General features: G+C 35.2%; 1 protein-coding gene across 2 annotated transcripts; it reads left to right on the top strand.

Moving 5' to 3' along the window:
- Positions 1–32,585: 32,585 nt before the first annotated feature.
- On the top strand, positions 32,586–100,456 carry CDH9 (cadherin 9). Of its 2 annotated transcripts, XM_041475903.1 has the most exons (11): positions 32,586–32,816; positions 53,335–53,629; positions 74,965–75,084; positions 77,253–77,420; positions 81,241–81,428; positions 82,727–82,980; positions 84,242–84,378; positions 86,218–86,339; positions 96,372–96,489; positions 96,576–96,827; positions 99,552–100,456. In XM_041475903.1, the coding sequence occupies exons 1-11, from the start codon at positions 32,586–32,588 to the stop codon at positions 100,037–100,039; spliced, it is 2,373 nt and encodes a 790-aa protein (XP_041331837.1). In that variant the 3' UTR covers positions 100,040–100,456. The 2 variants fall into 2 exon arrangements, with proteins under 2 accessions (XP_041331837.1, XP_041331838.1); XM_041475904.1 differs by lacking the exon at positions 74,965–75,084 and having other exon boundaries at positions 32,748–32,816.
- The last annotated feature ends 43,723 nt before the right edge of the window (positions 100,457–144,179 follow it).

Here is a 144,179-nt window from a genome sequence, read left to right as displayed (position 1 = left end):
ATGCTCCTTTTTTCTGTAAATATATAGCATATAATTTCAATATTTCCTCCCTATAGTAGTTACTGTGTTGTATTTGAAACACAATGAAAAATAGATATGAGGAAACAGGCCTTATCCTGTCTAATATAAATAAAGTTGCTTGTTTTACTACAAAATTGCAGAGGGCCTCAACATCAAATGGAATCCTGTCCATTTATCTGAGTGTCCTGTGACTGGTATTGAGCAGACCTATGCCTATCTTTAAACAGGGGCCAGTTGCCCAGATGCCAATGAATAAGCTCAAGAAAATATTATGAAAAGATACTTTCTTCATCTTTGCAGTTTCAGTGATTCCTTCATACCTGGATGGTCTCCTAATATTGATTAGCGTAGCCACAATGTTCCCGAACAGAAGCCAAAAGAGTGAAAAAAAGCCAGCACAGTGAAAAAAAGTAGAGCCATTACTCATGCCTTTTTATCATCCAGACATCTTCCTATTAAGAAAATACTTTTTAGGATCTGAAAGATTTAAATCTGCACCAGGACCTTAGGACATCAGAAATATACACTTGTCAGTAGCTTTTCTTTTTGTTCTCCCATATATTTACTGGGACAAAATTTGTAATAAATATTTTTCTTTTCGCAGTAGTTCCATTGCTGAAGTAGACATACTGTGGAATGAAAATGCTAATTAGAACTTTGCTTTATGTGTTTTACCTGAACTACAGTAATTGATTTTGTTCTAGTTCTGAATTTAGCTTTCTGATATTCCAATATTAAACCCAATTCTGCACACTGTAACACGTATGCAAATATTGCCTTCATGGACACGCAGCATTCAGAGAAGACCTAGTTTGTTCAGATCCAAATTTAACTGCCATTTAATTCAATGGAAAGTCTCTGACTGGTGTCTGTGAATTTCATCAACCCCTTAATAATTTCAAATAGGACCCAATGGTGAATTAGTTCTCACTAGGTGCAGTGCACTGTGAATATGAGTCTGTTGAGCTCATCAATGATATTACTAAAGCAACAGCAAGAGCCTAAAGAAACCCTTAGATTTCTCACTTGGCTATTTGATACAAATCTTCCTTTTGTTATAGTACAGTTTCAGCACCAGATAAAATTCATTTTTTTTCACCCCAACTACTGAAAGCCAGCCCCAACAAAATTTCATAACTACAAACTAGTCTCATGATTCATCTTTCCAAGAAATAAAGCGTTGGTACTAAATTAATTATGCTACAAGACAACTTCACTTTGCAACATTTCCTGCTATTCTGTTGGTGCCCACAAAAGCTATCATCAGGGTTTGTCAGTACAGAAAGTAATGGCAACCAATTTCTAGAAGTTCCATCACAAATTTTTATCTTATGTCATTGACTGTAATAGTCTTTAGCATCCAGGAGTCCACAGAAAAGGCACAAATAGCAAAAAAAAAGAACTTAGGATTCTCAGTGTTCCTATTCTGGTAAACAATGTTATGCTTTAATTGAAAATGATAGCTCAAGCAAACCACAATATTCTGTAATATTGAACATCTGGTGTCATAGTAGTGAGCAGCGATTACTTGTACTCAAACAGGCTGCACCAGAAACCAGGAAATTCATTATTGTTGCTTTCAAAACTGTTTATTTCTGTGAATGACTTGAACATTATTAGTCACAATTCCCAAAACATTCCTTGCAACTTTGTATTATGTTCACTTTCAGGTACAGCGACAAGCCTATCATTATCATTAGCTGTAAGTGACGCTAGAGCTGTAAAACTATTGAGCACACAGGGAAATCTCACACACGTTTCTTTCTTTCACCTTAAAATCATTTGTCACCGTAGTAGCATTAGAGGATAATCTTGCATTCTCCAATGTGTATTGCACACCAATAACACTGTGTTGCTAGTACAGATATTTAGAATAATTTCTTTTCCTCCATATAATTCACATCTTAGGGGTATACCTTTACCCCTGTTATTAAAACAGACCAAACTGAGCTGGTAACATGAGCCTCTGTATTTAAGCCTCAGTTAATAAGAGGGTCCTTAACAAAGCCCTCCTCTCTGAACCCTCCCACTGCATTCAGTTGCAAATCACTGTTTGGCTGGCAAAGCCGCCGTTCTGTCCCCCCCAGCCCCAAACCTTCTCACGCTGAGCGCTGCGGCTCTATCAGCCCCAACATCTCGGTGAGGGGCAGCGACTCCGCTCCTTGCGAGGGACGTTTTTTATTAATCAGGGGCACTGAATGGAAACCAATCAGACAGAGAGTCCCTTTGGCTCCTGCTCGCCGCCTGCCTGACTTAAAAGTGATGCCGGGAGAGAGGGAGCCCTAGTGAGATTCCGCGCTGGAGACACGGTGACATGCAGAAGGCAGGAAGCAGGTAGAGAAGCAGCGCTGGACGGACAGACCTGGGCTCACACAGACAGCCTGGGTGAGTAGATCAACTTTCTGTAGCATGACAACTGCCGGCAGCAAAAGAACAGATGCTTTCTTTAGGAGTGTCTAAAATGTTGAAGATGCCGTACAGATACTTTTTAGGGAAGGGGAAGTGGAGGGGCAGTGTCAGCAGAGCACTTTGGAGATATTTCTCTTACAGAGTTCAAAAAAATCACAACCCATTAAATTGCTGAAATCTAAACTTCTGATACTGTGCATGTGACAACTACTTGTGTACATTAAAAAATTAGTAATGTATATGCTCTTTGGCAATACTGTTAGATATTAATCAGTTTTTCTTGCCATGTAGGAGTAACAATATAGCCTAACTTTCGTGCAGGATGCTTTTTCACCTGTCCAGATAGAAGCTATCCCCCTTTTCTTTTTTTCCCACATATGTGTTTGTCAATACATCTAATAAAAACAACCTTGGTTAAGAAGGATGAAAAAATAGGATGTCTTTCTTGCTACTAAGAATGAAGTACTAATGCTTTTTTTTTTTTTTTTAGTGAAAGTAGCAAAATTAGTGGGATTTTTTTATGTGTTACGGGGGGAAGTGCAGCTTAGGATTCAGAAAGATTGAGAGCTGAGGGAGCTGTCCCTTTGGATATCTGTAGCAGAAAGTCAAAGTCAACAGGCTTAAAGCACAAGAATGCTCTCCAGAAGTCCTTCCAAACTACCTTGTCAGCCTAATATATATATAATCAGAGTCCCATAGAAAGCAAGACAGAAAGCATAGATGGTCATACTGACTATTAGACACTGAAGTAACCAACAGAAAACAATTGAGTGACATTTTGCCTTTTCACATGCAAGAAATATGCTGTCACACGTTCAATTTCACTGTATGAGCTTCAAAGAAACAATAATGCATATGAATTAAAAGGAAATTGATATCCCTTGCTGTTTAATATGGATACAGCGGCCACTCACCTTGTCACAGATTTCTAAGTCATAGTTCAGAAAATAGAATGGCATTTTCTTAAAATACTTTCTATTTTCAGTAGACAAATTTACAACCAATGTATGAGTTTTACTCTGATTAAAGGGATAAAAGTGATAAAACTAATATTTTACTGAAACCACAGCAGGATTATGCTTCATTGCTCAGTACTACATTAGCTACTCATGCTAAGCATAAAAATGGATAAAAAATGCAAGTGTAATACTTGCACTAGTTTTGGAGATGAGATCAAAACGTTTGTTAAATAATACTAGTCATAGTGATAGCAATTGCTAATGATAGATCTTTAAAAATCATTGTCTCTAAGTAATACTCCATATCTGAAATGACAATTTTATTCCAAAAATTGAGTGAACTAATTAAATATTCAGAAGACTTGTGTTATAATTTGTCTATGACTATTAAGAAATTTATTTGTGAATTGTGTTAGTTGTTAAAAAAGGCATATTGCTATCTATATGTCAATCTGACAGATAAAATATATTGTCCTGACATTTGTACTTCACTGTGTAATAATGTAAATTCAAGAGAGAATTATTGTTTACTGTTAATGTGATTTTCTATTAACAAAAATATAAAACATTATACAGTCAAATGTCTGTGAAAGAAATAATTCTTGGTTTGGGCTTTTTTAAGTTTGGTAAATGAGTTTAATTTTAAATGGAGAAATGTAACTGTATCAGTACTACTGCTGCTTATACCTAAAACAGTTGCCAAGTCTTTTTAAACTTAATGGAGTGAGTTCAAGAATCAAAGTTTTTCGTACGTTTATTGTGTGAACTAAGTAGAGTTTTTAATTTCAGAGGTGATCTTGTAGCCATTATTGTGGAATGTTATGCTTTGTGTGTAACCGATACATCTCACCTAAACACAAAAAGAAGTTTGTTGATGCAGTTTGTAGAGATAATGTGGGGAGAAACAGCTCTGCCATATGCTTTGTACAGCTCCATGTTAAAATTGCTTGAAGCTTTCAGAGTTTTCACACTTTTCTGCATAAGTGACCACTCTGAAAAGGGTGTCCTCCTCTCCAGACAGCAGCCCATGTACAGGGATTTGTGCTGTCCTCTCACCTGGCTGTTGCTCCACAAGGATGCTGATCTCAGCAGCAGTTGCATGGTACTGGCAGAGACGCCCTCTCATCATGGGATCAGCCAATAACGATGATTTCATTCCCTGACCTATCCACCAAGCAAAATGTAATAACCAAAATCCACTAGTTTAAATGTCATCACCCATAATGCTGCTGAAAGGACCTTACAACTTAATCCTGACATTCGCTTATCTCTGGCATCAGTACATGGTCTCTGAATCTGCACAACGTGGGTTGAAGGGAATCTACTGGCAGAAGCATTTGAGAAGTAGAGCCAGAGAGTAACAGGACTGACAATTTTCTCTGAGGATGAGCTTGTTCAGGAGATATCATATAAGAAAACTGGGGTACATAATCTAGACTATAAGACAATATAGATATATAAATGTATGTGTTTCTTCCATGCAGTCAGAGCTATTTAACTGCAGATGGCAACTGAAGCAAAAATCTAGAGAAAAATGCATCTCCCACACATATCAGAATGCCTTCAGAATTTCTAAGGCTTGCAGCAGGTGTTATAATCAAATGTTATCTGCAGAAGCACTAATATTTTAACATGAATAGAGATGCCCAAGTAAAAGTTGCCTGCATTCTCTATGTGAGTGAGGGAATTTAAGAAAATAATTCATAGGAATAAATCCAAAATTTTGCAAAAGGTGGTAGGAGGGGAAGGAAAATAAAGCAAAGGGAAATGAGCAAAAAGAATTTTTGTAAAAGCAGTCAGAGTAATTTCTCTTCTTGCCTTTTAAACACAAAGGAAATTGCTGAATGTTAAAAGGCAAGTTATTTTCCTGACTTTCAGTGACTGATCCTGATAAAAAATACCCCCGTGGCATCGAGGACTACTTGCCGAGCATGACTGAGCAGGAGAGGCATACCTTGATCGAATCATCCTATGTGTCTGCAGTGCAAAATCCTAGTAAAACTGAGACTGGTTGGGAAAATATTACTAGCTTCAGGAAAAAGGAAAAATACTGGATGTACACTGCAGCTCAGAGGAAGGCCCAAAATGTTTTAGAAAAAAACCAATTTTTTAATACACAGTATGTAATTTTGTTATAGAAATGTCAGGAAGTGGAAGTATGCTCTTCTGCAATCTTGGGAAGATTACAAAAGGAAGTGGGTGGCATTGTTGTGATCCCATACACACACAGTGCCACACAGAGACTTGATTTGGTCTCAGTTACAGAGGAGGTCTGTGTCAGAGACAAGGATAAAATGGGGCCTCTGCTTTCCCAGTCCTCCAATTTCTCTGTATGTTTACATCAATGTTCAAAAAAAAATGTTTACCTTGAATATCATAAATAACTACAATGTTTCTCAGAAAATATATTTCTGCAACTGCAAAATGGGGTGCTTTAATGGGTGTCCAGTTTATTTCTCTGCTAGTAAACTTCTATAATTAAATTTCACACCTTTTAGCAGTAAGAGTAATAGCAACATCAAGACAACATCACTTTGGATTCTGTTTCCCTATCTCAAAAAAACATAGTTGTCAGATGATGTTACCTCCTGATATGCAAATGTCATGGAGGTTTAGGTAAGTAGAAATTTTACAGATGCTAGATGGTATTCAGGTTGCTTTGTCCTCAAAGGCTGTATTTGAGAGAAAGAATGACCACCTTCATAAAAATTCTGCCTGTAATGATATTGCAATTTTGGACCTTGCATATTGGTACTAAAGGATTCCACTTTCTAAAAAATACTGACAACATCTTGCCATTGTACGTAAGTATGTTGAGAAAGAGCTCCTAAAGCGCTTGTCCAGATTCAAAACATGATCTTCATAAATTACACCCAAGAAGAGATTCTGTGAAAAAGAGAAAATTGTGGATGATGCATTATGTGGGGATGGAAACAGTAGGCCTTTCCATAATTTTAAACAAATTACACAACAGCTCTCAGAAGGAGATTATCTGAATTTGTGTATTTTTAACAGTTCAGTTGAAGTCAATTAATGATGTATACAAGCCTTCTGGCAATATATACAGGCATAATTAGATTTAGCCATTACTTTCAAAAAAATATGATCTATTATATTGACAATCAGTGATGCACAACCAATCAGTGGTTGACATTCATATTTCGACACATCTTAAAAAAAGCATTCAATAAAACATCAAGTTGTATAAAAGGTGTTCAATAAAGGAAATTTAAAAATATAATGAGCTAAAAAAGCTCAGCTTAAGAGCGTACTAAAATAATTGGATTTTATTTCCTTTGTACTCCATCATTCAATATTTGCTCCTAAGGAGATGAAGAGGCAAAGCAAAAATGGGCTGAGTTGGGAATAAGGGTGAAGTTAATCCCATTGCTTCTGTTTTGAAAGAAAAAATAGGCACAGAACAAATGAAATTTAGCATTTTAAAATCCAGCAGTTATAAATTCTGTATGATTTGAAGGTTTCAGTAACCTAACTACATCTGATTTTAACAGATAAAATAGCCTCAGGTTATTAAAAGAACTGTTATATATATACACCTTCATACATGTACACATGCATCTAGAGACATAACTCAACTACAACTCATGCAAATGCTAGAGAAAAATAATGCAATATTTGTAGAAAGCAGTATATTACAATGGGTTTGCTTAAGTTTATAGTGCTGCATTATGGCTGAATTTTTGTGCTTACTTTGTTGTTTATTACAATACTTTCACATGTTTTGCATTATTCTTTGTCACTATTTTCCATACTAGTAGATTTAAATGTCAAGCTTTGTAGTGGGAAGCTATTGTAAAAATGTTTTTTATTCTCAAGTCACAGATGCTGGTTGTGGGTAATCTCACGAAAATAATTTTGCCTGTGTAGCAAAAGGAGAAAAAAAATCAGGAAAACACATTTATTTCAAAAGGAAATTCTTGTAGTTGTTTAAACTATTTGTCAGGAGAGCTTTTTGTGCTTGTGCTGCATTCCAGAACCTATATTCAGACAGGGTAACATTTTGCAATAAGACTGGTCCCACTGAAACCAGTGAAATTACTTTTGTGCATTTCCCTTACCCTGAGTAAAAATGAGTGTGGAATCTGTGTTCTTAAAATGATGCTATCTGATACAAAAAAAAAAAAAAAAACCACTATTTTCCTCAGAGTAAACATAAAAATATTAAATTACAGAAAATATTTTCCTATTTCCTGGAAGATTTGCAATAATCCTTACATTTGTTTCCCAGATATAAAAAGTAATTTCGTTACCAATGAGAATTCAGACCCGTAGGAAAAATGGATTTCAATGTAAAAAATAATGTAGTCACTTCATTCCTTCCTGTTATCTGCAATCCATGGATTTACTGCATTTGAGCTTGATCTTGCTCTTAATGATTTCAAATTTGTGTTATATATGACTTCTTTCCTAGTCAAGACAGCTATCTGGTTGAATTTGCATCTTTTCTAGGGTAAGATAATAAGTAAAATTCCTTGTGTTCTAAATAAAATTAATTAAGCTCTTCAAGTTACTTCTTGGAGATAGGACAATACTGAAGGTAATTGTTCTTTGCTTAGTAGTAGTAGCATCAAGGCTGAAATGATGTGAAAAAACTCACATATTAGTTGAAGCACTGATTTAGTGATATTTCAATTACATTTGTCACAAGCTTATGGAACGGCCTGCTCTTCCAGTTACTGTCTTCTTGAAAAATCTACTTATGGTACCAAACCATCCCTGCAGTAAGCAAAAGGATTTTCAAATTAAAAAAAAATATGTTGTGTTTGGTGTACTTATAATCACTTTTAAAGGCAATTAAAGAAAGGAAACTCTCAAAAACTTTGGTACAACTGTTGTCAGCTATCATTGGACAAAAAAATCGACTGGTTGAGAATCTTTCCCTGAAGCTTTCATTCGGGAAAGGGGAAAGCTCAAGAGGGGGAGTGAATTAGGGAGTTGTTAGACTGCACCACAGACTGAAGATTTTGCAAAAAAAAAAAAAAAATTAAATTAAAAGATGTTAATCCCTACTGAAAGGTTGAATCTAAGAGATAATGATTTAGCAACATGCCTAGTGTTGCACATTCAGAAACATAAATGCAAGCACTGCTAAAATGAAAGATTTAGCACTTCTGACAATGATACTCTATTCTACTAATTTATTTTTCATTTGAATTTATGCTTAGGAAATTCACATTTACATTTCAGAGCAAATTTTCCTAACACGTCCCTGAAATAGGCACCCAAAGAATTTAGAAAATATAGGATACAGAAAAAAAAAAATAGATGCAAAGAATAAACTCCTCAAATATACAAGGGCCCTCTATGGTCTTTTTTTTGTCACCAATGTATTGAGACTCCACTTCATAGCACACCCCAAACAAAAAGCCTACAGGCTGAATAGTTTTTTTTATCTTCTTTATGTTTTCAGATGAGTTATATTATTAAATAGAGAACTGCACTGTTATATAGAGACATAAGACCATGGTTCCCTTAATTACTCAAGAGTTATACTATGTAATGTCTAGCAATGCATAAATCCTGATTTTGAAGGAATATACAGCTGAAGATTTGCTAACTATTGCATACAAGAACAAATGGTTTCTGTGCAGTCTGAGTACTGATCTGTGTGTGTAACATACGAGGAATAGAACATATTCATAGTTTGACTGTCGATTAGAACTAAAATGAGTCTTAAGGATTAAACAGTGCAGGATTCCAGTTCCTGGTCTCATGACTTAAAATTACTCTCAACTTGTATGTAAAAACTGGCAGATAAATTTTATGTAGGATAAAGTGATATTTTTTGACAAGTGTGGGTAGTTTGAACAGTAGCGATGTCTTAGGCATCTGACTGAGAACTTTCCTAAGATTTACATGTGGGGGTCCCAAATAATAAAAATGTGTGACAGAAACATGCATTAAGTAACCCAGGGTGATTGTTAAAGAACATGCCTAGAGTTACTAGAAGAAACCTTGCCAAGCTAGTTGAAAGCAGCTCTAGTTCTCTGGAGAAGGAATAAAAAGAAGGGAAAAAGGGAAGAAGGGAAGAATAGAAGAAGGGAAGTGGTGGAAGGAAGTGGCAGAAGGAAGGAATGAAGTGATGGAAGTGGTGGAAGTGGCGGAAGGAAGGAAGTGGCGGAAGTGGCAGAAGGAAGGAAGGAAGGAAGGAAGGAAGGAAGGAAGGAAGGAAGGCAGGCTTCCTCTCCAAGAAGAGTGGATTCACAAAGTCAAAGCAACATAAACATTTCTGGATTACTTATTTTGAGATAATTTAAAATGCAATACTGTGGGTAGCTACAATAAAAATAGGACAAAAATGATTGTTGTACTTTATGTCCCTTCTTCGCAAACAGTATCAGAATCAATAATTTTTCAGACTGAAAGCTGAAATCTGAAAAAAAATATACTTTAGAGGAACATAAATAAGGGGACATTGTGGTAGAAAGGAAAAATAAATGAGTCATATTAATTTTCTGCTTCCTTCACCTCTCATTAATTAACACTAATTAAACTTCATGCTAGTCAGACTGTAGGTTTAGTAGAAAATTTAAAAAATCATGAAATTCCATTTCCTGTGGTGAAAACTTAAATGTATTTGTGTATATATAGTTTTATCATTATTTTGATATCATTTTAGAGACAGAGGTTAGATTAAAAGATCTAAGGATCTACGTGTACTTATATCTCTCTGTATAGCTATATATAGCTACATATGTCTGTGTAAATATAGCTCTAATGTGCAATGATGGATATAGATTTTTAAATTTTTTGTTGTTTTTTTTTATGTGCATAATATCTCTGTAATGAAAGTCATGCATATACTCGTGTTGTAAGTTTTCCATAGCTATATTCTGTAGTTGCTAACAGCTAGAGCAATATTCTTATGTGCTGAGTTGAGGAGGTCTTTGCAGGTCCAGTTTTTCCTCTATAATATCAGACCTAGAATGGTAAATATCAGAGAAAAACACAGGAAAACATCTGCTCTCTCTATGCTGTCATTCCAGAATTATAGAATGGCTTGGGTTAGAAAGGAAGGTCCTTTCAACCCCCCTGCCATGGGCGGGGGCGCCTTCCTCCAGGTCAGGTTGCTCAAAGTCCCATCAAACCTGGCCTTGAACTTTTCCAACAATGGAATGTCCACAAATTCTCTGGGTAACCTGTTCCTGTGTCTCAACATCTTTGCTGTGAAATATATTCCTACACATGTCCAACCTAAACCTTCTTCTCTTTCAGTTAAAATTCATTAGCTCATATTGAGTTTTCATCTGCCAGCACCCTAAAGTCTGTATCTGCAGAGCTGCTCTCAATCTCTTAATCCCACAGTCTGTAGTGATGCTGAGGATTGCCCAGTCCAGGTACAGCACCTTGGACTTGGCCTTGTTGAACTTCATGAGATTTGCATAGACACATTTCTTAAGTCTGTCAGTTCCCTCTGGATGGTGTCACTTCACTTGGGTGTAACAACTGCACACACAGCTTGGTGTCATCTGCAAACTTGCTGTGTGCAGTCTTTCTCAACCAGTGCCCTAAAGTCCGTATCTGCAGAGCTGCTCTCAATCTCTTAATCCCACAGTCTGTAGTGATGCTGAGGATTGCCCAGTCCAGGTACAGCACCTTGGACTTGGCCTTGTTGAACTTCATGAGATTTGCATAGACACATTTCTTAAGTCTGTCAGTTCCCTCTGGATGGTGTCACTTCACTTGGGTGTAACAACTGCACACACAGCTTGGTGTCATCTGCAAACTTGCTGTGTGCAGTCTTTCTCACCATCTGTGTAGTTAAAAAAGGTATTAAATAGTATTGGCCCCAGTAGAGACCCTTGAGGGACATCACTCTTTACTGGTTTCCACTTGGACACTGCCATTGATTGTAAATCTTTGGATGAAGCCAACCATCCAGTTCCTTCTCCGTGTAACAGTCTAACCATCAAACCTGTATGCCACCAATTGAGCAGCATGACTGTTGTGTGGGATCATATCAAAGGCCTTGCAGAAGTCCAGGTACACGATATCGGAAGCTACCTCCTCCACTGATGCAGTCAGTCCATCACTGAAGGCCATGAAACCAGTCAGGCAGAGTTTGCCCTTGGTAAAGCTCTGTTTGCTGTTCTAAATCACCTCGTTGTCTTCCGTATGCTTTAATACATCTTGCAGGATGATGTGTTTCATAATCATACCAGGTGCAGAGATGAAACTGATGGGCTGGCAGTTCCCAGGGTCCTCCAGCAAATCAGCCCCAATTTATTCTTTCAAGATTTCTAGAAAATAATTCCACTTCATTCAACAGATTTGTTTTGAGGCAAAAATTCCATGAAAGAGGAAATTTTGACTAAATCACATTAATAGAATTACATGTCATGACTAAATGGTAACTTTCAGTGAATAACTTTAATACCCACGCACTTTGTAACTCAGCAAAAATATTGACAAAATTTGCACCATCACAAAATTTAAGCAATTATTTTGACAAAGAGTTTTAAGCTTCCCTTCCTGTTTCTCATGTAAGTGAGCAAAGGTTCAGGAAACCTGAAATCTTTTTGCTACGATGGAGTTTTTTGAATTCTTCCTCCTTACTGTATGATCATCTAAATGATCAGCCCCAAGGTAAACAATACTTCTGTTAATTTTAATTTTAATGTCCCTTTTCAATGCAAATAAAAGTTGTCTTCTTATTCCTATTTTATTTAATCGGTCCTGAAGTTTAGTTTTATCCTGATTATTGAAAGGTCAAATAATGTGAGCATGCTCCTTTTAAACAGAAATTTCCATCCCAATGACCACTATCAAGTATCTGAAGAACAGGAAGGACAAGGAAAACATAGACACGTTTTTTGCAGGTAGTCTGCAGTGGTTAATTCTTAAGCACACTGAAGGAAGTATGAGGTTTCCAGCGTTGCCACAGAGCATCCAAGATTTCTTTTTCTATTTACAAAAAAGACAATGAAAGAAGTTAAGATTTAAAGATAAGGTAGTCATAGGACAAAGTCACCACCTCCATATATAAGCAATTGTTTTTCCAGATGTGGTTGACAAACAGCAGCACCAATCCCACTCAGAAAAAAAGATATTAAAAAAATTTATTTGCCCTGAAATATAATGGTGTTCATTTTTAAGGCAGCATGTTTTGTTACTTTTTTCCTCAAAAAATGGAGTGATGCCATATGGTATGTTACACAGTTGAGACTGGAAATTGATTTATCTTAATAAATCTTAATACTTCACCAGCCATATTCTTTCATGCTAGGAATGGATGGTAAAACTTCTTGGTTATCTCACTGAGAATTTAAAAAGTTTTTGTCAGTGTTCATTTGTTTTACTATGGACAATCTTCTGAAATTACATGCAAGGGATATTTCAACACAATCATGATAAAACACTTCAATATTTAAAAGCAGAAACATGCATATGCTTCCCTTAGGTTATATGTGTGTGTATAAATATATGCATGTACTGTGGGCATAAATAACTGTAATTTAAGAACTTGGAGTTGAAGCTCTTACTTGTGAGAGTCATGTACATTATAACTTCATTGAGTTCTTCTGGTAGTGAGCAGGAGTACCATAAGATCCCAGTAGAAACTTAATATGTGTGAAGCCAGTTACAAAAATGATTACCTGCCAGAATGGCAGAAGTATCAGAACACTTCCAACATTTATCTCTTCTCATACTGTGTACCCTTCCCTAGGGTGTATCTTTACAGCCTTCTTGCACAACCAGCAACTGGTCTCTCTGTGGTTCTGCTGTGGTTTGAGCTGGGGGACTATTGAGTTTTTTGGGGTCAGACGGATTTGTTGATTTGAAGAGAGGAGAGTAAAGGGTTCAGAGGTATCTGAGTGATCCTCAACCCAATGAAGTGAGGAAAAAGAGGGTGGAATCCTTCATTAAAGGATGATCTGTCAGCAAAAATTACTTTTCCTATGTTCTGGAGACCAAACTGGTTTATCAGGTACAAGAAAAGATGCTTCCCCCTATTCCAAGTCTTCCTGACTTGTTGTCCAAAAGAATTAATGCCACCAGCATCTTTATCTTAACACTTTATTGATACTGAAACAGGGAAAGAGTGAGAAGGGTAGGAGTAATTACTCATATCTGTACTCCATCATTAGGAGGACTCCAGAAAAGGAAGAGGATTGTGCTAAGCATAGGATCCCACCTAGCCTAAGTACATGCATCGGTATCACTGGATATCCATAGCTTGCCATGCTATTAGAGCAGTCATCAATAAGGCAAGTTACATACTCCTCTATGACATTTATTCCCAATAATAGTGACTACTTGGCAAAAATTATAACTAATAACTACTAGAAATATTGTTAAAATTTCTGCATTCCCCTGACATGGAAAATATTGCCTATTACTTAAGTGAAAGTCAATTATTATTTGTATATTAGACACAGAACCCATCTTTAGTAGAAAAACACAGCGTTACCTAGATGTCTAGGGATACACTGGTTTAAGTGGTTCTTACCCTGTGAGTCTGTAAACTTCTCAGGAACCTGTTTCTAAGAGAACTACACAAAAAATATACAGTCCAATTACAAACAGCTTGAAATTTGTCATACAGAATTGTACTTTCCCAACAGAAAATATTTATAGTATCTGTAATCTGTAGGAATCAAAAAGGAACAATTTAGAACCATATGAGTTTACTGCATTTTCAACAGATTAGAGGTTTATAAAAAAAGATATGTGGCCTGAGTAACCTTTTATTTTTGTTAGACCATAGACTGCAAAAAAAAGGAAGAGATTATAAAAGAACAGGGAGTTGAGAATTTTTTATTCATACATTTGTTGGGATTTTGATATCACTAAGAAATCCAAAGGACAAGAGGATAATGAGGAAGGCACAGACAGTACAGTTTTAAAAAACAAGACATTTGAACCCTTCTAATTTTAATAGTTTCATATCAACAAGTTCCAAACCTTGCATGGATATAATCTCGCATTGTTTAAATTTACATTTTGCCTTTGACTCCATCTTTGATAAGAAAAACCAAATTATTTTACTTTTGAAGTCCTGTTAATTTACTGGTACAATGGGAGAGTGTAAACAGTCATAGCGTATTGTTCAGAAATAATATACGCTGGCTTGAACAACACATTTTTTTGATTGTGCTCCGACTAAAATACTGAATTTAAATCTTGAAGCAAGAAATACTAGAACATGAGAAAATTATACAAATAATATGAGGACATCACATGCATTGTCTTTATAACAATATGGTTCTATCTCATGGATCTAAAAGAATATATCTGTTTTATTAGAGACCAGAGAAATTAGTATTCCAGTGGTGACTCTCAGAAATTGCCAATTACCAGTCAGTAATTACAACAAAGTATTTCAAAGCGTTCTATGACACAATCAAGTATAAGCTTCAGGTAAACAACAGAAGTGCACATAGTTCTGATGGAAAGCTCATCATGGTCTAGTTGAATATTCCCATGGACATCAGTAACATTTAGATCCAATCTTGATAAAGGGAGGAAATATTTTCACAGTCATTAAAAGGCCAAGCAGAGGACTTGAGAGCTGCAAAGGGACAGAAAGGGCAGAATGCACTGCACAGCTGAGCAGCAGCTTATTCAGAACAGCTGAAGCTCCTGACCTCCACCAGGCTCCACTATCTGGGCAGTAGCAATAGGTGGGAAATGGTCCACATGGTTTCCCAATCAGGACTAATATTAAGCTATTAGACATTTTCCTTTCCGGTCTCTTCATATCCTTTCCCCTGCATAGGGATTGGTATGTGCACAGAATCCACATTATTTGTATCATGTCCATGTGTATAAAATGTGAGTAGATAGATAACATTAAATGACAGAGCCAGTTAGAATATATTATGTGAACATAACTGTTGGTATTTTTTTTTTAATGTATTCTCTTCTGCGCAGAAGTCATCGGTATTCAAGCAAACAAGTGGAAATAATCCATGTTGCTTTCAAGGTAAATGTCAGACAAAACAAAGTATTGCAAAATGCCAACAGATAGTGATTTCTGATACAGCAGAGGATAAAGTTAGATTAAAATACAGATAATATAAAGAGGCTTCTTTCTGCATAAGCTGGCAGAGAAAGGGAAAGTATATATTGTTCAGCTACCAAAATGAGATTGAAATAAAATTTTAATATAACTTTAAATGAGACAAATATAATATAATGAACACAGTGTTTATGAAAGTAGCACATTCTTAAAATAAAATAATAGTTTTTAAAAAGTGCTATACATGAGTACTGCATAAGAAGAACAACAGACAAACAGAATTAGACACAGGGGTAAAAATCTTTTGTCTAAAAATTCAAAATCAAATGTATACATTAGTATTGAGTTGAAGAAATCATGACTTTAGAAAGTATTAGAATTTACATATTTTGAAGAAAATTTCATTAAAAGGTAGAGACAGAGGCAAAATGGAAAAACCATAGAAATACAACAGAAACCTAACTGCAAGCCATTGTAGACAGCAGAATGTTTTTACTGACTTAGACAGCTAGAAAGAAAGTTCTAATATGTCCTGCAAACATTAAAAGAGAGAAAAATATGAGCAGTATTATGCACGTGTGGGCAGAGCAAATGCAGTACATGCAGGTAAGACAAAAAACCAAAACACCCCTACAAAGATTAATTGAATATTGAAATAATGTCCTGTGTAAGTGATGGAGCAAAAAAGAATGGAAATAAAGAGCACCTTAATATGCTTAGCCTTTAAATGCATACCAAAATGGAGATCTACTGAAATATGTTAGAAAAATGCAGAATACATTGGCTTCTAGAAAGAAAATGTAAAATTATAATTTTATACATCATAGAAAAATCACTAGAAATTGGGAATTCCAATTATGAAGTCACTACCTAAATTCTTATTAAGGCCATTTTTTAGTGTAGGTGCAGATAAAACCTGAATTAGAATCAGACAATAATTAGGTAATCTTAGTTCACTGTATGACAGAAGACATATATCATTAAAACAGGACAATAAATTGAAAGTATGAATGTTATTGACTTGGTTATGGAGTATTTAAAGTAGGTCTGATGATACGCAGAATGACTTCATTGAACATAATTCAAGTAAATATGAACGTATTTTCAAATGCCAAGAGGGAAAACAAAAGGAGAAAATATGGCTAGAATAAGCATTTTTATCTTAATTACATTCACAATGATCACATTCAAATGAGGAAAGTTTCACGCATAATATAATTTTCAATGTATTTTCTTTTATAATTTTAGCACATTCAAGGTGGTGTTAACAAAAGTGTTTTCTTATGTATTCAAGATAAAAAGGGAGGGCTCAAGACAAGAAATAAGTTTAATCTCAAGTCGTAGTTTCTTAGATGATGACTTAATGACTTTTTTTTATGGTATGAAATTATCTGCTCTGCAAGATTACTCACTTTCATTATGACACAAGTGGAAGGGAGGTCCAATATGGAAATTAAGATGAAGTATTTAATTTTTGTATTAGATATAACTGGAGTGATTTTATTGTTTCATATGAATTACTAAAAAATTTCATGTCACAATGGATATGACAAAGTGGAAAGCTGTTTTCATATTGTGAGGCAATATAATAAAAGCTCATAAAATATCAATAGTAAAACTGAAAAGTTTGACTGAAATTTTAAAATATATCACCTACAGAATTTTCCTTTCATGGGAAATTTGAAAAAAATACTGGTAATGAGAGTAAATTATGGTGAATTCTTAATTTTGTTAAATTCTTAATAAATAACAACTTGATGAAAATTAATAACTTTGCATTTTTGTAAGTTTTGAGTTCAGATATGTTGCTGGAGCAAATTACCTGGAGGTCAAGTCACAAGCTGTTATGTCAAGGTGCATCATAGGCTGCATTGACTGTTTGTCACAGGAAGATAGGAGATAAACAAAAACTGTCTAATGAATTTCAGAGTTCAGAAGAAACTGCCTAGATGCTTTTTTTCAGCGAAGTTATTTTGACGTGGAATGTTTATTCCATCATGCTTTATCCATTTGCTTTTCTCGTGAAAATCTGCAGTCCTACTTGTCTACATTGCAGTGAAGTCACTTCTAAAGCTTATCATAACCTCAATAACATAGAAGTTTTCCTAAAACTTATCTATATATTTTATTGCAGTGGAAATTGTTAGGTGACATCAGATACCACTGTGGTAAATACCAATTTGTGTGAATGATGCTTATTCCCAGACAAATGCTATCTTTAAAGTTTCACAGAAAGTAGCAGAGGGTCTTAAAATATGTGGAGAAAGTGCTGCTATTACAAATATTTCCAGTAAGAAAAATCTTTAAATAAATGAAACAATAGATCCAGTGTAATAGAGACTTTTGTCAAAACTGCTGAGCATCTATAAAACCAGTTTAATTCATGGACTTGCTGATATTTTGCAGTTCTGAAAACATCAGATCCATGTTTCGTGAGGTGGGTAACTGGAAAGTGTTTCTAATAGACAGCCATGCTTCATCTAACAAATAGATGCTATAAATGGAATATTTAACTTTGTACTCTTCTCTGAAGAACACTTATTCTCCTTTCCTGCACCTTTGTTGTTCTCAAGTGTTTGTATCCTCTCTCCTTTTTCCTCATCTTCTCAGTGCTTTCCTCATCTTCTCACTTGCTCTTTCCCTTCCCAGTACTTGCCATCCTCTTTTCTTATTTATTCAGCATTCACCTCACTGAAGACAAAAAGCAACAAGCAAACAAAGAAAAAAACTAAGGATGTAGTGGTTAAAATTACATAACATATTATTCTATGGATTTAACTTAGGAATAAGAAGAAAAATACTAGAAGAAATCATATTCCATACAAGGGGTAACATATTTTTGCATATATTATTTCATCCACAGACATTTATTTGGACTTGCACCTCTGGAATTTTAACTTAGCATGTCTTTTGTCATTGACCAAATAGGTCTGTAAAATCAGCATTTACTTTCAGCCAATACATTGCTACAAAATATGGAGATATAGCCACAGACAAACCAAGAGCTTCCCCTTAGTAAAACAGCAAGAAAACCAAACTTATAGTTTAGTTTAAAAATATTAGAAAGGGATTAAACAACTGTCAATACTCCTCTGATGCTGAGAACACCATAAGTCCTTCTTCACAAAGGGTTACAAGGCTGTGCTGGAATCCCAGTGTGGCACGTGAAACTCAGGAAATGTGTAAAGATATTGTGAAAATAAAGCATATGGTACTGATGACTCCGTGCTTTTCCATTTTACTCTTTCAGAAACATTCTTGTCCACTGACCATTCAGATATGAAGGCAATCTAGCCTATGCTTTCCAAAATATGGGCAATGCCTACATAAGTGCTCTGTTCCTGTAAGCAAATGTTTAATAACTGGAAGCCTCATCAGTTATTAAGAGTGATATTTTACGTCAATCTCACTCTTTACAGAGACATGTAATCAAAGTATGTTTAGAAAATCCTCTTAGGCACTTTCATTTCATATATATATATATATATATATATATTCCATCACAAAAGATGTAAAATAAGAAAGAAGATGCCACACTATTTTCTCAAAATTTATAAAAGTGCATGTGGGTGAAATCAAGAGCAAGAAAACTTATTGCAACTACTTTTTTTCTTTTTTTTTTCATGACAGGATGTTTTCTAAAGCATATTTGTCTTTAGTGCAAACATTTCACTCAGATGTGATAAGATTATTAGCATGTATTATCTAGTTCTGGGTTACACTTATTAATAGAAAACAAACAAATAAAAGACACCTCAGAGCAAGCATCATCTTTTAAAAAAAGGAACAAAGGAATTTATGCAGCTTCACTGTCTCAAAAAGTGCAAAGGTATAGTATAATGTTATGGCTCCCTCTTTTGGATAACAGATATCTAGTATGCAATAATAAAAAAAAACTCATCATGTCCTTAACACCAAAAAAAATCTCCACAGGGCACTATTTTTCCCTAAAATCTTGCTTAGAAATTATTAGTGAAATCAATAAAAACGTTCTTTTATAAGTTTCTTTCAAAATGCAAATATATTATGGGTGTCAGTTTTATAAAAAGACATGCATTTCCAAGATAGCACTGTAGTTAGAATATTTCTGAAATACGTTGAACATTAGTCTATCAAGTACCTGTAAAAACTGGAACATGAAACTCTGATGGATTTCTCCTTATTTTAGCAGTGTTGTTAATATATACTAGAGAACAATAAAGAGTTGATTGATGAAAGCACTTAATAGAACTTACCTTCTGAGAAAGTGACCAGAAATGAACAAATTTTACTCTTACACTATTATTACTTCATTTGTAACTGTGAATGAAAAATGGAATAAATGGCCACTTGGTTTTTTTTGTTGTTTTTTGTTTGTTACTTCATTTGTAACTGTGAATGAAAAATGAAATAAATGGCCACTTGTTTTTTTTGTTGTTTTTTTTTTGTTTGTTTGTTTGTTTGTTTTCTTTTGTTTTTTTTGTTGTTGGTTTTTTTTTTTTTTTTTTTTGGAATTTCCATTTTAAATGCAACCTAGTTAAAAATCTAAGGATTTATATGCATTCATTTTGGGAAATTTTTGAACATACCATTGAAGAAGAATAAGAAATGTAACATGTTTAGAATTTAAAAAAAATATTGTAAAAGAAAATAGTTTTTATTATGCGTGAAGGGTGAGGAAAGAGTAAAACTGTTGAAATGCATCAGTCAATACAAAATAGTGACTCCTGACAGAGGTTAAATTTCTATGGTTTAAAATCTTTTTATAATGTAAGATTAGCAATTGCTGTTTGCTTTATAGTTATTGTTGTATTTAATTGTGAATTTGGCTTTTGTTTTCTCAAGTATTGGAATCATACCACAGCTCTTCTACATTAATATCTAGTCATAATTCCATCATTCCATAATTCCAGGTTCAATTGCCTTCATGTATCTCTGCTGTGAGACAATTGGAAATAGTTTTTTTTAAATACCTTTGCAAAATTCAGTAGCACTATTCAATTACTTCAGCAATGTCAGCTAGAAGGAAGAGTTTATTTCACTCAAAACTCCTTTCTATTGCCTTCTTATTGCCTTTATAAAAATATTGATGTTAGGCAGGCACATATAAATGAATGGATTTACAGGTTTTGTTTAGCACTTTCTATTACTAAAACAGACATTCCTTAACATTCAATAAGATGTTAAGCTATACAATTATAAAATTAGCTCGATTTCTATCAACTAATTTAAAATTATTACGTCATGATGCTCATTTTGGTTACACCATTGCAATGTGTTTTCCCAACACCAGAACTGCAATAGGACAATTGCATTTGATATGCTGGGTCATTATTATTCATTCTATTTATTAGTAACAGTTACTATAAAATGTTTATTTTATAATCAACACTGCAGTAATGAGATTTAGAAGAAGGTATATCTTTACCATGAAGAACTGCCTGTGGATAGTGCATATAATGACAGTGTTTCAGAGTTAGGAAAAACAAGGCAATTTAGCAAGCCTTATTGAAAATAGAAATTAGGCTGTTCCATTAAGTGATACAGCATACTCCCAGCCATACCACTAAAACAAGACAGCAAAATTTGGCTGCAATAAAGACGGCAGAATCCAAAAGATAAAAAGAGGGAAGAAATTCACTTGTACAAGGCATGTTTGTTTCATTGGCAATATCTATTCCTGTTTAAAGCAAGAAAAGATTAAAAGATTAAAAACTAGATCCTGACACAACCCCATGAATAGATAAACTATGCACCTTTTTTTTCCCTGTTATATGCTTGAGTTAATTTCTTTTCTATGAAGTCACATATTTATGACTTGTCTTAGCAGTATGAAGCCCAAAGAAAGATATGTCTCCTCACATATCCTTTTCCCTTGTTTCTTTACGAACGCAAGAAGGAAGTGAGACAATCACAGGCATTTGAGTTTACGCAAAAAAATTTTAAAGCCAAATGTACTTTGCCATTTCAGGGAAAGCTAGGCCAAAAGTACTAGACCAGAAACCATAAAGCAAATGCTTTTGCTATATCAACTCTTTTAATCATATTTCTAATCTTTCTTCACTCTGAAACTGGAAGCATATACAACGTTTCATGCAGTTATAATTTTGCTTTTTACTGACTTTTAACCAAAAGGACAGGGAAAATATAGGAGGCAATTCTGAAATGCTATCTGAATAGCACTCTGTGTGTTTTGAATTAATCCAAATAAATCACATGAAAACTTGAATGTTTTGGGAATTCATGCTGAGATCTAGATTATTAAATTCTCCATCTGGTTCAAGCATTACTAAAGAAAATATGTCACATGCCATTTTAAAGCTGACTTTTATTTTAAGACAAATAAGCAAGTTATTTCCTTCTCTGGTAGCTAGAAACAAAAGAACAAAATAGCAAAAAATGTTTGTGATTGCAAAATAGTTAGTATAAGCAATAACAACTACATTGTCATCAGAGCACAATTAAATTATTAAAGACATATGCATGTGACATATTTCTCTGCCTTTAGACCCAGTTCTAGGTGGGTCTGAAGTCTTTTGAAATTTCCTGCCATGGGAGCAAAAAATAAATATGCTTATAAACATATGAAGGCTTCACTAATCATAAAAATTTGAGGAGGGCAAATTCAGGCTACAGGAGATCTCAAAACCTCATGGGGAAAACTATAATTAAATTTTCATTATGAAATTGAACATTAAAACCAAATTCTGAGCTAATGCTCATTGCTCTTGGTGGGCTTCTCGGCAGGATTTCCAAACACCAGAGGGCCACATCCAAGCTATTAGCCCCTGGGAGCAAATATAAATGTAAATTCTTAGGGAACAAATTGCAGAAGAGGGCTCCACTAAAAAAGCATATACACCTGATATCCAGAGCTACGTATCAGTGTGATACCCTTTCTGTCAATATATCAGAGAATGGGGGAACAATTTAACAAACTGCTATGATTAAAATCTTCTTTGGGAAGTTCCATGAAACACTTGACCATCAGCACCTAGCTTGTGGCTACCCAATGTTCTGTGGTTCATTTTGTCAGAGTTTTCTGAAAAAAAGAGGAGGATAAACCCTAAAGGAAGAAATGGTACATTGGGTTGTTTATTTGTTTATTTATTTGACCAGGGGCTCAGCAGAAGATTTCATTTCAGTACAGTGGGATTTCAAGTTGGCAGCCACTTCACATACCAGTGAATCCTAAAAAGCTCAGTGTTGAAACTGCTAAAATATTCATTATGTTCTCTAACTTTTCACTTGAATTTCTTTGTTACTTGAGTGTTTCAAGGTATCAAAAGCAATATTAAGTTTTAAAAAACTGTTCTTGCAACTTGTTCCTGGTAGAACTGAAACTACATCTGGGCCCCAAATGAGTGAAACTGTTAACAATACTTATAAAGAACACAATAATTAGACACATGGAGTACCAGGGAAAAGTCAGTGTAGCTCTTCAATAGGAAAGTCCTGCCTCACAGACTTATTCAAGTTCTCTGAGGCATCATTAGGCACATGGGTATCTTTGATCTCTTTGATACGATAGAGTTCTGCTTCCAGAAGGCTTTTGACAGGGTGACTCACCAAATGATCTTAAACACCCATGAACTAGAAGTGAAGGTCCCTGCATATATCAGTAAAGGATTATATAACAATAATTTTAATTAAAGTTATTTTAATTTAATTAATAAATAATTAAAAAATTTAAAGGAATCCATTTAATTGATTAAATGAGAGAAACCAGCAGGGAGAAGTAAATAATGAGTTTTGACGTTGAAGTGTCTGTTTCAGTGTTCCACAGGGATCTGTACTAGAGCTAGTACTACACATACCCATAAATAAACTGAAGGCAGGTTTGAATATCAAGGTGAAAAATGCGGCAAGTGACATTCAGCATGTGCTGGGATAAAGTTAATTTTCTTCATAGTGGCTAGTATGGGCTGTGTTTTGGATTTGTGGTGGAAACAGAATAATGGTAATGCAGAAACATTTTCCTTACTGCTGAGCAGGGATTACACAGGGCTAAGGCCTTTTCTGCTCCTCACAGCACCCCGCCAGTGAGCAGGCTGGAGGTGCACAAGAAGCTGGGAAGGGTCACAGCCAGAACAGCTGACCTCAACTGACCCAAGGGTTATTCCCGATCACATGGCATCATGCTCAGGATATAAACTTGGGCAGAGAAAAAGAAAATAAAGGACATTCGGCATAAAGTAGTTTGTCTTCCTAAGTAACCATTAAATGTGGTGAGATGAAGATGGCTCTCCTGGAAGTGTCTGAGCACCTGCCTGCCCATGGGAATGAATTCCTTGTTTTTCTTTGGTTTTGTATGTAGCTTTTATTTTACTAGTAAACTGTGTTTATCTCAACCCATGAGTTTTCTCACTTTTGTACCCCAGGATCTCTCCCCTGTTCTACCACATGGTGAGTGAGTGGCTGTGTGAGGCTTAGCTTCCACCTGGGCATAAACCACCATGACACAGCATAACAAAGCCAAGTGGGCGTGCGAAGGAATCTTATGACTGTGGTTATACTAACATACTCCAGCTCTGAAACTTTGTAATGTACTTTGTCCATAACTTTTCAATGTAATTACAGACTCTAACATTATTTTATCTTGTACCAACCATCACTCTCCCAGAAAACTCCCATCAGGAAATTTCATTGACTGTACGGACACACTTTGTATGGTAGACACACTTTGGACTGAGGCAGGAGAGAGAAGAAGGAAGTTTAGCCATGGATTTGAGCCTTGCTATGCCAACCAAACTCTATGTTACAATGGTCTAATAGCTACAGGGGTTTGCCATACCTACATTTGAAGTCTATACAATCCAGTGAGTGGACACCCAAATGATATGTGATAACACAAATTCATACGAAATGACGTGAAATCACACACAAGGTAAAACCCAGACTGTACATTTAAAATAATAAATTCTTACTACTGCCATTGGGAATAACACCACAATGTGACAAGAGATAATACAAGAAAACTTTAGCCCAGGGCTGTGTGGTCAATAAAAAAGCAAGGTATGCCATATATCATGATGAAATTAAGCAGAGAAGGCGATTAAGCTGCTGTTTATAAATGCATGGAGCAACAAATTATGATTGCCAATCTCAAGAGATACTAAAAAAAGAGTAGAAGAGATTCAAAGGAGGGCTACAGGTGCAATCAAAAGTCTGGCACAGGTTCCATACAAGAGATGATTAAGCAGGCAGTCCCAGAGCTTTCCATCTTGGAAAAACAACAGCTGAGGGAGAAATTTATTTAAGTCCATATATTGATCAGTGGCAAAAAGAGTGGAGAGGGAATAACTGTTTTCTGTGACTTCCAATGGCTGTACTCGTTGTCTAATTAAGATGTCACTTACAAATTTCAAAAACAAACAAAAAGGGTTTGTTCTTTTCATAGGATTGGTGAACATGAGTCTCTTTGCAGAATATTGTTTCTCTGAGACATTTATATACTTTCAAAGGAAACTTTGAGAAAGTCATGGCAAAGAGAATCTATGGGGGACTACTACCTTATATTTGGAGACTAAGAAAACATAAAGAAGAAAAACTGTTATATGCTTCTCCACACTTAGGTGTTATCGTGAGTGTCTGCTGGTTGAAGATAACCTTATTTGTACTGTCAGGTTACTAACAAATAAGCACTACTTTATTACACTTATTTTGAATTCATTCTTGTTTCACATTTGTTTTTCATTAAAATGACCTCTGAGTGAAAGTTTTTTTGGGTTTTTTTTTTAGGGGAATTTTTTAAGTTTTTAGGAAGAGATTCAGACCTAGAAATAAGAGAAGGGAAAGCTATCAAAATTTATATTTCTGAGATCTATTTTATTCTTGCAAGTGAGAGAATCACCATTTGTAGGTATTTTAAAGTGTTTATTATTACATAGGATAAACCTCAGCTGCATCAGGCTCCTTTCAGACTACCTGAGGTAAACTAATAGCAAAAAATTATGTTAAGGTTATGCATTATTTCTGTGTACAAATTCCTATGCTTGCAAGAGTGCTGCTCAGCTCTGAGAATAAAACTTTAGATTTTTTGATCCCATTGGAGACAGCAGAAGGACATAAAGGAGGCTGATCTCTAATAAATGACAGCATTCAGCAGCTGCTCAATTCCCTGAGGAAGGAAGCAGCAACAATGGGCTACAATTACATTCTCAATTTGCTAACCACCTTTAATTGGTCAGCAACTCAGTTTTTCCAGTCCAGAGAAGTGAATGCATAATCCCTTGCAGGCAGCAATTAAGTCCTTCTCTATAGGAACAAGATTTCTTATGACTCAGATGTATATGAGCAAACAAACAAAAAAAAAAGGATGGCAGAGATTGAAGCTTTTAAAAAGACCTTGAGATACTAGCTTGAAGATATCTTTATTCTGTGAAATTTTGGCTTGTAACAATCTCTTGGGCCATTATACAAGCTGTAGACCCAGGAAGTTTAGCAAGCTCTCATTGTGGTACATGCCATACTCAGGCGATATGCAGAGACAGGAAGCACCAGATGTGGAATCTCAGTACGCTTCGTTAGGAGCTTGATGTGTGACCAGAGCAGACTGATACATAATGAAGCAGCAAGAAAAGGAAATTTAGAGGAAGTGTGTAGTCCCAGTTATCAAGAGAACTGGTAAATCCTGTCATTAACAGTGCTGCCATAGATGAATATCATCTGTCTCATGCAGAGAGAATAATGAGAATCAATATGTCTGGAAAATAGGGGCCTATACCTCCAGATATGGTTTGGGTTTGTATGTGGCAGATAGAAAGCTATGCTGATTATGAAAAAAAAAAAAACCAAACAAACAAGAAAACAAGAAAATCCGAACTCCTGAAGACCCCAACCTTCAAAAACCCAGCAAAAAAAGTGCCTTAATTTAGGCACCTGCAGGGTATCAATGTCAAAGTACAGACAACCAGGTTATGAGTGACAAAATGTGAAACAATCTTAAAGGGGAGGAAAAGAGAAAATTTTTGCTTTGATTATAGCACTTATTTTTCCTCTTGTTTCCAAAAGCTATTCTTTAAAACCATGAATGTGATGAATGTGTTGCATTTGTAAATAAGGTGTGGCATAGCAACCTATAGTGCAGCTTCATTATATGATAAGAGTGAAATGTGTTCCCTGTGGAGAAAAATCAATACTAAAGATCAAAGGAATATCTTCAAAAGTCCTTGCTTTAAGGGTTTACAAGTGCTTTATTTCCTTGTTCCCCTCACGTTGATGAAAAGGAGATCCTGTAAAAATGTTCATTATTGGAGAAAAAAATATTTTTTTTCCCAATGACAAAATGCACGTTTCACATGTGTAATCCAGTGGCCTGCTGCCTTGGAAGCAGATATTTTAAAGTCTCTTCTAGCTTCATTTAATACTATTGCTAAGAATTGAGAGGCCCTTTTACATGATGGGTTGGGAATACTACAGGCTTTGTTCTCTGGCTGAAGGAAGGATGGTTGGGCAACAAGCCATCTAGAAAAAGTTTCATCTGCTCCTCAGAAGATACTTGCTCCAGAGAAGGGCAGATGGTATTTGCATTGCCCAGGGAGAGTTGCTTTAAACCACAGCTTTGCCTCTGCACAATTTTGCCAGTGGGGTTTGTCCAAATTTGAATCAACATGTTCTCTCGCCAGATCCACCCACCCAGGGGATTTGAGTTGCTCACTGTGAGTGCTATTGAGAGGGTGACTCAGGCCATGATGAGGTGAATTTGGACCTGTGTCTCCAATGTAGATGGAGACCCAAGAGTCTGGGAAAACTCTAAAATAAATGCTAACTCTCTCTTGTCACAGCAAGAGAAATGTTTTTCCTAATGCACCTACAAACCATAGATTCATTTGCCTAAAGACATTAACTCAACAGACATTCCAATACAAATTGCTTTTACTTCAAATTCCCTATTATTTTTATTAGTATGACTCCTGGAGTCATGTAGCTAAGGGAACCTGCACTGGTATCCCAGAAATAAAGAATTGCCTTCAGCTGTTTCCTGGCAAAATTTTCAAATGAGCTTCACTGTATTCAGTGCTGAACAGATAAGCAACCCAACAGGCAAAAAACAGTTCTGAAAATCTATTCTGGAAGGTTTGCAGTGGGAGATGCTGAGTGGGAAAATATTTATTTAGTGTGGCCCATGTTTCTGTGCCTGAAGAGAATCTGAGTACTTGCACTCAAAGAATGGGTGTTCATCACTTAAAAAACCTGTCCTTTAAGCTTTGGGGATCTCTCAAAACCTACTTCAGCTCTCCTAGAAATAATTTCTTCATTACATCAAGTTTAGTCCATATGCACATTGGTTGTTTACTATTAATCTTTTCATCCTTAGCCCAAAACCCCTCTTTATCCATGAATAGGAAAGAGGGAAGAAAAAAAAGGTTTTGGGCAGAAGAATGCTAGAAAAGAATGCTGTTTTTAGAAAGTCGTATATCCAAAGACTATATTCATGTCTGCAGTATGACTGCACTCAGAGAATTTGAGCGCTGCAGCCAGAGGGAAGCATGTGTACGCATGCTGGGATATCTTTAATTAGTTGAGGAAGTGATAAAAGTGAACCTACAGTGGCACAGATCCAGCCTCTTCCTAAATCTTGGTATTATCGGTGGCAGTGTGCTGTTTATAGCACAGCCTTTTGTTGCTGCAGCGTCACCATTCTTAGTGCTCAGTCTAGGTAGATTAAAGTGGCATTCAGATATTTTGTTTTCAGAAAAAGGCTGACAAAGACAATGAGACTGCTTCCATGCATGCAGTCTACACAAGATTTATATTCACTATATCCTGTTAAAATACATACTTAGTTTTACAGATTGTTTGGATCATCCTGAACATTAGTTGCATCTTTCTTATTTAGAGATAGGAGTGCAATATGAAGCACTGCTGCTGCAGTTAACTCTGCTATTTTTAGCTATTTTAGCACCAGATCTTTTCTTTTAGAACACAAATTTTGCTTCACTGTTAACAAATGAAACAGACTAATGGGGGATACATTATCAAGTTGCCGGTTAGCTTTTCTTCGTGTCACACTTAAGAGTGACTGTGCTGCACTAATTAAAAACATTACCATGGCAATTGCTATAGAAACATTTAAATTGGCATCATCAGTAACAAATCCGTGCTATTGATCCCAGCAAGGCTTATTTCACACTACACCTGAAGAATCTAAATAGAATATTTTGCATTCAAAAGGACTTCAAGAGATAAATTTTTTCCAGTTGTTACTGTGCTCAGGAGAATAATGTTTTTCATACAGAGATTATTCATTTACCTGGAGGTGTTGTAGGATTCTGATACCAAAGTCCTTACTGCAAGGAGAGACTGCAATAGTTCTATGCTACCACCACATATGCTTAAAACCATACAAATGAAAAAATACTTATTACCTCCGCTCAGATCCACTCTTTTGCAAAATGGGTGAGAAAAGCAGGTTCTCAAAAATGTTTGGCATTAACATGTTTTACACATGAATGCCCCATCTTAAGAGAAGTTTCCAAGATAACTAGAAAGAAAACCATTTTCTATTGTTTGACAAATACAGTAAGTTGACATTTTACAGATTATATGATGGGAGCAGAAATAAAGTGCGAAGAAATTGCATATACAATATTGATCAGTTGCTTGGAAAAAAAAAATTATTCTCTAAAGATCTTTGATCCTCTTAGAGGAAAAATCAAATTAGATGTTTAGCATAATGTTCAGTAGATACACTGACCCAGAATAATAAGTCTTTCTTTACACCTAAAAGGTCCAGTTATCTCAAAAATAAAAATCAGGAAAACATGGGCTGTAGCTTAATTTTTTGTTTTTGTTCTTGCTTCATTCTTCTTGACATTAAGGATGCTACCTTTTGACTATGTAGTAAAGTCCTACTCATTGTCAAGGAAATCAGTAGAGGGCAGCGCTACACAGAAAACCACATGTTTAAAGGAATCTCATTTTAACTTCTCCCCTGGCTGGGACAAAATATGGGAAACTAGTTTCCTTTGAGAAAAAGACCTCGGTGAAAAATTGGTGTTTGCAAAGAGATAATTTCTTCTAGCAGGGTCAGAACATCAGTGCATGGTGCACCAAGTTTCTCTGAACTGGAAAAGTTGGTCTTACTTTTCCAGACCATACCAGAATCCTTTTTTTCAGCATTAAACTCCACCCTGTGAGTCTACAGAGCACAACTCCTGACCTGCTTGAACAGCTCACTATGAGACAAGATGCATAAGAAAATAACAACTCTGAAGTAGTTTTCTGAGTACAAAGAAAAGAGTAGTATAAAGCTCTCCTGCATTTAAATGAGGAGGACAAATAGTGTTTGGGCAGAAAAGAATGAGGGCAATTTCAGGAAATGAAAAATGTGCAGTTTTGAAATAACAAAAATTAAGCATTTGAAATTTTATTTACATTTTGAATTATCACCAAATTTAACATGCAGTCATACATCTCTAGAAGGCCAAATGAAAATATATTGATGTCACCCATCCCTATCGGTTTCAAAAAAAAAAAAAAAAAAAAAAAAAAAAAAAAAAAAAAAAAAAAAAAAAAAAACTTTAAAATCAAAGTAGACTAAATCATCTGAGTGTTAGATTTCTCTAGGTTTTGAATTAAGGACATTTGAAGCAAAAATTTTAACTCTGGTATTTTTTAATAACTTTTTTTCACAGCAGTCTTTCAAGACTTAGAGGTTTTAGAATAATAATTTTAGTATTTTTAGTATGCATTAAAATTTTTAGTATGCATTAAAATTTTGCCAAATATGCATGCTATTTTTAGGAATTTTTGCTTGGTTTATGGCTTATTATGTCTTACTGCAGAAAAGACTGTAGGGTCCAAGAAATTAGAAAAATAAATCAGTCATGAACTTAAATATACAAAAACACAATCTTTATCAGAATAGTTACATTGCAACACATAGTTCATATCAAGGCAAAAGTAATCAAATCCAAAATCTGATTAATATGAACTTTTGAATATTAATATTCAGAATGTACAGAAGAGGATTCTTGAGCTACAGTCCAAATGCAAGTGCAAATGAAAGAGAACTATTCGAGGACACATTAAGCAAGAATATCTCCAGAAGAGATAAGAGACTCAGTAAGAGTCACTGGACAAAGTTGATTGTCTGATTTCTGAACACAATATTTCCAAAGGTTCCTGTTGCTGCCTACTTTCATTCTTCAATATCTTAAGCAGGATCTAATTTACAAAGCATGAAGACACCCTTCAATCTGCCTTAGATGATGCAGTGGAAATGGTTTGAAGTATAAACAATGATGTCTTATGCTCTACATTAATAAATGGCTTTATTCAGTGATAAAACCTACTTCAGCCCAGTATTATACAAGGAATTCAGCTCATCAAACCTAAACATGGATGGAAGATTGGCTTACTCCAGGTTTTTCTTTTTCTTTTGATCTGTATCCAGCAAATTTCAATCACAAGACAGGATCAACATGTACTAAACATGTTCTTCAGTTAATGTCAAAATTTACTGGTATTAAATTAACCACAGGAGAGTTGCACTTTGCCCCTCTGCCTGCAGCAGGAACATATTCAGCATTACAAGGGAGAAAAATATAGTTCAAAGAAAACACACTCATGAATGTATGCTAAGATCTATGTACCTTCATGATTTTATGCAAATTAATTTACTTAGTGCTTTGATTCTTCAATTAAAATGAAAAGCAAAAGAAAACAACTTTTCCTGCATTTTATACATGATCTTCTGCATAAATATGACACCTATTAGATTGTTTTCTTTTTGTTTTTCTAACCTGATCTTAGAAAGTGATAAATATTCCAAGCCTTCACTTCTTGCTCAGCTGAAACTCTTTTTGAAGTTACTAAAATGCTTATACTTTGATCCTCCTTCAGAATTGCTGGTTAAGACACTGAGTCCATGCAGAATATCATCATTTTAAGACATTTCACACAAGGGCACAATTCCAGTAATTTAATCATGAAGGCCTTTAGAGTACAATTCAATAAATGTTTTCCATTAAATAGTCTTTGTTCTCAACTGACTAATAATTTTCACAAAAAGCATTTTATTTCCAAAATGAACTTTTGTAGAGAAAAGACTACTTTCCCATCTTCTATAAAAATCCCAAACAAATAAACAACAGGGTGAAAATAGCTGTTGGTAATGTTGGGTTGCAGAAGAAAGGGGGATAATTTTTTATGTTTTTTTTTTTTAATTTCAAAATATCTGAGTGTTGTGGCCTCACGCTACTATCACTGTTAATGGACCAGGACTCTCAAAGAAAATATACTTTTGCTTCTGGATTGTTTTCCTATGATTTCTGTAATATACAATGACAGCTCAGCTAAAGATATCCTAAAGCAAAAACAGAATTAACATGAAAAAGTTTATGGAAAACACTGGGACATCAGGCACTTGAGTTGTATTGCCAGATAAAGAGTATGAGATTGATTTTTTTAAAATAAAAATTGCTTACAAACTTCCACAGAAAACATCAGAGTAATTTTCAGAAAAATACTAATTACAGTAAGGTCCTATATAATGAAAATTCCCATTAATTCAGAGAAATGATTCAGGGAAAAATTAAATACATTCCAAATGTAGAATTCTTTTCCAAATACAGAATTTTATTAACCCCAGCAGGATTTCTATGAACTCACAGTTGTCTAACAAGTATTTTTGTTCTTGTTTAAATTGTGTGGGAGACATCAATAATACATTACAAATTTCATTTTATTACTTTCTTTCTGCAGAAATAGAAGATCCTCTGGACAACTGGGGGCTAGCAAAGGGAAAGAATGGGATGTATTAATCACAAAGTAACAGAGAATTCAGATTTGAAGACAGTTCTTAACAGATATTAAGGGAAGATAATATCAGGCTGAGCTGGAAGAGATTAGGTTGGAAGATTTCTTATTTGGGGTCTTTCCTTGTGTCAGGATGCTGCTCGTAGCTTTAGCTTTTAGAGAAAGTATTTTACTCAGCTTGTGTTTTAAATTAATGTCTATGTACTGTGTGAGTGAACTAGTATAAGATGAAAAAGACATTAAAAAACTTGACTTAAAACACTCTGAGTAATTTTCATGTTTATTTGTCATTCCCATGGGTTATTGTGATCAGTAGACTGTATTCCTGTTTCCTTAGGGAAAAGAGTTATTGCAACTTACACAAACACTTTTCTCTGTCCCTTAGGTTTTTCTTACAAAAGGAATATATCATTTGAAAAATTTGTTCTGGTGAATTATTAGAGGAGTGGAGGCTAACAGCGTCTCTGGAAATGATGAGGACTCACTCCTTTCTGACAGTTTTGCTTTGGAGCTCTGTGTTTTATGTGGTTCATATGACGCCATCCCAGAAAAGGACTAACAAGCACTCACACAGTGAAAGGATAACAGGATTGTCAGAGAATGATGGAAAAACACTGCACCGCACCAAGCGTGGTTGGATGTGGAATCAATTTTTCTTGCTGGAGGAATACACAGGTCCAGATACTCAATACGTGGGCAAGGTAAGCCTTGTGTTTAAAGGATTCTTTAAAGGTGTTGCATCTAACACCCTTGGTACTTTCACTCCTTCTCCACAGCTGTTTTTCTTTTTGTACAGCAGTGGTCCCAATTTCTCGTTATGTCAAAGCACACTACAGATCACCTGAGGTTCCATGATTGTTCAAAGGTGTGAGAGAAAGAAAGAAGTTCAGTGAAAAAAGAAAGGAAACTGTTCAGACTAAAATGTTCCAATTTCTTATTACACATGCCCATGCAAGTTTTATCACTTTTTCAACTGTTAAACATAAATATTAGATAAGAGAATATAAAACTTATGATTTCATTCATCTACCTTCTGGCTTTTGCCAGAGTGCTGGGCTGTATACTTTCTCAAGTAAAATACACAGTTCTATTAACAATAAAATTACTGTCTCTCCATGATTCCAATTAGGGGTGTAGTGTTTGAGGGAAAAAAATCTGGGGTTTGTGATTTATGAAATAATTTCTAAAATTTTACTTAATAGATTGAAAGGCTTTACATTTTTTGAGATCTTTCTACATCAGATGTTGCCAACAATGACACCTCTGCATTCCAGTTGTCTCCAGTCCTACCTTTTCTGATAACATGACACTCAAAAATTTCTAGATATTTAGCCTTCTGGTGTCACACCATCCACGGATCTGACTTATAGTCTAGTACAACCAAGTTATCTTTATCAAGATCTAGAATATCAGAGATCTAGAATAAACCGAGAGTGATTTGCAATTAAGGAAATGTTTATCTTAATGGCTTAAATTAACAAATGTCTGGTTCAGTTTCTGTCATTCATCCACAATGCTGTCACTATGTCTTATTGTCAGGTGACTCTCTCATTTTCAGGTGACTAGCTACTAAACTGATTTGGACATTTGTAGGTAAAAGCTCCAAAATATTTTTGAACATTAGCTAATATCACTGGTTGTGGGAGACATAATTATCTGGAAAACATTAAAATCATCTCCCTATATTAAGAAACAAATGTCAAAGAAGTCAGCCCTTGTAACTAAGAACTTGATTCTTACCTTGTTCATACCAGCACCTGTACAATTCTGTTTTCCATGAAATACATTCTAATCTGAAGTAGCAAAAATGAGACAAAGGCAAATAATCCAATGGCTAGATCTGTTTATCAGCATCAAAAATAGGAAGGTTTGTTGTAGGCAAAAGGGTCTTCAATAGAGGATGAACTAATTGCATAGATATACCCATAAAAACAGCAATGTGTTTGCAAGTATTATTTAATATTGAGTAGACTTGTCAAGAAAACATACAAAAAGGTGCACAATAATTCAAACTCCATAGCTGTAAATCTACCTAGACTGACAGAAATAGACTGATTTTCTTTTAGTAGAAATCTGTCATAGAGGAGAAGCAAATGTCAAACATTAGAGCTGCTTTCAATTTCAGTCCCATTGAATATAGATGAATGACTTCAAACTATTTTAACACTCGAATAAATTAAGCTTACATCAAGAACATCACCACCATCCCTGTTTCACAAAAGGAATGCTTGCATGTTATATTGCAAGAGATGTGAACTTACCAGAGTAAGGTAAGATTCCATCTTACTTACTCCAAACTAACAAAAATTTATTGGAAATTATTACCATAGGCTTAAATCCAGGAAGAAAAAACAGATGGCTGTAGAGCAGATGGATCTGAGATGTTTCACTTCTTTTAACTCGAATTACATGTTGATATTTTTTACACTTTATTGCAAAATATTACAGAAAGACCCCTGAAAGACATCAGCATCACTGATTCTCTAAACAGGTGGAAATTACCCCAAACATTATCATGTGTTCCAAAGAAGAGATGCATTGAACTGATGAACTCCATGTGTTTTCATTGATTTTATAACAGTTTATACCATGATGAAATGATCCCAGTTCTGTCCTCAGTGGTACAAAACCACGGTACATACATTTTGCATTAGTTCAAATTATCACAGGTACATGTGACGTACAGCACCAAGAGGGAGCTGCTACAACAAGAAGTCAAAGAAGGATTTTTTTGAAAAAAAGAAAAAGCACTCTAACAAGTTCATGGAACAACATTATTCTGAGAAAGGCTTAAATCCCAGGTTTAGTATTCTCCTCTTCAAAGTGATGGTAATTAGCAAACTAGTATGTGTGAAGTAAGAGCACTTTTATTCCAACCCATGGGGACTTGTTCATAGCAAGCATTCTTATCTATCACCTCTTTAATATGGATATGCACAGACAGATGGGTTTCTGGGGTAGAATAACAAATCTAGTACTAAGATTTAAATAAACTTAATTAAGAAACTTTATCCAAAAATAAACTTCTAGGGCATCATAGCCATAATATTAAAAAATTAGTAATTTTTATAGTTGAGTTGTTGGCAGCCACCCTTAAAGGACAGGGGATATATGCAGAATAATTGCCTTGTAAATGTGATGGAAGTTAAGGTAAATCCAGACAACTTACAGTATGTCCACCTCACATCTTTCTTTCCTTCTGCAAACTCAGAGTACTCATGTCTCAAATACAGGTGAATGCATAAAATACATAGTTTTTAAAATGCATAGGGAGGTAAACAATGCTCTAGAGAATTTACAAATGAAATATTCAGTCACACACATATGTAAGGTAAGCAGTACCAGAGTCCCATTTAAAAATTAGACAAGAACAAAAAATAAATTCTAAAATATAAGAATGCTATGTTCTTTCCAAATGCCTGTTGTCTAGTGAGATGTGTATGTAAATCAGATTATTAATGGGAGGAATTTTCAGAGGATCTAGTGAGAGAAACTGTAAAAGCTAATTTTGCCTACTAAGAATTCACAGAAAAAGTGGATTACAATATAGCATTAATAGTTAAATTTATAAAATTAATTTCTTTTTAAAGGGAGAAAATCTGATAGGTTTTCTTTGTTATAAAATAAGAAGGTGTTCTTGTTAGAAGAGAAAATAAACACCTGACTACATGTCATCTCTGGGAATCTCCTTTTCTTTTCCAAGGGAGGGGCCATAGATCCAGCCTCTCAGCTGCTACTAACTTTAAGTCCCTTGCAGAACCTGAGAAATGAAAGTTAAAACACTGATCTTCTATGAGAAAATTTTACCAAATCTACTCACTTCCTAACAACCTATCCAGAGAGATAATTATCTTAAAAATGGACAAGCAGTTCGGGAAGTATTAAAATGCTGATGAGGATGAAGTTTATTAATCACAGAAAAAAACTTGCACAGATGGCTCTAACCAAATAACCCTCAAGGAAAAATTAGTTTTATTTTCCAATTGATATCTTATTATCAATAAGATAATATTGATTTTATGTGGCTCCATTTCTAAATGACATAACTGCTACCCACTGAATGGACATTACTTGTGCATAATGGCAAATACCTTTAACTCCACTTCTTATGAAACATCCCTAGATAAAAATAAATAGACCCGATCACAATCATGAGCCATTTTGGAAAACATGGTCCTTTATGGTTTGAACAGTATTTTGAAGTGATTTCAAGAGATGAGATTTCCCCTCCTTTAAGTCACTCAATTACATTTTTTACATGGAAGCTCTCCTCTCCCTATATCAAACAGGTACCTTGCTAATAAAATCTGCTAATCTTGATGGACAGATAAGGGGTGAAGTACCATGCAATATATGTCACAAGCATTCATAAACATTACAATCAAACACCTGCCATATCCCAGAATTTTAAAAAGAAGGAACAAAAAAGAATAAAAACATTTTTTTCACACCACCTGCAATTTTTCTTTCTCATAATAAAGGTGGGGGGGGGGAAATACAAAACAAAAAAACAACAAATGTCACTGCTCAAAATTATCTGCACGAATAACCTTCCATTTAACAACTTCCATAAAAACAAATTAACTAGGTTCTGCATGTCATAAACAGCATTTAAATTGGATGAAAACTGAAGAAATATCTCTCTTCTATCACCAGTTAATCAAAGAATTTTTTTCATGACATTTTTGTGTCTTCACAAGATGTATAAAGTGAAAAGGAAAATAGTAAAAGTGTAATTTTTTAGCCTTTTTTTTTGGCGAGGGGGAGGTGTTTGGTTTGGTTTTGTTTTTGGAAGGGCAGGGTACAACATATATTTAAATGCAGCCATTTCTTTCTTGTAATCTACATTTATAATATTCAGACATCTGCAAGTAAGGTTGTATGCTATAGCAATCTCTCTTAAATGAGAGAAACAAAACCAAAAGAACTTAATTAAACTTCATAAGTAATTATTAACTTTATAACTATTTAACTTAAAAACAATAAAAGAGGTATCACTGAATTGCCAACCTCACCAGACTTGGTTTTTTGTAACAAAAATTTGCTCCAATGCCTCTCTGTACTGAACAGTTTTGAGGTTTTTTCCTTATTATTTAATGGAATTTGATAATAATTTCATGCAAATATAGATGCAAATGTATTAATGGCTAAAAATATTATTTCACATTATTTTGCTCTCTGCCTTTGGTGCACCTACCAGTCCAGAGTAGGCTCCCTCTCAATATGAAAAGCAGCAGAGAAGTTGGAAACCTGAGACCAGTAAAGCACTTTCTTCATTAGTCTTATCTTCATTCATTCATGTCCAGTGAATATTTTGTTGAGGCCTTGGCTATACTCAGTCTCTGCTCTGAGCAGTTTGGGAAGAAGAGGCTTATTGCTCCAGGGGTGACCCCGAAAATCTGGCTCTTGGCAACACTGCAATGCCCAACCATCAATAACCTTAGTTGCTCCATCCTGAAGCATAATGTTTTCTTCCACAGTAGTTTTTACTAATTACCTAATACTATTTTCTTTGTATACTGAATTTTTATCTTTATCTTGCATTTTTAGTGGGAGACAGAACTTACTTTTTCACTTGTGACCTAAATCAATTTATGCAATTCTTCCGTAAGGATTTCTTTATAGCATTTGTTACTTTTCCTCTACAGAGACAGTTTAAGAGTGACCTGTAAGGATGAAAGAATATGCAGGTGCACTATCCTTACAGAGTTTCAAGTATGCCCTCTACTTTGTTGTAGCTACATTCCATTTGTTGCCCATGTAAAACATTTGCAATCACAACAGCAACTAAGTATGGCTTGAAACAGAATGGTTTTTGGTATCTTTAAACTTAGCACAATGGTAAATTAAAAAAGAAAAACCCAAAAAGGAAAAATACCCCCACAGAATCATGAAAACATCATAAGCTTCTACCATTTAAAGATACAATTCAACTGGGAGGAGATTTCGTCATATTCTTAATATATTCCATCTAGTATGTGCTGTATCCCAATGCCATCTTATAAATCACAACTTTTGAAGAAGATATAATATTTTCATTAGAACCTTTATTCCTAAAGTAAAACCAATAATCTAAATTGAACAAAAGATGAAAAATTATTAGGGTGTCCTTTTGTTTTTCCTTTCTCAGACCTCAAGTTTTTCCTTGTATTTGAGTAAATACAAGGAAATAATCATGTATCAGAACAGAAAGGGGAAAAAATAGACAATAAATACCTAAGAAATAAGAAAAACTTTCTGACCAGTATTTAAAAAATATTAAAGAGAAAACTTATTTGATTTGTAAATTAATATATCATCTCCACTTACACTGCATTCTTCAGTTAACACATTTTTCAATAAATATTTGATCTAGTTTCAAACATTCATGTCCTAGGCAGATGAACCACCAAAATGAAGGTAAAATGAAACAGACAAACAGAAGGGAAAAAATTTTAGAAGTGCCACAAGAAGTCCCTGTCTTACACACATTCACAAATTAATTGCAAACAGCAATAGGGAACCATATCTTTACTTGTTTAAACATAATTTATTTTCTGGAGGTTTTCAACATAAACCTTATTGAAAAATCACTGGAAGTAAAATTTATTTTTGTCAAAAAATAGTAACAACAAAGTCTCCAATAAATTTTTCTGCAGCGGCAGCAGCTGACCTTAAGGAATGTCCCGGCTAGCTGCGGCCAGCACTGCCAGCAGCACGGGGGCACTCTCCCGATCCGGGGCTCGGTCAGGGGAGCGCCTAAGGCTTTCGCCTTAAGGGACGAGGATCCGCAGTACAGAGAGAGGGCTGCAAACCCACAGGAGGCAAAAACGAGACGGACTCCAGCAGCACAGCAACCAGGACTTAACATCCAGGGGAGCTACCAGCTGAAGACGCTCAATGTAACAAACACAATACAACATTTTTCTATTTTAAAAAGAAGGCTGGAGGGCCAGGGAAGAAAATGATGAAGACAAATGCTACATCTTCCAAACACAATGAGACTCTGTTTTTCTAGAAAACATAGCAGTAATTTCTGACAACCTAAACACATTTTTGATTGAAGTTTCAAATATAGTGACAGAGATCACTAATAGTGATTAGAGATCTAATCACATCATGCATAACCCAAGTATAAACAGTTTAAATAGGAAATATTTCAAATGTTACATTGCAAGAATGGGCCTAAACTAAAATTTTGCTGTCAAATTTGAACATCATATTTCATATAAAATAAATAATTTTTTTTGAAAACAATTGCAATGATCAGAGGCTTCAAGAACATGAATAACAAGAGTGCGTTGGCATTGTTTGGTACAGATAGAGAAGCTGTCATGAGATCTGACAGCTTCTGTTTCTTCAGCTACATAAAAGGCTGTTAAAAAAACAATCTGAAGTTCTTGTCATGTTCAAGGTGAGAAGTTGGGTTCATATTGTCATAAAGTTGATTTACAGTTATCATCAGGAAAAAGTTTTTGATGGTAAATACAGTCAATACAGTTAAGTACTAGGCAAAGAAGTCTCAGAGAGACAGGATTATATTGATACTGGAGATTTTCATGACAAACCAAAAAACCACATGCCAGAAAGGTGACAATGATCCTTGTCACCTGAGGCTGAATCCTGTGTTTTGCTTTAGGCCCCTGACTGTTCTGTTCTCAAGGATTCTGTGTATATTTTTCAAGTTCAACTGCTAAATCAGCTAAAATTGTTTTGAGGGGAAAAATTTAAAAAAAAAAAAAACCCCTGAACCAAAATAAACCAGGAAATATAAGAAATTAGGAAATCTCAAAGCTTTCATTGCAAATTTCCCCTTTATCCTTTCCCTTGTTTTTTCTATTTCCTTGTCCCTTCTTCCTTCTCCTCTTTGGGGACAGAACATCCAGACTGCTATGATTTTCAATTTAAGAACAAAACAGGAAGCTATGAAATATGTACCTTTATAGATACTTAATGCAAAAAGGTGAGTTTTCAATGTAATTTTTGAAAATTTAGCAACACTAACTGAAAAGCTCACCCACAGCAAAAATGTAGGCATCTAAAAAATTACTAAGCTACTTTTAAAGCTAAAGTCAATTCAAGACAATTCAACATAGGCAAAACCAGCAATACTTCTCCAATTCTTTTCCCTTTTCCCTCTCTTCCTCCATGTTTCTCTCAGGTGTGGAAAATTTCACCCAATGTGAATTATGGGTGAATTATGTTCACCCAATACCCAATCTAGCAGCAATGGCTTAGAGTCTACTTTATAGTTCACCTCAATGCTTGCTCTTGCCTTAGTCATAGCTATCCTTCCCTGGGGATGTCCTGAGTGTGCTCAGAGCACCAAGGGGGTAGGACCAGACAACAGGAATGGGGAGGCCCCCTCTGTGGATTCACTGGAATTGAGCATGTTGACAAACTAATAAGAAAACAAGGCTTGAAGTAAAAATTACCTGTTTTAAAGACACGGTGGGCATGGAGAATGGAGTCCTCTTCTGTCTGCAGTGGTAATTTCCAGCTGCCAGTTAAAACATAATTTTCATTTTAATAAAAATGTTTTTTCTGAGCTTAAAAGTCTCTTGTTCTTGTCAAGCTCCAAATATGAAAAGGCCTAAGAAGATCTGGCTTGAAGATCTATCTGGCTCAGGAACTTGGCACAATAGTTATGGTAATTGTTATTCACAGAATAGTTCTATCTTATTAAAACTTCCTTGGCTAGTATTTCTTAACCTTGCAGCATTAAGCCTGGGAAAAGAAGATTAGACCAGTGGCAATCTGCAGACCTATCATTATTTATTATCAGGCAATCATTTATTGTGCATGAAAAGGTGGGAGGCTGAGGAAAATGTGTTTTGTGAGATATTTTTCATGAGGTTGCTTATTTATTCCCTTGATTACATTATGGGAATGATTCTGGAGAGGGAAAGTGCTTTGACTTTTGTGGTTTACTGTGGTTTACTGGTGCCTGCCAGCCCAGTGATAGAGTGCAAAAGCCATCAGAGCAAAACCATATGAGACTACCTAAAAAGGTCGATTTAACAGTATCAAAGGATGGTATTTTGCAATGTCTTGTCTGTCAAGGAGAGGCTTATGAATAGTCATCTTGACAACAAATAGTGAAGCTGTCAACAAGCAACTGCCAAGAACAGCAAGTGTTTTCTTCCTATATGTGCCCGATACATCAAATATTGTGTATTGCAGGAATCATCACACATTTCAGTCTTCTGGAAACTGAAAAAAAAAATAAAAATGTTAGTCTAGTCCATGTAATTGGCCAATTTAACACTATGCTGGATATCAATAAAAAGAGGAACCTGTGTACTCTTATCAGTTTTGGAAATACATAACCATGGTCCGATCATTGCTGTATGTATTGCTGCAGCAGCACAAACACAATGGGAAAACTTCTGCTCACTCTTACACCAACCTAGGGTCAAGACGCTGCTGAAATCCTTATTTTCTGTTTTTACATAACAGAATGTAGTAAAATTAATAAGAAAGCATTACAACCTCCATGAACATTTCAGAAATCACAAATGCCTCTCTGTCTTTCTTCATGTTTCAGACACAAGTATACCCATTTCAGATGGAAGCCACTATAGCAGTTTTGTCAAATTTTGAAAGCAAGAAAATAATAACAAGGGTGATAATATTAATTGAATAATTTAACTGAAAAGAAATTTTTTTACATATTCTCCATTTCCATAGGAGCAACCTAAGGAGAAATAGCACCAATTCCCCCTTACTTTAGTTGTAAAGTTCTTGCCAGAATCTCAAAGTAGTCTTTAGAATAGTTGATTCAGGTACAAGATGGAATTTTTATCCCATATCCTGCCATAAAAATAATTGGGAATGCTGGAAATAATTATTAATAAAATTTGGCTAAATTTTTGTTCTATATAAATTTTGCTTTATTTTTTCCATCTGTAAACATTTCTCTAATGACACTTTTCCTCAGAACATCTCTGTGTATGAGTTGTTCCCACACAATATTACAAAAAAAAGCTGTGGAATAGAATGACAATAGCCAAGAAGTATTGGGCTAAATGGTATATCAGGGAACACTATGAAAAGGAGAAAGATACAGAACCGAATATTTACTATCTACCTACTTGGGGAACAGTGCTTGAATGCTTGAATTTGTGATATAATCGATTGCTTTAACTTTTCCTAAAGCATAACAATGACCAAGACAGGTACTAAATGGGATATTTTTATACTTCTACTCAAGCATTCATAAAATTAATCTACCTAACTTAAAATATGTATTTGTCTTAAAATTTGTTTCTGTCACCACCTGTAGCCATTTTTGACCTTTGGACTTCTAGCTGTAACTACATATTTCTGATTAAGAGCTGAATGAAACTAAGTTTCCAAATACTGAGAATAAATTTGGTTCTTATAAAAAAGTTCTCGTTTACAACTTCTATGCAGTTGAAGTGGAATTAAACACTAATATATCACACTGATAAAATTTTGTAAGTACTGATGTAACCTTTAAAAATGGTGCTCTTCTGATAATTCAGTCTTACAGGGATTGTGGAAGTAAACATATTTTTCTTTTTAATAAGCATTTCTGATGAATGAACCCTGTCAAATACCAGGAGGTAACAGAGCATTAAATGTTTATATACAACAGGTAGCTGACTGATAAGAACAAATGAAGAAATGAAAAACAAAATATTAAAAGTATTTGCTTTCCCTTTCTCTCTACCATTACATTGTTTGCATTTAAAAGGGTGAGATTAAAATCCCTGTAAAGCAATATTTTTTTTTTAAAAAAGAGGGAAAAAAGACTGTATGTTCTGTGTAAAACAAGTGACTAAAAGAAATAAATATTTGCCTTTAATTTTAAACCTATATTGATTAGATATAAACAATTGGTGTGGACAATAAAATTAATTTAAAGAGGAATTTGGCATGGAAGCAAATATTTTTGCATCCATCGTCACTGAAGCAAATGGAAAGAAAGTTGTTGCAAGAAAGCAAAATAAATCGCTAAAGTGTGTTTGTTTTTTTTGGGTTTTTTTTTTTTTTTTTTTTTTTGTTTTGTTTTGTTTTTTTTTTTAACTCTAAATTTTCCAGAACATGCAAATACATTAATCTCCATAAAGGCTACTAATTAGGAAATGGAAGTGGTCACAGTTTGATTGCCACACACTCCATATGAAAAATTTAGAATCACATACAGAAAGGAATGAAGTGAAAAATATGAGTCTGTAGAAGAAGAAATTCTTTAGTGCCTCAAAAACACAGAGGGAAACAGGAATCACCCATTCTGTTTTCATCTTATTATAGATAATGCAATTAATTTTCTTTGTACTTCAGGTGGCTAAATCTGGTCTAACTTCATATTGTGTAAAAGAAAAAGAACGAACAAGCCTCCTCTCCCCCATAATTTAAAGTCCTTTCATTGTCCTAAAAATTATGAAAATATATATATGTGTGTGCATATATCCCTGTAAATCACTGGTTTGTGTTCAGGATAAAGAAAGGATTTATATTGTTCTGTTTGATGCAAATAAAAGAGAAAAGGATAAGTCAAATGTTAAAATCATGATTCTAGGATTAATAATTTCCACATCCATAAGTATAATTCAATTAAATTTATCAAAGTATTTTACATTAAATGAACATCACCTATGGTGAGACAGGCACTGACAAAACATCTCTTCTTCTGAGGAGAAAATTGCAACAAAGTTGCTGAAACAGTGATTTCAGGTGACAGAACAAGTCAATGACAACTGTGTGATGCAGAACAGAATAGCTACTACAGAATAGATAGGGACAAGTTCACAGAATGGCAAGGCTTATTATTTGGAGAAGTCAAGACAGAAAGGACAGCACTCATCAGGAGTGAAAACAATTTGAAAAAAAAAGCACTTCTGTTCCCTTATTTTAATAATAACAAAATCTCACGTTCTATCTTAAAACCTATTTTCAAATGATAACAAGATCATGGTCAACATCTGAATCCAGTTGAAGTTGTAGGAAAATTAGCAAAACAACCAGTTTTACTGTGTGTGCTGTGTCCTTCTCCAAAGCACAGAGAATTTTCTTAGACAAAAATGGATTTCAGAAAAGAAAGGAGAGTCATTGAGTTCTCCAGTTCTCTCCCCACCAATATTTTTCATAAAGTTATTAGAAAATTAACATCAATGCAATCAGAATTTTATCTCCCTTAACCACATGCAAATGCATTGACTATCTTTGCTGTTGAACAAATAATATAACTATTCCCTTATGCACCTCCTGCTGTTTGTTTTTTTTTTCATTGATATTTGAATTAAAAACCTTTTTATTAAATCCCTCCTAAATAACTCCAGCACTGTCTAATTTCTCCTTCTTAATCTCACTTCATCTGATCAGTTTGCAGACTCAGCTATTAAATTAAACACGAAGAAACACTGTGAGTGTGCAGGGTTTTATGCTTGGTTTGGGCCTTACACTTTGATTTCTCTAGGCACTACTTCTCTTTCATGGAGTTTTCATCTGAAGCCCCAGGGAGCCTTGTCCTGGCTCACTTCTAAGCCACAATCTTCATGTTTAATCAGACAGGTACAGTCAGCCTGTGTTTTGTGCAGAACCCGAAGTCCATCTCAGGCACCCTCCAAATGCAGTTACACTCACCAGTTTCTGTTTCTGTGCCATGGAAGTCATTAAGGAGTGTTGACAACTATTCCAGCCACTGCCTTGTCTTTGCCCTCATTACAGTTATGACTTTCAAATTTTGAAACAAGATTTAAAAGAACTATATGAGTAAGTAATGCAAATTTCAATAAATTCAAAATGAGTGACGAACAAGAAAAAGAAAAATATAGACTAAATATTTTTTTTTCCTAATTACTGGTTTTCAGGACACTCTTCTTGAAAAAATAGCTTCCCTTAGGAAGCTACCTTATCATAACACAGATTCAAGGCTTCATTCTTATTATGCCCTGTCCTGATTAAAACCTTTTTCTTTGATATACCTACCTTTGAGAATCTGCTTCCCAGATTTTTCCAGGGGCAGGGCATACGCCTCTCTTGGAGCAGATATGGGTCGGGGGAATTGCACTCACAGTGATGAAGGTATGACATGGATAACTCTACAGAATAGTTTCACTGACTACTCTTGAGCAGGTATGACAATTCACATTTTCAACACAGCAGAACAAAGAAACAGTATAATACTTAAAATTAATTTCACTTTGTGTTTTTATTTTTTTCTTTTTTTTTTTTTTTTTTTTTGGCCAACACTGTAAATAAATAAGCAGTAACAAAGGACCTTAGTGATAATTTCAACAATGACCTTGCCTTTTTTCCAGTACTGTTCCTTCAAAAATTTGGTTTTAGATAAACATTTAAAATATCTAATGTGCCGTCACATAACAATGGAATTCTGAAATGAGTATTGAGGAATGAATGAATTTCTTCTTGTGAGGTGTGTACAGTGTTCACAAAATATTTTATTTACCAGTTTGCAAAGCAGGGTCTTAGGAAAAATAAATCATTTTAGAATTAATCTATGTGGTAGAGGTCATTCTGAATCAATAAGCATGAAAGTCAGCATAATCGCTTTTCAGGTTTGAAATGCATTAATGCATAAACAAGTATGTTTTAAGGAGAGTAAATAATATATTTTGAATATTTCTGGAAACCACATATCCAGCAGCTTAAAAAAAATCAGTCAGCAGGTCTATCATCTGGTTTTGTTTGCTGGGTGCTGAAATCCTGGATGTCTGTTTACATATTTAAGGCCAAAAAAGACTCTGATCATATTGACTTACATCTCAATATCCATTATACTACATGACTTCCTAAAACCCATGGAGTCTTGATCAATGCATAACTGTCAATAAGTATACATATCTATCTATCTATCTATCTATCTATCTATCTATCTGTTTATGTATATGCACATGACATTATGATCAGAAGTGACAAAATACTCAAATATTCCAGTTATTGATATATTCTTGAGGTTGTTGTGGATGACCCATTCCTGGAAACACTTAAACACTCAGTATATTCAGTCGATGCAGTCATTGTTCAAAGTTAGGGGAATGGATAACCAGACAAATTAAAGAACATCAGATTCATAAAAGATAATAGAATGGAACAAATCACAAAACCAAATACAGGTCTATTATAATCTAAAAGTTCTAAATTCTGGGGCCAGGGAGGCAGGGACACTAAGATAATCAAAAAGCACACTGGTCAGAATGACTTCTCTCCTAAACCAGCACCTCCTGTTGCCTCTGAGATAAAGTACTTGGCTAAAAAACCACTGGTTTCCCTTATTAGAGTATTTCTTTTAAGCTTATTAGTATAGAGCTGAGCTCAGAGTGATTAGTTCTGCAGAGGGTAGGGGATAATCCATCCATATGAAAAACTCATGTTGCTTCTAGGCCAGAGCTTTTATTCCTGCATATCATTGTGAACATCTTTTGGAACCAAAGGACATTTGAGTGCCTCTAAAACAGCAAGGAAAGTCATGCACACAGATTTCACTCAGGAGCTTCTGGTGAAAGAAAACTGCATGAGAAAGGTATCCTCTGCTATTGTGAAGTATTTAAAATAGTGATGGAATTAACACCTTTTCCAAGGATTGATTAAAGTGACAGTGTTTGGTGTTATGATGTCATAATTTTTGACCTATAGACACAATTGATGACTGGAGTCATCAATTCCTGTAAATCTGTATCTTATGTTATGGAGCAGACAAATGTGTATGGCAAACCATAAATAATAGCAAAAAAAAGTTGGCTCTTTTCATCAGGCTGAAAACCTATAACTCAGTTGTTGATTTGGAGAGTAGAAAGAAAAAATTGTATGTGCTCTGAAATCCAGTTCTTTGTACAGAAGTAAGGATGCAACCACTTTTGCAGGTTTGACTACAACTTATCATAAAGGGCACAGGAGATACAGAAGGTAAGAAGGGTAAGGAGATGCATGAGGATACAGCTCTGGTTTCCAGGACTCCTTCTTACATATTCAGAATATATATATATGGAATTTCCCCATGTTGTGTTTGTATCATTCGAACCAAAAGACTACTAAGAATTCTGCTGAACTCTTCCCGAATGGAAACAAGATTTACCCTTAAGTATTTAGTAAAAATCAGAACCTGCAGCTGATGTCAGCAGTGTTTTTTGCAATATCATTCTCTAGAGAATTGCTAACAATAGACAGCTGAACACAAGAACCAGATGCTGGAAAGCAGAAGATAAGGAAAGTAAATGTGATTTGCCTTGTTTAATATACAGTCACTCAGGCTACCATCACACACAGAGTCTGGTTGTTTAATTAAGAAGTTTGTGCTGATGTCACAAATTCAAGTCAGGTAAATACATTGCGATTTAGCACATACATAAAACTTTTGATTAAACACACATAAATAGGAAATTAAAGCAATGCATGTAATGCTACTTCAATCTATACTGAAGAACTACTGCAGCTATTAAGATGTCTTTAGAGTTTTTAATTACTTAAAATGCTAATGAAAAAGAATATTGGCTGAGCTGCTGTTGATGCTGTATCCTAACTGCTGTGGATCTCACATAGGTCTGAAATTATACAGTAGGGGCACTAGATAATATCCTGCCTGTCACTAGCACTCAATACATTGTGTGTGAGATTTTAGGTTTGGCTGAGATGATACCAGCCTTTATTTCAAGCACACCACTTTCATTTTTTTTATTAGAATTAATTTTTTTTTTTTTCAGGTAATACTTATCCTCTTTCACATATACTGTCTTCTTTCATACTTCTGTATACACGACCTTCTTTAATTGGAACAAGCTAAGAACAATAATTACAGTCAAATTTTCAGGCTCAAATCAATTTGTGGTTTAATATATCCTGGTATAACATGGAAAACTCAATTTCTTTCTGTTTCACAGTTTCAGAATAAATAGCATCCTATAATCACCATATATGAATAGAAATTGATGTAAATAGACACATGGCTTTGTAGAAGAAACATACACACATTTTCCTTTACTTAGCATGTTTCTTCCCTCAGGCCAGGAGCTTTAGCTAAAAACTGTGATTAAAAGATGTTTGAAGAATCCTACAATTAGAGAAACTTTCTTTATTTTTCTCTAGTTATAGAAAGGGTCACTTTGGACAACCCTGAATAGCTTGTGCTTCCATGTCCCTTCCCATTGCTTGCTATAATACTTAGTGTTTTAAAATTTAAACAGATATAAGGATATTTCGAAGAATCATACTAAATATGACAGTAAATAACAATTTCAGGTTGATAGTTCATGCCATTATGTATTATTTATATATGCCACAGTCTATTATTCTTTCTCTACACATTTCCCAGAGTCAGGAGGTCTGGCTACATTACAACCAAACCCCAGCACTTTCTAGCTATAGAGCTATTGATATAATGCTTCAAGTTCATGAAACATCTGAACAATTCCTCCCCCCTTTACAGTATTTCTGACTTTAAAACTCTGCACCTTTTCACCCACCCATGTGTATCTGTATTCTAACTTTGCTGTACCATGCAATCCTGATTCATCAACACACCCTTTCAAAGGGTGTTCACTTGTGTTCTGGTAGTAGTTTCACCAGCTTGGACTTCATCTCCCTAAAATATGCAGATATAAGAATTTAATGCCACCCACCAAAGAGTTTTTCCACAACCACCCCACAATGTATTTTCTTCACTTTAAAGGTAAGGAAAGAAAATTGTTCACTCCTACTAGAAAGTATTTTCAGGCTGGGTCAATCCATGACACAGGCAAATAGACACAAGACATCCGGATTCTTCTGCAGGAGACAACTGTATGGGTGGAGACAGTGGAGGTAAGAGATGCGTAGTAATAGACCTATTTCTTAACCAAGATACAGAGGCACACTGTAAACCTCCTAATTCATAAGCATTAGCAGAGTGCCTATCACAACATAAACAGGGGTCTGTCCTCTCCCAGTTTGACTGTGTCTATAATTTCCCCTCTCCCCTCTCCACAAAGGAGATTGTACCTCTTTTCTCAATTTAGGCTACCAAATAAGTGTTTTCACTGTATTTATTCATAACCATCACTAGTAATAAGTGGCTCTGCTTTTTTTTTTCTCCTTTTCTTCTGCAACAATAGTTGTACAGAAGTAAACTGCAAATAAAATGAAATCTAAATGAAGTCTGGCAATTTCTTGCTTCTCAATGCATTAAATGCATTCATATCACTATATAATTTGTTAACTGTGTCCATCGATTCTCTCCTCTTCCATTGATTATATGTCTGCCTAACTTGAAAAGAGTTACTGTTTATTACAAACAGTTAAGAATGAGATTGGCTGCAGTTTACTGGAAATTTAGTAAATCAAAACTGAATTAATAAGAAACATGGACCTTTAAGGAACTCTTTTCTAAGGTAATATTCCTTTTTTTTTTTTACTCTATATTTTGTTTGACATTCCATACCCAATTCCTGAACTTAACAATTTGAGATACATTTTCACTTCAAAGAATACTGATGTCTTGTCTACTGTATATAACAGCACTTTTGAGAGAAGTCATGAATTAGCCTCAGACACACTAAGAATGCCTAGTCAACTAAAATACTGCCTAAAACCAAGAAGTTATGTGCCATAAACACCTTTTTGATAAATACGGAGTACTAAATAGGGATGAAGTGTAAACTAGTGGAGCAAGGTACTTGATTTAAGGAAAATAGAATTATGCTACAGAACTCTGAGATAATCTCTGCCTGCTTACTCATTTTTTAATTGAAAAATAGAATAACAGTGATCCACATAAAATTATGTCAAGATTTTTGAGAATATCAAGATTTCAATTATCACATCATGTAAAAATACAGTTCATAAAACTGGATAGACAAGCTAATTTGAGAGGCACATTTTATCTAGGTAAAAAAAAAAAAAAAAGAAAAAAAAAAGATTGTGAGGCTATTTATAAATTTACCCATATTTATAAGACATATATTGTTAAAAAATAAATGGTTGTCATTCCCCTAATCATTACTAATATCTCTGTCTCTGATGATCCACAGGAAAATTTGTGTTGAGAATTTTTTAGCCAGTCACACAGAAGACTAGAAGGAGAGAAATGTGTGCAAAGGAATATTAAGAAGTGCAGATTCTCAGCAGTGTATCTGGGTTATGTCTTCATTCCAACATGTTTCAAATGAATTAATGAGGATGGCATTTGTTATCAGCAGTCAATATGTACTATATATACATATTAAGGATCTGATGTATTATCTGCTTTTGTTTGGGATGTTTGAGGGTTTTTTTTTTAATTTTTCTTTGCAGGTTTGATTTAGGGGGGTGTTGGTCATGGGGTTTTTTCATTTATCAAAGTGTTTCATGTTTCTGATTTGCAGGATGTTTAATTTGTGATATGAGAAAGGAAATGTTTGAAAAGTTTGTGTTCCACCCATGTGAAGTTTTTGCCTTCTAACCTACCCAAATCCAATTAGAGAAAGGTCATGTAGAACAAATAATAGGAATGATGTTTTGCCTTCTGTGAATGGTGGACCTTCCCAGACCTGCTGAGTCTGTAAAAAGTAGAGGGAAATGACAGCAGTCAAGGATTACTTCAGCTCACATTTATTAATAATTTAATGCATGAATACACATAATTTTATGTATTAATATATATTAATATATTGATCATATGTATTAATATTATTTTTCCAGTTTGAACATCTGAGCTTCTGTCACACATCTAAAGAGTTTACTAATGAAAAAAATTCCACAAACCATTTTGTATGTAAATTTATTTACTGTAATTGGAAACAGGAATTAGAAAATTTTTCTGTTCTTGTTCCTTGGTTTTAGTCAATAAAAAGGCACAATTTTTATAACGCACCACATTTTTGCATGTGATTTACTGCGGGCAATTTTCTGTAGACTTTACGTAGAGAAATTAACATTTGAAAAGCTGGAATTGTATTTTATATTAGAGATTCAAAATATTTAAATGGCTCATAGAAGATTACTATTCATCAAGAAACATTATAGATTAGTCAAAATTACATTGCAGTGTCTCTTTACAAATATATATCTCAGTATACTAATTTTGCATAAACCTTCACAATGTTATTTGAAGTTACTCTGTCTCAGAAGCTGAAAGCATATTTTGTATTTATATAATTCTAAACAGTAAGAAGATGGGTTGATTGCTCTGTTTTTCACAACTAGTATTTTATTTTTATAGGATGCCAGATAATATTTTACTTTATTTATTCTTATATATGAAAATGGTCTCTTTTCTTTTCCACAAGCTATGAACTTGCAAAATTCCTTCACAGAAAAAAAGAGATTCCTGTAATGTGAAGAGTAAAACGAAACATGCATAGGAATTAGAAATTGTCACATTTAGGATAAGCGATAGCTTGCAAACATACTTTTAGTACTTCCTAATAGTAAATAGTCAATAGGTGGTAGAACTCTTCATTGCCAGGAAATCACATTCTAGTCACAATTTTATCATGCTTGAAAATTTGGTAGAAACTTGAGACAAGTAGGAAGCTTAAAATACCTATCAAAGTTTGAGTTACCTGACATCTTTGTAGATAGTTTAAACAGACTGGTAAAATAAACAAGCCTAATCTCTGGAGGCTGTGTATATTGTTAGGAAGATGGGTAAAGGAATGGCAATGGACAGATAAGATTTTTTGTCAGAACCACTTGTTAGCATAGAAAAGATCACTGCTCCCACTACTTGCTTATTGTTGTCCCTTTCAGAAGGTTGTAGACCCTGGTTGATGACCAGCAGAGTTGCTCATATGAGCAGTTAAAATGAGGTTGGCAAGCTCATAATATTTATATTTACAGCCTGCTGTTCATCTGCACCTTTTAGTGTATAGAACCTCTTTTTAGCAGATGACCATGCAATCCTTAATAATTTTCACAGGTATTTATTACAGATAGAGACTGAACACAGTAGGCAGTAAAACTTACTATGAGATGACCTATCTTGGATGGTTGTCACATCCAGTCTTATCTCTTGAAGATCAAAACAGTATTTGGTGACTAGTGTTATGATACAGTGTTAAAAGAGAGGTGAAAGTGAATAATTTGGAAAAAATCTATTGCAATCGTTCTTCATACAGGTAGAATAAGAAAAATGTTCAATGGTTCAGCTATGAAACACGGAGGTAAACACTGACAGGAATACAGAAACAAGGCAAAATGTGGCAAAAATAAACTTACTGTTCTAGTGACTCTCTAGAGTAATACCATTGTTGATACTGAGCAAGATTTTCTCAGGTTGTTGATATACTGTACTTTTGTATTCAGAAAAGTAGAAAACATGCCAAGATAAGATTCTCTCTGTCCATGCTTGAGAAGCGCTCAAGTCACCAGTCTGGGGCCAGATGTGACTGTAAGGATTTATATAGGGAAAATTTACTGCATAAGCTCATAAAAATGAACTACAGGGCCATGTAAATGAAATGAGAGGAATGGACTCGTGAAGAAGTGCATGATGTGAGAATTTCTAGTGCATGGGTCAGCTTCAATGTCTTGTTTTGATTTTGGCTTTACATGCTTTTCCATAATAGTGCTGAATGGCAAATTAACCAGTGCTTGTAAGTTCACAAGGAGAGTGTCTTGAACTCTTACAAAGAGGTTGAGTAGGAAAAGGATTGTTAAAGCCCTCTCTATGCTTTGAACATTTACCTCCTAGTGTTCTTGAAAATTATTTCTTCTGTGTGGAGAGGACTAGAAAGAAGGAAGCAATCAACAGAGGTAAGATGTTCCTTTAAAAAATAAAATAAGGAAAAAAATACAACTAGAAACACAAGTTACTTAAATTAGAACATTTATAGGTGATTTGGGAAGGTTCAGAATCTCTAATACTTAAAACTCATTTCTTCTGTTTTGTTTCAAGGTAACATATTGCCTGCTCAGCAACTAGTAAATAGAAGACAAGAATTATTTTACAAATAGAAATTTGGGAATTTTGCAGTCCCTGTCATTTTTTAAAAGGAAAATTATGGTAGTTTCTGGTCATACTGTTCAAAGAACTACAATTTTTTGTTATAAATTTGTTATTTTAAATAGTATTTCAACATCCTCTACATCCTCCTCTGTCCTTATGGGTTTGTTTGCAACTATTTCTTGTGTATGACTGAGCCTAAAATTTTCAATTTTTCCAACAGACTGACAGAAGATAACCACTACTGACCCCAATTATAGTCAAGATTGTACAGACGTATTCATATATGCTGAATTATTTGATCTGTAATAACAATACATATATTTATAAAATTCTTCTTTTCTACCTCTCTGAAGCTACACACTGACCAAGATAAAGGAGATGGAAATTTAAAATACATATTAACGGGAGATGGGGCTGGCAGTCTGTTCATTATAGATGAAAATACAGGAGATATTCATGCTGCAAAGAAATTGGACAGAGAAGAAAAGTCCCTGTATGTGCTACGTGCCAAGGCTATAGACAGAAAAACTGGAAGACAAGTGGAGCCAGAGTCTGAATTTATCATTAAAATCCACGATATCAATGACAATGAACCAAAATTCACCAAGGACATGTACACCGCCAGTATTCCGGAGATGTCTGGAGTTGGTAGGTAAAAACTCCTTATGTAAAATACAAAAAGATTTGAGATGATTGGGAACTTATAAGTAATTTATTATTTGAGGCACTTGCCACTAGCTGCTGTGAATATCCATGGAACAATTTCTGTTGCCAGCAATGTACCATAAATAATTGGATTCTGCTTTTATTCATTTGTTTCATCTTTATCCACTTCTTAATCCTTTTTCCATGCTATAAACTACTCTTTAGTCTTTCAAGCCCACCAGAACCATCAAGAAATGCAGCATGTATGGCTGTCTCATCAGTTACTACATAGTTTTGTCACAGCTGACGCTATCACTTGCATAAAGAGTATAATCTTTTTATTTTAAGGTATAATTTACCAAAACTTTTTGTACCTTTAGACAGAAACAATTTTAAATGTGTAAGTATGTAAATCAATCAATATATCAAAATGGTGAAAAAATATGTTTTTACAATTTTTTTTCCCTTCTTTTTGTTACCAGTATGGATAGTTCTTGTTGGCAGGTTGTTTGTTTGTTTGTTTACTTATTTAATATGGGCTTTTTATATATTACAATATATTTAGAATACTATATTTGCCTTTATGGGTAAAAACTTACACCTATTTATAACTGCTGAAATGAAAAGTAAAAATGTGGAATTACAGTAGATGTAACAAATACAGCATAACAGGAAAATAATTCTCTGAGTTTTATTCAAATATATAAAGTGATAGATAATATTCACCACCAGCACACATTCATCAGAAGATATCATGATTACCTAAGTGCTCCACCTTTTTTACAGCAGAGACAATTTCTCTCATAAGTAAACATAAAATCCCTAAGCTATGGGAAACAACTAACAGAAAAAATCTCAAGAGTTATTTCCTTTTCATTATTTACTGTAACGGTTTGCAAAATCAGCCGTGGATAATGGCATTTTTAAGAGATACAATAAAATACACATAAAATAATCTTGTGATTAATATGCATCTTCACAAAATAATTTCCAGAAGCTAATATCTCTGAGAGAAGTAGTAGAAGTATAACAGAATTAGAATTTATTTTATAAACATGAGAGTATAAATACTATTTCTATTTATTATATAAAATATATAATTTATAATGTACTTATAACATTTTATAATAATAAAATAATATTCTGTAAACATGAGAAAGGAACAAATACACTATCATGTGTAATGTGAGGAGCCCAAGCATGCTTCTTTTAAAGATATATGGAAAATAATGTAATCCTTTTCATTCAAAATTTTCTTTGCTGATAATCACTGAAAGAAAAATGTTGGCAGATCACCTGTCATATTTAATTTGAAATATATTTGTAAGGAAGGAACTCTGTGGGAATGGAGATGAAAAAAATTATGTTCATGTTTAACATTATCACTTAGTCCAACTTTGTTAGAGTCAATGGGGAGGCATGAATAAAAGAGGAGTGAATATGATCCAGTGATTTGGCACTGCCTGAGACATACTAAATCTATGAAATGTTTATATTTGATGAGCAGGATGACAGCATAAGTACCATAATGTATTTTAAGCTGGGGGAGTGTCCATAAAAGACACAAGAAAAGGTGAGTTTTACTTTGAAGAAAAGTTTGTGTATTTTTCCTTAAGAAAAAGGATATAACCAGCAAAAAATTTTCTTTGGCTTCTAATATGAAGACAAAAAAAAAGGATCTGAGTTACTCTTTCCCCTGTTTAGTTGACATTTAACTGCAGTTTAGGAATATAAAAAAACCACTGGAATGGGAATTTTTAGCATTTGAATTTGATTGAATAAAAGTAGTTTTTAATTTTTTTAAAAGTAGAATAGAACAAGAACCCAAATCCAGACCAGTTCATTCTAGAAACACATATTCTATATTTCTGAATTTCAGTCATAAGAATGCTAATTCAAGAGTCAGGATGTACATACAGATGTAAATAAGATTATGCACATATATATATATTTCTACTTGGAGTCCCTTTTGTACAATATTTTTGTAAAAAATCCAACTTAAATAGAAGCCCAAAAGTTGAAGTTGTTAAAGCAGTAAGCCCAAACCTTTAGCTGCTTCTCTCCTGTAGAATTTAAAGTGTAATTTGAGGTTGGAGTGTTGTGTAAAACAAGTCACAGAACCACAGTATCATAGACTTTCCTGAACTGGGAGAGAATCTCAAGCATCATTGAAGTCCAACTCCTGGCCCTGAGCCAGACACCCCAAGAACACCTTGTGCCTAAAAGCATTGTCCAAATTCTTCTTGAACTCTGTGAGGCTGGTGCTGTGGCCACTTCCTTGGGGAGCCTGTTCCAGTGCCCAACCACCCTCTAGGTGAAGAACCTTTTTCTAATATCGAACGAAAACCTCCCCTGACACAACTTCAGGCCATTCCGTCAGGTCCTTTCTCTGGTAACCACAGAGGAGAGATCAATGTCTGCCCCTCCTCTTCCTCTCACAAGGAAGTTGTAACTGCAATGAGGTCTTCCCTCAGTCTCCTCTTGTCCAGGCTGAGCAGAACAAGTGGGTTCAGCCATTCCTCATGCAGCTTTCCTTCAAGGCCCTTCTCCGTCTTTGTTGCCCTCATTTGGATGCTCTCTAATAGACACCAATTTCTTTCTTTCTTTCTTTCTTTTTCTTCCTTCCTTCCTTCCGCCACTTCCTTCCTTCCTTCCGCCACTTCCTTCCTTCCTTTTTCTTCCTTTCCTTTCCCTTTTCTCTTATTTCCTTACTTTTCTCTTATTTCCTTACTTTTCTCCTTTTTTCTTTTCTCCTTCCCTTCCCTTCCCTTCCCTTCCCTTCCCTTTTCCAGCTGGTGATGCTGTGCCTCATGCACCCCCCACCCCAACATAGCTGGCCCTTCTGGCTGCCATGTCATGAAGTAAGAGCAAAAAGAAAAAATATTGATTGAGCAATACATATTAGAGCTATTGCTGCTGTGAAAGTAATACCTTTCAAAAAAAGTGAGAACAAATAATGTGAATATGAAGACAGAAAGATAGAAAGACAGAAAAAAAGACAGAAAGAAAGAAAGACAGACAGAAAGAAAGACAGAAAGAGAAAGTCACAAAATAGCATTTAAAAAAAAATTCCAGAATAAAAAATTACGTGCCTTTTAATTGTATATTTTCCTCTAAAACAAATGGATGAAAATAAGAATAATATAAGAAAATCAAGAAGAGAGTGAAGAGAGATGTGGAAGAGAGCGATCACCTTTATTAAGACTACTGAAATGAAAAATCAAAGTATTCCTGCACTACCTACATAAACACTTGAGTTTATGATGGATATTACAGATAGACTGTATATAGAGATTCTTGCATACCTAATCAATGAAGCTTTCTGACTGGAAATCACTATATGATTACACTATATACACTATAAAAAATAGATACACTCATGAAAAGCAGGTCAAAAATCTACAGGAAAATCCCAGTTTCAATTTTTTATCTCTTTCCAATTTTCTCAATTGTGTCTCAAACCACTTTTTTCTTTTTCTTAACTATTATATTTATTATGTTTGCCAAGTGCAACAAATATGACAGCAGATATTTATGAAAGCCCAGGAAAATATCATTAAGATTAGGAAACTGAAGAGGGATCATCACTAGCAATATTTCCACCTGTGTGTCTATCTGTTTTTCAAATTGCAATCATATTATGTACTTCTCAGTGTGTTACTGACTGTTTCTTGGAATAACTATGTCTAGAGCACACAAGGGAAAATGGTAAGTCAACATCTCTGACAGAATGTGTGATTTTCAGTACCAATAAGCAAACAGCCGTCATGTTTAACTAGTTTGATAGTAAGAAGAGTGAAGGCATAACGTGGATTTTCAGCACAACCTATTCAAGCCCATGGGGAAATATGAATGCTTATTTGTGCACTTGTTTGTTCAGCCATCAAGTTATATATAAATTAGTCCTGCTATGCCTAAGTAGGATCCAATCCAACAGTGTTATGAGTAAACCTAAAATGCTGTGTAGCAAAGTTAGTACTGGGAGTAATCAAAACCACTGAAGTGAGCTGACTGCAGAGTCATTTCAGATAAATTTTATGTAAATTATCATGTTAAACTGATATTGACTTCAAAAGTTGAATGAGAAAGTTAGTTTAAAGCATTCTAGAAGTCAATAACATGGATTTTCTCATTAAAATCATCTGCTGTACTGAAGTGCTAAAGTATAACTGCTGTAGCTATATTTTTGAACAATACTAGAGTGGACTGGAAGAATCCTGTCAATCATGTTAGATTTAGTAAATTGATTAAATAAAATATAAGTTCAAAAAAGGAGAAAAAGAGGCTAGGAAGACCCATAAAAATTAATCAAAACATAATAAATGAAGCAAAAGGAAGACCCATAAAAGTTAATCAAAACATAATAAAAGAAGAAAATTTTAAAAGAGGTTCAACATTTTAAACTGATGGAATGCCAAAGTTCTAAGGTATAGTCTTGGTGTCAATGAAGAATTGGTGGATTTCAAGCATGACCTAGTCTGAGCTACCTATCCAAATCCCCAAACTTCAGAGACGTTAAATATATATTATGCATCATGAATTTTTTTTTTTCTTCATGTAGAATGAGAAATACAGCCTTAATCACACTTAAAATCTACTCATTTCTTCTTCAAGGCTTACATGAGTATAAGCTCAGTCCTAGTATTTTTCCAAGTGAAACATTGCTAAAAAACCCTAAATAAAATCCAATCAAGCACCACACCTCACTGAGTAAACCACTTTTTCAGGCTATAAGTAAAGTTATCAGGAACTTTCGAAAAGGGAAGTTAGCAATGAGATGTCCTATGTATTTAATCCCTTTTGGCACCCAGGTCAATATTATTACATCCCTCTGTACCTGCTTTGCTAACTTTAATAAATAAGGCTTACCGGTTTTATCTTATTAGGCTTCTTTAACATGCAGCTGATGAGCATTTCACAACAAATTTTTAATGTTTGCATTGATTCTTTTAAGAAAAGGGACAATGTCTAATTTAGTTTACCAGTCATTTCTTTAAAATGCTACTTTCTAAATTTATGTTTTCTAGTAAAAGACACATAACATATTTTAAGATTTCTACACAGGAGGATTTCTACATGGCACACCATATTTTAAATGGTTAAATTCAGAGCATGCAATTTTTCCATTATATCACTTTTATTGAAAATAATCAGAATACAAGAGTTTTTCTTTGGCTGGTCAGTGGGGTTTGTTAGAAGAATGTTATGTACAAAATACAAATATGGCCATTTTCAATTGAGGTGTAGAGGATTATAGCAAGACTAAACATTCCTTGTATAGAAGAGCTATTCTAAGTAAAAGATACAAATAATATATATATGTAAAAGACATACACATGAATAAAAAGTGAGATGAGCACGCAGTAAAACACATTGGGTAATATGCATTAATGTTACCATTTGTATTACTGTGCTGTTGTCTTTGAGTGCAGTAGTATATCCTGAAACACCAATTGCATAATGATTCTCTTAGAAGTTCCATTGTCATTGTTCAATATTTCTATAATATCTTTAGGGAATCTATAATCATCATGACTACTGCTTCATTTAAGTAAGACTATGCTCCATTCTATTATTTTTAGTTATACCATGTTTTCAGCATCACATAATCCCAAGTGCATTTCTAAAGAACAGTTTGTTATTTTGTATAGGAAGCTCTTACAAGAACAAGTAGGCCATATAGTTAAAAAATTAAAAAAAAAAAAAAAAAAAAAAAAAGCAGAAAGGAAGAAAATGAACCAAGTGCAGAAACCATCACATTTTCTATTTTTGAATTTGCTTATGTCAGTAACTATTAACCTACAGATGTGTAAAAACAACTAAAGAGAAGCAGCTCTCATCTTTCAAGTTTCAGCAGGAAATATTTATATTTTCTCTTTTGCATATTTTCCCTGGTTTCAGATGTTTATAAAAAGAAGCTATAAATGACTGTTTCGACTTTGACACAAGCTTTAAAAACTAGTTTGCTAACTTGCAAAACTTCAGAATTCTAATTGTTAATGTGCACTCTATTTTAAAATGAATTATTGAGTTAGCTTTAAGAGAAAGATACATTTCAAATAAATATTTCATCCACAACTTCATATTTTACAAGACAGAAGTAGAATTCCTTTTAGTCAAACTAAGCATGATGGCAGAATACTTTCAATATTTCTTTTTGCATTTGCCACGATTACGAAAGAATTTCAAAACCTTTGTAAATGTCAGCATATTTTTAAATGCAAAATTTTTATCCTAATTTAAGTTCTTTCTTATTTTCATGCAATAAAATTTATTTGTTATGAAATAAAAAAAAATATAGAAAATAAGAGTTCAATGTCTAGCAACATTATCTTAAGCCATCAAGGTAAAAAGTCAAAACACTCTTTTTATGAAGTAGTCAAAATCATAAATCTTTCTAGGATATTTTCAAAGAATTTTGGAGTATTTGGGTTTTTTTCTTTCACTTTTGGGCATGAAGTCTGTTAAGGACATGTATAGTATTTTTATTAGGAAAATATATAGATGTAGTTATATGCATTTGGCATGAGGAAGAACTCTAAAAGAGTAGTATGAATAGATGCTTTAAAACTTCATATTTCTAATATTCAAAAGAAAATCACTAGAACACCAAAATAATCTAATTTAGATCACTACTACTTTTACCTTTGCATTGTCTACACATTCATCTATGTATATAATATGGACAGCATCTTCCTAGCAAAAAGAATGTCTGCAAGGGACTTATTGCAGCTCTGGTACTGTAAGCAGGTTGTTTTGGATTTATACAGCCCCACTGATTTCAAGCTGCATGTTACAGAAGTGTTAGGATTTTCCTGTATGTTGTTCATTCCACAATCAATGTGTATAATTTCTCTAAAATTTAATTATCCATTTAAAAATACTATTGTTCTTTGTTACAGACTGAAGATAAAATAAACACCTAAAATACAATATAAGTAATCACATCTAAAACTAATATGTATCTACTGTGTGCATCATGGGATCATAGAAATGCTTGGCTTGAAAGGGACCCTAAAGGTATCTAGGTCCCTCGTAGGCCATGGGCAGGGACACCTTCCACTAGACCAGGTTGCTCAGACTCCATCCAACTCAACCTTGAATGCTTCCAAGAATGGGGTTACTTCTCTGGGCATCCTGTTTCAGTTCCTCACCATCCTCAAACTAAAGAATCTCTTCCTAATATGCAATCTAAACCTTACCTTTTTCAGTTCAAAATAGTTCCCCCTTGTCCTGTCACTACAGACTCTTGTGAATAGCCTTTCTCCCTCTTTCTTATTGGGTCCTTCCAGGTACTAGAAGGTTGCAATCACGTAGCCCTAAAGCCCTCTCTTCTGCAGGCTGAACAATTCCAATTCTCTCAGCCTTTCCCCACTGGAAATCTGTTCCGTCCCTGTAATCTTTTTCATGGCCTTCTCTGGACTTGCTCTAACAGGTCAATGTTGTTCATTTTCTGGGAATCCCAGAGATACCTATGCACCATTCCAGGTGGTCTCTCACCCTGCTGGCCAAGATGCTTTTGATGTAGACCAGAACATGTTTGGCTTTCTGTGAGAGCACATTGCTGGGTCATGTCCAACCTCTCATCCACAAGCACCCTCAATTCCTTCCCAGCAGAGCTGGTCAGTGTTCATGCCTCAGCCTGTGTTGATATGGGGCATTGCCCTGATCCAGGTGCAGCCCCTTGCACTTAGACTAATCCTCATGAGATTCCTGTGGGGGCAGTTCTCAAGCTCATCCAGATCTCTCTGGATGGCATGCTGTCCTTACGATGTGTCAATCCCATTACTCACTTGGGGTCATCTACAAGTTTGCTGAGGCTACCCTTGAGCGCTTGGTCTATGTCATTAATTAAGATATTAAATGACACGGGTCCCAGTAAAAACTCCAGAGTGACACTGCTTGTAACTGATGTCCATTGGAGCACTGAGGCATTGACAATACACACCGGATGTGACTGTCCAACCAGTTCATTATGGACCTAACAGTCCACCTATCAAATCCCTCTCTCTGCAACTTGGAGAAAATAATGTTGTGGGAGACCCTGTCAAAGGCTATACAGAAGCCTGGATAGAAAACACCTCTAACATCTTTGTGAATATTTCAAATAATTCACAAATTTAAAGTTTACATTTAAGTTTACCGTTACAGATAAGATATCAAGGCACAGTGCCACACTTTCTCGTTCCCTCTCTGGTGTGATCTCTTGTGTTTTTGCCACTGTCCTCTGAACCAGAAGAAGAAAGTTTAAGGAGCTTAAAATCCATCATATAGATGGATTTTTCAAGATCAATATTCCCCTTCTACTACTTCTTTTCCCTGATTTAGATAACACGAGGTTAGATGCTAGAGCTAGTGTTAGGGAAGTGGCAGGAATATAGAAAATATAGCAGGTAAAAGCAGGTGAGACTCTTTCATCCAGCTAAATAATGGCTTGACATATTCATTTTTCTTCAGCTACAAAATCCTTCTAATCTAAACAGGATTCCTCACTTTCTTTCTTATTTTTTTCTTTTCTTTTGAGATGGGGAAAATTTTGATTTCATATTAAGACACCACAAATCTGAGGCAGCACATTGGGAAAACCAGAACGATTGAGTCGCCTGATATGAGTAACAGCTGACTCTTGATGCTACAAGAAACTGGGGTTTTGTATAAGTGCTGTCAGCAAGTAAAAGTAACTAGTGTTTTCTGCTCACACTGGAAGGTATAAACAATTTTTCTGTTTCTGTCCTGTGAGAACTGAGCCACTGTCAACTCACTGTCAGTCTGTGACCTCTGAGCTCCCTTAGACCTCCAGCTGCTGACCTTTCACAGTGTTCTGGTCTCAAATATTTTCATAGGAGAAAAGAAGGTGCCAGAAGTTCAAACGTAGCAATTAGTAAGCAGAATAAGTGACTTTTATAGCACTATATGGGACTTTAGGATTCGTCAGTTAATTGGTCTAAATTTTGGAGATGCAGTTTTAAGCTGACTACAAACTCATTTAAACGTAATTTCCTACTACTTCACAGAAGACTAGAACAGCTCTACTCCATAGATATGCCATAATAGGTTCAGCTACTGCAGCAATGGACATTGAAATGTCCATTGGAATAGCCTTGGAACGACAGTCATCTTGCCAAATGGAATCAGATCTGGATTGTTCAGATCTGGATTGTGTTAAATGTGCCTCCCCTTTCTATCTCTCTGATAGAATCTCTTTCTATCTCATTGCAAAACTGTTTGCCTGGCTACATTATTGCAACAAATTTATTATTTCTCATTATCTATGTACATTGAAAGCAAAATAAAATTAAAAAAAAAGACAAAGAACCCCAAAGCAATAAACTCTCACCTCCCCCAAAAGAGACCTGTGCATCTCTAAATCAGAGCTTGAAACTAGCATTAAAAGTTCTTCTCTCATACCTACATTAAATATTTTTGATGCATTAATTTTCCTACTTTTATTTCATTAGATTTTCAGCTATAACATCAAAATCTGTGAACAAGAGCATAATGCTCCCAGAATCTTCATATCAGCACTTTTACTTACACTGCAGGGAAATACAGTGGGATATGGTCTGCCTGATTAGAGATGCTGTCCCTCTGACTGGATGTTAAATCCTTTCATCTTTCATGGCTTCACATCTGAAAACCAAAATTATCGCTTACATTCTGAAACAGCATGTTGCTTCAGCCAGTGTCTAAACCTCTTGATACCAACATACACCCTTCTATACATCCTTTGATATAAACATGTTACTATTCACAACCATGTGCAATCTGTTTTCAGAGCCACAGTAAATGGAATTCCTATGCACAATGCCAGTTTATAGGAACCTAATTTATTCCCCTATGACCCTTTGAAGCTTCCAACCACCAAATAGTTTTCCTTGTTTCAAGACATGCTACAGAATAAGACTTGCAGTGAGACCCTTCTCACATTTATGGGACCATATTGAAGCCTGCAGCAAGTGAACTGCTGGTACTAAGGACTGGAATAGCTGGCACTAATTACCAGTACCAATATTAGGAACCCCTGTGTCTTTTTGAGAAGGAACATGTCAAACAGAGGCATATGTGTGGTATAGCCTTCATTACAACTAAAATATGCCAGACGTTAAACTAAACAGCTTAGAATTGGACAGATTATGCATTAAAAGTGCTAACATTAGTGTCACTGTTTATATCAAGCTAATGCAGAGTTCTTTTCTGAAACCATGCAATTATGTTCCTTTATGTGCAGTTTTAGGGGTCTGAAAAAAATCCTCTAGGTGTCTGAAAAAAAACCCCCTTTTCTTCATTTAAACAATTTTTGAGAATGGAATTTCTCAAATACTGGTTTTGTAGTTGCATGGGAAGGCTGGTTACACAGATCTAAGTCAGGAATTGCAAGTAACTAGATAAAAGGTAAATGTGTTTGAGATTTTTTATATGTATCCATAAAAGAGATGTTTCAAATCACATTGAGAAGTATAATTTTTTTTTAAAATTATTATTGTTTGTTAGATTAAAGTCCATCTGGGATGCTTAATTAATCTAATCTATTGAATGCAGAATATTTCCAGTTTTTTATTTTAAAAAGACAGCTTTCTGAATGCCTGAGTATACACCTTAGTTGCTAATATTATGCAGCTGAGTGTAATGTTGAAGTTTTTTTTTTTTTTTTTTAATCACACTAACACCTGCAAGCATCTATTTTGAAACTAAATCATAGAGAAAGGGTTGTTTCCATTGATTTGGTTTGGTTTGTTTGTTTTTCCCTACCAGATTTCTGAATAACTTCTAAGAATCTTGAAAACATATAAATAAAACAATACAGATTATATTTGGTTCAAGATAAAAAACATTTTTTCGAAAATAATATAAATTAACTAGTCATCACACAGAGAGAACACACATAAAGATGCTTGGACATAATTTTCAGTCTTCAAAAGAGATAGCAGTCCTATCAAACAGATCAATCTCTCACAAAACTAAGGTCTAAATTCTAAAACCTTCATTTATCCTGTAAACCTCTTTTTGTGAGCTCTCTCACTCCACCTTAATCCTCAGTTTTAGTAGATTTACTGGGAAGTTAAAGCTTTACTTCATGTAAATCTGGATGATTAGTACCATTTCAATTAAAAATTATTTACCTACAGAATTCCAGCAGCCTAAGAGTAGAAAACACAGGAAAAGAACATTACCTGCCCCAAGAAGTCCACTATTTACCTTAGTAGATATGATAAAATATCTGTCCATAATGGATACAGTATTATTAAATAAGAAAATGTCGCGCTTAAAATGTGCTTATATATACATGTTTGTATGCATATACACACACATTAGATACATATGTTTGTATATATTACTTAAATATGTTTTTTTCAATTAAATCATTAAAATAGGTATGATAATTGATTGCAAGTTTATAGCAACACAGAAGATGAATTATAGGAATGTCAGTTACATGTGTGCTTTTCTTACTTCGATTAATACTTCAGCTTGAATTCTGTTATAAAACAGCATTTTTCCTTCTTAGCAATCATATAGTCATTTTGGAAATTTTCTGTACCATACACAGCCTTCAGAGAGTCAGGAAAATGAAAGTAAGAAAAATGTTATCCTCCAGTGTTATCTGGACTCTCTTGTCTGACTTCTGCTTATTTGAAAAGAGCTTGATATTATTCCCGCTGTTACTCATACTTTAGTAAGCATGAGAACAAATAGGTTACAGCATTTCTCATGTATTTTTCTCAATATCTTTCAAAATGTACTTCTGCAAGTTTCCACAATGACAGAAATCCTGATTCTCACATTTACTTAATTTTGTACTACCTTACCAGATGCCTCAGAACACTTTTCAGAATAGCTTTTTCCTACAACCTCATAGATGCATAACGCTGTAAAATTAAGATCAAGAATGATTAAGATCTGTACAAGTATCAGTTTCATTCCTTATGAAAGTTGTTCATGTCTTCATATTCAAAATACATTGCTCACACCAAATTGGAGATTAAAAACAAACAACCCCCGTACCAAACCAGAACAATACAATCTAACTTAATGTCCCCAAAGTATGTACATGTGTGAATATCTTACAGTTAACTGCCAATAAACTCCAAATTCTCATCAACATTTCCTGCTATAAAGGCAGCTCAATAACAGTTACTTCATTCTACTCCAAGACCAATGATAAATAACCTGTGATAAATTAGGCTATGTACACAGTAAAAAAATTTGAAAGCTTTATTTCCTCATAAAGTCAAAATGTGTGACAGTCGTGAAAAGAAATTACCACACACCTAAAGGGTAGCCACCTTTTTAGTTCATAGATGTGGTTTAGGAGAGAGGAAGGTTAAAAAATAATATTATATTTCATGGTCCAGAAGACTGATACTTACTGACTTCATGACTACAATTTTAAATTCACCTTGGCTGTCAGTAAGATATGTCTACCTGAGGAAAATAAACAAACTGTTTAAAAGCATATGCCAAATTAATTTTCACTGAGTCTTAATCACCACAGTGTCTCAGCATTTTCAAGTTGGCTCAGGCATTTTTAAGAGTATTTCCCAAGCAAGTAACTTATAGTCAGCACCTTTAATTTTCTTCATGCCCATTTGTGAGATATGTCCAGATGAGATTGTCCCCATGATCATTTACTGTCAGCGGAGTCTGGCACTAAATCACCAATGAGCTTCCAATTGATTTGCAGGCATAGTGAAAACTCAACAGTCTTTAACAAAACATGTTTGCCTTTGAATCATTTGACACATTATACTTAAGGCATTTGAGTGCTTTTGAAGGTAAATGAAGTGCCTAGAGACAATAATAGCAAAATCTCTTGATTGACCCTACTTAATATTCTAGACACATACCTACGCCAATACACTCACATGTATATATGTACTTACATCTGTATTTATTTATATAGATGCATGCACACTCTAGAAGTGTTCTGCTTTTGTGTGAAAATGGTACTTTAATTATTGTAACTTTAAAAAGCAAATAATTGAGATAATTCTGGAATTTATTAATTTGCTTTGTTTTAGACTCCATTTCTCCTCAAAATTATAGGTCTTTATGGTTATTTTAACAGACGATATCCAGAGTATCTAAACATCATTGAAGCAAGAGATTTTCAAGAATCACATATTATAAACTAATGTAAATTTAGGGCTGCCATAATACTTCATTGACTGCATTTTTATGGAAATTGCTGCTTTCCACAGCTGTATTAATGTTTAAAGAGACAAACTTTATCACTACCCAAAAAGGAGTTCCAACAGATGGCAAAAATGATCCCAAGTAACATAAAGATGAGACCAGCCTGTCATTGTAAAAATTATGTTATTGCTTGTGGTCATAAAAGAGATTCACATGTGGCTTTAAAATGCACCTGTTTGCAGATCCGGCAAAAGTACAAACTCTATAAAGGTTCCCATTAATTTGTATTAGAGACTAATTTTGAAAATACAAAGGAGAGTAAGATTCTAGTTCTCATTCATAGACAGAAATTCAAAAACTCATAAAGAGATACATAAGCTGAGATCAAAAAAGGAGCAAATAAAAAATAAGTGCAGAAAGTTAGCTTGTTCCTTCTCAAAAAAAAAATCATAAAATCAAAAAATCTTTTAGTGTCGCATTGCGAAATACAAAACAGTACAGGCATGTACTTCAGAACTGGAACTTTGAAAACACTTTTTTTAAGCTTGCTTTTTTTTTTTTTTTACTTTTTTTTACTTTATAGAATAATGACTCAATCATAGAAATGCTATGTCTTCACTACTCTTAGCTTCCTTTGTTCATGTAGTACAGCTTTAAGATGTTTTTTGCTTTGCCCTTTTCTCAAAAGCAGTTGTGGTCTTCCAAAAAAATTTCCAAAGTTCTGACTTAAAACTCTATAAATAAAACTAAAGCTTTCTTTGAAACTGTTGGCTAGGAGTAGGGATTTTTAACCAAGAGTTAAGCATGCTGCAGCCTTTATAAACTACTGCTTCTCTTAATAGGATCAACAGGGTGAACTCTTCCTATGCTTAAGCACAAAAACAGCAGAAGGTTGTTTCTCTCTTTTGGAGTATTCCAGAAATTAAGATGGGGCATAGGGGGAAAATTGCCACTGTCATCTTTAAAAAGCAAGCAAGTTGTGGAGCTGTTGGGATTGACCTGTCATGGAGGGCAGCTGCCAGTTCATACAGGAGGCCAATTTCCACATCCCCTATGGGCATATTAGGAGTAATCAGGGTGATTTATGGCCATACTACAGCGTTACTTGTGGCTCCTTCAACATGTCAATTTCATTAGCAACTACTTCTAGTTGGATCAACTCTCTGTACATACAGCAGCTTCAGGCCCAGAAACATATTACCGGTGAATTTCACCATTATTTTGAACTGAAATTTTGAGGATAATTCTGTGATTAAGTATTTTAATTGGAATTTAGTGTATTTTTAAGCATAGAATGTAGACATTTGTTCTGCCTAAAAAAGTGTTTTCTAATTGTAAAGATGTACAGTGTATTGAACAAAATCAAGACTTCTGAGCTGCAAGTCATTTATTAAGGATGGCAGATAATTTTTTACTGTACCTCCTTAGTCATTAGAAAATGAAATGTAAAAGCTAATCTGCGTTAACACTTAAAAGAGTCTGACTACTCTTTTCTCTGTTTCGTCTCTGCCATTTGATTGCACCAGTATTACTGTTTCAGAAGTAACTTTATGGTGAGAAGGGGAAAAAGGAGTTTCACAAAAGAATAAAATTGCACAGAGATGTTCACTCACCAGTCCTTCAAATTATTCCTCATTCTTTTTACTGTTTCCCACTTGTTATTGCATCCATAATGCTTTCCAAATTCTCATGCCAGGCATCTGATGCACTTCACAGTTACAATTACTGCCAAAGGAAAACTAAAGTTACTGCATCAAGGTATCAAACAGTGGGAGGACGAGTGCCGGAGACTTTGTTCAGCTTTAGCCATTCTTTCCTAGTTCAGTTTCTGACATTACGTTACAATGGTGTATGTATTTTATTCACTGGCAAGTGCAGGCAGATTATAGACAGAGCAGTTTAGTCACATTACATCTCTCTGTGTGGTGAGACAATCACTAGCACTTGATTCCTGCTCTAATGCAAGCTCGAGTAACACAATCTAAAACAGGGTTTCTTTCTGTCACAGGAAAGGATGCAGTAAACAAAACCCCAAACCATCCCAATGCAACACACACAAGTAATTATGAACATTGTTTCCTCATTTTGTTTACAAAATATAAAGTATTGCTTCTGAAGTAAAAGTGTGCAAAAATAGCATATTGTATTTCTGAAATGATTGGTTTGGTCCATCTGCTTTTACTGCTATGGACTGAAACAGAGAGGAGAAAGTAGGGAAAGTAAGGCTACAGTAGGCAACATAGCTTGGTTTTCTTATGTCTCTCACAAATTACTTTTAGTCACATTAGCAGGTATTGCAGTGACTCTTTACCTATACCACAGTGGTGCAAAGTTTGTGATTCCTGGGTTGGAGGTCAGTGGATATCAAAAACAAAGGCACAGTAACAATGTACAATAGCTAGTATATCAGCTGATTTCTCAATCAAAAATTTTGTCAGACAAGAGACACAAAAATAAACCAGCATGTTTTAAGTGAAATTAAGTTTCACCTCATAACTATGCAATAGATTATCAAAATTGTTAAACTTGGTAAAACGTAATTCATGAATTATTTATTATATGTCCTCTTTTATGTCATCTTTTCACCTTCACTCTTTTGTCTTTTAAAGATATTTATTCTCATTATATATGCCTGAACTACATTTTAAGGTCCTTTCTACTTTTCCATTTTAATGCTATGGCTCTCTTGATTCTAGCTTCTCAGATTGCTTACTTATTCTAAGTTGCCTTTATTTTATTTTTTTTCCTTGGTCATGCCCATTTACTCCTCTTCTGTCTTGGGTCATGTCTCTATTTACCTGTTGAAACTTACTCCTTTTCTTCTTTTATTTGTTCTTTTCCTTTGTTCTACAAAATCTTTCATGCTACCAACCTTCTGGCCCTTTCTACATAAAAGGAAGACCAATCTAGTGAAAACCTCACTAAAATGTGGTAATATAAAAAAGTGCACCATTCACTTTGTGGTTTGCTACTCTTTCAGCTTTCTAGGTAGATTTGTCTTCTAATCAAAATATAAGAGTTGTATCTCAACCTTATTTACTCCTGTCCTTCACATATGAAGTAGTCAGAAGGGATGTCATCCAGCTAATGTGGAAATGAGATACTTGGTGCCTTATGAGATACTAGGGACCCCAATGCCTCTCAAAACTTTTTAGGCTTGGGTCAGTGCCACAGAGCTCCTATTCCATCATTTGTCTAGTTCATTGTCTTCTTGCTCTCCAGAGAGAAACAACCTTCTCCCAAAGATAAAAGTGTTTTAAAACCCCTCAAAATTTCTGTAGCTCACTTAAAATTTCACTCATGTTTTCAGCAGAGGCATCTCCAGACTACATCTGCATAATCCTCGGAGAGATGTTGTTTGAGCAAACTTTGATGTCCATTCATCTTCTTTGGGCTTCCAGACATACAAAATTCTCAATTTTGCCTCCAGAGGTTTTCCAGAGCTTACCCAAATATTTTTCACATGTAAAAGTAACCCTCTTCTAAAATCTTCCCTCTGTAAATAAACTTGATGAACAGCAGATTGTCATTGTGTTTGAAAAGAGGAAGCAAGTATAAGAGCTTCTCCTTTAGGGAGATAAAGTCCTTCCTGCCTCTCCAGTTACCCCAGCTGGTCTTCTATTTCTGAAAATGAAACAGACTTTCTGCATATACACAGACAAAACTCCTCTGTAAGAGTCAGAACTTTTCAATAATTGCCAGTTTTGACAGAAGTCAACTTAAAAAAAATAGAAATGAAGCTGTCTCATAATGTAAAAAACATCCTGTTTCAGCATTTTCAGATTCTTTTACTTCAAAACAACTTTTTGAATATTTTATACTTACTAACCAAAGCCTAAGCCTTCTTATTTTTTTTTCTTAAAATCAGAAGTTTGAGTTGTTCTGAAATACTAATTTTATAAAAAAAATTACTGCCATTTTTTTATCCAACATTTGTGGTAGAATCTCGAAACACACTGTACTAACAACATCATCTGCTAATTTTCTTCTCCCAAGATGGAGAGAGCACTGTTTAAAATTAAGGTTACAGAACAAATTATCAGTAAAACTAAAATTTTCCAGTAGATGCAGATATATCCTTCTGACTGGCAAAAGCTGTTGTAATTCATGTCAGCCAAAAGAGCCAAGTAGGAGCAAGAGTTGCATGCTGAACATCAAAAGATAGCAAAATATGTGCCTGTCTTATCTGGTGGAAGACCTCTTTTGCACTGCAACAATCCTCCTCAAGCTATTTACTTCAGTTTTGCAATGGAATCTGGTATCATGCTGTGAGACCTAATTATACCAGAGGGACACTTTCAAACACTTAATAGCACAAAGGAATAGAAAGCATTTTAAACATAATTCATAAAAGCATTCTTGCTTCAAATCTTGTGGTTTTTTGTTTTTTTTTTCAAATATATGCCTCACTCTTTATGATTTCTAGTTATCTGTGTTAGTGACACTCAATTCTGACACTTCCTAGATATGAAGGGATGCTCTCTCTAACTCTAATAGTTTTCCTTTTTGGGTTCTACAGTATTACATGCATTTACATTAATTTTTATGTATACACAAATATATGCAGAAGCACTCCTTATGCAGATCTAGATTTGTCTTCTCTCAGGCTACCTTCAAAGTTTAGCTTGTGCATTTTGCTGCCCCTGCATTAGGACCCCATACATCATACAACATCTATGTTATCAAAGTGCTTAAATTTCCATTCTCAAGACAAAGAGGAAGAGATGAAAAAGAATGAGAAAAGAAAAAAGAAGATAAAAAGAGAAAGAAAAAGAGAAAGAAAAAGGAAAAGGAAAAGGAAAAGGAAAAGGAAAAAAAGGAAAAAAAGGAAAAGGAAAAGAAGATCTTCCTCTTGAGAATTCTGAGATTTACTTACCAACCTTAAATGGATTAGAACTTGCTGGGTTGGATTGGGTTGAAGTGGACTTGGCTTTGCAGAAGAGTGATATTATCACTACTTAAGACTCTTATTGCAGTTATTCTCACATTTTCTGTGTCATCCTTCACACCAATTTGCTCTGTGGCACGTTTGATCATGGCTGGCTGCCAGAAGCCCACCCAACTGTTCTCTCACCCACCTCCTCAAGAAAACTGGGAGAGAAAAGAAAATGGAAAAGCTCATGGGTTTAAGTAAATAGTGAGTGATTACTTATCAATTACTACAATGGTGAAAACAGATGTCACTTGAAAACTTAATGTACTGCATGATAAAAATAAAGTTGGATGGTGAGAAACAAAGGTAAACACTAAAATAACTACCCTCACTCCCTATTCATCCAAGATTGTACTTGATTCCTTCACTTCTGCTGTATTCATCCAGACTAGCCTATTTGTACTTTAAATCAAGCTGATTTCCTCTGACAAATGTGGTAATAGGCTGCTTGTGAGGTAATCTAGACTATAAATAAACAAATAAATGAACAGATCATACTGTGGCTACCATTCAAGTGGGGCAAAGATAAGGCCTACTTTTCTCTGATTAAAAAGTTTTACCTCTTTACCAATTATTCCATAGTTAATATTGAGCTCCTTTATTTCATTGCCTTTATTTCACTGGCATTTCTGACCCAAACAGCTAAGAGAAGTGTGTTATCTCATGAAACAAAGTCACACAAGTACTGTCTATCATTTGTGAACATCCTTCTTTTTGACACAGCAGACTGTTGGCAAAGAGTTAACTGCCTGCTGACATTGAATTTTTTGAGGCTATACTCTTGTTAATATTTTTTCACAGTTGTACTATTAGTTTAACAGAAAGAAGGAGATTTGTAATACTATCTTTTCACCACATGAAAAGTTTCTGTACGGTTACATCTTCTGTACTCTCCTCAGCAACCATAATTATATGGCACTTGAGCCTCAGGAAACACACATTCCAATGAGACAAACACAGAAGTCTCTCAAAGACAGCCCTAAGCCCTGTAATAACTGCTCTAAAAAAGAAACAAACAAAAACTAACTCAAAAATCCAGCATTTTTTCTCTTCACCAAAACACTATACTGGGAAAATAAAAAAAGAACATTCATGTGCACTTGGTTGCTATAACCATACTCAAACTTTTGTGTCAGTCCCATGACAGTGCCTAGATCAGGAAGCCACAGAAAAAAACCTTTTATAATCATAAAGGTATTTTGGGTTGGGTTTTTTGGCGACGGACACCCAATCTTGATTCTTAGGTTCTAGATGCTACCATGTCACACATTATAAGCACATTATTCTATTGATTATGTTTTTTATAGGCTAGCAAGGGATATTGACTCTTCTTTCCCTGTTTGTCTTAAGGTGGCAGGGGATATAACTTGCTTTTCTGAAAGCAGATGGGAGTAATGGAACTTTACGATTATCAAAGAACTGTCTTGATTTTTTTGTCCAGATGAGCAGTTCTGCTGGACACTGCTAGTGATTAAAATGTCCTTAAATATTCACTTCTTTGGGATAATCTTTACAGCTCAGTGTGGCACACAGATGATATCTAGCTGTTTAACCAGGCAAAAAGTAATCCAGATACCTGATGGCAAAAATTGTCTTCAGAGTCTGATGATTTGTGAAAAGGCATTTTTACAACATTTTTGTTGCTGGTTTGTTGCAGAGAAAGAAGTATTCATCCTCTCTTGACATGTTCTTCAGATAACCTGAAATATTGGGAATTGTTGTGTAGGTAAAACTATTATTTGTAAAGTTGTATTATGTACTACGAAAAAAATAGTTGTGTCTAACAGGACCTGATAATAATGTTCCCTCACAAATCTGTTTTGATAACTCTGGATTTCTACTTTTCCCAGTCCCTGGGATATGCTCAAAAACAACAGTACAAATGATTCACTTCAATGTCATTAATCACAGGTAAATGAGGGTCTTCTAAACTTACAGTCAAGGCAGATATTTTCCTGCAAGTTATCTGAGGGATAACTTCAATCTAGAGAGACTGAAGGTATAGAAAAACAGGAATAGGAAATTATATCAATTAAGTCAACAGTGCTTACTAGAACTTTTCCTTGCACAGAAAGTGAAGAAAGTGAGATACCAAAAAAAAAAAAAACAACCCAAACAAAACTCCGCCCCCCCAAAAAAAACCAACAAAAAAACCCCAAAACAAAACAAAACAAAAAAAAACCACCAAAACAAACAAATTAAAAAAAAAAAAAAACAAACAAAAAAACCCCCAGAAACCAACTGGCCAAAAGTAGGGTAGGGCAAAGACCTTCTCAGTTAGCCTTCTTCCCCTGGCAAGGAGTCAAGCACCTTTACACCTCTAGCTATTGGGCTGCCTGCATCTATCTAGACATTTGTCAGCTCTAGATTGTGTGAGCAAAATGCATTCTGACATCTAAGTGCTAAGAAAAAAAAAAAAAAGCCTGTGAAGGATACCTTTGTGCTTTTATATCTTATAAGAAAGGCTTTAGAGAAGCTGTCATTTTCTTCCAACCCGTAAACTACACCAAATTTATTAGCTCACAGTACTCATAATCCTGTATAACCTATATTTTCTTTTTTTATGATCACAGGACAAGGGTAAACTATTGTCATGTAAAATAAGTGAATGCCAAAAAAACATCAGTAACATTTTATGTCCTATATTTGCCAAATAACTTTGACCAAGAGAGAAAAAAACAAATAAAATCCCACAAATAAAATTTCTTCCTGCAAAACCAATCTTTGTTTTTTTTTTTTTTTTTTTTTTTTTTTTTTTTTTTTTTTTTTTTTTTTTTTTTTTTTAATAGAACCTCAAAAATCAGTTTTGGATGAGACAAAGTGTTTTACTGAGCTAGAATTCAGACACTTGACATTTTTCATCTGAGCAGAAAATGAGTATGGGGAAATTTGATTTAGGTTTATTTATTAATTAAACCAAACATTTAAATGAACAGTTTCAGCTGAGGCTGTGTTATTGCCAGAGAACAATCTTCATATCTGTTTGAGCACCAAAAAACCTAATGCTCTGTTGAGTTTTAAAGACGTGTCAGTCCCTGTATGTTTATCTTGTTAAACTGAAGCATGAATCTTAAGTGATAATGATTTTAGGTCCAGGCACCTGGAAGATGGGATTTTATTTTACTGTCTCTTGAGTAGGATAACTCTGGATTGTTCCACTGTATATTGTTTGATTTCTTACTGAATTCAATACTGCAACAACTTTATGGGTTTTATAAGAAGTAGATGCCTTCCTAAAAATGTGCTGATTCTTTGCTTGGTACCCATTTAGGCACATCTGTTATTCAGGTGACAGCCACAGATGCTGATGATGCTAACTACGGAAACAGTGCAAAAGTGGTGTACAGCATCCTCCAGGGACAGCCATATTTCTCAGTGGATCCAGAAACAGGTTAGCAATCCATTCAGTCTCACTGGAATCAAAATAAAAGTATGGGGTTTTTCTGTTTAAATAATATTAATGCAGAAAATTTGCTTTTCTTGGTATAACTAAGATTTCCAGAAGATGATTGCAAACTGTAAAAGCCGAAAGTTAAAAAAGAAAAAAGGTGTAAAGTACTGTAAAGGGTCCAAAGAATCATGAAAAGTAATCACAAGCCTATTTTACAGTAGTTTCTGGGAAATTAATCTGTTTACCTTTGAAAAACATAAATAGGAGCTGGACATTTTCATACTATAAGGTAAAAAAAAAATCTCACAGGCAATCAAATATTTCTAAAAGTTTGTAATAGATCCCTGACCACTGATTCTGAATCAGTTAATTTTTAACTTAAGCTTTTTTTTTGAAGCTGCATTATGATTATGGGAACTGAACCAAGTATCATTAGTGCTTTCAAGCTGAAAAGAATGAATTGAAGCCTTTTTCACTGTTATGCAAGAAATTGGATAAGAAACAAGCACAAGCTAAAAAAAAAAAAAAAAAAAAAAAAAAAAAAAAAAAAAGTGTGAATTTTGGATATCTATGACTCAAAATTAGTGTTCAGAAAAGAAAGTGTCATCAGAACTCTCCTCTTCCAAATATCTGATCCTAAGGCACTCAAGGCTCAGTAGGCATTGCATTAGTTTTTCTTGCATATTATCAAAATTATTCTGGTTTTCTAATTGAGAATTTAAGTGCAATTCTGTCCATAATCCCTGAAATTACTAATCCATTGAGAGTGCTCAGATGATGGCTAACTTTCTGTTGAAACAATTTGGGTTTTTTTCTAAATACAGCAAAGACATAATATTCAAAAGATAATTAATGACACAGCTACAATTTTAAAAGGGAGCATAAAGATTTTGCATTGGATAAAAGTGTTTGGGTTTCCCCCCTTTTTCAATCTCTCTTTTTTTTTCTCTTCTCTCCAGTCCCCTACTCAAAGATCATTACCAGTGGTGAGCAGGGAAACAGGACCAGTACCACACGGGCAATAACTGACGGCAGCAGGTGTTTAGGCAGGCAGACAGTAAGGGAAACACCCGGACTCTCATCTTTGGTTCAGGGATTATTTTTTCATTTTAATCCAATTTGCTGTTTTATGTTACACGTATTAGCAAGCCTAGGTATGATAATCAGAACCTGGTAATCCTGGCTCAGACATAAATGTCATAACCACTAAGCTGCAAAGGTTTTTTCTTTATTTCACTCACTTGCTAGAAGTATAAATTTTCCAGGGTTGCCTTTTTTTTTATTTTTTGTGTGTAATATCAAACTGAGCCTATAATGAAAGCCGTCTTCTGAGAAAGAAAAGGAAGTGCTGTGAATCCTTCAAGCAGAAAAGGATACTATGCTTACATTTTACCACTTCACAAGAGAAAGCTCTGCTCACTCCAACTTTGAAAAGCCACCAGTCTTCTAAATAAAAATAAAAATAAAAAGCTTTTCTTCATTTTCAAAAAGTTTAATGAAGTTTAATGAAAAGTGGTGTACAGTACTTTTTTGTACAGTACAGAAAACTTTTGGTTTTCTCACCTGAGACTTTTTTATTTTTGTACTGCAAAAGTGTCTGACATATTCAAATTACAGTTATGAAATCCTTCAAATTGGACATCCCAAAATAATTTTTTCAAAACTAATTTTAGACTCTTGTCTAATTTTTTTATTAGCTGTAACTCCAGCTGACTACTGCAGACACCACTGAACATCAAAATCAATGATCTATTACAGCCCAGAATAATGAATACTGGGCATGTTAGAGTTCAGCCTTGTGCTATAATATCAAAATGTCACCAGGGTTGAAGATTACACAATATAGTAAATAATAACTGGGGATAGAAACTGAAAAATTTCATTAATTCAATGAACATATTGATATTTTTGTCATTAAAAGAATAATCAAATTGATTTAGCAAAACAAAAACTTTGAATAATGTCTGTTATTTTTTTTTGTCTTTTTTCATAAAATCACATTAAATCATCCATAGATTGAAAGGTTTATTGCAGTGTACTTGTTGTGATTGCTGTGGATTAGCTTCTGCACAGAGCATCTGACATGAATCCATCTAGGAGCTCTGGGATTATAGTGGATGGGGCTTCTCCTTCACCACTCTATCTCTGCTTTTTTTCACTCCTTCAAGGCATAATCAAGACTGCTTTACCAGACATGAGCAGAGAAAACAGGGAGCAATACCAAGTGGTCATCCAGGCTAAAGACATGGGAGGCCAGATGGGAGGACTATCGGGGACCACCACCGTGAACATCACACTGACTGATGTCAACGACAATCCACCTCGCTTCCCCCAGAGTATGGAGCGTCTAATAGTTTGGTTTTCCAAAGAACCTCTCAAAAATCAGCTGGTTTGCTTTGGCCATCTGGAAGTTTTGTGGAAGTTTTTTTGTTTGGTTTGGTTTGGTTTTTTGGGTGTTTTTTGTTTTGTTTTGTTTTGGGGTTTTTTTATCACTGTTTTTGTAGTACTTGCCCACTGCCGTGTCTGTTTATTTTGCAGCATCCCAGGGCAAATGGGAATCTCTGCCTACATTTTTTTAATATCAAATTATTTGTTGGAGTGATAAACTTCTCATTCTTACTCTGCTTACAGAAATATAAACGGTAACAATAATTTAGGCCAACTGCAGGGACTTTAAAGGAATTTAATTACAAAATATAAGGATCTGTTCTTGGAATTGCTTTTAGTTTCTTGTGTTGAAGCAAGCAAATACATTGCAGGTTTTCTGATGTTCTGACTTGGACAGGCAGAGTTGATCAGGTCATTTGTTCTGCTGGCAGTCTAAGCATTTGGTTTACATGCTAGTAATCTGTGCTCAGTTCTTGAATGATTTTGATAATCTAGGCCAGTCTGACACAATAAAATAAGGTTTTTAAAAATATCTTTGTACAAGAAAAAAAACCAGCAAATAGCAGAAAGCTGCACAACACAGAAAGCTTCAGAGTAATACCCTACAAAAGTCTTTTTATCGTAGGCCAGTGTTTAAATCCAATCTCATGTTGTTACAGTCAGTGTCTGATAACTGTTTGATAGGCTGCAGATAGGAGAAATTTGCAACCTCAGTTCAATGCCTGCCAGAAAAGTGTCCACATAATAAAATTTGAATTGCTTGTTCACACTGATGAGAGACCTGGCTCTCTTTACAGATCCACTAAGGACTGAACAAAGAGAGCTGATTTATAAAATGCTCTCCTGGACTTGAAAAGCACTTCAGTACCATGGCAATAAGTGCAACCAGAATAATACAAACTGTTCAACATAGCGCAGATTTAAAAAAAAATATTGGAAAACTCTGAGAACATGGAAGAATGGATCTTTGGAATTATAAATTACTGTTTTAATCTCTATCCATGATAACACATTGCTTTAAAAGAAGAGAGGGGAGGGGAAGTACTGCAACCCTCATAAAGAAATATAATTTCAAATCCCATGCAGAGTTCACTTGATGAGAATCACCTTCACACGGTAAATTCAAACATCAATTTTTAACCGAACTTCCTGTTCGACTTCATGAGGGGATACTTCTTAAAAAGGTATAGCATGATGCAGCCTATAATATTTTGGCAAATAGGAATCTGGAACCTAAACTATAATTTATGGTGGCACATTGCCTTGTAAGCCTCACTGTTGAATAAAATAAAATAAGATAAAAGAAAGAATGAAGAATGTATAGAACTGCAAAATATTTTAAGGTTTTCAGTCCCCTTAGCCTGTGCTCTTAATGTTGCTTTTCTTTCAAAATTAACAGAAGCCTCAAGTCTTTGAAAGTTTTTCTGATTATTTCAATAAACTTTGTGATGGATACTTTTTAGAGAAATTTACACAATTTCACATTTGATGCTTCATACAATGTCCCCCTAGTATTCTACCTTGAACATCACTGAAACACTTTGTGTGGCCTACAGAAGGTCTGCTGTGGGATCTTCCGATGCTGCAGTTTCAGTTGTGCTGATGATCCTTCCCTCTCATTTTCTTTGTCCTCAGCAGGGTGTTTTTTAATATTTTCTAGGAAATCAGAGAAAGAGAAATATCAGGCAGATTTGATTCCTTATTAGTTAGTTATGAAGAGGGGTACACTTTCAAAAAACTATCTGTTCTGGAAGTTTGCTTGTTATGAAAATATTTGTCTTCCATTTTCTCTTATGTGAATCAACTATAAGTAAAATTGTTGCCCAAAGTAGAGGGTGAACAGCAGTTCCAAGCAATGCCAGTCAATATCAAGACATTTAAGAGCCAAAAATTAATTTCTTAGTGGAACTGGAGAAAGTAAAATGGCACTATGAAGTAGTGGTTGTTCAGTCTGTATCAAGAAGAAGCATTTTCTGTTTTGTTTAGTTTCCTAAAAGTAGTTGTGCAAAATTAGAAGACATAGATGTAAATGGAATTAAACTGGTACTGTAATGAAAACCTTACATATTTGAATTCTATTGTAGTCTAAACCAAATAGCCATCTCACATGCTAAAATGTGTAGCATTCACACAGCACCACAAAAATAGGAATGCTTCCAAACAAAAAAGCACTGAAGGGAGGTATTTATCTGGAAGGAGTAATAAGTACCATGACTGAATCTGTTCTTATGGTAGATATGGCTCATCTGCCAAACCCTTGAATTTGTCAAGGGTTCAGGACTTGAAACTCATGGTTTAGCTGCCAGGAATCCTACCTTTCATCCCATTTGCAGACTGGTTTGAGGGAACAATATGCATTTTAGTCTGTGGATCACAGAAAAACAGGCTGCTGCTGAGTTTTCACTCACAACCTTGAATTTGTAACAGTAATCACAATTTAGCATCAAGCATTAGCTTCCATTTTGCTACACATATATCTAAATATAAGGTAATTTCAGGAACTCTCTTTTGTACTTAGTCTTTACAACTGGGGACAGAAACTCATTCTGCACTTAGAATTTTGATATATTCCTTGTCTTAAATGGATCATGTCAGGATCCTTTAGGTGTCTTAAAAGGGCATGTAAATAGAGGAAATAGGGTTGTTGCAACAAACAGAGTTGATTGTACTTTACTACAAGACAATATAATTTATATGTGTCCACTTCAGGTCCTTTGAATAAAGGTTGTACACTTTATTAAGTGCTAATTTTGTCAGATTCTTAAGGTATTTCTCCAATGCTACTACTTCACCTGGTAAAGTAATATGAATTTACATGAAAAAACTGATCAAAAGAAACATCAGATTCTGGCATGTTATGTGCAAAATCTGAACCCATCAGATGTGTTTGGAATTTTTTTTACTTTTTTTTGGTAACAAATAACAGAAAATACTGAATTTGAAATTTGTTTTGTCTTGCTAGTGAGGAAACACATTCTATGTCTGCTTCTTCCTGGTGAAGAAATCCATCTGATTAATAGTTTTTCTGCTACAGCATGGTTTTAAAATTAGAATTTTTTTTAAAAAATGTTGTCAGAAAATATGTATAAATTCACTTTTCATACACACAAGCAAGAGTAAAGGGTCTGTGTAATCAGATTTCTTTCTAGAAGACCCTGATTATAAAAATAGCAATACCAATTATCATGAACATCAATACCAATTATCATGAACATATGCCCTTTACCATGACTCTTTAGCATGTATTATCAATAACAGATGAATTTATTATTTTCAAACAGAACACTTACTGGGATATATTTCAAAGTAATTAAAAGAAAAGGCTATTCTATTTTAGTGTCTTTCCAAAATCCTCACTTATTTCTACAACTCTTGTTTAAGAACAACTTTAAGAGAACAAAACAAAATTCTTTCCTATTTCTAAATATATCTAGGAACATTTCTAGAGGAAAAAAAACGATATATACTGCTAATAATCAGAGTAAGAACTGGTATCTTACTATTTAGCACCTTTGTCTCTTAAAACTGACAAAAACAACAAAGAAGAAACAGTGTTATATGGCTCTGAAGAATAACTTGAATTTTTTTGACGGTTTGTCAATCAACTCCAAATCCTTTTTTAAAGTTTAGTGTGATGACTAGCAGCATTTTTCTTACAGTGTTTGGAACTTCTAGTTACTTTAAAAAATCTAGGTGAAATTGAAATAATTTTTATTCAGAAAAAAAAATGTTTCTCAAAACAATAAATGTTTGATTTTGCTTTTCTAGGCTCCTACCAGTTCAGCTCTCCTGAATCTGCACCACCTGGGACTCCTCTTGGCAGAATTAAAGCCAATGACCCCGATGTGGGAGAAAATGCAGAGATTGAGTATAGCATTTCCAATGGGGATGGATCAGACATGTTTGATATCATCACTGACAAGGACACACAGGAAGGGATTATAACTGTCAAAAAGGTTTACTTTTTCTCCCTCTCTTTTATATGTACTTAGCTCTTCAGGTGTTACGGTTATTTTTCTTTTTCCAGGGGAAGGGAGGGTAGATCTCACAAGAGGTCAGGCTGCCAAGGAGCTGTTGTATTAGTTTTGTTCTTCTCTTTCTTCAGCAGGTATCTGTTATTTTCAAGTCTCAAGGGAAATTTACTGGCATGTCACTTCACATAAAGCAATATTTCAGGGGCTGCTGTCTGTTCAATATATAGACTCTCACACACAGTACTTTCAAATTAGGGCTGTGAAAACTTGGAGAGGTTCAGTTCACAGTGGGGTTTATCAGCTGATTGCTGTGCTAAGACTTACAAGAGTGGTAGGCTTACCTGGAGCTTGATGAATTTGCACGTCCAAGACTAAACTCTCCCTCTCTAATCTGTTCAATAGCAAGTTATCTCCAGTACCTAAAATCTGTCTTGGTTTAAGTCCAGTCTTGGTGATATTTCACTTGTTACATATGATGTCAGTGAAACTCCAAAGAGCAAAGACATTCACAGAAATTTAATTCAAAATACCATGTCTGACAAATTTATTGGTTGCTTTTCAGAATTCAGCCTCTTAAACTCTGAACACTTTGTTTGATTTTAGTGTTATTAAATATTAATTGATAACTACCTGTAAATAAAATTTGCCAATCTATAAACATATTTGGAAACACATATACTTCTTTATGCATATGTATCTATGAAGGTCTACCTACATATACATATATGGATATGCATGATGTGTCACATGGATTGAAAATTAAACTTCACAGATTTTCTTTTTACTCAGGAACACGGAGACCAGGGACAACTCTGGTTTGTTCCTAGTGCCAAACAGGCACAGGTAGATGGTAATGGGTAAAAGAAAATAAAGAAAAGATAAACAGGACAGAGATCGTTTAAGAACTGGAATAATTGCTCTTTTTACTGCCAATGAGATGAGACAAATAAGACTTTACACAAGTCCTTGCTGTGGACTGGGTAAAACTTCCATGTTTCTATCTTTTTATTTTTATATAAGTCAAAGCCTCTTGGTTTATTTCATGAACCTGAACAATTAATAGGCAGAGGGATCATAACTGCCTTGTGATCCTATAATAATCCTTAATTTTAATGTCTAGAATAAGATCTAATATACTCCATCTTCTCCAAGATGGATTAAAATTTTGAGCTTTTGCTCCTAAAAATGTTTCATCTTTTGATTCAGACTGTAAAACTTACTCACATTTTTTTTGTAAAGTGATGTAATTTTCTTTATTATTATTATTATTTGCTCCTCAGCATCTGGATTTTGAAAACAAGGTGTTATATACCCTAAAAGTAGAAGCAAGCAACACTCATCCTGATCCTCGTTTTCTTCAGCTGGGGCCATTCAAAGACACGGCTTTTGTCAAAATTTCTGTTGAAGACATTGATGAACCTCCAGTGTTCAGCAGACCCTGGTATTTAATAGAGGTAGATGAAGATGCCAAGGAAGGAAGCATTATTGGGCAGGTTCTAGCCCAAGATCCAGATGTAGCAAAGAATGCAATAAAGTAAGCCATTATACAATATAAAATTCTTTAGATGTTGGTCAACAGAGAATGATGAGAGTGCAAAGTAGAAAGAGGCTGTTTGGGTAATTAAGCACACGAGGGCTCTTGGAAAGTGTCCAAGAGAAATATCTATGTGAGTTTGTGAAGGCAAATACAATTAGCACCATAAGAGGTTCAGAGAATGCTTTTTGAGAGCATTCTACAGGAACCAGGTAAAAAGAAAGGAGATGTCAGCATTTAATTGCCAGCATGTTCTAGTAGTTGCACCAAGCTGTTCATAAAATTCTTTTATACTATTTAAAACATTCAAAATTTTGTATTTCTGTGCTCCCTGATGCTTGATAAGTCACACTTCTGTACATAACATCCGTGTTCCATAACTTAACTATTTAATGATCACAGTATATTGAATAAGAAATGACTGCAAGAAAGTAATAACAATTAGAAGTAAGAGTTCAGTGCTGTGAAATTGCTGTAATTGCTACCAAACTGCTATTATTATCTGCAGTGACAAACACAGCACTTAAATTTGTCTATTTACCATGCAAATGATTATGAAAATTGATCTCTGCATTTCTGAACAAGCTTTCTGTCCTACAGCAGTATGTGTTGAAGTAGGAGGTGTGAGAGGAGGAGGAAGATAAAATATTTTCTAAGTAAAATATGTATAAAATCTCAATTTAACCTGATAATGACTGCCAGCTATTAGGCTGATTAAAAAACAGCTGTAAACCAAGTTTTTCCTTACTGGGTTAGAACAAAGCAAAGGCAATTATCACAAAACAAGATTTTAAGAAGTTTCATCTCAAAGAACAAGCAATTGAAAGATTTTTCCCTCGAGTTTTGTGGTCCTTGTGACACCTCAAAAATAGATTTTTTAAATTGATACTTCCTTGAGTCTGAAATATGTATCCTTTGGTGACAGAGTTCTCTAAGAAACAATTAGTTTTCAAAAAATCTTCTCTAAAAAAGTTCACTTTTAATTATTATTCCAAAATTCACATTATGAGCTAAAATGTAATTTCAATTATCAATCTAAAAACCACCCACATAATAATTTGCTCTTCATCCTCCTCACTAGTCTTAAATTGTTTCTAATATTTGTAGCATGCAGGTAGTTATAGGAAAGCTTAGGTCAATTGTAAAGAAAACATTCTTGATTAAGTACAGTTAAAATTGGAAAACTTTTAGAGGTGGCTGTGAGCTAAACTGGAGACTGCTACGGGAGATCGTGATGCTCAGTTTTACTGTATCTTGACAGATATTCTGTAGATCGACACACTGACCTTGACAGAATATTCAACATCTATTCAGGAAATGGATCCTTATTCCTCTCAAAGCCACTTGACCGAGAAGAAACTCCCTGGCACAACATCACTGTCATAGCAACTGAAATCAGTAAGATGAAGATAAAATTTATCTCAGAGGAATATTTGAACTGAGAAAATAATTAAATTCTACAGCTTCTATGACTTAGCTTGTTTCATTAGTTTTACGCTTATGCAGATATTATTGATAGACAAGACATCTTTAAACACACATAGAAAAGTCCAATTTATTATTTTAAAATATGTTTTGCCCATTTTTACAAAGATATTTAGGAGTTCTCAGGCTCAACAACACCATGTACAATATACATTAGATAAGTTAACCGATTCCTTGAGAATTCACATCAAATAATTTGGTGCAGGTGTGATGGACTGGCTCTATCCCAAGCTAAGTCTTCGGGAAAATCCTTGGGGTAAGAGGAGAAAAAAATGTCACTGACGTACAAATACATTGTCAGAATAACCTCTGTAAATGAGAAAAAAATGTGTTTTATCTCAGCTGATTTAACTTAGAAAATGGCTTTGATGGAAGTCAAGACTTGGGAAATTTTTTGCCTTCCGTATCTGAAGTAAACCCTGGGCTTAATCTTTCACCTGGATTCTTTACTATTCTGTTAGATACTTTCAGGCTAGATCTGTCCTGCCTACCTTTTTTTTTTTTTTGAAGCAAAGTCATCAAAGGGGTGATGTAGTTCGTTTGGGGAGGGGGGTACCCCAGGGTGTTCCTGGAGGGCTCCCTAGGCTGTGAGTTGGCTGGCAGCAGCGGGCAGGCAAGGAGATTCCACACGGCTTCTGAGGGTGCTGATCAGATGAGGGTTTATTGGAGGTCCCATCCCCAGGAACAGCATGGTGGTTACTGAGGGGGAAGGGGGAGGGGAGAGGGAGAGCCTAGGGGAGGGACAAGAGAGGAGGAAAAGGGGCTAACAGAGGAGAAAGACTAAGAGCGCGACTAGTCTCGCTCGCACGGTTTAAGAGGGGAATTCAAAGTGGGCGCGGAATCAGACTTGGGCCAATGGGATGACAGATACAGGATGGTTCAGGGCAGGACCACAGGCTTAGAATATACCATACATTTTGGAGGGGTGAGACAGAGCATACCATTTAAATAAAATGCAATACCACAAAGGGGGAAACAGACTGATTTTAGTGAAAAACTTTTCTGCCTTCCTTTATTTTCCTATAGATTCCCCTGGAGTCAATGTGCTTAAGAGTCTGAGAGTTGGGCAATATGGAGAGATTAATCATATCACCATTTTCAGAGAGATTTATATCTTTTACCTTTTCCTCTTAAATTATTTTCATTGTTTGGGCAAACATGTTCTACATTTTCAATATGCATAGTGTGAGAATCCTTTCTGGCAATACCTTGAGTTTGGAGGTTTTTGAAGATTGATTGACGATCATATCCTGAATATGTAATTTTATTATTTTGTTTTTTACAGTTATGGGAGAAAGGACAACTTTGGTTTGGGTTTTTCATGGTTTTGTGTTTGCGTGTGCTTTTGGTGGTGGTGTTGTTCACTGAAACTCTTTTACTGCTTTATTGATTTGAAAAGTAAATGTTCTTAACAGCTCAGCCTCATGGAACAACTTTTGCAACAAATTATTTGCTGAACTCCTGTAAAGAATACAACTCCATAACAAAGCAATGACCTGTTTTTAATGCAAATCAATTTAAGCATACTTTATATTATAAATACATACATATATAAAGAAAATAATAGAAAAACTTGTTTCAATTATAAATAGGACTTTAATGTATATGTAATGTATGTCATCAGAAAATGAAATATATTGTTTTAGTAAATTAAGAAAATTGAAAATTTCTAGTATATATTGGAAAAAAAGTATTGAATTATTTTCATATACATATCTCTTTGTATTGTAATATATATATTTTTTTTTTCAGATAATCCTAAACAAAGTAGCCAGATACCTGTCTTCATACGGATTTTAGACATAAATGATCATGCACCAGAGTTTGCCAACTACTATGAAACATTTGTTTGTGAAAATGCAAAAGCAGGACAGGTAAACAATACTTATATTACAAAGAATTTATAAGGAAACTATCCTGCAGTGCCATCATGAAGACTTCAACATATTGGTTTGAACAGCAGTAGACGAACCCAGCCTCTTCAATTCCAATCTTCTGCAAAAAAAGTTGATTCAAAAAAGAACATAAAAGATAAAGAATAATATCATAATACAATAGCATAGGATATGCTATTGTATTAGGATATTATAAAAACATAAAAAATGTTTTTATACATAAAAAATGGTACTTTAAGGTGGTTTTTAATTTCTAATATCAGAAAATATTTTTCTGAAATAGTTTTGCATAATGCTACAAAATGTTTCATATTGTACAATAATTCTATTTATTTCTGGATTTTTATCATTGGCTTAGTTAATGTAGCAACACCTTCAAGTACATGAAGCAGGAAAATCTTTATTATGTCTCAGTTAAGATGCTGTGTAAACCAAACTTTTTCAAAAATAAAGGACAATGCAACTTTCTATTGTAGGTTAAAACTAAGTCTGCTATTGAGTCGAGTCTGGTCAAAGGTAATATATATTCCTTTCTAAACTACCTCAGAATTCTGTAAAATTCTAAGAGACAAGAAAAAAATTGAAGATAAAGCAAAGTGATAATTTGAATTTGAGTAAGTAGACAAACCAAGAGAATTCAGAGCCAGCAAATTATGAAAATGTCTTAATATTCCTGCCATTACCTCATCTATTTATGCTAATGACAGTCAGTCCTTAAGTTTTAAATCCTGTGAAGATTGTTTTCTGAAAGTATTTACAAAGGAACTGGATTTAGCAGCAGATAGGGTACTTTAAGATTATCACTCCAAAATGGCTCATGCATGAGCCTCTTCTCAAGACTGATTAATTTTTTGGAGGAAAAAATTTGAGATCATTATTTTCACTAGCACAAACATGTGTGAGTTCCTAGTCTAAGAGAGACAAGCCAGGATGAAGCCCTAAGGCCAGCTTAGGTCTATCCTCATGTCTCAGTAGCTTTAGGCTGTCATCATCCAGCCAAAACTGTCTGGTTTCATGGAAAATATGTGGAAAGGATCAGAATGTATAATATTTTGCTTTTCTTTAGAGCACAGTGACCATGTGCTCTTCAAAGACTTTACGAAGATGGGTGATATGGATACGCATCAGGAATCATGCTCATGTTTTACCTGATTTTCTGCCAGTGTTTACTTAAATCACAGAGGCTTCACTGAAGGTAGCATAGATGGTACCGGAGATAAGTTTAGCTTTTCAGGTATTGCAGAATTCTATGCAGAGCAAGAACATATGTTCTTGCTCAGTTCAGATCCAATTCAAGTGATCTTTTATGGATTAACAGGTAGAAAAAGAAAAAAAAAAGGAGAAAAAGATGATACAATAGATTGTAGGGAGACTGCATAAGATTATATTTCTTTTTCATTCATTAAACATAATATCAGAATTCAGGCAAAATGGGTTAAGATGGAAGAGGATGCTTTGATTAAAAAAATCATGTCCCTTTGAAGAGGTATTTGACAATTTTTTCATTCTTTTTTTAAAAAATGTTTTACTATTTTTCATGTGAATTATATAAATAGATGAATATACACATCAAAGGAAGTGATGAATTAAATTAAAACAGTAGAAGGAATTATCATACCAGAAAAACGAAAAAAGAGTGCTTTTCACAACAACTAAGGTTTATAATCACATCATCCTGTCTTAACCAGTGACATAAATTGTCACATAAGAATACAGTTCAAGTCTTACAGAAAGTACAAAAATTCTCCAAGCTTTTGGCTATTAGACCCGTAGAGTTTTACTTTATGACTTTTCAGTTGCTTTTTTTCATAGTGAATGCATTCAGATAATTCTAGCCATTAAGTTCAAACAGCTGCTGTAGAACCTAAATTCTGTTAGTGTAACAATATCTCATTACACAAGACAAAACTGAGGCAAATAAATCTTAAAATCTCAGTGTGATGACTGGTAGAAAAGTGAGTAATGTATTTTATTTGCATAACACAAAGAAAGGTTCAAAAGCTTAGAAAATAAGATCTAATTGAAATTAATCTTGTGCAATTTTGCCAACCAGCAAACACAGTATTTGTCATATATTTGAAGAAGTTCAGTCCAGGCATACTGGCTGTCAATTTCCTTAATCCAATTTCCATCTAGTCTAGCATACTTGGTGAAATATCCATGAATGTATGAAGTATCATTTATCTTTCTGGTAAATTCTGTACTTACCTAATAACATATATGACAGAGACTCATTAGATAGGTATGCATGTTGTTTACTAGATGTCCCACACATCTAATTTACCAGTGTAATTTCAGCAATTATTTTCCCTCATTGGAAAATCCCACAAAAATACTAGAAATAGAGTGTGCAGCAAGTGTAGCTACAGAAAAATGGACCATTTTGGTTTTCTATTTGTTAACAGCTGAGGTCTTCAAGAGAGGCACCTGAGTTCTTATCTGGACATTTATGTGACTTAGTATTTCAGAAAAGAGACTACCTTCAATACATGACAACACTTTTATTTTGGTGCTTAAAATAGCAATGAATATAGAAATATGAACTTGAATGTTTTGGCCAAGGGTGCTAAGTTCCAGAGAACCTGTATTTCTCATGTCTAGCAGTCTCTGTATAATATAAGAGAAATAGAAATGTGTTCATTTAGTACTATTCCAACCTATTTTAGAGATAGCCTAAACGAGCTTTTTTATTATAATCATTATTGCTTCTTTACACATCACAGCACTGCTTCTGCATCTGGTACCATAACAAAAGAATCAGACTGAGAAGATAAATATATTTAGTTTGTTGTTTTTTTGGTTTTTTGTTTTTTAACTGGGACCAGTTATTAGTCACACTGCTCTCTAAGTCTCAGGTGCATCAGGAAGCATCAGAATGATCAAATATTGTTCTCTGCCACCATTACTCACTCATTCTCAGCATCAATAGATATTAGAGGCTTCACTTGTGTTTTTCAGATAGCCTTAGGAGGGTCAGAGGAAAGAAAATTCTACAGAGTTTCTCCTACTGTTTTGTCTCCAAGCAACAATGGGGAGAAACCCTATCAGAAAGAGTTAATAAAAATTTATGCTCATTAGGCTGAAACACATTTGTCACCACGAGAATCTTATTACATTGGCTAGTACACAGGCTAAAGAAAAGTAGGGAGCAGACTTCCTCTTGTGCAATTTAGAAACCCCTAATCCTGAAGCCCCAGGGACTGTTGTGGGGAAGGCTTTGGTACAAGCTCTCTCATGCCCTTGTCACAGGAATTAATTGGGTCTTTTTAGCTGGATTAGAGGACGAGTACTCTCCATGGAAACCAGGAAGATATACTTGAGAAGGAGACTGATTTAGCTGAAAAACTTGTTGGTAAAAATTTAGCTCCATAGTTTATTGCATAGTTTATTGTTGGCAAAAAATTATCTAATTTCAACATCCATCAAGAAAACAACCTGGGTCACTATTTTTCCCCTCTGAAGCAATATTCTTTCCTGCCATTCACAGCCTTTCAGACATCAGAATGTAGAAAGTTTGTTTTCTCCTTCAGAGACCTGGCTGATTTTTCTTTTCACTACTCTCCATACCCTCCCTCTCTTTTTAAAATAGAGCAGAGAGAGATCACTTTTTCTCAAGAGTGAATTGCTAATTATCAGTCATGACTTTATATACGTTGTAGCTGCTTCACTAGGTAGACACCTTTTGGCTTATTTCAGTGACAGACCCATGCTAACAGTCTGTCTTTTTAAATAAGAATTGAAGTAAGAGTTTTCCAACTTTTGATAAGCATTGAGTCCTGCATAAAACTGCCAACACATTTGTGGAACAGAGCCAAGATCAGGAAACCAAACTGCTTTGCATTACTGAATGTGAAGTTTTGTTAAGTGGCAGGCATCTCTTCAAGCTTGCTCATGCATGATGGAGGCTGTTTTCTGCAGCTAGCACCTTACAGGGGTATAGCCTAGAAATGTGTCTAAGGTTAATAAAAATCTATGTGTAAAAATCTATGTGATCACTCAGGCCGCATAATGACAAGATGGGCATCCACTGACAGCTGAATTGATTTTGAAGCACTCCTATGGGCCATATCATCACATCTTTTACATAACCTTTGTTCCACATATTTATGCTTGCTGTTAGTAATACATTCAAGGTTAGTTAGTGATTGACCCTACCAGATCATACAGGCAGGAAAAGAAGCAAGATGAAGAAAGGATACGAGAAAAAAAGCTGGTTTTCCGTCATTTCCCTGTAACATTTGCACACATTGTTCTCATGATTGCCATCCATAGTTTCTCTCACATGATTTTTTTCTGCATAGTTTATTGCAGACAAAGTGGTGAGGTCTTTTCAGATTCCTAGAGAAACACTTGCAGCACCAAACAAGTTCAATAAGTTTCAAAAAAGTCAGTGATTTGAGATCCAGAATTTCTGTTCTCTTCTATACCACTTGTTAAAAAATGTTAGATGAAAACAAACACTAACATTTCCTAGACATTTCTTTCTCAAGTGCTTAGAGATACTTTAAATTATATTTCTATGTTGTACAACAACCAGGTTTAACTAAGAGCATAATACAACTAAAAATAAAAGCCCAAATGCTTCAAGTGGACTAAAAGCCTCCTCCTCTCTTCTGTTACATACAGAAACAACAAAAATTCAGAAGTTGTTAGTGTCTCTACCTTAACAATATCTTTCTCTAGTGGTGTTTGTGACTGGAAGTACAATTTTTATGGTATATGTTAATCTTGTTGTATTTAAACTTCAGAAAGGAGATCTACAACACTGACCATCTTCAAATTTCTGTGAAAGTGACATTATTTTTCACCATATATAGTGAATTTTGAAAGAAGGACTTTTGAAAAAGAAAAAGGTGTAGAAATAAAGCAACAACCACCAATGCACTACTGTTTTGAAAAGAAGTAGCAGCAAAATTCTTTGCAAATCTTCTATTTGTCTCAGGTTTTGTTTTATTAGTAGAAATGTTTAACCTGAAAACATATTGTATGTGCCCACCCGTGGACCTCATCTTGTTCATGTTTCTCCAAGGAACTTTTCGAATTATGTGGCTGTAGCTTTTAAAGAGTACACCCTGGAGCCAAGGTGCAACAGCCATTTATTTGCATGACATGCCAAGCCTGCACACACTGAAAAACCTGTCTTAAAAGTGTCCAGATGGTGCTGACCTCTGTGCTGATAAAGCTTAACATTTGCTTTAATGGTTCCTATATTTCTTTTAAAGGCATTCCCAATGCTGAGCCTGCAACCAAAGCCTTCTACTTGTGCAGCTTTCTGTGTATACAAGTGCAGCCTTAGGAATTCTAACAGCATGCTCTGAAGTGCACAGAGACCCTTCCTAATTCAGAATTCTCCCACCTAGCTTCTACTTGCTTGCTGTCTTTAAAACAACTTGAAGAGCAGCCTTTGCCTAAGGATGTAAGAGATATATAAAAGGAATCTGTTTCTCTAGGCAGTCCACTCACCCCCAACCACTTTTTCAGGCATGAGTAAGAATAACTATAAAATAGCCTGAACATAAACTACAATCATAGTTTTGACTGTGGTGCAAGTCCTAAAATTACAGCATCCAGGTCAAACAAACCAAGCAATATGAAACAGGATTATAAGTGAAGTATTTCAATGCTTGAAAAAAAATATTTCAGTGGAAAATAGGTCCAAACCCTTTAGCAGAATCTCTGTCTTCATCATGAAAGAAATACATAGAATCATGGAATCATACAATGATTTGGATTGAAAAGGACCTTAAAGACGATCTTGTTCCAACCCTGGAACAACCTGGCCATGGCCAGGAATGTGACCCGCTAGACTGGTTGGGTTGCTCAGGGGTCCATCCATTCTCGCTTGGCACATTTCCGGGGATGGATCATTCACAGTGTCTCTGGGCTACTTGGTTTAGTGTCTCACTTTTCTTTGAGTGAAGAATTCCTTTCTAATATCTAATCTAAATCTTTCTTCTTATAGTTAAAAATCATTTCCCCTTTTCCTATCCCCATCTGCCTGTGTAAGAATTCAATCTTCCACTCTTTTATAAGCCCTCTTAAAGTACTGGAGGATGACAATAAGATCTTTCTAGAGCCTTCTCTTCTCCATACTGAACAACCCCAACTCTCTCATCCTGTCTTTATAGGACAGGTGCTCCATATCCCTAGCCATCTTTGTTCCCCTACTTTGGACTCACCCCAGTAGGCCCACATATGGTTAAGACTCCAGACCTGAATTCAGCACTCCAGGTGGGATCTCACAAGGGAAGAGCAGAGCAGCAGAATCACTTCCTTCGACCTGCTGGCCACTCCTCTCTTGATGCAGCCCAGGATACAGTTGGCCTTGTGGGCTCTGAGTGCATATTTTTGGCTCATGTACTGCTTTTCATACACCAGAACCCTCAAGTTCTTCTCTGCAAGGCTACTGTCAATGACATCTCCTCCCATTCTGTGCTCTTGTTTAGGATTGCCCTGGCCCATGTGCAGCACCTTGTACTTGGACTTGTTGAACTTTGTGAGATTCTCATAGGTTTATTTCTCAAGATTTTCCAGGTTTCTCTGGACAAGATCTCTTCCTTCTGTTGTGTCAACCATACCACTCAGCCTCGGGTTATCTGCAAACTTGCTGAGGATGCACTTGATCTCAATGCCTATGTCATTGATAAAGATATCAACGAACAACTTTTCCAAGACACCAGTCATTGTCAGAGCACTGCTAAAGAGCATGGTTAAATGAGCACTGGTCCCAAGATCCTTAAGAAAAGTTTTGACTGGGAATAATTCTTCTTGCTACTCATTTAACATTGTCAAACTGCTACAAATCTCTTGTCCTGAATGTAAAAGAGAAAACTTAATGTCAATGCCTATGTTTAAATTTTCATTACTCTCAAAGAAAAGTGACTTCAAAAACTTGAAATGACCCATTAAGATCCACTCGAGAGTATGACACTGGTTTTTTTTAAATACACAGAAGTACTCATGCACATGCATAGGTAGCCCTCAAAATAGTGACAATACTGCTGTATTTTATAAAATGTGCTCATTCACATGGAAAGGTATGAAAGAAAGAAAATAATGAGACTGGTTTTATTTTCTCTAAGCTTGATCTGATTGAAATATATTTGAGTAAAAGTAATTTTCTTGAAATAACTCTTCCGTCATAAATCTTTCAACATCAGAAACCTTGCTCTCAAGTCCTGATGAAAAGTGATCATAACTCAATGTCCATAAGTGCATAAAAATGGGTGAATATATTTCTGAAATGCAATCACAAGATGTACACAAAAGAGTACTAGATTTTCTTCATATAAATGAGATACTTAAAAATAGCCAGATTACTTTCATTTCTGTGGTGATTATCACTGACATCGTCTTTTATTTACAGCTGTATAACTGAAAAAAAATCCTTAATTAGATAAGATTTCTAATTTCCTTTCACCTGTTCATCATTTGGAACACTTCACCTGCAATCATGGTTTCTCATTGTTCTTTTAATCTCCTATTTTTTTTCTGCTAGGCAAACAGCTGGTTCTCAATTCATGTTGCCAATTGTTAGATCAGGTAATGAGGATGGGTTTTTTTCTTCTTCAGCCTTACCCTCAACAATAATTATTTGTTGTAATTAGATTCTTCTGTGCCTGGTACAATTGTATTTCTCTATGTGATTTGCACATGAAGGGATTCAAACCTTACAAACACTGAATGATTACATCTCAAAAAGACCCAAGATACCCAACTACAGTTTCTGATAGTTATTTCAGCAGGATATTTTCTCCTTGTGTTTTTCAGCAAGTAACTGTAAACAGCACAAATGTTGTCACTTACTCTAATTCTCTCTTCTGCCTGGTACTTTTCTATTTCTTCTGTATTTTCAAACTTGTGCTAATGTGAAAGGAAAATTTTCTCATTTAAATTTGGGGTTTTTTTAGCATATGTTAAACTGTGGAAAACTAAAATTAAACCCAATCCTGGTCTTGCTTTCTGTACTAAAACTCTCAGAAGCAGATTACAGGAAAGACAAAAGCAGTTGAACATTATAAAATTATTGACATAAATTACAATGTAGAAACACTCTAAACAGGATCCTTGACCATAAGCAAGGATTTGACTAATCTTGTGAAATAGCTAAAAATTATTTTTAAAAAAGCAAATCAAAAGATCGAAAAGTGAAGAGATTTTTGTATGTAGTTATTACTCTAATTACACTTAGAAAAGTTTCATAATCCTGCTTTGAGCATAGTCACATCCTCTTGTGCAAGTCTGATATTTACAAATTACCATTCTAGTTCCTCAATATACCTCAAAAATAAAAAGAAATTATAAAAAATATCTTGTATTTTTTTAGAAGGAGCTGTTGGAAAGTGAATGAGCTAAACTCAGACCCCTCAACTGTTTCTGTGTTGTGTTTTGGGGGTTTTTTTTTGTTTTTTTTTTTTTTTGTTTGTTTTTTTTTTTTTTTTGGTTGTTGTTGTTGTTGTTTTGGGGTTTTTAAAATTATAATTCAATATTATTAATTATAATCAAATTATCCAAAGTTAGCTAGAAAAAATGGGTTGAATATTTGTGGTTCAGTACAGCACTAGCAGTAGCAAGTTTCTGAATTGTAACAGCAAAAAAACCACTTTGATATAATGATTCATTCTGTGAGATACTAAATACTTTCCAAAACTTAACTGTATCCTCAAGTCCCATTAAGGTCAATGTTCTGAGACCATATATATGAAAAAGGAATTCCTTATTTGATTGGCACAAAGTTTACAGATCATATTAGTGCTACTTGTCAATTACTGTATTTCTGGAAGAAGTCAAGCTGCACCTTCTCTGGAAAGAAGAGAAAAACAAAGTCTTTGATAACAAGTGGCTTTGATATCGGTGGTATTTCAAGACACCCTGAACACTGGAAACACCTGAACTCCTAGACAGTCATTGGCTCCCTCTTGGCTTTGAAAGAAAAATGTCTGGCTGGTGAACTCATTCTGTTTTTAAGTGCCATAGGAAAGAACCTGTACTGAGTTATAGCATCCTTAGTTGAGACTCACTCCTATTCTTATGCTACTGGTTTTGTCATCTTGTGACTGAATGCAAACCTGTCCTCGCAAGCCAAGGTGGACTATGGGTTACTCTCTAGTGTGACACCCACCAGGAAGGGCAAATGACAGAACAGCCACACACAGAGCTTTCTGGAGTTACTGTGACTCACGCAGTGTGGCACGGTGTTAAATGTTGCAAGTCAATTCATAAACCACAGTTGTTCCCATGTAACTTTTCCTTCCTCAGTTCTGCAGATGTTTCCTTTAGCCTCTCTGCCAGTCCAGCAGCAGATAGATTAAAAAAAGAGTCAAATTGTTAGCATTTATGTGTGCCTACATAAACGCAATTGCACACATTTGCACGTTTTGATGCAATGGGAAACCGTATGCAATCCAGAGGTACTGCTGAAGCCTCTCTTTTTTCAGCCCATTTTACTCTGACCCTTTTCTGGCACTATTATCACTCCCTCCCAGCTGGGCTTGAGTGGCCTTGTTAGGGCAGCTATTAAGCTCCACAGCCAGAGGTTTCAATTTAGGAGGGAGTAAAGCTTCTCTTTTTATTACCCCAGGAGAAGCAAAAATCCTGCCAGTGCAGTACTCCAATTTATCGCCAGGAGCAGATGAGGTGGATTGAGAATTAGATCCACTTAACAACTGGTTTACACAGCACTCTCTGTCATTGCTACATGAAGCCACAGGAGGTTTATGGCTTATTCAGAAGGGCAAATGTTTCTGTATCACTGCAAGATACTGAGTACAAATCAAAGCACATGGTTGTTCTGCAGTGAGGTCTGGACCCTTTTTCATCCTTTGTTATGTATTTAAACCATAAAATAATTTGTTTACTGTAACCTCTACTGTAGTTATGTGGGAAACATTTGGCTTAGGACATCAGTTTTTGTCTTCAGATAGAGATTCATTGGATTTTTACGGGACATGAAAAGCAGAGAATTGAAACACAAGATTTCTAAAATAGCATGAAATACTCTTTTCTTTATAGCTCATACAGACTGTGAGTGCAGTTGACAGAGATCAGCCTCCTCGAGGACACAAATTTTTCTTTGAGTTGGTGCCAGAATTTGCTGTTCACCCAAACTTCTCTGTTGTAGACAACAAAGGTAAGTGCTGACCCCAACGTCCCCCTCCCCAATGTCACATAAAACTTAATTCAGAAACATTTATCGATTCTGTGTTTCCATTCTAGATAACACAGCAGGAATTATGACCAGAAGAAATGGATACAGCCGTAGTAAGACGAGTACCTATCTTCTGCCAATCATTATATTTGACAACGACTACCCGATCCAGAGCAGCACGGGCACGCTGACCATCCGCGTGTGTGCCTGTGACAGCCGGGGCAACATGCAGTCCTGCAGCGCCGAGGCCTTGCTGCTCCCTGCCGGCCTCAGCACGGGGGCACTGGTGGCCATTCTCCTCTGCATCATTATCCTGCTAAGTAGGTACCTGTGATGAGATGTTTACTTGACCAGAAAAAGATCTAGTCACTTTGAGAGTCCTGATATTCTTAAGATCCTTATTCACATGACCCTGCAGAAATATATCATCGTTACACTTTAGAAGTTTGTGTGAGAAGAGTAAGACTGTGATATTCGAATTAAATGCAATTGAAAATATAGCGTCAGTTTTAGTTACTATGCTTGTTTGAGTAATGTTCATACCATAATCAGATCTTCATTTAGATCCAGAACTTTAAAATCATATTTCTGAAGTGGAGTGCTAAGTTTTGCAACAATTAAATGTTATGAATTATATTAGCTATTTAATGACGAAAGGTTTGGGTTTTTTCTGTTCAGAAAATACTTATCTCAAAAGCATAGGATAGAAATATTCAATTTCTAGCAAGTGATAGTGAGAACTGATGATTAAATAAGTATGAGAACAGAAGTCAGATGAGTGTTTGGAAGGTAGAAGCATTAGAAAGATGTAGTTACATATGAAGGAAGTAGAATAAATGTTAGCTCATTATCTGGTGTTAAGAACATAAAAATTTCAACTTGCATGTTTTTCAAGAAAAGTGTCATCACCTCTACTTTCCAGTGAAACTCTGCAGAAAACCTCTTTCCTTTTCCACCTGTCCTAGCAAACATAGCTTGCCAAGGGGTCAGTGGGAAGCCACAGGTGTTAGTTTATATAATTATAAGGGGATTTTTTTTTTTTCTTTCAGTTTTTACCCTGGATTCAAGATTCTCCTAATATTTGCTATAGATATTAGAAGAAGGGTAATATCTATAAACTGTATCTGTACTGGGCTTAAGGGAGGGAGAATACTTGAGCTCTATCAAACTGATAAACTGTTTAGATTCCGGAATTGCTGCTGGCGTGGTTTCAGCATCAGCCCCCTTGGATTTCCCAGGATGTTACCCAGGCATAGTCAGGAAACCTGCTGATAGTCTGCTGAGAGTCAGAACTTGAAAGGCACCAGTCTCAGGAGAATATGGTTCAAACTCTGCCAGACCTAGCTCTTCACCTTGCATGGTTCTTATCGTCATGTCAACAAGCTTTGTATCTTTAAAGCCATCCTGCATTCCCCAAGAAGAGCAGGAGTAAAAGGAGCATGAAACACATGCCCTTACTCGCTCAGAATGAAAACATTGCTCTGATTGGCTGCAATGTTTTAGTACAGATTGAAAAAATCTGTACTAAACTTTGAACTTATTGAAGTTAAATGTGCCTTAGGCCCAAAGCAATAGAATATGAAACACAGAAGAGGATCAGGGACGATTGCTGTGCAGAACAAGTGACCACTTCGTGTCTCAGCCCCAGGGTTAGAGGCCCTGCTCTGTTTAGCGCTGCTGGCATATGTGAAGTCAAAGAAACATGTGGCTGTGGAGTACATAAACAGAATTTTTAGTCTACAGCTAGGGTGATACTCAGCATCATATTTAATTTTTCAACAAGGTAGTGTGTTGTATTAGTAAACTCGTGTCAACGTGCCCAACATGAGACATACTAAGTACCAGGCTGTGAAAGATACTCCATAATAACCTCTCAGTGATCTACCTTTTTCTCCTCCATGGAGTTCTTTAACTTGCTAAAGTGTTCCTCATCTAACATTATGAAAAGAAAGGTCACTGTACAGGCACAAGGAAGAAAACCCAAACAATACAGAATGGAACATATTTTTATTAATTTTATATTCACAACATAATATCATGGCATGTGAAAGATCTCTATTCCCCTTTCCCTACCTGCAGCATGTCAAATCTTAGCTTTTATTCACCAATACTCAGGTGATTCAGGGTAAAAACTTAGCTCCTAGGACTCAACTAAACCGTTCAGCACTGTTGTAATTTATGGTTCAGCAATCATTGTTATGTCTCATTGACAGATGGTCTTTCTGGCCTTTCTTATTTACTCCAGCTACTGGAGAGAGAGTCCGATTTTTACGTGCACTTAAGCATTGAATTGCTTCTGAAATCAATAGTATTGAGACACCAGAATGTATTCACAAAATCCTAACTTCATTTTTTTATCTCCCCTTATAAAGCTTCTTTTTTATATTAATCCTTACCTCTTTCAATAGAAAGAGTTATTCAACTAGCACTTCATAAACCAAGGGGATCATGTTTTTCAAAAGAAGCATTTAGTAACAAAGACTGGATTTCAATTCTCGCAGTCATTGAAGCAAAAGTAGTTTTGCCAATTATATTGATAGCTTAAGGTCTTCAGGTTGTTATTTTCAGAGGGACCTGTAGATCCCATATTCAGAAGTTAATTAGACACTTGGGAATACCTAAATCACTAGCTTTCAAGAGTGTGAATAACTTTTGCCAAGGAGATTCAACTACATTTGATGAAAGGACCGTTAATGACTACCAGAAAGGTGGTACTTACAAAACTAAAATCAAAATCAAAACTTTGTAGGATAATATTGTATCATATTGTTTACTTTTCAACTACTGCTTAGTTGCAAATTTATTTAAAGTATAAAACATTTTGATAATTTCTCCCATAGTTTAAAAAATAATAAGTTTTGATTGCTATCAAATAATTAGTACTTTCCCTTATTAACTTGGAGATAGATTTTATCATGACATTCTGATTAAAAATCCCATTCCAGCCTTAAAACCTTTCCAGGGCAAAAGATGAGGTAAAATTTTGCCTCATTTATTTACTTTCTAACAATCCATTTTTTCATTCACTTTTTCTTTCCTTTAAGTATTAGTTGTCTTGTTTACGGCTCTCAAGAGACAGAGGAAGAAAGAGCCCTTGATCATCTCGAAAGATGATGTTCGGGACAATATTGTGACCTACAATGATGAAGGAGGTGGGGAAGAAGACACCCAGGCTTTTGACATTGGCACGCTGAGAAATCCAGAAGCAAGGGAGGAAAGTAAAATGAGAAGAGATGTTATCCCAGAAACAATATTTCAGATAAGGCGGACTGCACCTCTTTGGGAAAACATCGATGTTCAAGATTTTATTCATAGAAGGTTAAAGGAAAATGATTCAGACCCAGCTGCCCCTCCTTATGATTCATTAGCAACATATGCCTACGAAGGAAATGATTCCATAGCAAATTCACTCAGCTCCCTGGAATCACTTACCACAGAAGGCAACCAAGACTATGATTACCTCAGTGACTGGGGACCTCGGTTTAAAAAACTAGCAGATATGTATGGTGGAGAGGACAGTGATAGAGACTGAGAAAGTAATTTGTGACCTGCTCAGTGTTAGTGGAATTCATGTCTATGTTCCTAGATAAATAAAGTGGCCTACTCTCTTACTTGGGAATAAAAAATTTACAAAAAATAGGTGTTGTCTTAGTAAGGGTTTGCTTAATCAATAAGTCAACGTGAATGAATATGAACGATTGAGATTTTGAAAAAACACTATAACCCACCCTCTCTGCCTAGAAACCTCTGATGAAAGGGTTTTTTAGGGAATGAAAAGATAATAAAAGGCTTTTTGCGCCTTTGATAATTACATGGAAACTCCATATTTTTAAATTGCTTTGCTTTACCTTTCCTACTATGTTGGATAGTGTGCATCTGCATTGTAACTTATTCTCAAAAATATACTTTAAAAAGATTAATATTATTGCCATATTTATTGAGTTAAAAATGTCTGTGTGTTGATTCATCCTGATATTTTTATATATGTATATTTATATTTTTGTATTTTTATTAAATAAATTAGAATTTATAAAAAGACTACTTATTCATGTACTTTGTCAATCGTAAAGAACTCTCCAATCTTTCTGAAAAAAGGAAACTTGGTATTGTGCAATACTTAATTTTTGAATGCATTATCTTATATCAGGTTAGTGGTTGCAATGTACTGTGCAAGAATGATATGGAGAGAGGGCTCTGTAATGAGAATGCAGTGTAGAAAATAGAAAAAACTATTTGAAAAGGTGATTATAAATAAACACACTCTGACTTGCAATGTGTATTACTACACGGCATAACAATACAGTTTCATTGTGAAGCTCACTGACACATACCTTCTTACATGTACAGATGAGAGGAACAGATAGATGCCTGGGGATCTAAAGAAACTATTAAAGTTTATTTTGGCAGATGTGAAAACAATTTTTAATATACCTTCAAAGAAATTGAATAATTAAGCTAGCATCAATAATGAAAGGAAAGTTATTATATACTAATCTTATTTTGGAACTTTGAGGCAATTAGAAAAATCAGGTATATAACTGATAGTATCTTTTAAATAAAAGGGAGCCAAGATATAAAAACAAAGTCTATCTAGTATTTTATTAAAGTTGTTAATGTTCTAGTCCTTCAAAAAAGTGTGTATATTTGCATATTTCCTACAGCCTTAATGACAGTCATCAAGTATATATTTTTGTTTAAAATATATTTTCTGGATATGCTTTTTGCAATGCACTTATTTTTTCACAACAGAATAAAAGGAATATAAGTGGATCAGGGGATCTAACAAAGTTGAAGGGTTTATCCACATTTGTTTAAAAAAAGAAAAATAGAAAACCTCAAATTTATGCAAAAGAAGAAACCGTTTTGACAATATAGGAAGTACCTTATCCATAGCATTTAAATTTTTTTGACTTTAAGGAAAACCAACACCTACAGATGTTAAAAAAAAAACTACAAAATAATAATGTTTCAAGGTTTTCTCTATATTAATTAGCCATTTTTTCAGGTATTTTTATAACTAAACTTAAGATACACATTGGCAGTGTTATGTGGACTATTGAAGCACTTATCTCTTGCCATAAAAATATTAAAGAGGCTTCAGACTCAGAGACCCTTCAGCCAGACCTAGGAACACACTCATAATTATCTTTCTACTATGTTGACTTTCAGATTATTTATCAAAAATATTTCTTTATTATTCTTTATTTAGTCCTTCTACCATAGTCTTCTGCCAGCCCTGAGGATGTATATCAAATTTCTTTGCACTGAACTCCTTTTCTTGGGGGGAAGGAATATCTGTGTGATTGTGGCTCCAAACAAGCACCTGAACAGCTTGCTGTGGCATGCACATCAGGTCTGTGACCCCATGCTGAAAGCAAAAAAACTTTAGTGTTGCAGAAGTGTCAAAATAACCTGCAAATATGTGTCAGCTATTTACATGGATGTGATGCAGTTACAGGGCACTATTGTGTAGCTTGACTACATAAGAATGCATGTTTCTGTTTTGTGTCTTTTGGAGGTGAAACCAAAAGAGTTGTGGAGTCTATGTTCTCAGCCTGTTGCTGGGAAAGTGAAAGTACACAGGAATCCATTAGGCTTTGAATTCAATTTCCATAACTTTACAGCATTGCCTCAAGATGGGATAGACGAAAAAGTAAAGGGAGAATAAAAATCCCTGTCCCTGAAGAGAAATGACTGGGGGAGAGGGGAGGAGTAAAACCCAAAAAAAAACCAAAATAGAAAGAAAATATGCAAGACACTTTTCTGAATTATAGAAGCTGTACACCAAACTTCACCTTACGCAGTAGAGGACATCTTTCAGCAATCTTGTAAATTGTCATCAGAAGCCTGAATATCACGCAGTGAAGTGAAATGACAGGGAAGAGAAAAATGAAAATCTATCCTCAAACAAGAACAGATTCAGGCAAGGTGTATACCCCTGGAGTTGACTAAGTTTTTAAGTTGTCAAGACCTGGAGCAGGACATATCAAAGGATACCAGTGTGACTTCAAAGAGGCTACTAGCAAAGACAGGATAACAGGAACTGGGTGTGAGAAATCCTTCTTCCTTGAAGACACAAAACTACCTTAAAAATTATATATTCCACATAGAAACAAGTTCATTTCTGTATTTTGGAAAGTTGTTTTTTTCTTTTTTGTTGTTGGGGTTTTTTTGTTTGTTTGTTTGTTTGTTTTGTGGTTTTTTAATTTGTTTTGTTTTGTTTTGTTTGGTTTGGTTTGGTTTTTGGTTTTTTAGATTTTTTTTTTTTCTTCAGTAACAGAAAGCAGAAAGTATAATAGAAGTCACCTCACAGAATGCTCTCATAGAGACATGTGCTCAGTATCACCATGTCATGGTACCACTGTGGTAATTTGGAAGAGCAGAAAGTTCAGAAAATCAACCAAAAAAGGTATCTTCTTCCCCTTCTCTCACCCTAGGTTTTCTCATCCCCTGAGCCCATAGCCACTAAAGAGAGAGAGACAGCCTTTGTTTTCAGAATGCGACTTGCCCATGCTTTCCTGTTAGTTGACTGGTGAGTCCAAGAGCCCTGTGATTCTTTAAGAAATATGTGTTTGAAAAATTACCTACATGGATTTACAGATCACAGAAATTCATGCAGTTGACATAGTAAAACAAGTAATTTCACAAAACTATTGGGAATTTCAAGCATTCTTACAATACATAAAAGTAGTTAATAAAGTTGATTCTCAAAGACACAGAGGAGGAAGAGAAGGTTATGAGAGGCCTCTTAGAATTTGATGGCTATCGCTGGTTTTACAGGTCCATGTTTGGAAAACCTGGAGAAGCATTGCAGTCCCTGGGTGGGCAAGGATAGGTGGGATTCAAATCTACACAGGGACCCTCAGCCAATGTCATTCAGCCTTAAATGCAGATGCGTCACTGGCCAAAGAGCTGGGTGGTGCTAAGACCTCAACCAATCACATGTGTAAGCTAAGAAAATTGGTGCTCCTATAAAAGGAGCTGAGGGAATAAACTCGAGGCTGCTTGTCACAAGGACCATTGAGTGTGTGTTGTCTCTGTCCCCAACCACTGACTCCACATTACACCTGGGTGCAGCATGGATACTCCTACCCTGGTGTGGTGCGAGGAGCTAACTGACACAGAAAATGCCATGGAGTTGTGCCATAAAAAATGGTACTGATTAAGTTGTTAACTTCCTCTGCTTTTCAAGATGAGTGATATTGATGTGTACAATTTAGAGAAAGTACAACAAACAAAGACAGCACAGACCAGGATTCAGCTGTATAGGCAAATAATCTAAGTCCAATAATGGGCAGAAGTGCTGACTAACAGTGGGATATGCCATACTGGTTAAGCATCAAATAGCAGAGAAAGAGAGACAAGAGGTCAGAATTCCTTCCAGTGATGCTTCTGCAGATTTTCCTCCCTCTGTTAGAGAGCTGAGGCACTGAAGCGCTGGGTGTTTCATATTTATGCACATCCTCGTCTTCTGTGAAGTCATCTGTGCTTGTTGACCAAAGTTCCGGATCCATGGGACTGACTAATATGTCAGACATCTCTGACTGGGAAGTTCAAAGCCTTGGGACCTTGGAAGGGCTCAAAAGAAAAGAGAAAAGTAATTTTTATGGTGCCAATCTCACCAAGGATCTCTTTTCTGCCACTCAGAACCACTCTGTTGTGGTTCACTGCAAAGGAGACGAAGCAGTTGGGAAAACTTGAAACTTAAAAGACTAACTCAATCTCTAGCAGAAAACTTGTGATTGCTAAGGACCAAGATAAATTTAGTAACTCCCAAGGAAATACTGTTAGATTTAGTGATCATTCTGAACAAACTTAAATCGATTTTGAATGGGCTCTCTCCAGGGTTAAGAACAAACAACCTTAGAAAAAGGAGTAAAAATGAATACAGCAAAATGTCAAGTGAATGTTCCAAGGGGAAAAAAAACCCCAAACAAACATAAAGTCATTCCAGCTTGATGGAGGTCTTGTTTTGTAATATCTATGTATTTTCTGTTTCTTTTCACTTAAACTGGTTTTTGTGCTATTGTCATAAACTTACAACCTTCCTCTGATAAGTAGTCTTAGAACAAAATAATGCTGGAGATGATCTCCCACAGAGGGTTACATTTTGCAGTGAAATGCCAAAACAAGCTCCTCATTATGCCAGGTTAAGTAGCCTAAATGCAACCACCATCATACATAAAATGCCTAAAATTTTTAGTCCTTTCATTAAATGACTGGTTTTAGAATAGAATAGTCATACACAGAACAAAGAGAAGCATATGAAACTTCCATCAGCATATTTCTCATGCATTGATGACAACAGACATTAATGCCTTTTGTTCTACCAAAGGCATTTCAACTACTAGTGGTATAATTTACAGTGAAATTCATATTTTAAAGTTACATTTACACTTCATTTCTCAATTGTGCTAAGTAGACAGTGCACATAAGTGTCTGGATCATTGTATATTGGAGTATTTTTATATTTTATGTTTTGTAATTGATTTTGTAGACAAATGAGAAGTTTCAGAAACGAAAATAAAAAATCAGAGTGGGGATATCACATTTTTTGCTTCTGCCATGGGAAGATGAATGGGAAATAGAGGAATTCTGGAAGAATTTTTCAGGAACAGACAAGGATATTATTTTATAGGCACCTGATTTTTTTGTTCTATATGCACGTGTGAATGTATATGTATACCTATATTAGAAAAAAAAATTCCCAGTTTATCATTTAAAATGTTTACCAACAGCAACTTTAGGTACCACACCTCATCAAACAGGGATGCCCATCTAAAAGGAAAAAATCCATAGCAGAACACAAGACACATTCAGCTAAGTGCAAACTGGAGGATATAAAATAATCTGATTTCACAGATTGATTTATGCTGCTCTAGTATCCTTTTGTTGGAAGGTATATTTTACACTTTGGTTCTGTTTCAGTTCATGAATCAGAATTCAAATAAGGAGAGATCTGACCTGAACTCTACTTAAAAATCCCTTCCAAATTTGGGATTTTTCATCTTCATTAAAATCTCACAGAAACTAAAAGCAGAAAAGAATGCTGTGAATATCAATGATCTTGTGTTCCAAAGAAATCATGTTGACGTTGTTTCTACAGGGGAAGTGAGTGCCTTTGCTTGGAATCAACCCACTGGCTGTCACAGGCCACCCTGCAGCACAGGAAATCCAGGAACATGTACTCCTTTCTTTTTACTACCCACCCCCCATCTTCTCCATTCAAAGCAAGGAACCTTTCTCCCACTCCAGAAAAATTCATTAGAATACTTTTTAGAAAAATTTCAGATCACCGGTAAGAGCTGAAAAAGTGACAGTGTCTTGTCACACCTCCAATGTCTTTTTCTTGTGCACTGTTTTAGAAGGAAATACATTTTCATAACAGTCCTGTAACTTAAAATATGAGCACATTCCTGATTTGTTCATTTTATCATGGAATTTGACACAGCTCCTGTCATAACACATATTAATATACCTTTATCAAGCTTCGAATGAACTCTGTAATTTTAAAAGCATTTGCTTTTAGAGTCAGCGTGGCAAGCATTTCTCCCATCACTTCTCACAGGGGAATGACAGGCTGTACAAAGTATGCCTTCAAAAACACAGATCTTGATTTTAGTGGGAGTAAAATAATAACATTGTTCGCTGCTTATAGTTCTGTCCTTCATTTTACTTGTGGAGTTATGGGTAGATATTTAGCCCAGACTAGAAACAGTTTATGATCTGTTTGAGCAGTGCAAGGATATCTTTGGAGGAACACAGGATCCCAAAATCTGTCCAGGAGCATTACAGCCTTCCCTTCCCTCTAGCAGCTGGAGGCAGAACGATCACCCCAGCCACTTAACAATGTAAGTAGATTTTTGGCACATAATAGTGGAAAAAGGGGTGAAAGAGTTTAATGAGTAAAAACAGTGAGAAGAAATTTAGGTCTGGGATTTTTGTCACTTGAGACTTGCTCTTTCAGCTGTCAAGAAGCAGGCTGCTAGTTGCTAGGGGCGATGATAATAATACTTACTTCTTATATAATGCTTTTATCCCTAGCTTTTAAACCTTTCTTACAAAGAAGGTCAGTGTCATTATCACTGTTTCACAGGTAGGAAAAGCTCTTATTTGTGCACCAGTTCCCCCAAAAACACCCAGCAGGACAATACTGAAGACAAGCAAAAACCTGTTCTTCTCTCCACAGGCCATACTGCCTTGAGGAGAGCTAACAATTTAGGAGACATTAGTTTATGTACCTTCACTGATAAAAGTAAGTAGAAATTTTGCTGGTAATTAGATTTCACTGCCCCACAAGTTTCAGACATCATAAAACAAGAAAACCTTCCATATGACTTTGAATCAAGGATTGTTTCCAAACTAAGTTGCTCTTTGGACAAGTATGTGTTTTGGAGACAAATCCAAGACAGTTTTAAGAGGACAAATTCGGTTGCTTTCCTGGGTTTGCCTTGTGCAGGAAAGTGAATGAAAGAGGCTTTTAATTCCAGGTACAAAAGAAAAAGGATAGATAGCGAAATGTGCAGTAAACCCTAAAGACTGCAGGAATATGTTCAGATTTGAAAAAGAAGTAGTTCTGTTCTTAATCTCTCACTTAAAGCAGATTACAGTGGTACAGTAGAAGAATATCTGGTTGTAGTACCCAACACCAGCTGGCCTCCACTCCTTCAGAACTGATTGGGTTTTATTCCTAAGGACTCCTTCCATGCTTTTTCATTTGATTTCTTGATGAGACATTATCTTTTGATTGCTGAAAAAAAAAAATTTTCTCCAGCAATTCCAGATTTGTAATTTAATGACAAATCTTTAGGAACAAGCCTGAACAGCTCTCGGCAGGGATGCAGAGAGAAAGCAAGACATGAAGAGGCTTTTCAACCCCATCCACTGTGTAAATGAAGGGCTTTGTTTCAACTAATGCTCAAATTAGGATACAGAATGGGCACTAAGCAGCACGGCAACATCCAACGGGAACCAGAGTGAGAGCCAAAGAGAATAAACAGCTTCCCCACCTGCTAACACATATGCTGCCATCTGCAACTTACTGACCAAAGGGGAAGTTTGATCTTTTCCACAGCAATGACAGTGTGTTTTCTTCTGTGCCATGGATGAGTGCCTTCAGCCATCCTGCACAACAGTGCCAGAATATTTGTTGTCACTGATGTTCAGCCAACCCTGCACTGTTTTACAGCCAGCTTTTGCACAGCAATAGCAGTAAGGGCCAGATTTCACCCACTGCATTTTTCTTCCCAAGTCATTGACGTGCTGCTGTACTTACCAACACTAAACTCATTGAAAAGTATTATGACCACTGTAATTTTTAGAGGTAAAAAACCCCATTTGTTAAGGGTCTTTCTTTTGGTTTTGTGAAAAGCCCTTAAAAATAAAACAAAAAAGATATATGCATTACATCGTTAATACAAACACCTTTCTACTGGTGATGCAATCTGATTTAATTCATACATTTATACATTTGCAATAGAGCTAAAGCCTGAGGAAAGAGGTAGCATTTTTTTATCCAGCTATATTAGCTCTTCTAATGAAGCCAGACATGCTTTTAGACTTATGAATCCTTTCTCATAAGGGCATATTTCTGCAGTCTTTAGGGCTTACTGCACATTTCTTTGTCCATCTTTTTTCCTGGAAATTATTTTTTTACTTTCATACTATAGTCATACTTGGAGAAGGGGTAATACAAAAAGGACTATTTATATACTAGTTTTTTATTAATTGCTGTGGATCACAGATTTCAAGTTGCAATTTGGGAAACATCAGAATATATCATAAAAGAGAGATATATCAGAATGATAGCATGAAAAAGTATAGATGTGTGGGAAGATGAAAGATACTGAAAATTTGGGAGCAAAATTCAAAAGCATTTTAGGCATATTTTAAAAGCAAGAGTCACAGAATGCAAATGGACTCATCAAGGGACTAAAAGTGGACTGTCAGAAATATGGTCAGTGACAAAAAATAGAAACTGATTAACCAGAAATCTGTTTATGTGTCTGCATTAGGCTCTTGGTTTTAGCAATAAGGATAACCATAAAACTAGAAAATGCTAAATTTGTGAATTGATATTGTTTATTATTTCATCAACAGAATTGCTTTCAAACTTCTTTCAATCATCAATCATAAAAAAATTACGTATTTTTGTTCAAAATATTAATAATTTAAAAACACTTAATTTTTTAAACTAGCTTGGAGTTTTCTTAAGGATTTTTTGTAGTAACTTCTAAAGAATTTTGAGTACAATGTCTTCTAAGAGAGTATTTTATATTTTGTGACTGTCAGCAGGCAATATAGGTCTAGCCTAGCAAATAGTTCAACAAAAATGGGGATTCCAAATTTTATTAACTGGTAGTGCATTCAAGATCATATTTTCTCAATATCCTAGTAGAAATATTTTTTTCATACTTAGTCATGCTTCAAATGCAGCACAGAAGAAGAAAGTCATGCTGTGTTCCTTTTTGCACATGCGTCACCCATAGTTCTGCAATTAAAACTCCTGGAGTGAAAAGTGAAACAGAAGGAAGGAGAAGATTTTGTGACATAAAAATAATTGTAATAAGATAAAGTTTCTTCTGATATCACATAGGTTAAGAAAATACTTGGCCTGTTTGTGAACTATAGAATGTCTGAAATAATTTAAACAAATGAAACAAGAACTGTCCTTAAGCCCAAGCAATTTTCCACAGAAGAATTTCACCTTTGAAATTTAAAAACAAAGGAAAAAAAGTCTAAATAACAGAGCTGATCTACAAGATACTTCTCTTAAGAAACACAGGATATACAATATAGAAGTATGAATAGGGATATATAGATGGACTATAAGGAAATTCAATATCAAAACACTGACATTTGTTACACTATAGAATTATCTCCCCAAGAAAAATGTAGATGCTCATTTCCTCCTCACAGCTAAAACTTACTATGATAAGACCAAATAGTAATTCAGTAAACAATCATTGTGCTAGGACATAAGGAATGGAAACAGAATGAAGGAGTAAAAAAATATTGCCCTTTTACATAGTGTCATCTACAACATTAAATAATTGTACACAGATTCCTTTTTTTTATTGCATAGTGTTGAGGTGCAGACATGGTCCTGCAGAGATTCTCCACTGACAAACTTTTCTGTACATGCAAAATACTCCTATTAAATTGTCTTTACTGGTCATTTTTTTTTCTTTTTTTTTTTTTTAAAGAAGAGGGTCTCCATTTCTGAGCACTGGTACATAAGCATAAAGCCTATGGGGCATGGGAATGTCAGACTTACAACCCTGCTGCGATTTTTATGTGTATATTTTCAAAAAGAAATGTCTATGCTAATACAGCAATATGCTTGAATCAGCCCAGTATGTGTCATTTATAGGTTCTCTTGCTCTCCCAAGGAATATTAAAAAAAATATGATGTTTCATTTGCTTTAATTTCAGCATTATACAGAAGAAACCACAAGAAAATATTAAATATTTTGATTATGTTTGAAAAACATTAAACATGACATTCAATGTATCAGCTGTTAAGAGCATACATTTCTTGTGCTGCTACTCGGGATGTAATCAAAGAAAAACAAATCACCAATATGTCAGATATGGAAATTTAAATCTCAGTAGCATAAACACATTTCGTACACTACATTCACATATAAATATTATCATTCCCATGTGGACCTTTCCTTTATTCTTTCCCATTTATTGTATAATATAGCACTGAAATTATTTGCTGTACTGCCATTATCATACTGAGATATATAGAGGACAAAAGCATGGAATAAATAAAAGGAAGAGCATTTCACTGTTTTCTGTAGGAAAAACCTAGTGGGCATGGGCTTCTGCTGTTTCTATGCCACTTCCTGTGTCACCCAGAAGGCTACCAAAAATATCACTTACAGACAAAACTGCTAACCCTGACAACAAGAAAGGATGGGCTTCTGCATTCAGAGAAATAGACCCAGGGCTCTCTGCCCTGAATCACAGTCTGTGCTACTGGGGAGGAGGGAGACAATGGCAAAAATAAAACAGAACCTGAAAAACACTTAGGACCATGCATCAGCTCTTCATGGAGCTTTCCACACTGAAAGCTGGGGGAAAATTTTCACATTTTTTTGCTGTTGGCTTATATTGACAACAAAATATTTGAGGCCAAATCCTTTACTTTGAAGCCTATTTCATGGGGCGTGTTGTAACCCACCCTGGAAGGTGAGGGTATCTCAGATTCTTGGTAATTGACCCCTTAGGGCAGATTAGAGTGAAATTACACTGAAGGATCAATGTATATATATATATATATGCTTATTTTAGAAGAATTTGTTTGCAATGCAAAGGAGGTAAGCATCTATTTTGTTATTATTATCTAAATAACAGATATTTAGTAAAGATCGTACTTAAGAAAATCCATATGGAAGAGACAAATTGTAATAGTAGAAAGATCTGACCACCCATGGATCAAAGAAGCAGAGCAGATTGTTGCAATTTCAATGTTTTTTGGTCAAAGTGATGGCTGCAGTCTTGATCCACAGGGGGTAAAAAACCCTAGAGCAACTATCTGCCATAGGACATCACTGAATAAGAATGTGATTTCTACAAAAACTTGTGTTCAACGAAGAGCAAGTGCTCAGAAACTCACCATTGAACTATCAGTTCGTCAATTGAACTATCATATGACACTGTGCTCAGCATATAAAGCTGGGTGAAGAAGAAGTAAGAGGGAGACATTTGCATTGATGGTGTTTGTCTTCCCAAGGAACTGTCACACAAAATGGGACCCTGATCTCCTGGGAATGGCTGAACACCTGCCTGCCCATGGGAAACAATGAATTAATTCCTTATTTTGCTTTGCTAGTGTGCATACCTTTTGCTTTCCCTATCAAACTATCTTCCTCTCAACCCATGATTTTTCTGCCTTTTATCATTCCTATTCTCTCCCTCATTCTTTTATCATTCCTATTCCCTCCTGTTCTCTTCCAGAGGGAAAGGTGATGTAGTGACTTGTGTGGGGTCATTTGACAGCTGGGGTTAAATCACAATGCAGAAAAAAAAAACCACAATCGAGGTCTCAAGCACTAACTTTGAACTAAATTGGATGTATTTATGCTATTTCAATACATTTCTCTATTTTAACCTAGTCTCTAGTCAAGACTACTTCTTTCCTCTACCCTTCTGCAATATTTCTGAATCTTTTTTTTTGACACATGCTTCCTACCAAAAACCAAAATATCACTCAAATTTGTGATATTGTAACCAATACAGCTTTCCAGCTAAATGAATATTTAGATAGGCAGGCAACTTCAGAAATACATTGCAGAACCCACTGTGCCTGCTGTGCTCCTCAGAGACATTTGGCAGGATATGACATTCCACTCTGCCAGTTCGCCAGCTTCATGGAAAAGGAAGTAGTTGCCCTTGGCAGGGCTGTTCTGCCCACCTGGAGCAGCTTGTCTGAAAAAGAGGATACAAGCCAAAGAGTCTGCTACATAGCACCATGCAACTTAGGCAAAAGGAACACATGTGACCAATTTAGAATGTGGTTACGTCATGGTCAGAAATCAGAACTCTCAGATCCGAAACAACTCCTCCACAGTCAGTCTTTATGTCTTCTTTTCTTCTTTTTGTAAAAGAGGGATGTATGCCCTCTCTTCTTCTTTTTGTAGAAAAGGGATGTTTTTTGCATTTGCTGCATAAGTTCTCTTTTCCACAGGTGGTCAAGACAGATTTTGTTAGCTTCACTCTTGTAGTGGGACTTAATGATTAGAGAGAGAACCTGGTATTAGGAGGCATGAATTAACAGAAAAAAATAAATATAATATGATACAAATAATAAAATATAAAAACCTAATTGGGATTTTCTTAAATTGTGCTACATAACTTGTTGACTCTACTCAAATTTAAAAACAAAACAAAACAAAACAACAAGAAATTATGAAATCTGCTTTTGTTAAGTGAAGCTACACCTAGATTTTTCAGTAAAATATGTCTGCATTCTTCTTAGAAAAGAGTCATGTCCATCTGCATATGAATCATGTGGACAACTCCCTTCAAATCTTCATGCAATATAGGTTTTTAAAAACTTTTCTGTTAGAGAAAGTTAAATTTAATTCTTCATTTAGAAGGCTAGCATCTCCCAGCTCACCAGGAAAAGAGTGTGCACCAATACAACTCTTAGTACTTATTGGTTCAGCAAGAATTCTTCCAGCATCCTGGTGATTTTGTAATGCTGGTAAGATTGGCTGAGTCAACCACTAACACTGCTAAGCCTATGCCATCATAAATGTTACTGCCATAACATTTATTCTAGAAGGACATATGACCACTAATTATAATCTTTAACAGCAACTCAATGGGCATATAAAAAAAAAAACAACAAACAAACAAACAAACAAACAAACAAAAAAAAACAAAAGCAAAAACAGTGTCTTGGTTCACAGTCATTGTATGAATACAGCTATGGTGAAATCATTAGGGTTTTTTCAAGTTTTTGAAAAATTAAGTAACCACTTTTACAAAGATGCCAAATATTTTGTGATCTCATGTCTTAGTAATAATTATAATGCAAACAGTTAAAGTTGTAACCTGGTACTCCTGTCCTTAAAACATGTAACAAAACACTCAGAATTTATTATTGTAAAACAGTAATGGGAACCTACTAAATGTAGACAAGGAAATAGAGGATGGCTGTATAGCTGGAATGTACAGTGGAAGATCATAAGTCTAATTTTGTTATGTTATAAGCAGAAGGTTTTTCAACACAAAGAAGTAGGACAAAAATGGGTTAGATTGGTAAGATAACTAGGATTGCTATGGAGATAATTAAGGAAGATTGGATTACCAGCCATGCCAAATACTGAAATCAGGTTGATTAATCTCTTCATTAGCAGAGAATAAGAGGACATCAACTACTTCAGGGAAAGGGGTTTCTAAGGAAGCTACAGCAGAATGTTTATTGAATTTGGACAAATAATTTGCCCCAGGGTAAGAAAACACATCTAAGAGCTGTGATGAAGAACCATAGATTTCACACCCCAAAATACCCAGAAGTTCAACGTGAAAGAATTTCATGGTACTATTACACACACAAAGCACTCAGAGCACCATGAGCAAGAGTGAGAAAGGATAATAAAAAAGTTTCTCCCATGTTACTTTTGCTTGCCTCTTGACATTTCTTGTCATGTCCAGAATCAAGATTATAAGCAGGACATTGTTAACAGATAAATTAAGGGGATAAATTAAGGGGGAAAAAAAAGTAAGAGAAAAAGAGGTAAGAAGGAAAGGGGCTGGAGAGAAAAATGGTGCAAGCTCTTTGTATTTTTCTGGGAGATGTAACTGTGGAGGAAAGGTAGGTCAGAAATAAGTCAAAGGAAGACAGGCTATTTAATTTGTCTTTTTGAAGGACATGTAAATTAGATTTCGTAGTTCACAGGATATACTTGTGGGAAATTCTGGTAAAAAAAATCTCGGATTATTGGCCAAAGTCAGATATTTTATGTCAGTATGAAAAGCTAAAGCTCACAAAAGCCATATACATTAAATATATTAACTGTTTATTGCCCATTTATGAACCACAATACAAAACATAAGGAAAATAATTGCCATGCCACTTGATCTCATAATTACTTTGAAGTTACAGAATTTTTATATATAGTTTAATATTTACTTTTAAAGGACTGGGAAATTTTAGAACTGTTGTGTCAAAAAATGCCTTTGGTTTTACCCTCAAGCATGCTCTTTCATGCACTAAGCAAGAGGGTAGCACACAGGAAATTCTGGTTTACTGGTAAAGCACCATGGGAATGTTCTTAGATACTGTGAAAACTTCAATTACTTCTTACAGTTGAGGGGTGCAGTCTTCAGTTACTGACATCAGCCACAAAAGTAAGAGATTTTTTAACTATCATTAATATTATTACTGCTAGAAGAAAAAGTTAGCAAAAAAAGATGAAAGAAAACCTGCTACACTTCTGAAACCATGGATAAAAGACTTACTATGTTGCTGCTTCTGCTGTTAAGTAACACATTAAAACTGACTAACATAAATCTACACAGCAAAACAGGATCTAATTTTCTGGGCTAGTTAGTTAAGTGGCAGCAACTTTACAGATATTTTGTTCAAACTATGACCAGTTTTGCTGACAGCTGTATAACTAGATAATGACATCAATGTTACACTTTATTTTTAGGTATTTTTCTTGACTTAAGATATTCTGTTGTAAAAATAAAGAAAAAAAATGCAAATAAAAAACCATTTTTGTTTGAAATTTCAAATTTCTGTTAATATATATATTACCATTGTACTGAATGGCATCAGTAAGTTGATGTTTCAAAAAACCTGAAATCTTAATGTTTTTTAGAAACATATCAATATCTGCGAGCATTTTTGTCATAATAAATACACAGTTTTGAATGTCCCTGTGTATATTAAATTCTTCTATGTTTTATCTAAAAATACTAATCTGGCAGAAATGTGTTGCTCATGTTTACCAAATTAATGATTTGCTTTAAATGGCAGTTATTAGTACCATATTTCTGAGAAAGCAGTGTCCTCTTTCCCATTGTGCCTACAACTGGTAAATGCAGAAATTTTTTTTTCCTTTTAATGAAAGAAATTTAAAATTTATTGTAAAGCTACTCTAAAATACAGAAACATCTGTACTAGCCTTAAAGATTGTGTACTAAAAATAAATTTAAAAAAATAACAGCACAGTTTATGCTGTAGATGCATCTGCTGCTAATACAAATACAGCAGACATCACTCTTGTTTTCCTGGGAACAGTTTCTTCTACCATCTTTAATAAAATGGCAAATCTATTAAAGTAAAAAAGAAAACTATTTCAGATTTCTCTATAAAATATATATTTACTGTGAGGCACTGGAACAGGCTGCCCAGAGAAGTTGTGGATGCCCCATCCCTGGCAGTGCTCAAAGCCAGGTGGGATGGTGCTCTGAGCAACCTGGTCTAATGGAAGGTGTCCCTGCTCATGTCAGGGGGATTGGAGCAAGAAGGTTATAAGGTTCCTTTCAATAAAAACCGTCCTATGACTACAGAAATTGCTTATTAGTCTGGAAGGAAGTCAGACTCCTGGAGAGCTAGGACTGTTTGAGGAATGTTTCCAGAAGTTATATTTTATCTCCTAGTGTATATTCATTACAATCCAGTATTTAACTGCTATTTGTATAGTATTTTCCCAAAGGACCTTCTCTACTTTCCCAATTCATATGTACCACAACTAGCTACATAAAAGAAGACCTCTTTCATATTTTCTTGTACTGTTACTACTTAATATTAGCCACATAAATTATCTGCTGCATACTCTGCAGATAAAGCACTGAACACAGAATTTTAAATTTTCTCACTCTTGATTCTCTGAGGTGGATCTGGCATATCAGATACTTTTATTCAAGAATTCTTACAGGGTAGGAACCAATTTTTTAGGCTACCATTGACAAATGATATACTGTGCATATTATGCACTTCTCTATCTATAGCATACTAATTGCAGTATACCTCAGCTGTAGGAATCATCTTTCCAAGAGGGTTTGCATAAGCACTAAAAAATACAAGAAAAGAAGACACATTACTGTGGGATGCTGCTGTGAATTGATATGATGTGTCAGGGAGTTACTAGATATTCTGTTTTAATCATTCGGGGGTATAAAATCAAGGGCCTTGAAAAAAAAAAAAAAACCTAATCTGAGGATTTTTTTGTCACTTACTTGAAACACTGTTTGAAGAAATATAGAAATTTTTCTGAGAGAAGAATCTGAGCTTGCCCTTTTAATAAAGAGATGGTCTAAAAAAATAATAATGTTACACTGAACTCCCTTCAAATCACTCTTTCCATCTCAGGGAACTTAATTTTGGTTTGGTTTTATTTTGACTAGTACTGACAGAGTTTCAAATATATGAATGAAACATTTCCATTCAACTTACTGTGTCCAGCTTCTCTCACATCCCCTCCCCATCCCTGCAAAAGATTTTTTGGTATAGCGAGAGGTAGAAGTTACAAATATGACAATTCTCAGCCTGTGGAAACATGACCTGGCCTTGGAGCCTGGAAATTTCCCTATTAACTTTTGTTTATATATAAATATAAATAAATAAATAAATAAATAAATAAATAAAGATGTATGTATATATACATATTTATATGCACACACATATATAAAAGCTGACATTGCCTATATTTTAGGAGAGAACTAAGATCTCTGTTCAGGTCTGTAAAAGAGTGTTTAACAGGTGGCTACCTTCCCAGCAGAGGTGGAGGGAGCTGAGATTTCCCAAAAGTATATATCATGTAGCTCTACATCCCAGTGCTGTGAAAGGCATTGCATTTGTCAGGCTCAGAACCAGCTGAAGTCTCTATACGTGCACTGCACAATTAATAAATGCACACACCTTGTTGGACAGAAGTTTAGAATACAACTAAAAAGTTTATAGGAATAGAAGTGCCAGATCCGCCTTACTTCCCCTTCACACTCTTCCCCTGCTCCCCTTCTACAGGAGACAGTCCTCTGTGAACTTCCCCAAAGTGAGCCCTTCCAATGAGTTGCAGTTCTCCACAAACTGCTTCAGTGTGGGTTCCTTACAAAAGGTGGAGTCCTGCAGGATTAGATTTCTTCAGCATTATTCCTCCCAGGGTCACAAGTGTTTCTGAGAAACCTGCTCTAGCACGGACTTCTTTCCTTCCAAAAGCCCTGCCAGAAGCCTATTCCAGTGTGAACTTCTCAAGGGGTCATAAACCTCCTTTGGGCATCCACCTACAGTGATGTGGAACATTCCAGAAGCTGCAGATGGATGTCTGCTCACTTGTGGGGATCCGTGTGCTGCTGGAGAAAGTCTGCCGCACCATGGTGTGCACTGTGGGCTGAGCAGGAGAACCTCTGCTCCAGCATCTGGAACAGTTTCTTTCACATATTTTCACTCCTCCCTTCTCTGGCTGAAGTCTCTCCTGAGCAGTAACTTCTCCCCTTTCTTAAATCTGTTTCTGCAGAGGCGTTACCACCTGCACTAATGGTCTTGGCCATAGCCAATGGTGTGTCCATCTTGGAGCTGGCTCTATCAGACAGGGGATGGAGCTTCCAGCCAGCTTCTTGCAGAAACCATCCCTGTAGCCCCCAGTGCTACCAAAACCCGGCCATCCAAACCCAATACAAATCAATGTGTGGCATATACACACTAGCTAGTGCTATATAACTCTGACAAATGTCATACAATTTTTGTGCTAATGGAGTTAAAACACTGTCCATTATTTTTCACACTGCTTATGCAGTGAATGGATATTACAGAAATTTGGCTTGATGAGAAAGGAACAATAGGCATGAACAAAAGGCATGGGCTCCTTACTGTTCCTGAACAACTTTCACTGAGCTATAATTTGTTATTCTGGCTGCTATGTTTGGGAAGGCTTCTAAACCATTGTATCTCAGAGCAAGTTGGTAGAGAAAAAAAAAAAAACAAACAATACCAAGAGCCATTTGGTTTGTCTTCTTGCTACAATAGAACTGTGAACTTTTAAATTTGCAATATGCCAAGAGGCAAAACTTTGAGCAGCTATTCAACACTTAGGAATGATTGTAATGATGTTTAATTCCCTCTTGCATAAATGTTACTATGGTAACTACCCATTCTGATCTGGTGAAGCCAAAACTGCTTTAAAATTTCAAAATATTTCAATAGTATGTTTGTTTTGTTTTTTAAAATAATGCATTTAGACTTCACATGTCTCAAAATGTATGAATAATAAGAGCACAACATTATGTGGGCACAATAAACACGCAAATGATACTTGGGACAGAAATGCTGCAAGTGCCTCTGATAAGAGTATTTGTTGGCGATGAGGACATGCAGCAAAAAAAATCATATGCCTAATCTGAGCACAAGTAAGCACATCTAGTCTTTCATTTTTGTAAGGGTGCTCAGGCTAAGGAATTAAAGCCACACTTTGACACAGGCATATTATTTTGTTTCCTCTTTTCTGCCTATTTGTTTGCAAAAATCACTTTTTTGTTAGGGTTTTTTTTTTTTTTTTCCCCAGAAATCATCATCCAGTAATTTGGTTATGAGGTATCTGATGAGAAGTGAATTGGTTTTCTGCTTGTGCTGAGAAGTGCTACTTTATTGTCACTGTACACCCTTCATCTTCTCCTGTAATACTATTGTTCAGGCACTCAAAACTTCATTGTACTTTTAAAGACAAAACTAAATATTCCCTCAGCATCCCCTGGCTTGGCCTATAATAAGAAATATTCACTTTGACTACAAGTCTGCATTCCTTGTAAAAGTAACTTGCTTGATGGCTTCAGTGGGAGTCTTACTCGCAGAAAGGATTCAAGATAGAACTTATAAATATGATGTGCAGCACTTCTGTATTCCTCATAGGGCAGCCAGAAATATGGAACTGTATGGAACACATACCTATTTTCAGAGGCTGCTTAATAGAATTACATTGAGTTTTAATAAATCCAAACTATGCCATTTACAAATTATGTTGGGATCACTCTCAAGAAAAAAATACTGTAGTTATTTGTACGATATCATTAAACACAAGGAGAGAGGAAATGAGAGAGGAAATAAATGGCACCATAAAGCACTTCTCTTTAAAAACCTCAGTAGATCATGAAAACCCTCATGGACATTTAAAATATATAAAGCATCTAAACACTTTTACAAAGTTGTTGCTCATTTCAATGATAATATTAATAACTCAAAATATGGCTCTTACAGGTTAAACAATTTTGATATACGTGAGTTTGGAACAGACAGTGGAAGCAACTGGAATCTGTTCCTTATTTGTTTCTTTATAGTTTCATGTCTAGCATGGATAGCTATTGTCTCTCAAACAGCTCAAAAATCTACTTAGACTCTTCCAGGCTCCTCATTGCAAAGCACCAAAGGACCCTGTCTCAAAAGAAGCTAGCACAGATAAATTAGGGGATCTTTCATATTCAGTGCAGTGTATGTTACAAAACTTCAGGTGCAGAAAGTGGTGAAAGAGGCACCTCACTGATGGCCTGTATATGTTTGACTGGAAAACTCCAGACCTCAGAAGACAAAATCCAGTAAGCAGGTACAAAAGATTTTAGAGGGACAACAGGGAAAATGTAAAGAAGCAGAAATTGGTTTTTTTTTTTAGCAGAATGGAGTAATAGCAATTGGTACTGACTGTGAGTGTTTGGGATAAATTGAATTCTGAACCAACAAAATTCATTCTCTCTCTGGGCAAGATAATCTGGAGACAAAACAATTGTGACCTATCCAAGCACAAACCATGAATGGTTTTGAAAAAAACCATAAAGAGCAACAAACAGAAAGTGAAAGAGTACACAGGAATAAGTTCCATGAGAAATTCACTGCTGTTTTTGGGAAAGGTTACTTGCATTCACCTGCTTGAACAATTACTATTAGTTAGTTAGTTCTCTTTTTATTTAAAAATATTTTTAATCTCTTTTCAACACTTAACCAACAACGTAATATTTCAGTTACAAACACACAAAAACCTCAAATATAACTGTGAGACTATTGTTTTGTTTCACTTCAGTTGGGGTGGGGGCTGTTGTAGTGGGTTGACCCTGGTCGGATGCCAGGTATCCACCAAAGCCTCTTTATCAGTCCCCTCAGCAACTGGAGAAGGAGATGAATATAATAAAGGATTCCTGGGTTGAGATAAGGACAAGGAGAGATCATTCACCAAATACCATCATGGACAAAGCAGGCTCAAATTAGAGATTAATTTAATTTATTGCTAATAAAATATAATAAAAGAGCGGGATAATGAGGAATAAAATAATACCTTAAAAAACACCTTTCCCACAACCCTCCCTCCTTCCTAGCTCTATCTCCTTTCCTTGGTGGCACAGGGAGACAAGGAATGAGGGTTATGGTCAGTTCATCATATGTCCCTTCCACTGCTCAGGGAGAGGAGTCCTTCCCTCGCTCCAGTGTGAGGTTCCTCCCATGGGAGAGAGTTCTCCATTAATAAACGTGAGTCCATCCCATGGGCAAAAGTTCTCCACAAACTGCTACAATACTGCTACACTTTCCCTGGGTTACAGACCTTCAGTCACAGCCTGCTCCAGCATGGGCTCCCCTCTCCATGGGCTTGCAGGAAGGAGGAGTTTGCAGGACCCTGCCAGGACCCTGCTCCAGCACAGTCCTCCCATAGATGCACAGCATCCTCTCAGGCATCCACCTGCTCAAGCATGGCTCTCCTCCATGGGCTGCAGGTAGATGTCTGCATCCCTGTGATCCTCCATGGGCTGCATAGCTGTGTCATCATGGCCTGCACCATGGGCTGCAGGGGAATCTCAGACCCAGCACCAGGAGCACCTTATGCAGCACCTTCTGTACTGACCTTGGTGTATGCAGGGAGTCTCTCTCACATATTCTCATCTCATTCTTCTCTGGGTGCAATTATGACTGCACAATAACTTTTCTTCTTCTTAAATCTGTTATCAGAGAGGGGTTACTGTCATTTCTATTTGGTCCAGCCTTGACCAGCAGCAAATCCATCTTTGACCCTGCCATGCATTGGCACTGCCAGACATGGCAGAAGCCACCCCTGTAGCCCCTCTGCTACTAAAATTTGGTCATGCAAACCCAATACATGGCATGTTTTTGGTTTGCTTTTGTGTCTTCTTTGTTTTATACTTTTAAAGAAAACTTCATAAACATAAAACTCTATCAAAGTTTAACCTGACATCACCCCTTAAATTAAGGTAAAAAAAAAAAAAAAGAAAGAAGACAGAAAAAGGGAGAGAAAGATGCAAGCTGAATAAATAGCTCCTTAAATATCCTGAAAGACATTATAATTGCTTAGGAGAGAGTGCACTGAAATCCCAAGTTTGGCAGTAGCCTCACCATAGTAAATCTGAAAGAACTCTTTGAACTGTCAAGTGCCACAGTGTAAGCCTGTTGCAAATGATCCACAGAATCCATAGAAAGGGACCTTTAGAAAATACCTAAATTTCACATATGGTTTTAGCCTAAAGGCAATGGGTGTTCTGTTGTTGCTTTTAATGACACACTATATCATATGCAAGTTATAGGTACATATCAACATCTTGCATTGTATAATCCTACCATATTTCACTGAAATGTTAAGCTTTCAGCACTTTCGCCCACAATATGATAATTACAGCCATTCAAGCACTAAAACTGGCACATTTCTTTTCCACAGAATATCATGGGTTGTTCAGACATTTCACACCCCACCTCCTTCTACAATTTTCTAAGTAGCACTAAGATAGATATAAAAAGTGAAGATGGCAAACAGTGTGTGCCGGAGAAGATTGTGAAAAGCAGACCTTATTCCTCAGTTCTGTTCTTCACCTGTGACACCAAACTCCAGAAACTTGTTCTCCCTTCTCCCTCTCTTCTCCTTCCTCCATCATATGGATAATGTAAGATATTCCTCTTTGATCTTTCCAAACATATTTCAAGCTCTTTTGATGACTGTGCATATGTAGTTTTTACAAATCCTTTAAATTTTTTATAGTTTTAAAGGCTTTCTGAAGTATAAGAAGCTTTTAAAATTTAATGTTCAAACACCCCATCCTCTTGTGTCTATGTTCCAGAATGCTGTGAAAAGCATGCTGACCGCCCTTGTTCTTCATGTAACCCTCCTGGAATTTCATGGCTCCCTGCATGCACAGTAATACAAATTTAGTTAGTAAGGAACATCTTGAATATTTTCTGCTAGGAAGTATGCCTCTGTAATAGATAGTCACTCTGATTTTAGAAAGCCTCCAAATAGGGGTCTGTTATTTCTATTTGTATGATAGAATTTGCATGGGTTTACCACAATATTTGTCTCTTTTCTTTAAAAATAAAAAAAAAAAAAGAGAAACCCCACATCACTATTAAAAAAGTGTTCACAAGTAGCTGGAATTGAGTAAAATTCCTAGAAGTGCTAAAGGCTTAGAGAAAAGGCTAGAAAAGAATGATTGCATTAGTCCTGCTATTAGTTTAGCTATTCAGTTGAGTTTGAATAATATATTTAAGTGGTTTAAGTTGTACAAAACAATATATTCACAGAGATTCATAGGGTCACTTAGGTTGGGAAAAAAACATTTAGTATCCCTGAGTCCATTTGGTGTCCCACTAAAATGGACCACGTTAAAATGTAAAAACATCTGTGATGAATTTTAGATGTTGTATGCAAGGCAGGAGAACTGGGTTTAGAGAAATAATGAACTGAAATTTTATGTCTTTCAGAATTCATGAAGATTTTCCAACAAAAAACTTGCCTTCAAATCTTAATAAAAAAGTATCAGAAATGAGTATGACAGAACAATTCTCTGCAGCCTGACATCCACAACCCACGCAAGAGCACAATGATGATAGTCCTCAGCTTTGTGATTAAACGGACAGATGCAAATCAGTTACAATGATCACAATAGAGATGATTATTTTATATTTTTTGGCAGAAATTTTGTTGTCTTCTGCAACACCTTTTCAGTAAATTGTCTATAAATAATCACACATATGCAATTGAAAGTAATTCACTGGTCTTGTAAAGAAGTAGAGAACTGAACCAATGAAGGTTTTTATGGATCACGTACAATGTTTTTTATACGTCACTGTTTTTACTATGACACATAACAGAAAATTAATTAGAAAGTTAGAACTATGCAATGAAGAAAACAAAACCTGTTACAGCAGTATGGTGTGTTGATTTCCTATTTGTCCTAAGAATATACTATTAGGGTCATTTTGCTATTTTGTAAAAGTACTTCAAATGTTTACAAAAAACTCCACATGAAGGAAAGTTCCCAAAAAGCATCTTCTCTATGCATGAAATGAAATTTTATGGAGGTAAAGGGACTTAAATAGTAAAGTACAGAGAGAATTATGCACTGAAACTCATGAAGAAAATGATGCATTTTAAAGAAATAAATTTAAAAATCTGCTTATATGAATGTAATTTAATATTTAAAACCAGCACAGGACAAAGTGCTTGGATATTCCTTTCTGGTTGCAAATGGAGCAGCTTTCAAGGATGAACATAAATAATTGGTAGAGGAGTGACTGGGGTGAGATAGCATTCTATCGTTTGAAGCCACCATTATCAGGGAATGCTTCTTCCTCCAAACAGATTTAAGTCATCCACACATTATTAAATTCAATGGCATCCCATTACATATTAAGAATAGCACTAGATTGACTTGATGCCAACATTCTCTTTTTCCATTTTATAATATGTGGCACTAGATCTACACAACAGCTTATTTTAGCTATTAAAAGGAATAAATAACCACACCACAAACAAGAAAGCCAAGTTTGCAGGACTGTGCCAGTACTAATTTTGTCAACTGTCCTCACATTTGCTATCAAATTCAGGAGTGATCCATTGTTATCCTAATCATCTGCTGTGAGCCTGCTTACAGCTTACTCCTCGTTCACTCCATGCTCAGCAAAGGGAACCAACTGGCCCTTTACCAGCGGCTTCTTCCCACTCCTGCCCTGCCAGCAGCTTTGAGAAGCTGCACACAAACACAGGGCTGCAGGATTATAGTCCAAATAGTCAGGAACCATCTTTGCTTTGTCCTGCTGCCTGCTAGCCAAAACTACTATTAGTATGTGTCCCATGCTGGTCTAATGTGCAACGGACCGAGTAAATAATGACTTTGCTTCAATCCAGCAATTGCTGTGATATTTTTTTCATTTTCTAATACTTATAAGAAATCCCCAGATTCCTCATTTGTTTGAGAAACTCCTTCGTATTGAACTATCAAATCAGAAGGTTCTTGATTCCTTTACCATAAGGGAATGGTAATTTACCACAGGATAACAGTAATTTATTTCCACAGGACTTGTCTGAAATATTTCATATTGCAATGATTGTTTTCATTTTGCTCTTAGGGATTGCTGTCTGCCTTTGTAAGCTGAATCCTGATTTTTGCACCTCTGTACACAGAGATTTGCAGTGTGTCCATTGCTTCATTACCTACAAGTGATACTGACTCCAGCAATAAGGAAAGTGGAGGTGGTAGGACTTCCCTTTTCAAGCTTGGCAGCATCAGAATTGCAAGTATAAGCTCTGTCTATTAAAAGAACTCCTTTCTTTTGTGCTGAGAAGCCAGCCAACATTTGTCACTAGAGTAACACAGAGATGGGAGCTGCTTCTTTGTTGCTGAACATTCAAAGGTATCTATTTTCTTTTCAATAGGTCCAGCAACTCCCACTAAAAATCAATGAGGCTTAAGCAGAGCCCCAGGATTTCTTTCTAAAACCAGTACTGTTTCTTAACTGGCCCACAGAAAAATTGGTTTCTTTCATGTCAATTTCTTTAAAAAAATTCCTAATAAATTATTTGGGTTCACCTTGAACAAAAATACTGAATTTTCAAAATAATTTGTGTGGATAAATATACTAAAAAATTCAGGAAGTAGAAATTTACTATATTACTTACTCATTTTCACCTCAATGATGTCTCTATTAAACTGTATTAAAAAGAGTAACATATATTAAAAATAAAAATTACTTTTTAAAAAAAAGCATGAAACAAAATTAAATTTATTTGAATTCTTGAAGAATTACCTTGCCCCATTTACATTAGAAACATTCTTTCAAAGAACCCTCATGAAGTGAAGTGAGACTCAACAATGCATCACAAGGACCTACACAGCATGGATGTTACAAGAAATCGGGGACATAAGAAGTATTTTTGTCATTGATAGAACTCCATCTTTTACCTATTATTCATCCAGATCTTCTTCTTAGGTCAGATGGTGGAAAACAGGTGACAGAAATGTAAATTAATGCCTATTAGTTTCAAGTGGGTTTTATACATATTTAATTTGGTTTATTATTTCTCTAGCCCAATTCTTCCATTAAATTTTATTTACTTGTCCTCAATTCCAATGAGAATTGAATATACTTGAGATTATTTATATATCTCTGCCACACTAGAGATGGAATATAACAAGTCAGAGAAGAGCTCTCTGTACGGAGGAAAATGAGAAGGCATAGGAGAGAAAGGAATGAAGAGAAACAAATGAAAATTAATTCTGAACCTACTGTTGGATAAAATATAAACAATTTCAGGAAATGATTTTTAGAAAATAGTGAAACACAGGAAATACTCTCTTATGGCAAGCAAATTATTTTTTTCATGTGTATATTCCTTAAAGATAATTTTTTAATATTTTGGGAATCATGCAGAACACTCTTCTGATCCGTACTCAAAGTTCATGCAAATACTTTGCAAGCTTGGGAGAAACTGTTATAAGGCTTCAGCTGAATCAGTTGTTGGTGGAAAAAAATAAAATCAGGTTTGTTCAAATCTTATTGGATTCAAGATTTCCAGGAAAAAAAATCCCAAACATTTCCAATAAAACCTGTGTATTTTTTTTGTCCAAAAGGACCCCATGATGCATTTTAGCAATAGTTAGGGATATGACCCGTTTGCACAAGATCACTCGTCAGACTGTACAATAAATGCAATTTTGACAGAAAATGTCATAAATAACAAAATGACAGAAAAAAATTAGGTATTGGGTGTAAGTGGAGCTGTGGAAACATGCAAAGGTAGCAAAGATTATGGCTGGGAATGGAAGGCTTTTGGAAGTAAAGACTATAAAAAAATAGAACTCTAAAAGAAGGAAAAGATCACAAATCTATAACAAAAAAGGATCTAGAGAGGGAAATATTTGACAGAAATGACAAAAAGAGAGTCATTCAACTGATCAAACTTTTTTACCCATATGCATCTACTTCCTTAGTCTTCCTTTCAATTGCTATAGCATTAACTCTTCATCCCCAGAGACAAGGAAGAACATTGCTGCCAGAGATAATTATGACATAGCTTGTTGGAAGCATGGATTTGTCTCTGAACATGCTGAAGAAGCTGAGCATTTGGAAACAGCTAGTTGACAAAATTAATAGCTGCTTGTCTTCTGCTCACAGGTAGAATTGATTGATGAGTCTGTCTTCCAATCGCATCTAAAATCTGGTTACAATTTAAGAACAGTTCAAAAATTACTGATAGATGAAATATGAGCAGATAACCTTAGTGGCATAGGAAATACAATTTAAAATCCTTTCAAGAACAAAACAAAACCAGATACCATACAGAGACCTTAAATTGTACAGTGCAGCTGAAGTGATCACCTTGGCATTCATATGGTATTAACATGTAAAATGATTCAGAGTTTACAATCTATGTCATGTTGAGACCTAGAAATAGATGTTTTTGAAAGGTACCTGGAGAAGGAAGAAAAGAAAAATAAGAAAAAAAAAATCTATGGGGAAGTAGTGGAATATCAGCGAAATAACATTGCTCCCTAGTATAATTAGTGCATCTCCTTTTGCAGCCAGCAATCTGCAACATACTAACCAACGTGTGCTATGTACCAAAGAGTTTCCTGGGAAATCTTGAGCTTCTCTTTGGTGTCCTTTCAGGTACAGATATCCAAATGGGTCTTGCCTTGACAGAGTATAGAGCTGCTCTTGATCACTTGCTTCAGCATAACAGAAAAGGTGTCTCACTGAGGCCATGGTGGGAGAACAGAGATGTTAAGTTATCTTGTGAAAGAGCAGTTATGTTGACTAAACTAAGCAAGCAAATTTTAAAGTATGGAAAAATACTGCTTCTCAAGAAGGAATGTATGTTTTGCATAAACTAAACTAAAGCCACTCCTTATTAGAGCTGTTCCAAAAATTAAATTTTCATCTCTCAGAAAGACTAGGCTTTTGTTTTGCTTTTACTTGTCTTGAATCATAACTAAGCATTGCTGCTGAAGAATTTCTCATAGAATAGTAATTCCAAAATATTTAATTCAGAGCCATCAAAATATATTGAGCCAGCAGTGTTGGAGTGGGATCATAACAGAGCCTGAATAGAACTGATTACTTAAAATAAAATATTGCCACTTTATTGATTCATTACCATTATTGATAGAGGCATTTCCAGGAAAGCCAACACATTTGCAAATGATCAAAATCATGACTACTGCAAAATCTGATCTTCAATACCTTCTGAGTGAATCTACATGGCAGTGTGTTAGTGACCTTGAGGCCAAGATTTATGTTGTTCCATAATATTTACCCTCAGAAACCTAATGTGAATTAGATTGTTTGCACCAAGGGAAAACCTAGGGTACATCCTGTATTTAAAAGGGCATGCTGTTGCCTGCTACATAGGTAAGGCTCCAGAATTCATGATCATGTACTCCTATGCAACATTTGTAACACCTTCATGTGATCAATATCAAGCTAGAAATACAGTCTGGCATGCTTCACGTAAAAGCACAACATCATTTGCTGTGAGAAGTGGAATTTCAATCTTTTGCAAGAGCAATACTCATAGCTGGAGCTGTGTCTTGGGAGTACAACGGGACTTTCCAGCCCAGAGACCCAGAAATAGTCTATTTGTAAGCAGTCTCTTATGTTCAGTAGCAGTATATTTTTAACAACTACCAACTGAAATGTACTCAGCCATTCTTTCTGGAACAGTGATGCTTGAAACAATGAGGATTAGGGCAAAGCAAAAAAACCCATATGCTGCATTGAAATGACCTTTTCAAACAATGTTTCACTGTGTAAACAGAACTCACCGTGTAAGTCACCTGCAACTAATGACTTTACTGTAAAATTAATGCAGCATTTAATCCTAGTTTATACGATAGCTGCTTTCCTGAGGTATGTCACAATCTGAACACAAATATGAGCATGCAGGAATTGCACAGCATGTCTGATGGAAAGAAAGAAAGGACACCATGATTCTGCACAACTGACATAAAAGTTTTGACAGGGATTTGGAAAAAAGAAAACTGAAAAAGAAAAAAGAGAAGTGAACCTTTCACCCCCAGCCTATGGACAACCTCAATAACTGCTGCCATTGACACTGGCAAGAATACTCAGCTTTCCTCTTAGTTTTAGAAGTCAATCTTCAAGCACATTATTACAGTTCAAATCAATGCTGCATAGCTGGTAATTCTTCATACGACTTAGCTTGAACTGGAGGAAAAAAGAGAGCAACTCTAACAAGACTGAAAAGGATTTGCAGTTGTTTTTTAACAGTATCCTTTGAACTGAATACTTTTGCAGCTGCTCCTTGAGGATGAACAGTCAGCTTGTTTCACAAGGTCTGAATACGAATCGAGTGAGCAGAAAGTGGAGCAGCAGATGTGTTGCAGACCAACACACCCTACCCACTGAGAGCCACAGGACACCCAACCACAGGAGCAGCTTCAGAGGGGAAACTGGAGGACCATGAAGTGTGACCTCAATTTCCACAAATCGGTGGATACAAACTCACAGCAATTGTCGATGGTGCATAAACCATAGTTTCATTTACCGAAGGGCGGCGTGTATGTTCTGACTGGAGTGAGTGAACAGGATCAAAAATAAATGAAATGGTTCAATTCTCTGTGCGGAGTGAAAAATGTGTTCCAAAAAGGGCAGATACCTCCGAGTTATATGAAGGACAATGGCTAAATTATTATGACTAAATAAAAAGCCCACAAATTTGATTCTGAAAAAAATATATTCACAACATGGAACCTTCTTTTTCCCTTCCCTTGTAAAATAGACATGGGGAGAAAAACCAAAAAAACACAAACACCAACCCCACACTAGCACAGTTTTAAAGTTATTTTTGAGTTAAGGATTTGGGCATTTGGGTTTTGGGGGGAGGAAGTTGTGGGATTTTTGATTCTTTGGTAGTTTTTTTTTTTATTGTTGCTTTTGGAGTTTTTTGGGGTTTTTTTTTTTTGGGGTTTTTTTTTTTTTTTTGGTTTTTTTTTTTTTTTTTTTTTTTTTGTGGGAGAGGTTTATCAGATTAAATGGAGGGTGAAAGTGAAAAAAAAAATAAAAAAGAGAGGAAATTTTATTTCCCCACCAAAACCAACTGAATATATTATGGTATATGACTTTGTCCTCATGATATAGAATTACCATGTGAATGAGTGATTCTTTCCACATCCTTTCTGACAATATCTTTATTATGGATGACATTACCACAGATGATGATTTTTCTGTTTGTGATCATATTTAGCTAGTAAGTTGATAATGATAGAATTAAAAGGCAATGTTTGGCACAAAGTCAAAAATTTAACTCAAATAGAAATTTCAAGGCATTTGACACATGTTAAAGTTTATTGAAAGAAGAAAGAGTGAAGTGGTTTCTCTTAATATCATAAGACAATGACTTTGATTTCCACAACAAAATTTATTATTCTTACTCTGTCTCAGAACACCATCACTACATTTTTTCTCTTCTTAATATTTGCAGTGCTATTTAAATTGTAAGTAAGAAAAGTAAATATGCTGCTTGTATCACTGGCCTCAAATGGGGAGAGTAGAAAGGAACCAGGGAGGGATACAGTAGGGATGAAACTTCTATTCAGAAACAATTATTTTCAAACAATGTTACACTCAGTTGCAGAAAACCTCTCATTCTTTGATACCAAAGTTCATTGTGTACTGTCATGACTGATGTAATGTACATTGTATACTTGCTGCATACTTGATAGCTACTGAGTGACACATTTGGACCTAATTCAACAATTCTAATAATTATGCTGTAGGTCTTAAAATATTTGGTCTTCTTCTTAAAAACAGCTCACTGAAACAAAACTGTTTACATAAGAGGCTCATTTAAAACCACACCAAGTGTCTAGTCCTCCTGTTCTCAGAAAAAACTTTAAAGCATGTTTAATAAGTAAACAAATAAGTAAAAATAACTATCAAAACTGAATAATAAAAATATTTTCTTTAAATCTACCTTGATATTTTATTATACCCTGATTACTTTCAAGCCACTTGATATGTAGATTAAATTTAGTGCAACAGAAATAAGAAAGTCATTAAAAATTATTAATCCAGATTTTTTGTTTTACCCATTTTGTTGGATTTTTTTAAGGACTTTTCCATTTGTCAGATTTCTTTTCTCCCAAATATGCAGAAGTAAGTAATATCAGAGGTGTTCGTGGCAATTTCATTGAAGTGAGGAGCCAGTAGAAGGAAAGACCCTCAAAGATGTAATATATCCTCATTTATCAGCCATTTAGAAAGGGGGAGCGGTGTGGAAATCAATTAAATAACAAGCATTGCTAGTGTTTCACAGATCCAGATATTGTTTATGATAGGGGGAAATCACCAATAATAATGGAACTCTGTTGTGAAAAATGGAGGGAAAAGTGCCACTTCAGTTAGCAAAAGGCACTGATTTTTAAAATCAGACAAGAGTTCCATTGTGTAAGATTGTACATAGAGTGAACACTGTAGTAATTTGATCAATCTTCAATTTGATTGAAGATTACTTCCTTTTTATGGGTAGCCAGTACCGTGAAACTGGAATTCTGTAGAAACCAAGGGGAATTAAGATACTTGAAATCTTACATAATCACAGTCTTAAACTACAGTTGATTTTACCAGCAGAGGACTGCCAGGGTGTCTAAACATAGAGAGCGTCAGAGTTGCTTTGCTGGGTCAGCTTTCTTGACTCTTTCTCTTGATCAGGATAAAATATGCTGTATCATTTTGAATGACAAGCCTCTTTGCTTCTGGGATTTATTGTGAAAGCAGCATAATGAATTGAACAATTCTGAAGTCAGTTGTAAGCACAAAGGCCAGTAATTAGTGCTTCCAACTTCTGACTCTAAAAAATTTACATAGTCATTGAGCTGGCATTCAAGATTTCATGGCTGAATTAAAATTAAGCATTTACAATGAGGTTGTTTGCATGTAAGGCAAAAATTATAGTCCCTATAAAATCTATTTACTTGTAAAATGAAAAAAAAACATAACACAATTTTTTATAGATTTTTGAATTTTTCATCAGCTATATACAATTGGCTGCTCCCCCCAGGAAAAAGACCCTTCCACAGTTACAAGCTGCCAGAAAAATAGACTGATGCCTTAATACCCCTAGCAAAACTAGTATGTAAAATGTAGTATACTGGTTTTGTGAAAAAAAATAGGTTTTTCTTATCATATAAACACATTTTTGCTGTTATTACAACATCTATTTAGGATTATCATGATAAGCATGAACTTTAACACACTTCCTGACATTATCTCTATGACACCAAATGTTTAGACCAAGATTTTTCAATGTTATTCTCTCATGATATCAAAATGAATGAAAAAAAAAAAAAAAAGAAATTCACTAAGTCACAAGCTGTGCTCATCTAGTGAAGTATTTTGATTCATGCAAAACTTCAGATTGGTTACTATTTTCAGAAGATCTATTTGTAAGTGTGACACATTAAGATTTTCTACATAACCAAGAAAAAAAAAAACCTGGCCTTTGGACAACAGTTCTGAAAAAAACAATATTTACAAAATACAGAGGCATACAAGCAAGCAGTATGAACTCAATAGAAATAAGAAAAAAGCAGAATTGATAATTCTCTCTGGTTTTCAGTACAGTTGTTTGACAGGAGGGTTCAAGCACTACAGCCTTTGACAACAGTAAGAGAGGAGACAATAGCCATCTTAGAGATGGATTTCAGAACAAAAGAAGAGGAACTAAATGTTTCCATGACAGACATGTTTTTCCTTGGCCTTCTGGCCTGTATTCTACTAGAGCAAAAAAAAACTAAAAAGAAATCCAAAAACTTTTTTCAAAAGGAACACAATACTTTTTTTACAAGTGAAAAGCTGTCAGCAACAAGACAACTGAAATGACTTTCACCCAATCCCAAGTACAGCCAGGTGCTCATGAAAACTCCTCAGCAGTACTCCTGTTACGACATCTGCCTTTAACATGTAACCCTCACCTGGTTTAGAGCTACGGTCGAGAGGTGTCTGGCTCAGTAGAAGCAGCTGTTTATGCTACTCAGTAAAATGTATCACTTCTCCTTTTTCTAGGGCCACTATGATCCTCAAAGGTGGATTAAGGAAGTGAAGAACACTTCAATACAGAATTATCAAGATGCAATGAAGAAAAAAGCTTCATGTAGGAATGCATGAAACCTATTTCATCAATCATTCTTTGATTGTTACCAGACCTTACTTTCATTCTGCCCATCCTCAAGCCCTTGAGCTCCTCTTGTATTTCTTTCTCCTTGCTCTTCCAAATGTAAGGTGTTTTATTTTTTTATTTAACAATCACCACGACATAATTTCCCATAACCTCACAACAATGTACGAACATATACTCTATCTAAGGCAAGTCAATTATCTGCTTTGTGTCACACTATTAATTCCGAATTACATAAGACAGACTAGGCACTTCGTGAAGATAGATATCTTGTAAAGCATGTTGTACTATACCCATCTTGCTATATTAGGAAGACATTAATTGAAGTCTGTTATCTATCTTTCCAACCAAGAGTAATTCTGATATAAAAAAAAATTGTGATGGATAGGATGAACTCTAATGAAGTAAGGACTTTTTTTTGTATAGTCAGCTCCTTAAGAAATCAGTTAAAATTCCTCCTAATATAAAAAGACTTGGAGTATTCTTATGGGGTTAATGACTTTATTGGCAAGCAACATCATGACATTAGAATAACTCAGTACATGTCCAACAGGTCATGTGGTGCTGTTTCATTTCAGATTCATATAATCTGATGTCAGCCTTTGGTGATCCTTCATTTTTATCAGCCTGTACACAAGTTCACACATGTTTCTCTCAATATTGCTAACTTTTCCAGAAGAGAATAATCTTTCATAATTTTTTCAAATACACTTTCATCTCAATTATTTTCAAATGAAAAAAAAATAAAAGTCACAAAATATGAATGAAATTCCATAGAGAGGGGAAAAGCCCATTTTCCTATTTTTTTAAATATATTTCTGAAACATCATTACTATAATAACTAAATACCTCACAGATTTTAAAACTATTGTCTTCATATCACCACTCTGAAGTAAAGCTGTGATATTGCTTCTGTTTTACAGCTGGGAAATAAGGGCATTCAAACTCTATATAATCTTGCCATACACTGGGTCAAATTAGGAGAGTATTGAAGTCCTTGTAGCCACTGGTAAGCACCCTCCTGCATGTCTAGCAAACTGGTCATCCACCTTACAAACAGGCAACCGAGTAGGTTGGATCTTGGAGCAAAGACCACAAGCACAAATGAGAAATTAAACTCCACATGTACAATGATTAGCTTTCCAAAGAAGTGTTTTATCCACATGCATAAGCAACTCTTGCAAAGAATCTGTAAACATAATACATAAACCAAGGAATTAACTTTGATTTTACCCAACATCTTGTTTCTCTTGTACATCTGCCTTCTTTCTCTTAGTTTTCAATATATAAATGGAACATATGGGGAAGACTGGGAAGACTGCAGTTTTTAAATATGTCAAGACCAAAGGCAGCCAATTCTGTATCTGGGTATCAATCACCAACCCCCGCAAATGACACATGAAATGCTCTGTACACATAGGGCCCCAAAAGCCTGCTAAATGACAGGAAAAAAAAAAAGATTTTAGGTTTGGGGTATTTTCTTGTAGTCTGTAAGAATAAAAAAATTAAATATGGCATCATTTAAGGGAGGATGCCTGCTGCTCACCAGAGTGTATAATCTGAGATTTTCTTTTTTCCTTTCTCTTTCTTTCTTTCTTTCTTTCTTTCTTTCTTTCTTTCTTTCTTTCTTTCTTTCTTTCTTTCTTTCTTTCTTTCTTTCTTTCTTTCTTTCTTTCTTTCTTTCTTTCTTTCTTTCTTTCTTTCTTTCTTTCTTTCTTTCTTTCTTTCTTTCTTTCTTTCTTTCTTTCTTTCTTTCTTTCTTTCTTTCTTTCTTTCGTCTTTCTTTCTTTCTTTCTTTCTTTTTCTCTTCACTTCTTTCTTTTTTCTTTTTGCAACAGATCTTCCACCTGCATGAGGCCAGGAGATACATAATGTGGTTGTTGTAATACTTTTCAAGAATGAGAACAGGACTGGAAAACCTGGAAGAGATACCAATGCAATACCTCTATCTTCCTATGTAATCTAGGATGATTTCTGTATTCTGACAATGACATTCTGAATATTAATCTCTCTCTTCACTGAATGTCAATTAGAATTTAGACTTTTATCCATAATTTGCACCCTTGCAACTGCTAAAACTTCCACAAGTAATCCTTTTGTGTTAAGATGCATACTCATAGGTATTGCTTTGTTTAGCTCTTCTGTCAATCACTGTGACAGAATGAATGTGTCTGAAGAGTAAAAAAGAAAACTCTTTCTCACCCAAAAAATTCTTTTGCAAACACTTCAAGAGCTTTCCAAGAAAAAAAAAAAGCATTTCCCACTAAAAACAAATCAGTAGAAAATCCAAATTTCTTCTGAAACATAAAACCTTGAATGAAAATTTTGTAATTATCCAAGCTACTTTGTAGGAAGGTTTTAATATGTTATAGATCTGAGCCTTAAAGTTTAGGAATGCTTCTATATTTTGAAAATCATATCAGTGATATCTACCCTGGAAAATGGCTGATAATTTGATACATATTTCTGTCCAGCATTACTGATTTTACATAACAAGCAGCATAACAAGACAGAAGGATATCTCCACTCTGATATTGGGGCACTTTGTTCTAGAAAGGGATAAGATAAAGAGAAGATAAAATAAAAAGTTTGAAAGTGAGCTGAAGAAAAAAAAATTAGTGAGGAGCTATGCTGGTGCCTGGGCTCCTGAAGAAGAGCTGTCACCCATCTGGGTCTGTACACAAGCAGAAAAGGCCACAGCTTCTGCCTCCTCCTTGGTAATGGAACTTGTATGAGCAGTACTTGAAAAGGTTAGCATGTGGAAGGTTAGCCCTTGTGCAGGACACCTGAAAATTAAGCAAATTTCTTGTGTTTTCTCTCTTTCTTACCTCCCAAGAACCTACAGAGTGCAGAATCACCATCTGCTGCTCCTTTGGGAGGAAGTGTAAAAGTCAACTTCAAACTTCAATGGCAAGCACCTGCTGTGTGTTTGCTCTAAAATACTTATCACATAAAACCAGTTTCAGTGGATTGAGGTTTAAGGTCTAAGCACACTGAGTGGAAACAGATTGCTCACAGCTCTGTTTATTTTTGTATAAATGTCTTTTGATTACTTTTGCTTAATACAAAATTGGAGACTGCATTGCTCTTTACGACAGCACTCTGCTCTTTTGTTCTTACTGTATTAGTCCAATTTCTTCTTTGAAGCAATTAAAAGCCTAACCTTTCAATTTGTGCCAAATTAGTAGGAAGATGAATCTTCTTTTACCCATAATTGGGAAGCATTTTCTTTGCTCCTCAATCTAAAAAAGTCCTAAACTCCAACACAGATGTTTCATTATATGACACCTGTGTAATTGTTCCCATGTTGCTATGGGAAACTCAGCTCTTTAAACCTTTGAAATAATTAGGACTCAAGCAATAAGTGTTGCTTATCATAATGCCTGGCTAGATAATGTTTGTCAAACAATTTAATGAATTATGCCATAATAATCTTCTGCATGAGTTTAAGGTTGCTGGATTTTCTATTTGTTGAAGTGTGACTACCAATTCAACATGATACAACAGACAATCATGACAGCATGGGATATGTATTTGTATGATATATTTACTGGGTTTACGATTACACAATGGAAATAATAGTTGGCTATAAAAGGGCAGATTCAAATGGGTGATGCTGAAAAAATAAATCAGTGGCTCAGATCCACTAGATTGAGTCCATTCCAAAGGTAAACCAGGGGAATCTGTGCTTAGTTTCTTTACTTTCTCTTTGAGAGCACCACCTTTATCTCAAAAACAAAATCAAGAGCTTCACTGGCATCCAGTCATGAGTCTCAGCAGTGGGCTGAGATTTGTCTTCTCATAGATCATCAAGTCCTGATTACACAGTCTTTGAATTTTTGTGGATTTTTTTCATTAGTGAATATATGTTTCAATAATTATTATTGAACTTTGATCAACAACCTTTGGGGTTTTTTTAGTACTGATTTTTTTTCGGTTCTGATTTTATTAGTACTGATCATGAAGATGATCATCATTCTCTGTGGTTGCAGGAACAGTACTTTGTGTTAATGCAGTAAGCTACTTCTCCACAAATTAACCCAGTACTGTTAGCGTAGGAACAATATGCATTCAGCTGCCTAAATTAAGTCTCAGGATACCCAGAAGATTTCATCATCTGGATCCCAGTTGGATTCCAAATCCAGGTACAAGTTCAATCCCTGGGTTTTTTACTGATTTCTCTTGTGAAACCAAGGAAGCAGTTTCATTCTGTCTGTACAACATTAAATCCATGTTTAAAAAAAAAAAAATCTAAACATAGCAGGAATTCTGGCTTTGTTCCTGCCTGAAGGAGAAATGAATCTAGACTCTTCTCTTTCATTAGGGCTACTGAAAGTAGAACAAATTTTTATCATCAGCCCTGAGAATATCTCAGAGAAAAAGTATCTGTAATCTTGTTTTTGAATTGAAATTGCCTTTTTATGAAAGACTGATGCTGGAAATGCTTCAAATCTTAAAAGGCTTCAAGAGATGACAGCCTCAGTTTATTTGCTACTCTAACAATTGATGTACTATTAAGAACTCTAAATAGACTTAAAGATAACATTGGAGTCCAGTATAGATGACAAACTTGAGTGGAGGAAAAAAAAAAGATAGAAAAGAACCTAAAAGATCTATGGAGGAATACAAAATTTAGGAAGGTTTATGTAATTTGTACCATAGAAAACAAAATCCCCAAGATCTCCTCCAACATTAAAGAACCTGTTTTATTGATACAAAGTACAAAGAGACAAATTACTGATGCTTCCCAATTCTTAAGTTTTTACACATAATATTCATTGACATATAAATATTATTTTATCAACTGCCACAAGACTAGAAAGCAGTCAAAAACTTCCATATACAAAAAAGCTCAACCCAACCAGCTTAATTGAAAAAAATCCCAAACCCAGGAAAAAAACAAGCCTACAAAAATAAAAAACAACCAAAACAAACAAAAGCATAAAAAAGGTCAATAGAGACTGGAAGTCTGAGCATCAAGAAAAATTGGAGTAGTAAGAGGAAAAATCCCACCTCAATTTAATTCATAAATGTTTACACTGAATCATTCAAGACATATGTTTTAAGAGTTGTAGAAAAACTTCCAAGGAGAATTACAAGTTTATTCTATTATTTTTTAGATTATTAGACTTAGGTGTACATTGTAGCTTTCATATTTCTCTGTGCAATTATTGTGTACTATTTTTCAGTTTTATTGAGTGGGTACTAAGTTCTCAGATAATTGAACGTACACTCAAAGACTTAGATTGATCTAGCTACTAATTTGACCCTTTAATTTCACTTATATAAACAACAGACTAAATTGTGGAGTAAAAGATTTTTTTTTCTTTACTCATGTTATGTCTCTCAACTTTTTAATTCCACCACTTCAGTTTCAGTGTCAGATTTTTTTTCTTAAAGAATATAAACAGATCAATGCAGTTAATTTTAAAAAGAAAAAAAATCAATTACAGAGCAATGAGAAATAAACTTAATCAGCTTAAAATTACTTATGATAAAAATAACAGAGAAAATAAAAAGCACTGTATCAGTTATTCCAAACAATGGAGACGTATTTTGATTGGACAAATTTAAAAAAAAAAATCCTCTGTTCTAAGTCAGTGTTAACAATATCTAAAAGCTTTTGCTTGCCTTTGATCTTCCTTTTTTATTCCAAATTTGGTTTCGTTCTTTTTCTTATAGATGTATATTAGTGAGATTGGGAGTTTGGGTTGGGGCTTTTTTGGGGATTAAAGCATCTTTTTACTTCCTGAAAGATAGACCTACTAGATATTGATTTATAATGGCATACAATTTTTTTTCTTAATTTATGTTTGTGTCTTCATTCATTGATTGTTTTTTCAATGTAACAAATGTCTGTTTATCTGTTGCTCTTATGATGGCTTACTATTGATGAGATTTAAAATTTTTATTCCTGTGTCATTCTTTCAGTGTAGAATTCTCTCTTTTAAAAAAAATAAATATATAGATATATATGTATATATGTAGTAGTCCTTATACTGAAGGAATAATTTTGGATCAAATCCTTAAAAATCCTGTGAGCTTAGAGAAGAAACCTGTGACAGGGAGGTGTTTGCTAATATCACCATTTTTTCATGGCAATTAATGCAGAAATTGAAGAAACCATGGAAACCCTTCAGGCATGTTCTGGGGTGACTTTATGATGCCAAATTGTGTCCCCATTTGTCTGTTTAGCCCAGAAATAAGTTCTGCATCTTTAAAACTAAATCTGAGAATGAAGGGAGGGGGAAGCCGTGGCACACAGTTTGTGTATCCAGAAACTTCTTTTCCACTCCCCCGTAATTCCTTTTCTCTTGGTGCGTGTTGTCTGCAGCACAGACAGCTGGAGAGAGCTCTCCTTTGCTTTTAGTCAGTTTTTTTTAGCTAGCTGAGGCAGAGAAGTTATCTGGACTGTGACTTTTTCTTGGAACTGATCAGTCCTTCTCTGGACTAAAATCCGGGGCCCAGGACACAGCATTTCCAGTGCAGAAGGGACTGATAAGAAACTAAGCGAGCTGAGCTATGCCCCACAAAAAGGACTTTCTGAATTTATCATCTCTTCAGAACAGCCAGAGATTTTATTGTTTAATGTTGCTCATTTTTCCATACTTCGCTTGCCAAATAAGCATTTTTTTCCACTTTTCTCAAAGGAGGTTTACCTCCCAAACAGGCTGGGGGGAGGGGTATCTTTAAAACTAAATCTGAGAATGAAGGGAGGGGGAAGCCGTGGCACACAGTTTGTGTATCCAGAAACTTCTTTTCCACTCCCCCGTAATTCCTTTTCTCTTGGTGCGTGTTGTCTGCAGCACAGACAGCTGGAGAGAGCTCTCCTTTGCTTTTAGTCAGTTTTTTTAGCTAGCTGAGGCAGAGAAGTTATCTGGACTGTGACTTTTTCTTGGAACTGATCAGTCCTTCTCTGGACTAAAATCCGGGGCCCAGGACACAGCATTTCCAGTGCAGAAGGGACTGATAAGAAACTAAGCGAGCTGAGCTATGCCCCACAAAAAGGACTTTCTGAATTTATCATCTCTTCAGAACAGCCAGAGGTTTTATTGTTTAATGTTACTCATTTTTCCATACTTTGCTTGCCAAATAAGCATTTTTTTCCACTTTTCTCAAAGGAGGTTTACCTCCCAAACAGGCTGGGGGGAGGGGTATCTTGAATTTCCTTTGTAGAAAAGACCACTTCAGAAGTTTTTGACCAAAATTTACCCTAAACCAGAAAAAGGCATTACTTTGTTGAAACTATGAAGCTTCAAAACCCTGAGTATACTAAGTATACCTTTGAAATACTTAACTGGAAAATGTATGGTTTCCTACTTGAAAATTTTTACTTTTTTGTGAGAAAGAATAACATCATGAAACAATTAGATTGAGAAATACTACTTAGAAATATCTTGCGATCTGTTGTTGGAGGTGAAACTATTGTTTCCTGACTTCGTACTTGATAAACGTTCTTCATCAGATTTTTATTTCCCGTAATGTATCCTGGTCCATCTTTGAAAAGAAATCACAAAAATCACAGAATATTTTGAGTTGGAAGGAACACAGAAGGATCATCAAGTTGAGTTCTTAAGTGAATGGTCCATAGGGAAATCAAACCTAAGATCCTGCCATTATCAGCACCATGCTCTGAAAAGGAAAACAGCACATATTTTTCACAAATATTTCCCTTGAACATTCAAAAAGAGAGACTCAAACAAAACATTTAAACTTCCTGAAAAAGCCATGAAGAGGTGTATTTTTTGAAAGTCAATTATCTCATATATCTCCTGTAGTTCAAGACTTGATGTTGAATCCCCTCTCTCAGAATGAGTTGGATATAGGGGTTACAATTTAGATGTGAGGAATTAAGATTATTTTTAGGAAAAAATCTATGGTCCAAAGTAGACCTAACTCAACATCTGAATTGTATGTCCTGATTTAGAGGGATAAACATTCCATCAGTTTTGAAGAATTAAAAGGAGAGCCTTTTCTGTTCCAAAATGCCCTAAAACATTCTAATTTAAAGCTTTGCAGGATTCAGACAGACACGCTGAGTTACCAAAATCCTTGAGTAACATATAAAAGCCAAAAACTGGTCTAGTACAAATGAAATCTAGACTCCTTATTTGCATTGGCTTTCCTTCTACTGAAAGTGCCTGAAACAAAATGCCTAAGCCTTATTTCATGTAAAATGAAATCTATTGCCAGTGTGAAACTAATTTATTTATGCACCCATTTCAGCTGGGACACTTCCTTCCTTCCCTGATTCTTCTGCTCAGCCCACAAAATTACATAAAACTGACATCCATCCCATAATCCTAGTGAGAGACACCAGAACTGAGAGTGGTTTTGTAGGTGTTCAGAAACTGTCAAAGTGAAATTGTTTTACAGCTTGCTGCTGCTTTGTCTCCAAGCTCACTTGATTTTGTTCTGTGCTAGCCTATAGCATGTCAAACGTGGCTTAACCTGTTATAATTGAGCATTTTGTCTGTATCTGCTATTCCTTCTTGCTCCCTTACTGCCCTGTCATGCTGCAGTGTCAGATCTCTCATACAGTTCAATCTACATGCTGTGGACACAATATGTTTTATGCTCAGTAGTACACATCAATGCTATGCTAGCTCGAGGATCGCACAAAAGAGCATTACAGTATTATTTTATCTTCACAGGTTTCAGGTGGTTGTTTCACAACAGAAAAACATACAAGGAAAATAGCGTACTCGTCTAAAGAGAGATTCCAGACCAAAAGGATCTGCAACACTGATTTGAGACAAAATGTTAATTATGGAGTTTTTTGGGTTTTTTTTTTTGAAATAAAGGATGAGTACAGACCTAATAAGTTCATCCCATCTGTGTTGTTCTTTCTTCTGTGTCCCTAGTGAATAGAATTTCATGTTCCAGTACTGTCAAAGGTTCTTAGGTTCAGAGCTCTTGTTTTTCCTTCATGTTCATCATCATTTTAGATGTTAATTCTATACAACTTTTTAATAAAACCCTCTGTGTTCCCTAGTAAACATAGCTGTTCAATACTGATTGTGCAAGTTCAAAGAAATGAGTTGAATACCTTCACTTTTCTTCTTCTCTTCAAAGAGACGCCTATTAAACTGGCAGTGATAGAATGATGGCACATCACTTGCATACATTTATTCAGTGAAAAGATCTGGCATACCATTTGGTGAGAAAGTAATTACAATCTGTGTTAACACAATATGCATGGTATGTCACTGATTGAACATTGAGTTATGTTTGGTGTCAGTCATTTCTGGATATTTTTTTTCTTTTTTTTTTCTGACTGCATATATTATGAAAGCACTGAGGAAAAAAAATTAAACAAAAATAAGATGATAGGGAACTTATTTTTTTACATGTTGTAGCAACTTTGTGGGTTTTTCCCTTCAGATTTGAAGGGAGGGAGAAAAAAATATTGTCAACTGGGATAATAAGTTATATTTAATGACTTTTTCTTCAGAAGATTTAAACCACAAATGTAACCCCAAAACATTATGCCAAGGAAGGAGGCACCCTACTGTGAGGCACTCTAATACTTTTGTTTCCCAGTCACCATAAGTGGAATTCTTTGCAATGATTCTCTGCATCCTGGGAACAAGGTTGGAATGGTACCATTTCTAGGCCTTCTGAATGCCTGAGAAATATGAGAATTTCTCAGATCTGCTGATTTAATGCTTAGTCCTTAAAAGTGTTTATTAAATGTCTCTTTAATGATAGGCCCACTGTTAGCAGTGCCTGTTTATTATATGAAGAAAACTCTGTCTGGTCATTTGTCTGCTTATGATAAGAAAAACATACCCACTATTTTGACACTGAATAAGTTTTCAAAGTAACAATTTCAAATGATGGACAAAAAAAAATATCACCAAAAATAAAGGCATCTCTCAGTTTTTTTCAACTGAGACCTGTTTCATTCTTGTTCATAACTGATAGGAAGGAAAGTACTGTGTTCCTTTTCAATTTTCATATTGTTTAGACTAGCCAGTCTCTTCAGAGACTTCAAGGTTGTATCTGTTTTAATTAATGATTACCAATACCTTTGTGGCCAGCTGATTTTCTGAGGATATGTGGTGAGCTGAGATGCATTGAAAGCTAATGCCTGTTTTATCACTTAGATGGTGTGGTGGTGTTCTGGTCTAACCACATGCAGCCACCCACTGGTGAGATGGTGAGGAGAATCACAAAAAAACAACAAACTTGTGGGTTGAGATAAGAACAGCTTAATAATTGAAACAAGGTAAAACAAAACAAACAAACAAACAAAACCAAACAAAAAAAGCCTGCAACAACTACCACTAGTAATTTTAAAATAAATGAAAACAAACAAACAAAAAAAGATGCACACTTAAAATTGCTCGTCACCTGCTGACTGATACTCAGCCAATCCCAAGGCAGCAGCTGGCTCTTCCAGTCAAATGACCCCAGTTCATTCACTGTATGACATTCTACAATATGCAATATCCCTTTGACCAGTTCAGGTCAGCGGTCCCACTTATGCTTCCCCCACCTTATTGTGCAGTGGCAGACCATGGGGAGTTGAAAAGTCCTCTATTCAGGGTAAGCATTACTTAGCAACAACCAAAATGTCAGTGTGTTGTCAGCATTTATCCCCTACTAAACAGAAGACAGCATTGTAACCAGGTACAAGGAAGAAAATTAACTCTAAGCCAGTGGAAACTAGAACTGGTGAGTTAACCCTGGCTGGATGCCAGGTGCCCACCAAAGCCACTCTATCAACCCCCTCTTCAGCTGACTAGGGGAGAGAAAATATAACAAAAGGTTCATGGGTCATGATAAGGACAGGGAGAGAGCATTCCTGATTATTGTCACAGCCAAAACAGACTTGGCTTAGGGAAATCTGTTTAATTTATTACGAGTCAAACAAACATAGGACAATGAGAGCTAAAACCAAATCTTAAAACACCTTCCCCCCACCCCTCCCTTCTTAAGATGAACTTAGTCCCAAATTCTCTACCTCTTCCCCTCAGTGGTGCAGTGGTCAAGGACTGGGAACTGTGATCATTTTATCACATGTTGTGTCTGGTGTTCCTTCCTCCTCAGGGAGATTATTCTTCACATTATTTTCTCTGGCTTCAATTGCTTTTCTTCCTATTTAAGTTATCCCAGAGGCACTAACAGAGGCACTATTGCTGATGGGCTCAGCTTTGGCCAGCAGGTCTGTCTTGGAGCTGGCTGACATTGGCCCTATCAAACAGGATGGAAATTTCTAGAAACTTGTCACAGAAGGCACCCCTGTAACCCCACCACCACCAAAATCCTGCAACACAAAGGCAATATAATTGTGATATTTTTTATGGCAGCATTCAGTAAAATATCTTTGAAATACGATAAAATGGGGGTTTTTTTTTGCCCTACATATGTTTTTTCTCTTGAAAGCTAGGTTTTATTAGAAAATCATGCTTTGGTAACTATGAAAATGTCTGATTCTCAGTGCAAAATCATTGATTCTTTAGGTACTCCCAATAATTTCACTTTTAAGCAACCAGATCCAATCTTCTACTACTTGAAAAGTCCTTCAAGAGTCCTTGGCCACTTAGCATTACTACTTTTCCCATATAATGAGATTTCTTTTATATCACTAAACTCATCCCTTAAGACAGTCTTAGGGGGTTGTCTTTTTCCTGTAACTGGGCTTTTTTCCAAAGATCTAACAGAATGGGTTCTTAGACTTTCTGGAAAGCAACAACAGAGCATATTTTCCTAACAGTCCTGAGCATGTGCAGAACATGTATTTAA

Source organism: Pyrgilauda ruficollis, unplaced genomic scaffold, assembly GCF_017590135.1.
Source record: "Pyrgilauda ruficollis isolate IOZ18807 unplaced genomic scaffold, ASM1759013v1 scaffold37, whole genome shotgun sequence".
In the NCBI taxonomy this organism is placed as follows: domain Eukaryota; kingdom Metazoa; phylum Chordata; class Aves; order Passeriformes; family Passeridae; genus Pyrgilauda; species Pyrgilauda ruficollis.
The sequence above is the reverse complement of the archived record's forward strand: the minus strand, read 5'-3'. Positions and strand labels throughout refer to the sequence as shown.

What these genes read in the sequence shown, in the direction of transcription:
- CDH9 (XM_041475903.1), top strand. Translation starts at nt 32,586, where the DNA reads ATGATGAGGACTCACTCCTTTCTGACAGTTTTGCTTTGGAGCTCTGTG. An exon ending in AAAATGCAAAAGCAGGACAG is followed by an intron (nt 86,340 to 96,371) that starts GTAAACAATACT and finishes TTTTCTTTATAG; the next exon opens with CTCATACAGACTGTGAGTGC. An exon ending in CTGCATCATTATCCTGCTAA is followed by an intron (nt 96,828 to 99,551) that starts GTAGGTACCTGT and finishes CTTTCCTTTAAG; the next exon opens with TATTAGTTGTCTTGTTTACG.